At 38.6% G+C, this 121,896-nt stretch overlaps 2 protein-coding genes and 3 long non-coding RNA genes across 12 annotated transcripts in view; 3 read left to right on the top strand and 2 right to left on the bottom strand.

Annotated features, from left to right (window-relative positions):
- Nucleotides 1-2,661: 2,661 nt before the first annotated feature.
- RIF1 (replication timing regulatory factor 1) lies at nt 2,662-52,359 on the bottom strand. 7 transcript variants are annotated; one of them, XM_072789172.1, is made up of 36 exons: nt 52,218-52,359; nt 51,923-52,036; nt 51,419-51,497; nt 47,223-47,319; nt 46,097-46,239; nt 45,912-46,006; nt 44,787-44,976; nt 43,120-43,212; nt 39,864-40,002; nt 37,218-37,369; nt 35,776-35,893; nt 34,546-34,719; nt 34,202-34,312; nt 33,117-33,179; nt 32,590-32,690; nt 30,561-30,647; nt 29,829-29,902; nt 29,421-29,601; nt 27,972-28,079; nt 27,459-27,608; nt 23,525-23,624; nt 20,627-20,891; nt 19,222-19,264; nt 18,497-18,699; nt 17,866-17,965; nt 15,508-15,627; nt 13,966-14,117; nt 13,511-13,588; nt 13,375-13,429; nt 9,751-12,984; nt 7,654-7,800; nt 7,270-7,347; nt 7,067-7,182; nt 6,369-6,522; nt 4,652-4,760; nt 2,662-4,151 (listed from the first exon to the last, which is right to left on the bottom strand). In XM_072789172.1, the coding sequence occupies exons 2-36, from the start codon at nt 52,024-52,026 to the stop codon at nt 3,937-3,939; spliced, it is 7,428 nt and encodes a 2,475-aa protein (XP_072645273.1). In that variant the 5' UTR covers nt 52,027-52,036; nt 52,218-52,359; the 3' UTR covers nt 2,662-3,936. The 7 variants fall into 7 exon arrangements, with proteins under 7 accessions (XP_072645273.1, XP_072645275.1, XP_072645274.1 ...); XM_072789174.1 differs by having other exon boundaries at nt 30,585-30,647; XM_072789173.1 differs by having other exon boundaries at nt 46,097-46,224; nt 52,218-52,358.
- LOC140611994 (uncharacterized) lies at nt 51,692-62,429 on the top strand. Of its 2 annotated transcripts, XR_012013343.1 has the most exons (4): nt 51,695-51,936; nt 52,822-52,934; nt 53,440-53,580; nt 61,923-62,429. It is a non-coding gene; the product is annotated as an uncharacterized lncRNA (long non-coding RNA). The 2 variants fall into 2 exon arrangements; XR_012013342.1 differs by lacking the exon at nt 61,923-62,429 and having other exon boundaries at nt 51,692-51,936; nt 53,440-53,742.
- Nucleotides 62,430-88,452: 26,023 nt separating this feature from the next.
- On the bottom strand, nt 88,453-105,331 carry TNFAIP6 (TNF alpha induced protein 6). Its single transcript, XM_072789180.1, has 6 exons — nt 105,149-105,331; nt 100,981-101,118; nt 99,055-99,216; nt 95,084-95,312; nt 92,996-93,036; nt 88,453-89,597 (listed from the first exon to the last, which is right to left on the bottom strand). The coding sequence occupies exons 1-6, from the start codon at nt 105,240-105,242 to the stop codon at nt 89,428-89,430; spliced, it is 834 nt and encodes a 277-aa protein (XP_072645281.1). The 5' UTR covers nt 105,243-105,331; the 3' UTR covers nt 88,453-89,427.
- On the top strand, nt 98,878-111,734 carry LOC140611995 (uncharacterized). The gene is made up of 4 exons (XR_012013344.1): nt 98,878-99,316; nt 106,511-106,671; nt 109,956-110,086; nt 110,215-111,734. It is a non-coding gene; the product is annotated as an uncharacterized lncRNA (long non-coding RNA).
- Nucleotides 111,735-119,618: 7,884 nt separating this feature from the next.
- Nucleotides 119,619-121,896, top strand: part of LOC140611988 (uncharacterized) — a 21,778-nt gene continuing 19,500 nt past the window's right edge. Inside the window, exon 1 of the long non-coding RNA XR_012013339.1 lies at nt 119,619-120,527. This is a non-coding gene — a long non-coding RNA (uncharacterized lncRNA). The remainder of the gene's footprint in view (nt 120,528-121,896) is intronic.

The raw sequence follows: 121,896 nt of genomic DNA, 5'->3' as shown, positions 1-121,896 counted from the left end.
TTAACTCCGGGCTGTATTAAGTGCTCTGGATGAGTCCAATTCATATGAAGAGTATTTAAGACATAAAGGAAACGGAAGGCTAAGAAAAACTCATTTTTAGAGAACCAAATTATTCAACATCTTTCAGACCCCATTTTAAGATAAAACAGAAATTCTCAACAATTAACAGCAAAGTAACCAGAGATCTTTACTACAATGACAAGTCACATCTGTCAGCTACGACTTTGTTTGTTTGGTATTGCTAACTTCACTGCCAGGAGTAGTCTGTCTACAATGGTTATTAGTAAAATAGTGAAGCTCCTTAACTTAGAAGGCAAGATTTATTTACAGACTAGATATATTTCTAATACCTGAAAATTTAGTTTCATGCTAAAAAAGAGAACATAATCCACACACACTACTGTTGGGAAAAGGTTCACATGGCCTCTTATTTAGTAAGTTTCTTTACAACATGAAATACATAACTGTCTGCCTATTTAAAAATATAAATCTTCCTCCCCAAAGCACAAATTTCCTGTATCTAAAAAAAGCTCCAAATGAAGCAAAATTCTACACTTGACTCCTGAAAAACCTTTGACCTTTACTTTGAAGCCTTCAAGACCAGTCTGCATCCCCGATCATAACCTTGAAAAAGCTATCTAAAAAAATACTAAATTCTATCTTTTGTGGCAACAATTTCTGGGGCTTACACCTGCTTGTGTTATCACCTCATCCGCAGCCCGAAGCCCCACAGGCCTAACTACCACAAATGCAGGCCACAGACATCAGCATTTGCGCGATCATGCGGGAGCTTTTAGAGATGAACCATCAGGACGCATCCCAGACCTGCTGAAATCAGAATCTGCATTTTCATACATACATAGTTTGAGAAGCACCGTGTTAAGAGTCAAAACTTCACTCTAATGCTTGGATACAATCAATGCTGAAGACCTTTCTGATGGCTTAGGGATAAAATGGATTGGGCTAATGAGCAAACCGCTCCCTCCTCTCCAAAATTTCAGCCTAGTATTATCAACTGCTATTTTATGGCCTTCCAGCCTAGCTGCAAGTTATCTCCCCGAAAATCAATAATGAAGAATATGGGATGGAAACCAGGCCCTTCTTACTAGATTATATTATATTCAAGATGGAAAGAATGGCATTAAGGGAAAATGTGAACCCTTTAAACTTTATTTTCTGTTAAATTCCAATAAAGGTTTTCTAAAGAGCAGTTACTTTTAATTACTGTCATTCCTTGATCTTAAAAAAAAAAAAAAAAAAACTCACCTCTTTCATTTTCCCCTAATTTTGTTTCTTGCCCTGCCACTTTTATTTTAGGCAAAATATAATCCAAGTTCCTCGGCATTTTTGTGATTCTTAAATATATTACAGAATCCCTGACTACTTTCAAGCTGTAAAGAATCCATGAGCAATGCCAGGAACTATCATGCTTTTTATGTTCAGATTTAAATCTTATTTTAGACTATATCATCCAATAATATTGTCATGGTATCAGATTCATTCTACACTATATGGAAGTTTGGCAAAAGCTCTATAGCATTCAATAATGGCTTTGAAACTTGTAAAAAAGTTAGCATCTTTGACAATGAGCTCAGTTCAAAACTGAGAATTTAAATCCACTACATGAAGTCCATTTGGAACGAGAAATTATACTGTACTTCTGCAACCAGATTCTTTCTATAAATGCATAAAATAAGAAATCACATTGGAGTGTTATTAATATTTGCCATTTGCTTTATTAACCTTCAGAAAATAGCCAAAAATTGATTTGATTTTAATAGTTAATGTACTGAAATGGATCGAGGAATAATATTTTTTGCTATTCAGAAATCATTCAGGGAAAAATTTGGAGAAAAATGTAAGGCAAGAATATTAAAAATAAGGTGCCTCAAACACACAACTATCTCAAAAATGAAGATTTAGCAAACTGCTGCCTTCAAATAACATTTTTAAACATATCCTTGGTTCAATCACATCGTGTGAAAATTAATGCTTGTGCTTGTATCAAATTCATTGATTTAAGTAAATGCTAATCAATTACTTTAGTCACATTTTCTCCTATATGGTTCACATTCTCAAGAACTTCATCTCACCAGCCAGTTCACACAAACTGTAAGATACAGTCATGAAATAAATGCCAATTTTGACTCTTCAAACAAACATATACATACTCCTTACTCACACCTGTTAATAACTAAAAATTTATGTGCCTCTTTACTATAAAATTTAATTGGGAAATGAGAGACAATATAAACCACAATTACAACTGTTTAAGTTTCTATTTTTGGTTACTTCTTTAAGCTACAATCCTCAGTTTTACGGTTCCAGAATTTCTTTTGAAACCAACGTTGGTATAGGACTATGAAACTTACACTCCCAAAATATTTGTGAGGATGATGGATTTATAATCATGAAAAAGAGATCAACTTTCCTGGCTGGCAGGTGGTCCCCTTCTGAATACAGGAACTAATAACTAAACACAAGAATTAAATTTCCTGTAACTTGCTGAAGAATGTGTGCCTTTTTAAGCTGGTTAGTTCTGAATAAAGTATGAAACTGTAAAGATTACTCACTCATTCTAATCAGAGAACAAATGAAATATTCTCACTGCAAAGAGATGAAACAAATACGGGAATTCAGGGACTAATTAATACTAGTTGGTAAAATTTACAAATGTTTTAATTATATACACCCTATTTCTTTAAAGTAGGCAAAACATACATATTTCAAAAACAGTTTCAAATTTCTTTCAAGTTTGCTTTAGGTATAGGTGGAAAAGAACAGATTAATTCTAGACTTAATAGTTAATAGTTCAATTTGTAACAAAAATAGTCAAACTCTGAAATGTAATGAAGCTTTCCAGTGGCTGATACCCTCCTCCTTCCGAACAACAACAACAAAAAAGTATGGGTATGAATAGTGAAGTTCTCACGTAACACTTTCTCATTTCTATAACTTTAACTCCTGGTTACTTTAGAAAATAAACTCATGTTTTTACTAAGACTACTAAGTACAAAACTATTTCATTTGTAGATACAGAATCCTACAAACATCTGCAGCAAGCCCACAAAGCACTTCTACTGTCCATACTGATATCTCAGTATCTAATATATACAAAATAGGTTTCTATTAAACAAAGGTATTCACACGTAGCCGCAGAAAACTTCATGCCATTAACAAAGGCTGAAATTTATAAATTAAAAACATTATAATCTATACATAATGTACAAATAGTCGTGCATTTTAAAAAGTCGTGCATGTCTCATACGACTAAATTTTCACAAGCAAATGCTGCTGCGCAAATATTTGCTAATGCAAATGAATGGAATAGTATTAAGTTCTGCTTTAATATTTTAACCCCAAAAGTTGCAACTTTTGGTATTTTTCTTCAAAGTTGTCCAAAGTTGACATCTGTGAAAACACATCTCCATTTTTTTGCATCTCACCTGAGGTGTTCTACTGAGAACAAATTTTTTAAGCCTCAGGCACAACAAATATAAATAAAAAAACCAAACAAACAAGTATAAACACCTTCATCAGTTCAGCAAAAACTTCTAATAGAAGTGTTCAACTTTGCTTACTTAAAATAAAGTATTTTTCATTTTTCATGAATGTTTCATCAGAGTACGTATGAGTTTAAAATGTGTGAAATAAAATGCTTTTGTTTCTGGTTTTTGCTTCACTATTTCAGTAGGATATTTAAATTTTTGGAAAAACTGCACATAGTAGCCAAGAAAATGTTGCATGAACAAAAATCTTACATAATGAACTTACAAAATTGAACTTACATAGTAAATCACAGCCCTTCAGGGTTTGAAACGTTACCAACTTTTCAAACATTCAGTCTGAAATTGTGCTATATTTCAGAACTTATTTTACGATCAACAAATCCAGTGATGTGAGGGGGGAAAAAATCTTCAATTTTCTCTTAAAATACTAAATGGAATTTTCATGAGTTGGTGACCTCCAACGTGACTGCAAATTTTTTATTATAGAGTTCGCCATGCTACCAAGTTTCTCATGCATTTCAAACAGCTGGCTTCCTGAATAATTATGGAGATCTTCTGAATCTAGCTGAAGAGCAAGTGCACTAATCTGCGCCAGAAGATTTTTAGGTAATGGAGTTTCTAAAGCAACAGGATCAATTAAATCTAAAAGAAAAAGAAAAAGAAAAAAAAAAAAAAGCACAATGAAGTCTACCAGATAAACTTAGGTTGTATATACCTCCTTTTAAGTTAAAAGCTTAAGTGCCCAGAATTTAGGTTGAGAACTGCAGGCTAAGGTTATCACTGTTCCTCAAGGGAAACAAAACAACAGAAAAATCTACACCATAACTTATTCAGTGCCATTAAAGAAATGGTCAGGCGACTTCATTTTTATTAACAGCATAACTGGAACATTGTTTAGTTTATATCCTTGAGACCTTGATGGAGCAGCAGCTGACAATTAGAGAAAAACAACTAGACATACTTGGAAGTCAAATTAGTTACTTTTTCATGCACTTGGCCACACACACACACACACACACACACACACAAGACCTGTCAAATTAAGAGTATGGTCAAATTAAAACGAGAAGCGCATAACAGAAGTATTTCTTCAAAGTCAGCTGATCCTGTAAATAAAACAATCCTGCTTTGCTAAAACATACCTGAGGCAAGTCTTTCTTCATCAGAAGGGACAGATTTAGTTTGTATTCCATTTACTGTTTTTTCAGTAATATCAAAAACTGGAATCTCCTCTAGTCCACGAGACTTTACCTTGATTATACATAGGCCAGTAAAACAAAAACAAAACCAACAAATTGAAAAGTTGCTTTTAAAAAGACGAACAAAAAAAAACAAAACAAAAAAAATAAATAAATAAATAAATAAAAATAAAAAATAAAAAAACGAACAAAACTAACACTGGAAAAGAATCTAACATACTATGCTTCCTAGTCCAAAACATGACTATTAGCTCAGCTAATCCTGCCAAGAAACTAAGTTCTATTAACGACACACAAAATGGGATTATAAAGCACTTTCCCACCAAAGAGCTGGTTATGACTTTGTAGTATTTTCTAGTGGACTTCTCAAGAAATAGCTATGGTAGTCAACAAAATTACACTGTATTTCCCAAGTTTAGAAGGTAAGAAAATACAAGGCAGAGAGAGTGCCAAGCTTAAAATCATATGGACTTCTTTAAAAAAGAATGCAACTTTGAAAGGTGTTCCCAGGATTACTGATTAGTGATTGAGAAAATTCAGAAAATCAGCTTCAGGTTAGAGTTACCATACTGATGGGTACATCAATTCAACTCCTATGTAGATACTTAGGAGAAAAGAAAAACACGTCTACACAAAAACTTGTATAGGAGTGTACATAAGACCAAAAGTAAAAACAACCCAAATGTTAAGCAACTGTTAAGCAACTACGTGATCCTGGGGACAGAAATCCTTTGGTTGAAGTGGTCATCTATGGATGACCTAGATGTTGTATATTCACACAAGGAATATTATTCAGCCATAAAGAGGAATGAAATACTGATATATGTGACCTTGAAAACATTATGCTCAAAGAAGCCCGTCACAAAGACCAAGCTTATATGATCCCACTTTTATGAAATGTCCACAGCAGGCAGAGGCTACAAACTACTAATGTAGTCTTTGGATTACTTAAAAGAGTTTTAAAGATCACAAATAAATCTTTAAATCAGAGACTTAAAAAAAAAAAAAAAAAAAAAAAAACAGCACAAGTCTTCAGTAGTTAGCAAACTCCACTCTTAGAAATTCTAATATAAACACTGGTTTTCAAGTTTAACGTACTGTTTACACTTATTCATAATTCTGCATAATTTCAATGGACACAAAAAGGGTCTCTGCAAAGGTTTCAGTAGTCTGAATCCTTCTGAAGTGATATAGTTTTGCACATATATTCTTATGAGGAGTTGGGAAGTAGAGAATCTTGAAAAATGTCTATGACCCAAAATATTTAATGTCCAAAAAGTTGTTAAGAACAAGAAAAATTAGAGTTGTGTTGGACATCAAAACTGAAATACTGTTAACTACAAATTTGCAAGATTCTCATTACAATGTTTAGATTTGAACATCCAGGTTTTAGGAATAGTATCCATGGAATCAATCACCAATTTGGTGGAAATGAGTGAGACAAGGAAGTAGGAGGAGAAATTTTGAATAAAGAAATACATTACATAAAACTGTACAAAAATCAAGAAGCCAACTTATCTGTGGAATTATAAAGTGATCTTTTAAAGTTACTCTTGACTGTGGGGGAAGGGAAGAAAAGGTGGCATAAAATGAGTTTTTAAGCAAGACTATCTACTGAGGTATCATTTATTTATATTTGATTTAGAACATCTAAGTTTACCTGCTGCTCGTGATAGACTCTAAGAGCCTTTCTTACATTGGACACTTTTGGAGAACGGATAGGAAGAGTTTTTATTTCAGACGCTGTAAGAGTACTCAAATCACCAATCGTTTTTATGTTCTTAGCTCTAATGAGCTGTCCTAGTCCTCTTGCCCTGAAGAGGTTAAGAGAAAAAGGAAAAACATCATCATATCCTTTTACAATCTGAATTTGATGTGTTTGCCTGGCTTAAGCAATAGCGTTGGAAAGAGACTAAGCCCAGTATGTGTCTCAGACTTCACTTGTATTATGACTTAATGGCTGCATGACACTGCTGGATTAACCTTTCTGAACTTCAACTTGTAAGAGTGGAAAAAATAATCAGACTCCTTATGGGATGAGCACTGGGTGTTATTCTGTACGTTGGCAAATTGAACACCAATAAAAAATAAATTTATTATTAAAAAAAAAAAGGATTAAATAAGAAGAGAACACATGCAAAGAGCTCAGCACAGCACCTGGCAAAAATTAAGCACACAATTATCTTAGCCATTACTGTATTATTATAAGACACTTTTCTTCCCAAATGAATTATTTCTAAAATAAAATGTGTGAAAGTGCATAGGAATCAATTCTAAATCTAAGAAGCCCAATCATTTAAATATTCCTCTTAAACAAGTGGCATCGTTAAGTATAAGCCAGCATAAACAACTACTTACCACATGTTTGATGTAATCTGAGGTAAAATGATATCAACTGGAGCCACGCAGTTCACCAAAGCTGGGTAAACACTTTCTGTTGGACATGGCATAGACTCTTTAACCATTTCTGTAATCTTAGAATAAATTTCAAATCGTTAAATAGAGGTCACCTGACTGAACATGAAAATATAAAGTTGCTTGAAAACTAAATCACTTCTTACTAAACACTTCTTTGAGCTCTTAAATTTAGGGCTACGTGATCCTGGGGACAGAAATCCTTTGGTTGAAGTGGCATTATGCTAGACAGAAGAAAGGAGAGAAAAAAAACTCACTCAGAACCCTAGAAAACTATAATTTTACAAACTTTATTTTCATTACTTAGATTGCACTAATTTCCTACAATTTTGAGAAAATGGAGTCAACTATTAACCTAATCAATTGCTTTTGGGATTATCGCTGCCTTTTCCACCTCTTCATACTTGTTTACCATGTTGCAGACAAAACAATGTATCCACACCAAAGAAGTTTATTAATTTTAAGACAAATTGTACTATGCAATTCTGTACCTGCATACATATACACGTATTTTAAAGCCTGCAGCTTACCTTAAAATGTGCAGTAGGTGAAGTTTTAACACTTTTTACTATGGGAGAACTATTTGAAGAATGGGACCTAACATTACAGCATCGTCTATCAATGTCATCTGCCAATCCTGCTTGGTATATCGGATCCGCAAAGGAGACACGGCGAACCTGAAAACACGGGTCATGTTTTTATTCAACAAATTAAAAAAAAAAATCACATCATAAATTCTCATTATAAGGTCCCCCCAAAATAGCATGTAGGATTAGAAGCCAGTGCACACAGCTGCATTTCCAAATGGCTCTCACAGATACTACTTAATACCACTGGTCATTCCAATTATCCACGTACTAAATGGTCTATACATAAAATACCAACAAAGACAGTGGTAGAAAATGAAACTGCGTATAGCAGTTGAAATCGTTATCATCAAATTCTACTTACCCTGTAGGCTTACTACAGTGACTTAAAAATACAAGGAAAAGAAGTAGAAATAGTACTAACTGGTCTCTGGTGTATCACGCTAGCCTGTATACCCTTTAGAGGGTACCAGAGTCACAGCAATTTTTCATTTTGGCCTCTTCTAAACTCTTATGATCTGTTCATTCATTCAGCTATTTTTGATATAAATATGCAATAAATAATTATGCAATAAGGCATAACCACTAACCACGTATATAAATGTCTCCTGGTCTTGATTCCCAAGAATGGACAGATTTATACTTTCCTCCTATGGAAAACTAAAATGTCTTGCTGTTGCCTAAATAAAAATTAAATATGAGGTACACTATCAAACAAAACATACTGAAGAGGGCACGTCTGAGTGACTCAGTCGGTTAAATGTCTGCTTTCAGCTCGGGTCATGATCTCAGGGTCCTGGGGACAGACTCCCGCATCAGGTTCCTTGCTCAGTGGAGGAGGCCTGCTTCTCCCTCTCCCTCTGTTCTCTCACTCTCTCAAATAAATAAAACCTTAATAAATAAAATATACTGAAGACCTCAACCCCAATACATTCTATCTTCAGGCTTTATAAAAACTTCTATATTAAATACATACATATATATATAAAACCCACACACCAAGAGCCTCAATATAAAAGCAAAGCAAAATAAAGCCAAAAAACTGAGTTCTCAGTGTAAGATTTTTTCATACATCTTGAGGAACTCTTCACAATGGTGCTTGTTAAAGGCAAAAGTCTCTCTTCTATCACGCATGTCTGTATACACAAACACAGGTTCAATTTCAAAGTTAAAGAATGTTCACATCATACCTTTTCAGAACATGTCCTTTACTAAGGAGATGACAAGCTGAGCTCTGTAAGCATATGTAACTGACTTTTTAAATTTATTCATTCAACAAATGATGTGCAAGTTAGAGGGTCAGGAGCTGGAGCTAAAGCAGGTACATAGAGGAAATCCATGTTTACAAGCTAAAGGAGTCAGTTTAGTAAAGATGGGGAAATAAAATTATGAATCAAATCACATCCAGAAACTGATAAAAGCACAGCCTGAGACTTTCCTCATTAGCTAAGGTCTGGAAATAATAGTTTATAGAAACACTTCAAGGTGACAGACTGCGTAATGTCCTAGCACACAGTGAGTGCCAACTAAAGCTTATCAGTTTCTAAATGTTTCCTCATGTTATGAGCAAAAAAAAAAAAAAAAAAAAAATCCTAGGAGAACCTCATTAATGTATGTGGTTAAAGATCTTTAGTGTCCTGAAGTAAAGGACTTCAAGCCCCTTTATCAACCCTTCTTCGTCTGCGTGCTCTCTTCCCTAGTCACTGTGGCTGTTACTCAAAATGAGTGGTCCCATCAGTCTAAAGTCTGTCATTCACCAGGTGTCACTGTACGGCCAAAACACTCAATTAAACATGGGCTAGTGGGATCCCTGGGGGGCGCAGCAGTTTGGCGCCTGCCTTTGGCCCAGGGCACGATCCTGGAGACCCGGGATCAAATCCCACGTCAGGTTCCCGGTGCATGGAGCCTGTTTCTCCCTCTGTGTCTCTGCCTCTCTCTCCCTCTCTCTGTGTGACTATCATAAATTAAAAAATAAATAAATAAATAAATAAATAAATAAATAAACATGGGCTAGTTAATGTGCAGCCTCGATTCTCCTACCTTGTGAACAGGTGACGATATTTCATCTTCCTGAGGTCTTTTTAGTCCTCTCTTTAAAATGCTGGTGGAGGGAGAAGCCAAAGGAGACCAGACACAGCGTGTCTGCATGCCACTAGGACTGCCATTTGCTGATATAAATAAAGGATCAAGTTCCCTTAATTTCTGAGGAGATGCATTATTGTCTTCTGTTACTAGATCAGAGATGGCTGCTTCAGATGTCCGAGACTGGGAGGTTTCCTCCACTTTCTCTGAAGTATGGTGAACTTCCTGTAAAACTTCATCATTTCCCTCAACCATTCGATTGTTCTCTAATATGGTTTCTTCAGACTTACTAAATTCAGTATTTGTTTCAGTTTTGTTAGAGTCAACAACCTTCCCTTCTTCAGTGCTTATCTCCAGTGTGTTGGGAACAAAATTGCTGATTTCGGTAGCTGATGTCTTTGTCTCGGCTTCTACAGGAATAGTAGAGATTTTGGTCGAGTCCCCGTCCTCTGTTTCCCTAACTTGGTCCGTTTCACTGCTCACCTCACCAATCACTGTCTCTTCACAATTTTCGGTTTCAGCATTCACTTCTTCAGATGAGCCTGGACCAGATTCGTCACTTCCTTCATCTAATTCCCCGGCGGCTGTTTGTTTAGGTATCTCCACCTGAGCGTTCACTTCTATAGGTGTGGTATTATCAGAATGACCAATATCAGATTTAAATTCTTCAGCCTCCAGTTCTTCAGCTGTCTCCGCTTCAGATTCATCACTTCTTTCACTCTTTATCTCCATTACCTCTTCTTCAAGAACATCAGTTTCAGTACTCTTTTGTTCAGAAAAGCTAGCTTCAGATTTATCACTTTCGATATCCAATTCAATAGCTTCTGCTTCTTCTGGATCGAATTCTGCTTTAATTTTACATGCATTTGTTTCAGCACTGACAATGTTCTCTAAACTTACTTCCTTTTCCAAGACAGACTCTGGCTTTTCTTCGTTGGTCTCCAAGGCAGAACAATGTTCCAGTGAATTATCTTTGGAATCACTTAAACATGGGCTAGCAGTTTTACATTTCTTATTGGCTGGCTCTTGGCTTTCAAGAGATGTTGCTTCTTCAGAATCCATATCACAGGTTTCTTCAACACTTACAACTTCGGAAGGAAGAGGGTTTTGAGTAGGATTTTCTTTCAACTCCGTTTCAGATATAACTAATGAATCATTAATAGCATCATTCTCCTCCTTGAGATCCAAATGAAAATTCACACTGTGATGTTCATCATCTAAAAGTTTTACCTCAGAGCACAGATTAGAAGTTTCTGATACAGTTACAGGTGTTTGCGTATCTGTCTTTTTGGTTTCACTGACCTTTACATCATAATTTTCTGTACTCTTTAGCCCAATGAATGACTTTTCCTGAGGCTGTGATTTTTCTCCACAGCAATCACAACCTTTAGATCTCCTTACCCTCTTACTTCTCTTATGCTGGCATTCGAGCATTTGTAAAGTTTTTTCAGAAGGCAAAGAAACGTCTGATGTCCCTGTTTTTGAGGATTCTCCCACAGTGTTATTTTCTACAGAATCTCGTTTTTGTAATCTCTTGCTGGCATTTCTAGTCCTTAGATTTGATTCTGGCACAGAAGGGTTTGAAAAGGAATATTCTGCACATTTGTTGGTTTTACTTTTTCCCTCATAAGTATTTGGTACGTCATCAGAAACCTGCGATAAATCTGAAGACGCCGTAGAATCTTCAATAGTTACATTATTTTCCTCTTTCTGTTCACAAATCTGAGATTTTAGGTCTCTCTCTACTTCAGAATTTGCTTTGGGATCAAGTGTCTGGTGTTGGATATTTATACATTCCTGTTTTATCACTTTCTCCTCTGGATCTTCAATGTCAACACTATCGTTGCTTTTGTTTTTCCATTTGCCAGATCTCTTCTTTTTGGGACCTTCTTCTTTTGCCTCAGAACTATCAGATTCTGAGTTCTCAATGCTGGAAAGTAAACCTTGGGATGCTCTTCTGGTTTGATACCGTGTTCGTCCACTTACTGGTTTTTCAGAGGGCTTATCTGCAATGTCCTGGGCACCATCTCCCTCAGATTTAATATTCTCAAGGTCTAGCTTTCTTTTACTTTCATCAATTTCATCAATAGTGCTGGTTTCCCCAAAAGTCTTCTCATGTAAATTATTTCCTTTCTCAATTATATTATCCTGCACACTTTGTTCAAAAATCACTTTTGGCTTAGGTATCACATCATCTTTTACATGCAATGGACTTTTCTGAAGGGTCTTTTCTTCTTCCTTACGTCTTTCTTTTTTTTGAGGATTATTTTCCTTTTCTTGGCTGTCAGTGGTAGGCTCTATTTCTGAACGTCGCCTTGAGGATCGTCTAAGGGTTTTTTGATTTGGAGTGATCTGAACAGGACTATCCTCATCTACGATTTGGTCTGCTGGTATTACAGCTGGGGGTGTATTTTCTTTGGATTCCAAACTGATTCCTGTTTTCTCTTCTACAGTATTGTTTTCTAGTAATACTGCATTTTCTATTGTTGGTTTAAGCATTGTATCCTCATTCTCCACTGCAGATTCAGAAAGGTGAGCCAGATTATCTAACACACATTCTGTTTGATTAAGCAAACCAGGTGGGTTATTTTCTAAGACTACTGTGCCATCAATAGATTCCTGAGTATTTTTCTCCTGATCAGATCTCATTAAGAGCTTAGACCTTTTATTCCCTGTTTGTTCAGCTTTATTCGACCTTCTGCTTGATTTCTTAATCCCATGCACTATTTTTTCAGAATCAGATTTTACAAAAGCCATTTCTCTTTTTTTTGCCTTTGGTGGAATATCTGTTTTATTCATGACTTCCTGGTTATTTTTCACTGTAACAGTTGAGGACATATTACTTAAGGGGGACGGACTAAAAGGTCTATTTTCTGAACCATCAAACTTCTCCAAAGTAATAAAGGTTTGCCTCCGACTTGTAGGCTGTGGGGGAGTTCCAGAAATGACGGCATTAGAAAATGAACTACTGTTGACACCAGAAGTATTTTCTGCACTAGATGCACATTTGGTGGTTTTCTTTGATGAAATTAAAGCTTTCTTTCTGGCATCATTATTACTGCTCAGTATTTTTGGATTTGTGTCATTAGAAACACACTCATTCGAAAGGGAAGCCTTTCCAAGATGTTCATCTGTACCACAGTTTTCTGTGACATCTTGAGGAAAGACAATGTCACTCTCTGTTTGTCCGTCCTGCACAGAAACATACACATGTATATAGATTAATGAAAAACAAGTCTGACTTTCTAGGAGAAATCTTAGTATGAAACCTCATTCGTTCAAAAGGTAATCACTGACTTTCAGTATTTTGCAAATATTCCAAAGTTGGTGATAGATGCCCATTAGTTTCTACTTATGTAATTTAATGTATTTATATTTAATAAATCCTACTATATTTACATACATACAGATACACATCCACATCCTCACACAGACACACATCTACAAACACAATGACTACAATTCAACCAAAGTCTATTAGATAGAGTTGAAGGATTATGCAATGTATTTTCAAATTAATACAAGAGACTTCATAAAAGGATAATGATTCTAAAAACCCAAAATAGGAAATACCAAATATACCTTAAATATCACCTTAGAATCTTCCTTTGATTTTTCAGTTAAAGTAGGAATTTCCCTGAAACAAACATGTATAAATTAAAATACTGTTTATAATTAAAATTAGAAAACCAGTTACTTCAACAACTTCCATACTTACACGGACTCTTCTTGAGTATACTGAGAAAAAGTGTCTTGTGAAACATCCAGATTATTATACATGGCAGGAATATCATACCTGAAAAAGAACTTACGTAAGTAACTTCAAAATGTGGTATTCCTACAATTAGAAATTAAACTTAAAATTGTATATCGAGTTATCTTTTAAGAACAATGTAATATTAAGACTTAGAAGTTTATTTTCCATTAACCATCTTCTCTCTCTCCAACACTACCTCCATTAATGATTCAGCTCTAAATGCGTAAATATTTGGTCCGTTACTAAGTAACAACTGTATACATTATGAAATGCAGCCTGCATGGCATAGTTTTTTGACATTAAAATATACCATTATTATACCGAGTATACTTGGTTCTAAACACAAAGTTGTAGTTAATTGCATGAAATCTAAGTGTGAATATAGAATACCAATTCAATATAAAAGACTACAAAACCTCTTTGTTTTGAGTACTTCTTTCTGATGTTCAGTTAGTATTCTTTCCTTTGATTCTTTTCCTTCTGGCGGTATAAACACAAAGTCAGTAGACTTTTCTTCTTCCAAAGGCATTTCACTCTTTGTTTTTGAAGAAGACGATTCTAATTTCAACTGCAAATTTATAAAAGACAAATGTATATTTGAGTTTCCAAATTATCTTCCAATATTACAAATCAATCTCTATCCTAGGTTATCTTAGTCAAGTAAAGTTCTTCAATAATGACTAGTTAAGTTTAAAGTTCAAACCTACAGGATATCCTAGGTTAATAATTAGTACAGTGTCCCTTGCTTTCATTCTACTTCTAGAAAACATTCAGAAAATAAAAATTATCACTACTCTTCAAAAAGTAGACAACTTACTTATAAACAAAGCACAAATATGCTTTCAGGCCAACATATGGAAATTAAGTAGTTTGGCAAGAAGAGAGAACATCAGCAGCTCTGAAGCTGAAGCACAAATTAAGTTAAATAAAAGTTGCCGGGATCCCTGGGTGGCGCAGCGGTTTGGCGCCTGCCTTTGGCCCAGGGCGCGATCCTGGAGACCCAGGATCGAATCCCACATCGGGCTCCCGGTGCATGGAGCCTGCCTCTCCCTCTGCCTATGTCTCTGCCTCTCTCTCTCTCTATCATAAATAAATAAAAATTTAAAAAAATAAAAAAATAAAAAAAAATAAAAGTTGCCAAAATAATACTTTCCATACAGTAACACTGTGACTGTTATTTTTACAAATTTTCAGTGCACTGGTTTTCATTCTATTTTATAGTTGCTACCAGACTGTGTTGGGAGTCATTCTTTAAAAATAGTATTTTTCCTTTCATTTTGCCAGGACCACAGTTTCAAGATTCTAGAATACCCTTACTGGAAGTCACAGAAGAGAATTATTGTCTGAAATCAGTTAACTGTCAACTAGTAAGATTATGAGTTTTAAATGAGGCCAAAATCGATATCTCACCTAAGCATTCTTTCAATAACGGAAGTTCTACAATGTTCTCTTATATGCTACCTATGCTGTAACTACTCATACCTAGAGTTCATTCCACTTCAAAGGGGCTACTGTACTTAGTGGATGCTACATATTAAGCAGATGTAACTTTAATAAGAATGAATCAGGGATCCCTGGGTGGCGCAGCGGTTTGGTGCCTGCCTTTGGCCCAGGGCACGATCCTGAAGACCTGGGATCGAATCCCTCATCGGGATCCCGGTGCATGGAGCCTGCTTCTCCCTCTGCCTGCCTGTGTCTCTGCCTCTCTCTCTCTCTGTGACTATCATAAATAAATAAATAAACAAACAAACAAACAAATAAAAAGAATGAATCATCTCCCAAAGTTTTTCTAGAGTTCCACATTATCCTAACAATCTTTTTAGTCTAAGCTCTATTATTCCCCTTTAACCCTTTTATTTAGCCTTTAATTGCTTTTTCTTTCAATTAAAAGTTGTTATGTTCTCAAGCTACAATATATCTTAATTTTGTAAGTTCTATTTAAGTTTGGAAAAACATACTTTGACTGGTGGTTTCATGTTTTCTTTTGCATCTTTTGTTTGTGCCAAAAAAGAATCTCTTCTTCCACTTGATTTTCTTTCCATGCCACTTATCTTCATATTTAACTGTGAATATTCTGTCTGTTTTATTAAAAATGAAACAATTTTTAAAGTGCAAATGTTGTATTTCTCCTTTCATGCTTTGAATATTCCAGTATAAATTCTCATTTCAAATATCAAATTCCTTTTATTATTCAAATCTCTTAAAATCATGTCAAAGAAAAGAGCCATTGTCTAATTCATGAACAGCAAACAGGCTTGGGATCTCTAACTTATACAGTAGCTATTTTGCACCATTTTAATAAATTTTTAAGTTCTGAATATTTTGAGAATTTTACAAATTCTAAAAATAAGATACAGCAAATAAATACTAAAAATGAATTAAATTAATGGACTTCAAGGACCCTCTTATTACTAGGAATATATCTAAGAAAAAATCACAGCCATAAAACTTTAAATATCAAACAATGAAATATGCATGATAGAAAATATTAACTGTCATGTCCCTTTCAGGCTTTTTCAAGACAAATTACACCAAACAAGTCTCAAGTCTAATCACCTAACAAAGTTTTAGCCAAAAATGAAAACTAGAGTGCTTAGATAGCTGTTAACTTTTTTCTCTTTTAGGTTCTAAACAAAGAACAGCTAGGCTCCACTTGCTGTTGAATAGGAAAAAGTTGTCTAAGAATGTCCTACCTCATGGATATGCAGTACCCATGCCTTTCCTCCTTGATCCTCAGATAGTAATTAAGTATTATTAGCCAAAGTAACCTTGTTCCAAATGGGTTATATGATAGCAAAGATGTGTTTTTCTGACAGAAGGAATGAGAGATTCGATGGAAAGAACTGAGAAAATGAAGGGTAGCTCTTGCTTAGACACAGACCAGTACCTATTATTCTTGGTTTACCTAAAGCAACACTTAACCAAGTTATTTTAATAATTACATTTGTGAGGGTATACACACGAAATGCCACAGTTCAAAAAAGATTATTAATGAATAAGAATCAGACTATTTACATGAGATTCTATGGTGAAATTTACCCTCCTTAAATCAGAAAATTATTTTTAGTCAAAGGGCAACAAAAACTAAAATAAACAAATGAAATTACATCATGAAATTAAAAACCGCTGCACAGTGAAGGAAATCATAAACAAAATGAAAAAGGAAATCTATTGAATGGGAAAAAAATATTCACAGATCATAAATCTGGATAAGGGGTTAATATCCAAAATATGTAAAGAACTCTCATAACTTAATATTAAAAAAAATGATTAAAAAATGGGTAGAGAACTTGTATAGATGTTTTACCAAAGACATACAAATCTGGCCAACAGGCACATGAGAATATGTTCAACATCACTATCATAATCAAGGAAATGCAAATAATAAGAGTAACAATCATGGAAATGGGAAGAAAAAAAGGAAGTGCCAACAAAGATGTGATGGAAAGGGAACCCTCGTACACTGCTGGTGAAATGTAAATTGGTGTGGCTACTATGAAACACAGTAGGGAGGTACTAAAAAATTCAAAGGAGAACTACAATACAATCCAGCAATTTTATTTCTGGGTATTTGTCCAAAAAAGCCCCAAAACACCAAATTTTTTTCCCCAAAAAACACCAATTTGAAAAGATGTTCACCCTCATGTTCACTGCAGCATTATTTACAATAACCAAGATATGGAATCAACCTAAGTATTTCCTTAAAGATGAATGGCTAAGGAAGATATACCCACACCACCACCATGGATTATCATTCCACCATAAAAAGGAATGAAATCTTGTCATTTGTGACAACATAGATCAACCTAGAGGGTATTAGGTTAAGTGACTGCCAGATGAAGACAAATACTGTACAATTCACGAACACGTAGAATTTAAACTATAACATGAGCAAACAAACAAAACAGAAACAGACTCAAAGACAGGAAAGCAAACTGTTGGTTACCAGAGGGGGGGATTAGATGAGGGCAGATGAATCTGGTGAAGGGGATTAAGAAATACAAACTTCCTGTTATCATGAAGATCATTTCACCGTGTATAAAAATATCAAATCACTAGGATGTATACCTGAAACAGGATTACTGTAGGTCAATTATACTTCAATTAAAAAAAAAAAAAAAAAAAAAAAAGCATTTAAAGCCAGACAGTGGATATTTCATAGGAAAACCCTACATTATGATGCTCTCTTGTGCTCAAGTTTTACTTGTTATCACATCAGTAAAACATTCTAAGTTTTTGTCTTTTAGAAAATTACACTGAAATCCAATAAACAAACTACTCACACATCATTCAAAAGTAAAGAAACCTCAACTTACTGCATCTGAATATGGTCCACTGGATTCCTCCATAATTTCAACATTTTCCAAACCAGGTAAGAGAAGCAGAAATTTCTGTTTGGCTTGTCTTAGTACTGGTCTTTTAAAAAGTACATAAACATATATACCTTGAGTCAAGCAGGACTGGTCAATACTGATGACATGTTAACAAGAACACTTTGATTTTAAAGTGGCAAAATACATCCACCTTAAAGACTGTTTCTCACACTATATACACAAAACTGGGACAAATGTAGAATATTCGGTTATTTGCTAAACAATTCAGTTCCCAAATTTTCTTCTTAAAAAAATTTCCCAATTTTTATCATGCAAAATTTCAAGCAAAAGTAGACTATTATATTAAATTTGCATGTACACATCACCTAATTTCTTACCCTTTATATTTCTTTTTAAGGAAAATTTAACACTGCTCTTTATGTTCCTAAAACCAAGGTTACTCTAAGGACCAAAGTAAAAGGTCAAGTTACGTTTAATTAAATTACCACGTACTCCAAATAACATTTCAACTGAGGAATGCTCTGCAATGATTCCTCATAAGAAAAATTCACGTTAAAACCAAAATCTCGATTTACATGATCATAGTAAGTATATAATTTTGTGGTTAGCATACTTTAACTCTTCAGGATAAGTCAACATCGTCGCTTTAGCAAACGTGGCATTCCAGAACTGAGCACTTTGTTTTCTAATGTGTTTATTCTTGTGCAAAAATATTATGCACAACAATGGAGAAATCTGTTCAAGAAGTTCGCTGTCATAAGTTCCAGTATAGTTGAAGTGTAGACAAGCAATTATCTCTCCTAGTAGCTTTTCTAACTAGGAAAAAGGAAAACTTTATTAGGATAACATACAGAAATGTTCTTTTAAAAGAGGAAAATATAAAAGCACAAAGCATACTAAATTAAATAACTCACAAGTTACGATTTTAATTTTTTAAATTCAAATGTTTTTTTAAAAGCTCCACCAGTCTTCTTAAATATATGATTATAAACTGACAAATTAACAGGTGAACTTAACTGTAATTACTGTTATAAGACCTTGATTTCAAACTTATTTTCAATTAACAGAAAAAATTACATTTTTCTCATGAACAGAGATTAATAGTTGGCGACACAGGTTTTACCTATAAAATATCGGAACTAATTACCCTCCTATATAAAAAGGATCAAGATAGGAGGTGGGGAGTTACTATAAATTTAAAGCAACATTATTCCATTCTTTAAGAACTATGTGCCCAATGTCATGTTACTAAATGTCCATTAAAACTGGATGTATAATGCTTTTAAAAATCAGAACTATTCATCAAAGTATGTTTTATAGACTATTGTCCATTTTTACCTTGTTGCTCATACAACTATACACTTTAGGAACTTCATCAAGCCTGGGAAGAAAAACACAAGAGTACCACTTTTATTTTAGAAAGTCAAACCCAAAAATATGTAATGCAGCCATAAAAATGAGATCTGTGTAGTGATATAAAAAGGTGCCCCAAGACTTAATTTTAAAAATGTCAAATTATCAAACATTGAACATGAAACAAACTTATTTTTAAAAGTGAACCATAAAAAAACATCTAGAATAGACCTCAAAGTACTAATACTAGTTACCTATTTCTGCACCTCTTTTAAAAATGCATAAATTATTTCTGATTAAGCTTAAAAACTAAAAGATGTTAAAAGTTAATATATTTAGGGTTCTACTTTGCACTTTATAAAATTTGTTCCTAAAACTTCCTCCATGAATTTAGTTTATAAAACACAAGACTATTATGTTTGAGCCACATAAGTCTGCTAGAAAAGGCATCCATGAATCCTTTCAAATTGCTCTTTAAAGAATGTTATTTGGGGGGGATCCCTGGGTGGCTCAGTGGTTTAGCGCCTGCCTTCGGCCCAGGGCGTGATCCTGGAGTCCCGGGATCGAGTCCCATATCGGGCTCCCTGCATAGAGCCTGCTTCTCCCTCTGCCTATGTCCTGCCTCCATCTCTCTGTGTCTCTCATGAATAAATAATTTTTTTAAAAAAGAACATAATATTTAATAAAATTTTTTTAAAAGAATGTTATTTGTGATTTTTCAAGGTTTTTTATAAGGCATTGCTTCAATTCAAATTTAAAGAATAATATAAATTAAATTTTTACAGGTAATTCAGAAATTTCAATGTGTATACCTTTTGAAAAAACAATCTGACATCTAGGACCTCTTTCTGCAGTAGTGGCAAATGTGGACATCGATGTGTGTACAAATATGTCCAACTGTAGTGTTGTTAAGTTAGGAGGGAAAAGGCTAGAAAAACATGTCCACTAAAGAAACTTCAGTACAAAGTTTTATGGAACCCTCTGCAGACATCAAAGAGAATGAGATTATTCTTAGATGAATGGTGTAAGATGCATACAATATTTAAAGTGCATACCATATACTTCATTGCAAAGTAGAATATCAGGTAGGCCTCATATATATACATCATCTGTTTAAACAGGTGTGCTCATTTGTATTAACAAATCTAAAAACATATGTACTAAATTGAAAAGGCGGGTTGAACTAGCACACAAAATTTTAAAATTCCCGATTTCTACATTATATTTATGTACGATGTGAACTATCTTTTCAACAAAAGCAGTTCAATATATTATACCCTTTACTATATTGTAATTCATAACAACAAGCTGACAGGAAAATGACAAGTTTGCTACCTAGATCTAAAGACATTTAATTTAAAGCTTTTAAGTAGAAATTCTAAATACTTACTTTAAGTTTTCATAAAATAATGCCAGAGGTCTTGTTAAAGTTGCAAATATTTTTCGGATCATAGAAGGTAAAGAAATACGTCCAAGTACATTAGAAAGAATACTGGTGATTGAGTTGCCAACAGTGAGGAGAGTATCAGAATGTACTTCCTTGAGGCTCAGAGTGTGGAAAGAATAGATCACTCTCACAATAAGTTTAAATAAAGAAGCCAATTTCCCTAGAGGCTCTTTCTTCTTTTTGGACCAATCTGAAGGTCTCTGTGGTGCTAAGATAAAATTGAATTTATTAAAAACTCAAGTACTTTGAAAAGTGTTACTGTACATCTTTACAATTTATCTCATTTAAATGGCATACATCTAAAATATAATGAATGATACATCTAAAATATCTATTTCTGTAAAGAGATACCCACAAATCTTAAAATGATATGCCACTAGTGAATAAATAGATCACAACATTGTCTGTAAAACCAAAGCAGAGACAAAGAAAAACTATTTGGCAGATCTAGAATAATTTCAGAAAAATGAGTATTTCCTCTAAGAAATTATAAAATGCATTTCAAATTTTTATATTCTCTGAATTTCAACAGCTCATCTGAAAAAAGTACTAAATTATAGAAGATCAGCTCCTGGGGTGCCTGGGGGCTCAGTCGCTTAAGTCTCCAACTCTTGGTTTCAGGTCACATTATGATCTCACGGGTCGTGGTGTCAAGCCCCAAGATGTGCTCTGCGATAGGGGAGAACTATGCCTGAAGATTCTCGCCCTCTGCCCCTCTCCCCACTCACATGCATGTTCTCTAAAATAAATAAATCTTTTTTTAAAGACAGGTCCAAGAATTAAATTTTAAAAGTTAATTTTTAAAATAAACAAAATTTCCCTTAGAAATTATTGCTTCCTGGCTCATCTATAATACACTGAACCCTACAAATAACACAAGTCACAGATCCAAATCCTCAGGAAAACAGGAAAAAAGCCTAACTTTGAAGAAAAAGATGTATCTTAAAAGCACTGACTTTCCTGTGTTCTATTCTTAGATCCTGTCTCTCATTCAGATATCTACCTCTAGGGATCCCTGGGTGGCGCAGCGGTTTGGCGCCTGCCTTTGGCCCAGGGCGCGATTCTGGAGACCCGGGATCGAATCCCACATCGGGCTCCCGGTGCATGGAGCCTGCTTCTCCCTCTGCCTGTGTCTCTGCCTCTCTCTCTCTCTCTCTGTGACTATCATAAATAAATAAATAATTAAAAAAAAAATTTAAAAAAAAAAAAAAAAAAAAAAAGGATATCTACCTCTAGAGATAAAGCCCCATCTGTCAAGAATGTCATATATATTCCAAAATTACCTTTCTTTCCCTAAAAGAATCCATTTTCTTAAGGTAAAATATCTCAGACTTAAGAGAAAATTCTAAGTAAGTGCTTGTTAATGAAAAATATGTGGTGAAATGAAAAACAAATGTTACTTACTAACAAAAGAAGTCTATCTTGTTCCCTGGAATCAGTTTCCCAGACACAAATATATATTGTAACGGCCACCCAAAAATTCCAGGTCAGGATGTTAAGGCTGAGAAGACAGCCCATGAGTCAGGTGACACCTATCCCACACCTGTCTATTTAAGAGGATCCAGGAGCAGTAATATCTTAATAATAATGAATAGATCTCATTTCTAAATGCCATCCATCCTCAGCAAAAAGAACCATGTTCCTTGTAAATATGGTTGGTTCCAGGTTGAAAGAGAAGTATAGGATGAGCCTGATTATATTGTACCAAAGGTCTCAAAAAATAATGGAAATAATGAATAATGAATGAATAAATGTCATACAGGCCAACACGAGCATAATAAGTATCAATAACAATTAATTATTAACCACTGAATAACAGCCATAGGGGTATAAATAAAATTGAGGAGGGGCACCTGGGTGGATCAGTTGGTGAAGTGGTAAACTCTGGATTTTGGCTCAGGTCATGATCTCAGGATCTTGAGATTGAACCCCAGTTCGGCTCCCTGCTCAGTGAGGAGTCTGCTTGAGATTCTCTCCGCCTGCCCCTCCCCTAGGGTCATGTTCCACAGCACTCACGTGCTCTCGCACTCTCAAATAAATAAATAAACCTTTGGGGGGGGTGGGAAACAAAGCTACATCTTACATTAAGATGTCATTTGCACCTGGAAATGACTGGTGCCCAGTAGTGCTCAACAACTATAGAATGATTTTTTTTTTTAAGGCCCCAATGTGGGGCCTGAACTCACAACCCTCAGTGTAGAACAATTTACTATGAACATGTAAGTAACAAGGACAGCTTTTAGAATTAATGTAATTAAAGACAGAGGAGATAAGCATCTTGATACATTTTAATATAATCATATGAACAATGTGATTCCAGTAATCATCTTAGTGCTTTAGGCAAGATGTATTGATGGATGATAAATTCATGGGTCAAAGTTTGCTAAGAACCTGCCACAAAACATTAGTTTATTAGTCATAGCTACTAACTTAAAATAGAAAACCTGGCAGATACTGTCTTAACACCAGTAATGGGACAAATAAGAACAGTTTAACAAACATCAAAGTTTCCTCCCCAGATAATCCTTTTCTAAGATGGAATAAGTAAAATCACTGTTAGGCAATCTCTAAACTGGATAATATTGATCTGTTTTATACAAGGAGGAAAGATGTTTTGTGTGTGTGTGGGACGAGAGATCATGAGCATGGTCCAAGAACACATGAGCTTGTAGCATACCAATGTTGTACAATATAGTTGTAGGACAACCACATGTGACATAGTTACATAACATCAAAAGCAGGTAAAATGAGGTCGGAAAAGATACTAGGATTTGTCTCGACCACAGTTGAAGACTGCTGTGTTTATAAAATATTGGGTGAACAAAGTAAAAAAGTACTTACGTTTAATTTTGGGCTGATACTTAATATTGTATGGTGAGAAGTCGATGCAATCAACCATTACAGTAATTATATGAATGATCCTATCCAAGAATAATACATTCTAGGGAAGAATAATGAAGTATCATATTAGAAACTTTCAACTATTGGCATGGTTTCCAAAAATACTAAGGATCAACAAAAAATATAAGACTTTCACTTCCATATGTAACATACAAGGTACATTAATCAAGTACTCAGTTATGAATACTTTCTGGTTAACTGCTGTGTGCCAAGTACCATAATTTTTGTTTCTCAACATTTAGGGAAAATAATTCAGTTTTAAGATGCCCATAAGACTCAGCATATAAACCAATAAAATGAGAATGAAAAGCAAGATTCTTAATTAGATTCCTTATCAGATTCTTCATGAAAATTGTAGGTGTTCATTAAACCCAGTGATTAAAAAAAAAAAAAAGCATTAGAAAATGCATTCCACCTCCCACTATCGACTTTGATCAACAAACATGCACCATCATGAAGGATACCAGTCCCATGAAAAAGGTGTGCTAAATACTAACAGAACTAATCCATGAAGAAAAATCTAGTAACAAACAGAAGAAAACTTCTATGTTCCGGAGGAAATATTGACTTAAAAACACAAATTGTAAAAACAAAACCATTATAAAACATTTTCAGCATTTAAACTGCAGATGAGGGATCCCTGGGTGGCGCAGCGGTTTGGCGCCTGCCTTTGGCCCAGGGAGCGATCCTGGAGACCCTGGATCGAATCCCACGTCGGGCTCCCGGTGCATGGAGCCTGCTTCTCCCTCCCTCTGCCTGTGTCTCTGCCTCTCTCTCTCTCTCTGTGACTATCATAAATAAATAAAAAAATTAAAAAAAAAAAAAAACTGCAGATGAAGTTAGAAATACCAAGCTCCTAGAAAGCAGTACTAAAACAAGTCACAAACAGGTGTAGAGATAAAAAAAAGTAAGGGATACAGAAGATCCCTTACTCGAAAGATCTAAAACCACCTAAAATGGTACTCAAAAACAGAAGGGACAAGAGGCACACAATTAAAGCAAGGCAATTTTCCTGAGAGGAAGGCACAGCTCTTTATACCAAAAGGGTCTATATCAAGGACTGAAAAGAGTAATTTAAAAAGATGCCCCCAGAGACACCCTGGTGAAATGTCTATATTCCAAAGATTAGAAAAAACTTATTTTATAGAAAATGAAAGAAAAAAAATTTCTCTCAAACTATGCATTTGCAAAAAAATGAGCTATAATTAATTATTCAAAACTGTGATATAAATTCTCTGGAATCTAAAATTCCTAACTAATCAATTGATTATGTACTGAACAAGGAGGCATCAGTCATACATGATTGTTGAAAAGTGGCTTTTTTAATTGAAGAACAGAATACACTGAAGCAAAACAAGGGAAAATAATAGGATACAGGAAAATAAGCTGAGCAACAAAATACTCTCAAACTTTGAAAACCTATTTATTTTCCAAGTTTTAGATTTTCAACGAAACCTGAAAGGTGGTAAATTTAAAATTCTTGGGATCTTTGCTTGCTGAAGTAGAATGGATATTAAGTCTTCACATTTGACAGATGAATAGAAAGTTTTAAAAGTAGCATCTGAAAGAAGCTAAGAATTAAAACACTTCTTACTTAATAGATCAAATACGTTTACTAAAGACTCCCATACTTCCTTATATGCTACAAGACACAGAAAAGTTAAAACAGATTGAGAAATATCTACCAAGAAAATCCTGAATCTGTACAATGGAAAAATATATACTAATTACAGTCAATGAACTTAGTGAAATACAACATGGATGAACCTTCCAACTAAAACACTATGCCCAAAAGACACACAGTAGGACTTTAAAATTTAATAAAGAAGAATACTAAACAAATATAAGTGTGGGTGTATAGTAAAAATATTTTAATGAAACAAGTTTTCAAAAACATTAGGACAGTAACCTACTCTTCAGAGAGAGAAGGGCATAGATTCAAAACGGATAGGGGAGCATCTGAGATGCTAACAGTGCTCTAATAACGGACCTTGGTGAGGTCTACAGAAGTATTTGATAATTTGTCAAATTGTACTGTTAAACGCATTTTGCTAAATTTCTCAGGAAGTTTTTTTTTTAAAAAAAGATAAATTCTCAAAAAGGTGTGAGCATATTAATATTAATTAATATCAGGTTGGTAAAATGCAAAAGGCAGTAGAGAATAATTACCATGAAGATATAAAGTTACAAACATTAAGTATGACGGTGTAGCATTAAAACGTAATAAACATTTTCAAATACATCAAATTCACAATCAGGGAGACACTTTATGAAGGCTCTCAGAAACAGCTGGTAGGTGAAGATAGCACACTGGAGGATCCTAAACTCACCTCATCCCGCAAATACACCTAAGATCACACCCACAGCATGTCAACCCAGAAAATGACACAGAAACCGGCAGAACATACTTTCTTGTGGCTCAAGGTAGAGAAGAGGCCACATGGACAAAGTAGGAAGGGTAGAGATGCAGGTGGGAACCAACCGGACTCACCCAACATCCCCAGTAGGGAGGCCATTGCAGACACAGGGAAGGAAGCGGAGCAGACCCCAGCCCAGGCACCACAAAGATAAATCACCCTAACATTCGGCTTTGAAAATCTGAAGGGCTTATTTTGAGAGATTTTTGTTTTCTTTTTAAGATTTTATTTATTCATGAGAGACACAGAGAGAGAGGCAGAGACACAGGCAGAGGGAGAAGCAGGCTCCGTGCAGGGAGCCCGATGTGGGACTCAATCCCAGGACCCTGAGATCACAGCCTGAGCCGAATGCAGCCGCTCCACCGCTGAGCCACCCAGGGGGTCCCTTATTTTGAGAGTTCTTAAAATCAGTGGGGCTCAACACCTAGAACTTTAAAAAAATCAGCTGGCTGGGCTGGGACTGCCAGCAGAAACTGAGTCCCCACACTTAAAGGGACAGCATAACAAACAACATCACTGAGATCTAGCACAGATACAGCAGTTTGAGAAATGCCTCGAGTACAAGGGAAAGATATTTAGAACGAATCTCCAAACAAGTGCTGGAGGGGCCGTGATCTTTAGGAGACTTATCCAAGAGAAAAAGAGCTGGCAGGGGCAATTTCGCCCCCCAACCCCCAGGTTAAATACATGGACCTACTTTTTTTTAAGTCTACAAACTTCCAAAGGATTGCCTTTAAAGATCTAAGAGGTAGGGGATCCCTGGGTGGCTCAGTGATTTGACGCCTGCCTTTGGCCCAGGGCGCGATCCTGGAGACCCAGGATCGAGTCCCGCTTCAGGCTCCCGGTATGGAGCCTGCTTCTCCCTCTGCCTATGTCTCTGCCTTGCTCGCTCGCTCTCTCTCTCTCTCTCTCTGTGTCTATCATGAATAAATAAATAAATCTTAAAAAAAAAAAAAAGATCTAAGAGGCAGCTATGAGAAAGTTGGCTCTAGGATAAGATCCTCATATTGTTTGTTTTTAAGATTTTATTTATTTATTCATGAGAGACAGAGAGAGACAGAGAGAAAGGCAGAGACACAGGCAGAGGGAGAAGTAGGCTCCATGCAGGGAGCCTGACGTGGGACTCGATCCCAGGTCTCCAGGACCAGGCCCTGGGCTGAAGGCAGTGCTAAACCGCTGAGCCACCCGGGTTGCCCAAGATCCTCATATTGTTAATCTAGAATAGCATAGGCACTGAAGGTATGCAACATAGTAGTAAAAATGTACCACCACTGTTAAGGGTCCTGAAACATGGACCTCAGTCATGTAGACCAAAGACACCAAACTGTTTTGTCACACTTGCTTTAGATTAGTCACTTATAAACTAAAAGCATTGTAAATGACAGTTCACAGACATCTCAGTTTATTTGAAAAGTATTCTTTAAAAATAACCAAGGTCAGTACTGGGATAAACTCACTGAAAAGCCTGAATCTTCTAAACTGGACATCATCTTGGAACAAAGTTCCTCACAACACAAATTCTCTTCTGCAGTTGCCACCAAAGCAGCACAGCGGGCAAATGCTCTATATAATTCTGACCAAGTTTTAAGTAAGGTCTTCATGGTGGCCTAAAAGTAACAATATAAAAGAAAATTTAAAACTGTATATCTACATATCAAACACCTAACAGAATGTATACTAAAAAACCACTGGAACATTTAAGGTGTCACAGAAGAGACTAGCATATAGTAAATTTACCTCCCCCACAGAATTCTATTTGAACTGTAATAATGCCACAATACCAGCAATTATCAAAGGTCAAGAGGAATTTCTCTCTTCCTTCAAAATTTTTCTTTACCCTAAACTGATTAAGTCAAAGGAACTCTCATTGCAGGAAAAATTACTGTAGGAATTCATTATAAAGGGTGAAAGAGCATTTTCTAAAAAAAAAAAAGTAAATTCCTTAGGTAAAAAATTTGCTATTGCCTTACCACTGGAAATTTCTGTACTGAAAAAATATGGTGTATTGGTAATGTCAATGCACCATATATGGCACTAAAATTATGTTCTAAGGCATCACCTTGATTCACTTCATTGGTCTGAAACAAGAAAAAAATGAAGTTAGACAAATTACCATCTAATTCTAATCCTATGTAGTATTTATTATTTATAGTGAGATAGAATATGTCCCCCAGTACAGAGATGTTCAAGAGGTGGTAAATTCTTAACTCCTATAATTGTGAATATGACCTTATTTGGAAACAGGGACTTTGCAGACGTAATCAGGTTAAAATAAAGGCATCCTGGATTAGGATGGGCCCTAATCCAATAATTGGTGTTCTTGTAAGAAAAATGGAATTTGGATAGACAAAATAGAGGTAAGAATACCATGGAAGATGGAGGGAGACTGTGTCTATAATCCTAGGAACAATCAAGAATTGCCAGAACAAAAGGAAGGTAAGCAAGAATTCTTGCTTCAAGGTCCACAAGAAACCAGGCCTGCCAATACACAGATTTTAGATTTCTGGGTTCCAAAGATACAAGAAAATAAATCCTTGTTGTTTTAAGCCTCCAGCTTGTGATAACCTGTTATAGCAACCCTGAGAAACAATGCATGGTGTTTAAGTCCTAAAAAAGACTCCTAGAGGGAACTCCAAAATCCTTTACTATACACAGAAGTTAGGATTCAAGCAAGGACTTATAAACCTCTGCTATCCTTCAAACAGTAGGAAAGTAGGATTGTAAACTTTTTTCTTTCAGAAGAATGTCTAAATGATGTAACTGAACTTAGTAGTGAAAATAACTGACTACACTATCATTAATAAACTCTGGAGTATTCGTTTCATTTGAGAATTACAGTGAAGTATTTCCCAGAAAATACTTCCATTTAAAGACTGATAAAGCAGCTGATGAACCATTCATTAATTCTGACAAAAAAAGTTGAGCTCCACACGCTGCCAAAAAATGTCAGTTTATTAAATATTTATACGCAAGGATTAGTCAACTCAACAGATTACAGTTTAGGGACTACCATATGGCTTTGAGGTATTCACCAACTGACTTGCCCATGGAAATCTTAAGAATATACAATCTAGTCAAGATGACCATTATTATTCCTCATAGTAAAATACTGAAAAGAACTCAAAATACAAATATGAGAAGTTAAATGTAACAACATATCTGAGTTCTGGCTTTATAATCACTACTGGAGAAAAGGGAGCTCATGTGTTCCCATTAAGTTATATTTTCTCAAGTAAGGCAGAAATGCAACGAAAAGAAATCAACTAATATAAAGAATAGGAATCCCACAGAAAAAAATACTTCACATTTTTTCTATTCAAATTCAAACTTCTATTTATTGCTCCATGTGCTGTTCCAACAAGAAAAAAAGGAAAATATTTCTTAAGCTTTAACGGAAACATGCAGCACTTACGACATACCTGATTAATCAATTCGATTAATGGAGTAACTATAATACTCCACATTCTCCAGAGATGCTCCTTGTTTTCCAACAGCTTTGCGTTTTGGTTAATAACATTCAAAACAGAGTCACTGAAAGCTAATGGTGAAGTTGGACCAGAAAGGACACAGACTACAAGTGTTTCCAGATTGAGAAAAAACCTGAAGAAAAAATTTCGAGCCATGCATTAACTAGTGCTTTTTGCCAGAATATATGTTACGCTACTACAAAATCCTAAAAACAACTGACAACGAAACAAGAAATGATAAATTCCAAGCCTCACTTTGATTTAATTTAAAAAGATGATATAGCATATAAACTCAAAAAAGAATCTCATTCATCAAATAACGACCTTTCCAAGATAAATAAAAAGACTAGTTTCAATTACCTCTCATCTTCTACACCATATTCCAGCAGATTATTGTTGAAAATTAACCGAATTAAGAACAAAGCAGGAGTTCCCTGAAGAAAGATGGGAGATTACAGTCAATCTTCTTGTTATAAGTATAACCTTGTTATACTTGTTTTCTACAATTATGTAAAGCTAATTTTAATTTTAAGCTAAAGAAACTTAACTTTTAATATTACTTAGGATAGGATACAACAGTAGCAAAAATATTTCTAAACTGCAAACAAAAATCATTATATTGATAGCTGTATATTAATGATGAAAAGCTTTTTATTAACAGCTATTACATCTACATGAAAAATGGAAGAATGGTATATTCCAGATATAAAAAGAACATGAAGTTAAAACTTGTTGTACCAATAAATACCTAACATCCTGTAGATATTAAGTTTATTTCACCATAATTAAAGCCACTATTATTATGCTTCCAAATTTTAAAATAGCAACCACTAATTACTATGTATAAGCAAATAAAAACTTTATTTCTATGACTTTTTGTGTAAATCAGAAAATAGTTCCATTAATAGTGCCATATTTAATTTTTTACATTAATCTATTACTTTATCAGTTTTTCCTCTAACATAATCAGCAAACCCAAACCAAATTCTCTCAAACTTTTAATCTAAGTTTTACAATTTTAAGGAAAAAAAACTATCATGGAATTTAATCTTTTGGCTAATTTAATTGCATCACTGCACTTAAGATACTTGCATTAAGAATATCCATATTAGAAACCTGATATGCTGGTGAACCTAATACTTTCTGGGGCAGTCCTTTAATTGTAATTTCCATGAGGACCTAAGAGAGATAAAAAGTTGTGTTGCAAATTAGCCACATAAATATTTCGCTTAGTAAAAATCCAGTACTGTTAACTATATTTTTCATTTAATAGTTTACTGTTAAGTAATGTTCATTAATATAACAGATTCTCAGTGCAAGAAGTTCGAATACAATGTTTATATATTAATGTATGTATTTACATTAGTTTTAAAAGTTCAAATATAGAAACAAAAAATAAAATGACAAAGTCCTCCTTTATCTCCAGGGAAAATATCAATACTATGAGTTTGTGAAGTTTATTTTTCTAGACTTTCTAAATTTCCATATATTTAAATACACAGTGAAACCAAACTTCCCAGACTATCTCATATATATTCTTTTATACCATTAATAACATACTGTGAGATGCTCTGCAATAAACCTTTATCTGTTAGAATTTTCACATCAATATATATACATAGGCATTCTTGGGACGCCTGGGTGGCTCAGCGGTTAAATGTCTGCCCTCTGCCCAGGGTGTGGTCCTGGACTCCCAGGATCGAGTCCCATATCAGGCTCCTGCATGGAACCTGCTTCCCCCTCTGCCTCTCTCTTTCTGTCTCTCGTGAATAAATAAAATCTTAAAAAAAAAAAAAATATATATATATATATACATATAGGCATTCTTAACTGCTACATGAATGTGCATAGTTTATTCATCAAAACATTTTTCTATTAATAGCCCTTGAGGCCTTTTTTTAATGCCACAAAAAAAGATCTTCTGTAATGAATTATGTATCCACTAGTGCCAGAAGCAAGTATTTCAAGACTATTAACTGGAAGCTGGGTCTGAAGACACATCTCTCAAATATGACAGGGCCTATCAAACTGCCACTCATAATTATTATTATACTGCTATTAATCTGAACTACATAACAAGTGACATAATGACTTCACATAAAGGGTTGTGTTAGTTAAAATGTGCTTTGTTTGACTCTCTCACTTGAATCAGACACTAATGATCATAATACTAAACAGCATTTGTAGACTCATTTATTTTGTTCCTGACCCATCATGTTCTGCATACATTACTTATAAAGCTATTACTGTATTTCCTTCACAAAAGGGAAGAGTAGAAAAACTGAGCAAGATTACTCAGCTAATAAATGGGCAGGGAGAGTCAACCTACACTGCTCCAGAGCCCGTGCTGTTAACCACTATGATCTACTACCTTCTGGAAGACCCAGAAGGAATTTAAGTAGGGTACACTTTACTCCATCTGCGGGTATCTTGGGATGCTATTATAAAAAGTACACCCAGTTTGTTTTTTCCTTCTCTACTATATAGGATAAAAATGGTGTTTAACGTCAAAGACATTACCTCAGTTAAACAGAGGTAACTTAAATTGCCTAAGTTCCCCAAGATTACCAGGTATTTTCTTAAAAGTACAAAGTAACAATTAGTGGAGCTCAGCAATCTTATAAAATTAGTGTTCACCTGAGTTTCCTCAGTTCAAGTTTCATGTCCTTTACCCCGTTTCCTATGTATGGCTCATTCTTATGACACTGGAAGATTTTTGTATCACCAGTATACTCATTTACTTTATTGAGGTTTCCAATGACTGGAGTCAATAGAATAACATTTATTACAGGGCTAAATTACTGATAAATATTGATATAAAATGTCTTTTTAAAACTCGGTCAGGAGACACCTGGGTGGCTCAAATGGTTAAGGATCCAACTCTTGGTATCAACTCAGGTCATAAGCTCAAGACCTTCCTGGGGATTCACACTCAGTGCAGTCTGCTGGAGATTCTTTCCCACTCCTCCCCCTCTCTTATTTCTCTCACTTGTATGCAAAGATTTCTCTAAAAAAATTTTTAATCTTAAGGAAAAAAAAAACCTGGTCTATGTAAGTATCTTCAATAAAAAATTCTATTTCAGAGTATGACTTTTGAGTTCTAGCACATAATTATACTTACCAGTGTTTTTGATACAGGAAATACTTCTGACTTCACTATGCTTTCTAAAGATTTTAATAAGAGGGTCAAAACTTCAGAACCTGGTCTCTCTTTTTTGTTACCTATCAAAAAGCAAAAGGAAGAATGTAGTTCTAAATATGCAAGTATTTTTATGGGAAAAAATATAGTATTTTTGGGAATAATAACATATGCTTAGCTATGAAACATTGATTTTTAAAAAATATATCAAACAGCTTTATTTAAAAGTAAAGTCCGGGGCACATGGGTGGCTCAATCGGTTAACCACCTGCCTTCAGCTCCAGTCATAATCCCACGGTCCTGGAAGTAAGTCTCACATCAGGCTCCCTGATCCCATAGGGATCCTCCTTCCTGTCTCCCTCCCTTCTCTCATGAATAAATAATTCTTTAAAATAAGATGAAAGTCTAGAACCTATACACTTCAAAAATACACTCTAAAAAATAGTATTTACAAAAGCCAAACAAAAATTTAGTGCTATAAAAATCATTTGATCAGTTATAGTAGTTACCTGATTCAATAACTGACTTCATCAAGCTTATCAGCTCCTTCCAAATAGCATTGACAACTACATCTGCCAAACAAAACAAACTTTAGAATACAGTAGATAGGACTATAAAAGCTCACCTTTTTATCCTTACACCAAATAAATAAGTTGAGCAATACTTAGAATATACTTCTTATAATATTCAACCTTATAATCAGTTTATGAAACACTATCACAACAAAGAATTATTTCTGCAAACTCATCAATACTGGGTCATGTAACTTAATTAACAGTGATTATTTTCTCTTTTTTTCTATTATCTGCATTTTCTTTACTGAACACCTTTTGCTTCTGAGACAAGGAAAAAAAAATCGAAATTTCAAAAGAACACCTGAAACATCCTAGAAAGTAATCTCCCAGCCAGTTAAATAGCTAACTATTTCACTTTTGAAATTTCATCTTAATATCTGATAGACCATCAGGACGCCCAGGTGGCTCAGCAGTCAAGTGTCTGCCTTTGGCTTAGAGCCTGATCTCGGGATCGAGTCCCATACCCGGCTCCCTGCATGGAGCCTGCTTCTCTCTATGCCTATGTCTCTGTCTCTCTCATGAATAAAATAAATCTTTAAAAAAAAAAAAAAAAAAAACAAACCTCTGGGGCAGCCCGGGTGGCTCAGCGGTTTAGCGCCGCCTTCAGCCCAGGGCGTGGTCCTGGAGACCCAGGATGGAGTCCCATGTAGGGCTCCCTGCAGGAAGCCTGCTTCTCCCTCTGCCTCTCTATCTCTCTCATGATAAATAAATAAAATCTTAAAAGAAAATCTGATAGACTATCACACACAGGAGGAGTTTAAGTGTAGATACTGGGGCCATAGAGCCCAAGTCTGAATCACAGCTCCACCACTTACCACGTGACGTTATTTACTTCTCTACATAACACAATTTCCTCAGCTGAGAATTGGACTAAAAGAGAAGGTTACTGTGAGGATTTATATGTAAAGTTCTTGGAGCGCAATTTGGCCAAAATATGGCACTATATAAATATTTGTTATTTTACTTTCTTTGTAAGCACAGGATTAAACAAATAAAAAAATCTTCTCTTAAATATTTACCAGAAGCATCTTTTCCAACCGCAACAAAGCTATCATGAACAGCAGTGATAAGTGTATTTGCATGTTTGGAAAAAAAAGAAGAGCTGCTGATTAACGGATGTTCAAGCGGCTCTAAAATATAAAAAAGAGAAAAAAACAATTATGCCAAACCAAAGTTTTATGAAATAAACATCGTAATATAAAATTTTAGGTGGTCTGACATGTGTTTTCTATTAAAAAGATTTAGACTTATTTCATACATGATTACAGAATATTTTGGCTTTGGGGAAAATAAACATCTTCCCGCCTTAAAGAACCATGCTCTGAACGGTTTTAAAAAAATACATACATACATACATAAATACCTAAACTCAGTACGAGTTTGTTTTGCTTAGCAAAACTCAAGACTTCTGGACCCAACAAAAAATGAAGCAGCATTTCAAGTCCCAAAAGTTGAATAGAGGGGATTGTGGCCATTCCACCTAAATTTGAACTTAAATTCATCCGGGGAGTTACAGTAGTTCCAAATGGGGAAGCACCTTAAAAAAAAAAAAAAAAAAAAAAAAAAAAAGTTATAGTTGCTTAAATTACCTACCCAAATGAACATATTGTTGACTTCATTTCAATGAAACGTATCTTTATAAATAAAAAGGTTCTCTCAAATGAAAGTTGAATTTTTGCTTAAAGCCACAACAGAGTTCCTAATTATCTTACTAGGTGAAGAACAAGATTAGTGTTATACATCATTTAAATGCATACAATTATGAAGCATTAATCTATACTTTGAAAATTATGGAGGCATTCCTGCCACTTAAATATAAAAATCTGACTAGAATAGCTAACATAAATAGCAAATCATATTCTTTCAATGAAGAACATGATATACATATATATATGTATATACACGCACACACACTAAGCCACTTTAAAAAAAAAGGTTTTTTTTTTTTTTAATTTGTTTGTTGGGGGCGGGGTACAGGGAGAGAATCTCAAGCAGACATTGTGTGGAGCCCAACTTGGGGCTAAATCGCATGATCCTGAGAACATGACCAGAGCAGAAATCAAGAGTCAACACTTAATCAACTGGGCCATCCAGGCAACCCCTAGGCCAATTTTTTTTTTTTAAACATCTGTTAAAATCTGTTTTTAATATAAGCTGTAAGATTCTGGTTCTGAAACAAATACAAGAGTCACTGTAATACACATCTCCCATGTATAGTGGAAAAACGTTGATCTTTTCCCAATTACAACAATGCAATTACAACAGCAACACGTAAGAAAATAATTAGTACAGAACAAACTTTGTGATTAGGAGTCAAAATTATAAAGTCCTTCATTTTATGTGAATAACTGAGTAAAGGCTTCATTCAAGTCCTTTTTAAAAATAAAAAAGAGGGGCACCTGGATGGCTCAGTAGTTGAGCGTCTGCCTTCGGCTCAGGGCGTGATTCCGGGGTCCTGGGATCAAGTCCCATATCAGGCTCCCCACAGAAGGCTGCTTCTCCCTTTGTCTTTCCCTCTTTGTGTCTCTCATGAATAAATAAAATCTTAAGAAAAAAAAGAAAAGAAAAAACCCCAACTATGTCTACCTCTTACCTTTGTGTATAGGAGTCATAGGACTTAAACCTGGAGAAGCAGCTACACGAGACGAACTGCCTTGAGCTGAAGCATTAGAATCGATGCTTATTGTACTTTGAATCAGAGGCACGCACACCTATTGGGGTTAAAAGCAAAAAAAGGGAAACTATCTCTAAACTACCTAATTGCCATATATTTTTAAAGTCTTGCATGATTACAGTTAAATTTAAGAAGTAATCTGAATTCTTTTGATATGCTGAGTCCTAGCTGTTTGGATGCACTGGCTAAAAACTAAAATTGAAAAAGTAAAAATTTTTATTACAACTTTATTTGCCCAATAAATGGGTACTATCTATAAATTTCAGCTCTAAATTCCAGATGGGAGATCAGATACCTAAATAATGCCTGAGTTTTAATGCTATCGGTACACTCATTTTAAACTTTTAAAAAATGCACCATAAAAAAATTTGAACTGAGACAACTTCAAACTTGTTTCTAATTATTCCAGTACCAATCAAATCTAGCCAATGCATAAATTATACCGATGAATGTGTGGGACAACTGGGTAAGATTAGGCTACTTAGGACTTCATAATGGTAGAACTTGGAATAATTATGTTCCCATTACATATTATCATTAGTGTCCAATTCCAATTAATTCATGCTGTCAAGCTGAAAAGCCTTAACACACTAAATGTAATGATTACAAGTCTAAAAATTTGCCAAAAAACATAATTTTATTATAAACCCAATTTCCAATAACATATTCACTACCATGCAATTACGTATAGACCAGAAGGACTACAGATTTAAAAAGTAAGATACACTTCAAAATCCCAGATAAACAATAAAGAAATGAAGAAGATAAAAGAAGTTATCAGAGCCATCTTTTTTTACTTATTATACAAAAACACAGAAACCAAGGATGGGACTAACTGCAAAACGAGGACAGTATACTTAAGATTAATAAGTCTTATATCTAAATGCCAGCAAGGATATCAAAACCTAAAAAAAATGTGTAAAATCATTTATAATACTAAAAAGCTATGCTGGGATCAAATGATTTGTTACTATTAGGTGGCCTAGAAACAGGAGATACAAAAGATATCCAACTTATCAACCCAGTGTAGAACTTGATTCCTATTTCAGTAATACTGATTTTATTCTCAATTACATTCTAAATCCTTTGAAATTTCTTTTAAAAAATTCTCAAAATGGCTTTAGAATAAGAATAGATATTTGAGTGATTGTTGGTTGAGAAAGCTTTAGAGGCTCCATTTCACACAACTGCAGAGTATTTTCTGAGGAAACTAAACCCAAGTTCTGTGTTAGGAAAAAATGATCTGTTATAGATATAGTGTGGTCTGCTAATACAGCAAACTTAACACTGAAAGATTAGACTGTTAAGAATTTAAGAATGCATTAAGACACACCACACATTTTAGTCAACACTTTTATTACCTGTTCAAAATTGGCAGGAAGATGAGGTCCAAGTCTCATCAGTAGATACCACCAGACTTCTAGTTTTGTTAGTGCTAGAGTTTCTGTTCTCACATGGATGGAACTCAAAGGCTGCATTAACAACTTGAGTCTTTTTGCACTGCATAGTATTTCTTAAAATAAGCACATGGGTTAAAACATGTGAGAGCTAAAGACTAAATTTCAGGAACAAGTCTCCTTTATCATTGCAAGAGAATGAATTAAAAAATTTTATCACCAGCTTGTTAGACCTCAAAATTTCACTTGGACAGAGTCTACTGCAACTAGACTACATACAATTAGGCCAAAGAAATGAGAGGAAAAGAAAAAAAAAAGTAATGTGTATTAGATATTGTGTGTGCCAAGGACGATTTTCCTACCAAGGGACATTTGGCAACGTCTACAGTATCTCTGGTTGTTAGACCCGGAAGGCAGGAGAACGGAAGATGCTGCTGGTCTACTAGGTTACACATCCAAGGATCCTGCTAGATGGACCTTGAACACACAGGGCAGTCCTCCACAACAACTGTCCAGCCCAATGTCCCATGTGAGTTCAACAACTTGGGTACATAAGACAAGACTTCTGTGCTCAAGTAACTTATCAAAAGGACTTAAATAGGATCTTGAAATGTGTCAAGCCACATATCTGATGGGATGGCATTCATGTTTCTGACAGCTATTTGGCCATTTGACTTTCACAATTAATATTTCTATAAAGAAAATAAGGTCAAATCACTATGGGAACAAATTCTCAAATCCTTAACTTGTATTCTACTTATGAGAGGAGCTCCACAATAATATCCCTATAGCAGAAATTGCCAATCGCCATTCATTTTTAGATACAAGACCTGATTCAATCAGAACACCCAATTTTTTATTTCTTTATCTAGTCTCCCATTCAGCCATTCTACCCAATGAGATTTAAGAGCAACTGTATATGGAATCTCTAGAAGGCTCCAGAGATACATGGCTCAGCTGAGAAGTTAATTTTTGCTCTTTTGCCTTCTCCCCTTCCCATAATCTACAACCAAGTAGACTGAAGATGACCGAACAGAAAAGACGGGCATCTGATTCCCTAAGATTTCCTGGATCCGTAATACTAGGGATGGACTCGAGCTCTGGACTTATTTCAAATGAATTAACGTTTTATTTATCTTAAGTCTTCTTATGTCTATTTTATGCTTTAACACTCAACCATACATAATTGCAACAGATTAGCCTAGAACAGTAACTTACATTACCAGTTCATAAAGAACAAAAAGGTAACATTTGCAATTAAAATTTCTGCCTGGCAACATACTTTTACCAATATTTTTAATAAAATTACAGTTAACAAAAATAATCACCTTACAGAAAACAACAAAACGAGGAAGAGAAAGGATTATTAATGGTCTTTGGCAGAGAAAAATATATGATGAAACCAGTATCATTTAGCTGATCTATAAACATACAATATTGATTATATTTAAGATTAACTACCTAGGGATCCCTGGGTGGCGCAGCTGTTTGGCGCCTGCCTTTGGCCCAGGGCGCGATCCTGGAGACCCGGGATCGAATCCCACATCGGGCTCCCAGTGCATGGAGCCTGCTTCTCCCTCTGCCTGTGTCTCTGCCTCTCTCTCTCTCTCTCTCTCTATCATAAATAAATAAAAATTAAAAAAAAAAAATTTAAAAAAAAAATTAAAAAAAAAAGATTAACTACCTGATTAAGTAGGTACTCCTACTGACCTATTCTTGGGCTATATACTCATTCTCATATATATAGGTGACCTCTGAACAAGGGTTTGAATTGCATGGGTCCACTTATACACAGACTTTTTTTTCTTTTTACAGTACAGTACTACAAATGTATTTTCTCTTATGATTTTCTTGTCATTTCTTTGCTCTAGCTTACTTTATTGTAAAGATTAGAGCATGTAATACACATAGCAGACAAGATACGGGTTAATGGACTATTTATGTTATTGGTAAGGCTTCTATAGTCAACAGCAGGCTATTTGCAGTTAAATTTGAGGGAAAGTGAAAAGTTACACGCAGTGGGATGTTGGTATCCCCAACCTTCCCACTGCTCAAAGGTCAACTGTGTATCAAACACCTCCACTAGACAATAGGAGCTAAGGTAAACCAAAAGGAATCACTTGTATATATTAATAACCCACCATTAGGCACGTTTGAAAGGTACTGAAAGAAAAAAGTTTATTGATCATGTTTCACAGCAATCAAAATGGTTTCCTATCATCTATTGGCTTATGTGACCTTTGATAAACTATTTACTCTCTCTAAAAGAGTGATCATCATAATAGACTGGAGATACTAAGTATGATCAAATTAGAGGTACCTGAAGTGCTCAACTAAGTGTTGGAACATACTAAGAAAGTCACAAATGCTATCTGTCACTTTGTTCAGTTTTTGAAATAGCTTAAAACAAATTTTGTATCTGTGATTTTTCAATAATGCCTAAGCTTTTAAATTCTATTTAGCTACAAGCTTATTTTCTTAAAAAAAAAAAAAAAAATTTCAAAAGGTTAAGTTTCAATATAGACTCCAAGAAATCGAAAAGGCCTTGTTCATCTCACTTGAGTAAAATTCATTTAAAAAAAAAAAAGTCAATTTTAAAATATTACTTACCTGGATTCAAAGCAAAATTATCTATTAGACTCTTCCAAGCAATAAAAGCTATTTTTTTAATCATGGGTGCCCCACTACGAAATCCTAGTTCTTCCAGCTGTAACAGAGAATTAATGAAACTCCCACTTCGATGCAAGGTCTAAAAATGAAAAATCATTACAAAGTTATTTATCTACCTAAAACAATATGTAGATATTATTATTATTCATTTATCTAAGTCATTATTAGCTATGTAAAATCTTAAAATTTTAACGTTTAAAATGTCCTGAATCCTATATATGCACATTCAAAACTCAAGATCACAGAATCTAATCCTCCATCAATTAGATAACGGATAAACATTAGAGAAAATTAGGAAGGTAAGAGAAATCCCAAATCTTACCAACATAGTATCAAAAAAATGGTGTCCCTCTGGGGGGGAAAAAAAAAATCAGAGTATTTAAAATTTAAGATAAAATAAGAAATGTTGAACCTTGAAACTAATAAAAATAGCTTTTCCAAATACACTGAAATAAACAGGAAAAAGTTAAAGGAAAAAAGGACAAATGACAAGTAAACAACGCATCACAAAGAAACACATACATTAAAAAAATGAAACAGCAATTGTAGCTATAAATCACATATAAACTGAATAGCACATAAACAAACAGAAAGTAACTTGCTAAGAAAATCAAAGAATTCATAAAAAAGCTACTAAAGCTAGTAAAATAAATTCAGCAGTTACAGAGTATACAAGATCAAGACACAAAAACTAGCTGTGGTTCTACACAACAGCAACAATCTGAAAAGGTAATTAGGTAAGGAATTCCATTTACAATAGCACTGAAAAGAATTAAATACTCAGGAATAAATCAAACCAAAGAAAAGACTTCTACGCTACAAGCTACAAAATATAGCTAGAAAACATTTAAATAGACCTAAATAAATGGAAAGCCATTCCACATTAAAGTACAAAGTTTTAATACCATTAAAATGTTAGTGTTATACAGAGCAATCTACAGATTCAACAAAATCTCTATTACAAGTCCAGCAGCCTTTTTCACAAAAAAGCTCATCTTCAAATTCCTTATGGAATTGCCAAGAGCCCCAAACAGCCAAATCAATTTTGAAAGAATAAATTTAAAAGAACTTACACTTGCCTTCCAAATTTACTTCAAAAGTGAAATAAAATTAAAACATATGGAAATGGCATAAGGGACCCCGGGTCTCAAAAAGTTAAGCACAGTACTACTATATGACCCAGCAATTCCACTCTTTTTTTTTTTTTTTTTTTTTTTTTTTTTTTTAAATTTTTTTTTTAATTTATTTATGATAGTCACAGAGAGAGAGAGAGAGAGGCAGAGACACAGGCAGAGGGAGAAGCAGGCTCCATGCACCGGGAGCCCGACGTGGGATTCGATCCCGGGTCTCCAGGATCGCGCCCTGGGCCAAAGGCAGGCGCCAAACCGCTGCGCCACCCAGGGATCCCTCCACTCTTACACATATATCCAAAAGAATGAAAAGCAGAGAATCCAACATATATTTGTACATCAATGTTTATGGCAGCATTATTCACAGTAGCCAAAATGTAAAAACAAGCCAAGTGTCTGCCAACAAATTATAATAAAATGTAAATAAAATGTAATCTAAATAAAAATGTTATAGAGTAAAATATTATTCAGCCCTAAGAATGAAATTTATTAAATGCCTGCTACTACATGAATAGAACTTGAAAAAATTACATATAGAGACAGCAAATAGAACAGCAGCGACCAGATGTTGGTGGTAGGGCAGTAGAAGGAGTCATCGTTTAACATGTATAAAGTTGGGAGATGATGAAAACGTTCTGGGGGACGCTTGGGTGGCTCAGTGGTTGAGCACCTGCCTTCAGCCCAGGGCGTGATCCTGAAGTCCTGGGATCAAGTCCCATGTCGGGCTCCCTGCCTGGAGCTTGCTTCTCCCTCTGCCTGTGTCTCTGCCTCTTTCTCTGGGTCTCTCATGAATAAATACATAAATAAAAAATCTTTAAAAAAAGAAAATGTTCTGGGTATAGATAGTGATGTTTACACAACTTGTGTATGTGTTCAATGCACTCAACTGTATACGTACGATGGTATGATAAATGTTTATTCGCTACAATAAAAAAAAAAAAAAATCCCTTCCCCTCAAAAGAAACAAACAAACAACCTGGCTTAAAGGCAAAACATATAGTTGATCCTCACTAACCATCAATGTTAAGTTCTGTGAAGCCCACCACAGAACAAGTACTGAGCCACTGCTCCTAGGGAAGATGCAGGTTAGGTTCCTATGAGAACTTTTCTGTCAACCAAATGACCTTAACCTTGTTTCCTATTTATTTCTGTTTAAAGATACCATATGTATTGTTGATTCACTAACACTGAACTCTTAGCCAGTAACACTGTACCTCACGCCTGAAGAGTGTGTACATAATATGTGTAATCTCTCCCAGGGCACATCACAGTCTTCCTGTGCTTAGGAACCATGGACAACACTTTGGCACTAAGCTTGGGGGCCATTTAAAACTAAATTCACCAAGGTAAACCACAAAATGTGGAAAATGTGTCACTAAGATTATGAAAAGGACATGTGGGGTTTTTTTTGTTTTTTTTTTTGTTTTTTTAAGATTTTGAGAGAGCACTCACAAGCAGAGGGAAGGGCAGAGGGAGAAGCAGGCTCTCCACTGAACAGAGGGCCCTATGCGAGGATGGATCCCAGGACCATACACCCTGGGATCAAGAGCGGAGAAGGCAGACGCTTAAACAGAGCCACCCAGGCTCCCCAAAAAGGACATACGTTTAAAAAAAAAAAAAAAAAAGGGATCCCTGGGTGGCACAGCGGTTTGGTGCCTGCCTTTGGCCCAGGGCACGATCCTGGAGACCCAGGATCGAATCCCACGTCGGGCTCCCGGTGCATGGAGCCTGCTTCTCTCTCTGCCTGTGTCTCAGCCTCTCTCCTCTCTCTGTGTGACCATCATAAATAAATAAAAATTATAAAAAAAAAAAAAAAAAAAAAAAGAAAAAAAAAACATTGAGAGTTCAAATAAAAAGGCAGAGTATAACCTTGCTCTACCTCTGCTAGGAACCTGCATGCTGGTGGGACTCAAATTTATGCTACTCTATAGGTTTACAACTGACTGAAAAAGCAGAAGTACTTATTGTGGGTTTGCAAACAAACTTCGGTGAGTAGCTACATCTTCCTATATGGTATTCATGAATAAGAAATGAAAGGGTCTCACAGGTATAAACTGTAGACTTACCTTCCCAAGAAGTTTAACAAACAAAGGCCACAATTTTAACACGTAAGTTTCATTCTTACTCATAAATAGCTTATGGAGTTCTGAAAGTAGTTTCTGCAAACAAAAGCAAAAATATTTACCAAAAACACTCTTGAGAATACACAACATGCGGTTCAAACTGTCTCAGCTGAATTAACTTTTCCCAATGTTTTATTAGAAAAACTTTCATATACATAGTAAAGCTAAAAGCTTTACAGTGTATGTCCAAATATAAATAGCATTACCATCTTACTATGCTTATCACAAATCTGGCCATTATTTCATTCATCAATTCAGCTTAATCGTTTTCTACCAATACCCTTTTCCCTGAAAACTTCAGCATGTGTATCTTTAGAGTTCAAATGATACTGTTTTAACTCTTTACTCTTTAAAATACATTAATAACTTCATGGATAACAGCTGAGAACATTTTCGTTGAAATTTATAAAAAAAATTCTATATACGCTTAGAAAATTAATAAACTTAGCAAAATAAAAAAAAAATTGCAAAGACCCTGGAGCTACTTTATTAGGCTCCAAACATTACCATGAGGCCTCCTAAATTTTAAAAAATAAACAAAACCCCAGGCTTTCAAATATGGAAAGCTCCCTCACTACACCTGGATTACTGAAGGTTACCTCTGAACTAGTTTCCCTTCTACTCAATTCCCGTAGAGTCTATTTTCAACACTGGCACAGTGATCCCTTTAAAGTCCAAGTCAGCACATATAACAATCCTAGACTCAAAATCTTCAAAAATGGTTTTCAACAGAAGCCAGAGTGAAAAACAAATGTCTCACAATACTGCCCAAGGCCCTATGTGATTTGGCCCTGTTTCTCTGACGTCATGTCCTATCCTCCAATCCTCATTCACTCTATCATACTGGCCCCCTTGCCCAGGGTTCACTGAACACCAACACAAAACCATCAGAGCAGGGCCTTTTGCTCTCACACAGTTCCTCCTGCCTGGAATGACCTTACATTCCCTATCATCCAAGTACCTAATTTTTATACACTTTCAAATCACTGTTTAAATACCTATTCTTTTCCTCCCTCTGTCCAAAACACTTCCTCTCCAATGGCACTCTCCATCTAGTCTCTACAGTTCTCCATTACGTTCTTCGCGGATTATACCATATATTCTTTATTGCCTCTCCCACTAGACAGTAAGTGCCAAAAGTTTCTTCTGTTCACTGCTATATTCAGTGTCTAAAACAAAGGCCAGCATATAAGTGCTAATAAATATTTGTTACGAGAACAATGGTAGAATAGCCTAAAAACCTGGGGCAAGTAATAACTTTAGGAAGCTGTACACATTACAGGCACGTATGTGCTTTAAATTTATACCTATTGGATTACGTTAAAGCAACCCAAATAGCACTGAAATCAGTTAACGTTCTCCCTTTTCCAGAAATGCAATCTCTTTCAATCACTATTCACTGGGGATGAAATAAAATGCCTGGATCTTACAAATACCAAATAGACTCCTTAAACTGGGAGTAGTGTACCTATACTAACATAAACAATTACTTATGTTTTATTAAAAGTGGAACTTCCCAGATCATAATGCAATTATACCACTATGAGCCCTAAGTTTGGGCCAGAAACTTACAATGCAGTACTCAAAAAATCCTTATACAAAATACTTACAGTAGTCATAAGCTGCTCTGTGATAGATGCTATTTCTTGTTGCTTCTGAAGCAACAATGGCATTCCCATCTCTAGAGCAGTTGCTCCCCGCAAATGCACCTTTTGGGCTGAATGAACCACTAAAGGTATCACCAGTTTTGCCCACCTAATGGACTCTTCTCCCATTTGAACTGGGGCTTGTTCAATTAGTCTGTAATAGAGAAATCAATAAATAAATTGGCTTGACCTCACCTTTTATGTCCAAACTACTAGGAAAATAAGCAGCACATAGAAATATACCTAGTAGTGTCCATTTGTTTTAGTATACATATATGCATATACACAAATATAATCTTACTTACTAATTTATAGATTTCTGTATTATTTTTTATGAATTTTTTAACATAAAAAAACACACCACCTTTTCTTCAGATTAATATTTAAAATATTAGTTTTTTTATAAAGTAAACTCAACATTCTTTGAGGACAGCCAGAGAATTGTGACATGTTATCATGCAAGACATCAGAACACAAATTAGGTTAAGCAAATAGCTCAATTACGGAAAACTTTGAAAGAATGAAAAACAAGGTAAGATAAAGCACATCAACAAAGTTTGTATGCTGTCAGCATATCCTTTAAAGAGAAGGGATGTATAGGAAGAAGGTAGAGGATTTTGCTGTTTTCCCATCTGCTAATGGCTGTTAATGCCTTCTTATACTCCCTATGGCCTATTTGGGAGCCTATTATTATTTTTTAAACTCTTCCAAGTTTTAATGGAAATAATTCAAAAAATCAGAATCATGTTAGCAGCAGCAATATAATCAAGACTTTATTTTTATGTATGCTCTACAACATGGGGATTGGACTCAATACCCCGAGATCAAGAGTATCATGTTCTACCAAATGAAACAGTCAGGCATCCCAACCAAGACTTCATTTGTAAGACTCAGTAAAAATAAAAACAAGAAAGAAACCTAGTAATATAAACACATCTACTATTTTTTCCTGTTACCTTTATTCCTTGAGACTTTTAGAAGACATTTTGTTCTTTTCATGTCTAATTCATATTCAAGTCCCCAAAGTCCATTTCATGTAGTAAATTCTAAATTTACTGAAACTATTCTTCCAAAACAGCAAATTCATACCTTATGATGACATTTAACGCTTCATAATCAACAACAGCAGAATGCATCTCTCCTCTATTAAATACTATTTCTAAAGAATCAATTATAGTGGATACCTAAAAAACAGAACCAAAGAAATACAAATCAAATAAGCCTGAATTTTTAAAGTGGTATGTGTTGAAAAAACATACAAAAACCATACTCACTACTTTGCCAATGACTTCAGCAGGAAACGTCTGCTTGGATATCACCCAAAGTGCCCTAGTACGTACATTTTTGTCTGGGCTCTTAACACTATCATTCAATTTTAAAAGCAGTTCTTGAATATCTGTCTCTGAAAAACGAGCAGCTTTAATTATGTGAAAGTTTGCATGTTTTAAAATCTCAACTACAGACACGGAAAAACATCATACTCTTCACTGTGAAAAAATTAAATGTATATCCAGAGAGATGGATCAGCGAACCAATGCTAATATCAAACTTCATCCCAAAACACAAAACTTAGGACAGATGGGAAGGGATACTCAGAGAAAATAAGCAACATACTCAATTTTGTGCAACTGAGAATATTTCACTGGTATCGTTATATGTTGATACCATATATATAACAATTATCATTTATTGTTTTATTTAAACATTTAAGACAAAGATGCTATAAATCCTCCACCTTTGCTCTAAAATGGACTTCTATTTTAGACTGGGAACATGTGTACATATAAAAAAGGGCATAAACTTTACCATCACAGAAAAAGATGGTAGTAACTTTCTGGCATTTCCTATTCCCTATCTTGGATTTCCCCCTTTCTAGAGGTCACTTCCTAAGGTTCCCATTAAAATGGCAAACTACAAAGGAATAATTAAGGTCACTTGAAAACTTAGCTACTTTGGGTTCCAAATTATCCTAATACTACTATGTAAAAGAACTTTTTAATTCCAACACATTCATTAGTGCATATGCTTGCTCTATACAATAACCATCTAACTGTCGTTAACTTCCTAAGCAGATATACTTCTTAAAGGAGAAGGTTCATTTTTTGTTACGATCATTTCAAAATAGGTTTATGTTCTCTTTAGAGCAAGCGTTATGTTTATCAAGTTAAAGCTATGTCTAGAAAAAACGAGCTTTTAAAAAACGATAACCCAAAGATTATTTCTTTCTCAAAAGCAAATCCTAAACTACAATTTACAAAAGTAATACAAAAGTAACAGTATTTTTAACTTTATCAAACTAAATTTATAAACTCTAAAAATATTTTTTGTGTCAGTGTCAGACATTTCTCAACCAAGTGCTAAAACATAAACTCTAAAAATATTATGCCATAATAAATTTACCTGATAATCCCACAGTAATTTTGGGATTATATAAACAAAACCCCAAAGCCTGTAGAGCAGCACTACTGAGGTCTGAATTTTGACTGGAAATGTGAATCTACAAAAACAAAAGGTACATTATAAGCAATTATGGTTGTAAATATATTCTCAGGGAACAAAAGTCGCCCAGAAAATAAAATTGTTTTAATCCAATCAACCAACAAATGTTTGAGGAATAAAATCAGGAGGCCATCTATACAACTTGGCAAAGAAAGGAAGAGCACTAGAAAGGGATCACACTAAAAAAGAATGTTTCTCTTAAAAAAAAAACAAAAACAAAACAAAACAGCTCCACACAGCTGAAAGCAATAAAAGAGCCAACAAACGGAAAATGTTAAAGACACCTCCACAAAAGGTAAGCAAGACACTCAAAAACACAATCTAGCATCCTAGCTCTAGAGTAGAGTGACACTTCTAAGACAGAGCGTGTTGGAATGTAACGTTTACGGAAGATCTAAAATGACAGGAGCTTTAAACATTATCTCAATGTTTTAAAAGAAATCCTTATTTTGTAGACTGGAAAATCTGAATGATCAAATGGATTTGAACAAAATCCATAAAATCCCAAACCTGTCAAAGGTATTGTTATATTCCCTAACCCTACATTTCTTTGTAACTTTTTCTTGGTACCATTTCCTATTTCCTATTCCATTTCCTATTCCAAACTGAGTTCTCTTTAAATCCCCTCACTGCTCTGAACCAGGTATCTTTTTTTTTTTTTAAGATTTTTTATTTATGATAGAGAGAGAGAGAAAGAGAGGCAGAGACACAGGCAGAGGGAAAGGGAGAAGCAGGCTCCATGCCAGGAGCCCAACGCGGGACTTGATCCCGGGACTCCAGGATCGTGCCCTGGGCCAAAGGCAGCCGCGAAACCGCTGAGCCACCCAGGGATCCCCCTGAACCAGATATCCAAGGAATACTCAGCTATTTGCTGCTCTCGAGCAGGAAAAATAAGTATATAGACACTTCCCTGAGGTACTCTTTTTATAATTAAATGAAACAATTCAAAAAAACAAGCACTGGAGCATAGGACATTAAAACAACCAGTCCTAGGGGCAGCCTGGGTGGCTCAGCAGTTTAGCACCTTTAGCCCAGGGCCTGATCCTGGAGACCCGGGATCCCAAGTCAGGCTCCCTGCATGGAGCCTGCTTCTCCCTCTACCTGTGTCTCTGCCTCTCCCCGTCCCCCCCCCCACCCCCCCACCCCCCCCCCGGTGTGCCTCATGAATAAGTCCTTAAAAAAAATAAATAAGTAAAACAACCAGTCCAGGGAAACCTTGTTGGGACTCCTCCTACTTCCCTAAGAACTTTTTCTGTAACCTCACTTAATAAAACTCTATGGCGGGCAGCCCCGGTGGCTTAGCGGTTTAGCGCTGCCTTCAGTCCAGATCGCGATCCTGGAGACCCGGGATCGAGTCCCACGTCGGGCTCCCTGCATGGAGCCTGCTTCTCCCTCTGTGTCTCTGCCTCTCTCTCTCTCTCTCATGAATAAATAAAATTTTAAAAAAAGATCTCTATTAAAAAAATAAAAATAAAACTCTATCGCTTATTCACAAAAAATAAATAAAACAATTCAGACAACCACAGAAAGACAGTATTAAACATCTTAGACTGAGGGCTACTACTGTTAGCTCTTGGAAAGTAAGCAGCTGTGATCAACTTTTAAGTATATATACCTTTAACTGTGTTGCCTTCAAGATTGTCGTGGGTGGGATGCCTAGGTGGTTCAGTCCTTTAAGTGACCGACTCTTGCTTTCAGCTCGGGTCATGATCTCAGGGTCCTGGGATTGAGTCCCAGTTCCCTCTTTCCCTCCCCCAAGCTCTTAGGTGCGCTCTCTCTCAAATAAATCTTAAAAAAAAAAAAAAAAAAAAAAAAGTCATGGGTTCCAGAGCACCTGGGTGATTTGGTTGGTTAAGCACCCAACTCTGGATTTTGGCCCAGGTCATGATCTCAGGGTCACGAGACAGAGCCCCATGTCGGGCTCTGTCTGGGTCAGCAGAGTCTGCTTTATATTCTTTTCCTCTGCCCCTCTCCCTCTCTCTAATAATAAATAAAGCTTAAAAAAAATGTTGTGGGTTCCTAGACTCAACACTAATAGAATTCTAAACAATACAGAAACATGCTACAGTTCACCTAACCTGGCTTTTGTTCTAAAGGAATTCAATTATCTTTGCAGTACTTAATAACTCACCTAGAAAGCTCTTGTTGATTGTCAAGTTTCTGTTGACTTTCCTATCTAACCACCCACAGGCTTCCAAATAATTATTCATCAGACATTTAAGTTACAAACTCTATTAATTAACAGTGCAAGCAATAGAGTTCCTGATCCTGCACTTTCTCAAATACCAAATTTATGAAAATGCATGCTTTCATCACATCCAATAAACAACTGGAATGCCGAATATGATAACGAAGAAAAATGGGATATTACAATTAACACTGTGTAATAATATTATTAATAAGTCCCAAAACACTACACAAAAAAGTTCTTGCTTTACACAAACAAAAAGCACTGCTAACTAACAGGAATACTTCTGGGCAGGCAGTACCTTAAATGCCTAACATTTAGCTGGAAATCGTGCTAAAATGTACATTAGATATCATGACAGACACTTCTGTTTAAAAGCAAGAAAGTCATAGAAATAAGAACTCTGTGGAGATGGAATTCATCTTCTTCATTCTAAAAAGAAGGAATGAATTTAGGGATGGGGGGGGTGGGGGCTCAGCGGGTGAGCGTCTGCCTTTGGCCCAGGGCATGATCCTGGCAACCTGGGAATGAGTCCCAGTCAGGCTCCCTACATTGTGTCTCTGCCTCTCTCTCTCTCGCTGTGTATCTCATGACTAAATAAAATATAGATATATCGATAAATGGACACAGAGAAGGAATTTAGAAGTGTTAAGGACCGTCCCAAAGCCACTGTGTACTTGAGGATCAGATGTCCTCAGTCTGATGCTAAACTACAATACCTCCCTGCAAACAAGCAAGATAACCATAATAACGGTTTTTTAACAAGAGTAGCAAAAACTGATGGTGAGTGAAGATTAAAAAAAAAAAAAAAAGTCACCACAAAATTGATCAGACAAAATTAAAGAATCATTTACTTATCAGAAGTACATTCCTACAAAAAAACAAACATGAAATAATCCGATAACTGCTTTTAAAATTTGGAGGAGCCTGGCTTGCTCAGTGGGCAGGAGCGTAGGTCTCTTGATCTCAAGGTGGATTTGGAGCCCCACATTAGATTTAGAGATTACTTAAAAATAAAATCTTTAAAAAAGAAAAAAAAAAGAAAAGCGGGAAGCCTGAAGCCCAGGTGGCTCAGTGGTTTAGCGCCACCTTCCGCCCAGGGCGTGACCCCGCGGTCCCGGGATCGAGTCCCGCCTCCGGCTCCCTGTTTGGAGCCTGCTTCTCCCTCTGCCTGTGTCTCTGCCTCTCTCTCTCTCATAAATAAATAACATTTTTTAAAGTAAGTAAATAAATAAAAATAAAATCAATAAAACAAAAGCATAGATTTTTGTATTCAAGTGGCCTTGGGCAACATAGAGCAGATTAAACCAATTTGTTCTACGCAGTGGGGGTTCAAGAGAACCCTTACAGGGAGGGAGATGGAGGATTAAGGAAGAGAAAACACGCAAGGTGATTAAGAAAGTAATCGGCGGGGGCAGCCCGAGTGGCTCAGCGGTTGAGCGTCTGCCTTCAGCCCAGGGCGTGATCCTGAAGTCCCAAGATCGAGTCCCACATCGTGCTCCCTGCATGGAGCCTGCTTCTCCCTCTGCCTCTCTCTCTTTCTTATGAATAAACAAAATCTTAAGAAAAAAAAAGGAGGGGGGCGGAAATCCCTGGGTGGCGCAGCGGTTTGGCGCCTGCCTTTGGCCCAGGGCGCGATCCTGGAGTCCCGGGATCGAGTCCCACATCAGGCTCCCGGCATGGAGCCCGCTTCTCCCCCGGCCTGTGTCTCTGCCCCCCCACCCCCCGTCATAAATAAATCTTAAAAAAAAAAGGAAGTACTTGGCGCCTAATAAATCCACAAACGGCCCTGTAGGAATCGCACTCTTATACCAAGCCTTTTTTTTTTTGGAGTCAGCTTAGAACTTTCCACCACACACATATAGACCCCCCAAAAAAAAAAAAAACTATTCAGTAAACGGATACATACTTTCAAAACTCTGAGGAGCTGGGGAAGCCTTTTCTCGATTTCCGTAACGACTTCTTTCCCATCTTCTCCAGTCATTCGACTTAAAATCAGAGAGGACACAAGCTCACCCACATGGCGCGCGGAGGGCACGGCGGGGCGCCCCGCACCCAGGCCTAAGGACCCCCCCCCCCGAGGGCAGCGCCACGGGGCACCGCGCGTGACACGAACGCGCAGGAACGGCCGCCGAGGGGGCTTCCGCACGCACGGGGCGGGGGGCGGAGGGGGCCACGCGACGCCACACGCTACAGTGAGCGGCCGTGGTTTTCCAACAGTTGTTACCCGGCGGGCGTCGGCACCTGCAGGGCGCGGAGGCCGGGGTCGTCGGGGCCCAGAGCCGCCCGCCGCCGCGCCCGCCGGACACCGAACTTCCAGCCAACTTCCGCGGCGCGGCTCGGGCGGCGGGGCCCACGTGCGGGCTCCCCGCCCCCCCCCCCCGCGGGGGACCCCCGCCCCCCGCAGCCTCACCTGCTCAGGGCCAGGTAAGCGTCGGCCTGCTCTCCGGGCGCGGCGGACGCGTCGTCGAGCGTCTCCAGCAGCGGCGCCAGGGGGCTCCCGGCCGGGGCCGTCATGTCGGCCGCCCTGCGCACGGACCGGAAGAGGACGCGACCCCTTGACCGCCCGGCCTCCCGCCCCCGCGTCCGGGCCGCTAACCGCCCCCCGCGCCCCCGCCCGGGCCGCCCCGCCGCCGCTCTCCCGGGCAGCTCCCCACGGGGGGGGGCGGGGCGGCGGGCCGAGGTCCGCCCGCGGGCCCGGCGCTTACCCCACGCACGCACAGCAGGGCCGTGTCCTCCCGCGGCGCCCGACCCCGCCGAACGCGACTCCCCGGCGCGGCCTGTTTACTCTCGCGTGCGGCCCGCTCCCGGCGGGACCAAGATGGCGGCGGGGGCGGGCCCGCGGGCGCGCGGGAGTCGGGCAGGCCTGGCCGCGGAGCCCCGAGCGAGTCCAACAGGGCGGCGGCGCGCCGACGTCATCGATGGCCCCGCCCATCGCGGGGCCCCTCCCGGGGGCGGGCTCTGGCTGCGGACTGCGCCTGCGCCTGCGCCTGCGCCTGCGCCTGCGCGGGCGGGGCCTCGGCGCTCGGGCGGGGGCGTGTCCTTTCCTCCACGTCACTTGGCGGGAGGAGGTGGCTGCAGGGGCGTGACCCCGGGTCCCCGATCCTGTCCCCAGCGGGCCCCCCGCAGGGCGCCTGCTGCTCCCCAGGCCTGGGTCTCCGCCCCCCAACTCTGTGTCTCTTCAATGCATAAATAAAATCTTTTAAAAAAAAGACTAGAGTTGCATTTAGATTGCTGTGGATTCCAACCCTGGCTCTGTGTGACTTCAGCAAATTAGCCAACCTTACTTTTTTTTTTTTTTTTTTTTTTAAGGTTTTATTTATGCAGGGAGCCCCCTGCGGGACCCACCGCTGAGCTGCCCAGATGCCCCATGACCAACCTTTCTAGGCCTCCGTTTCCAACTCCGGAAAATAGGGATGGTCAAGGTAACCACGGCAGGTGAAAGTGAAGTGAGAACAGGTAGGAAAGGAGCCCTGGGTGTTAATTGAATTTAAATTAAAAAAAAAAAAAAATTTTTTTTTTTTTAAGAAGCCTTTGGTTTTCACATTTTAAGTGTTCATAACAATGGCCTGGGGATATTTGTGGTTAAACTGCCAGATTTCTGGGCCCCACCCTTAGACCTTGTGATTCCGAGGATTCAGTAGGTAGCTCCCAAAGACCTGCATTCTTTAATGTAGGCCCCAGGTGTTGAAGGGTGGGACTTGGCGGGGACTTCAGGCGCGGAGAAAGGACTGTGTATACTCTTGACTATTAAAGTATCACCCTCCCTTTTCCTAGGCCTCAGACCTGCCCACATCGCGCAGGATAAGACCAACCTCACACTGGGCATCTTATTTTTTGTTGTTGTTGTTTGCTTTACTTTTTTCTTTTTTTCTTTCTGATGCCACTATTATTTTTATTTATTTTTATTTTGTTTTATTTTTATTGCAGTCCAATTTGCCAACATATAGCGTAACACCCGTGGCATCTTAGACTCAGCAGCAAGCGGTTCTTCCACATTGGCCTCACAGGTTTCAGATCCCCCACCTCTCCAGCCTCCACTTACAGACTCTACAACTCTCAGCTGCAGAGGTGGGTGCTGCATTTTGCCCTTCTCCGCCTCTAGCCAGGTGTCTGCCAAACTAAACGCTCAATACAGAACATGTTTCTTAAGAAAAAAAAATGGAGGAAGAGAGGGAAGGAGACACACCGATTTTGTGAGCCAAGCTATGGAAATTAAAGACTTAAAAAACAGTGAAGAGTTGTAAGTCTGGGTAAAATGTAGAGACACTGTAGAAGTAATCATACAGAAAATTTTCAGCACAGCCTGATAATGAGTTCTATAAGCTTCAGAGGGGAAAGGGCTCATTTTGTGGGGTTTGGCAAGACAAGATACTTAAGGTAAAGAAGTTATTACACAATAAATGAAATATGGACAAGTTGGCAACATAAGATTTCAGTAAAGTAGACCTGTTGTAGGTTGTAGACCTGTTACTGAAAGTAAGAGAGTATCTTAAAACCATAATATTAAAAAAAAAACACATAATATTTTTATGGTGGCTATGAGATTACTGAAAACACTGAGCTTGCCTTAAGACAGTACCTCCGCCCAGTCCTTCTGTGCCTTCCTGTGCTTTATTCTTCCAACACTATCACTGATACTGCATTATATACCTAGATTTTATTGTGTCTCTATCCGTGAGAATGGAAATTCCTTGAGTATAGGGACTTTGTTTTATTCATTTTTTTCCCTATTTATATCCCATTTACAAAGAAGAGGTTGGGGTGGTCATGTTGCTTGTACCTCTTTCGAATGCATAGTCCTGTGATCTTCCTAAAATGTTTCATAGTATTATTGTCACTACTGAGACTGAAATCCTTCCCATCAATCATAGAATAAATTTCAAAACTTTTGATGTAACACGTAGGCCTGTGATGATTGGGCCACTGCTAACGTTTCATCTCCACCCTTATCCCCACCTCAGCCAAGTTTTGAACAGTCTACCACGATCTCTAACTCTTCTGTCGTTGAAGATCTGTGGTGTTCCTTGTGTATAGAACATTAACTCCCTTTTTCAAGTGTGATAAATCAGAGTAGATTAAAACCACGCCTTTTTATTAAGTCCTTCCCGTTTATTCTTTCCCCAAGGAAAATTATTTAATTTTTTAAAATATTTATTTATTTATATATTCATGAGAGACAGAGAGGCAGAGATCCAGACTGAGGGAGAAGCAGGCTCCCTATAGGGAGCCCCACCTGGGACTTCATATCAGGACCCCGGGGTCACGCCCCAGCCCGAAGGGAGGCGCTCAACCAGCCACCCAAGTGCCCCTCCCCAAGGAAATTAAATGCTTCTGCCTTCATGCTGACATAGTTCCTTTTTTTTTTTTTTTTTTTTTTGGAAACCTGTTAAATATCTCAGTAATTTATTGTTATTTACTTTTTTTTTTAAAGATTTTAAGTAATCTCTGCACTCAAAAAAAAAAAAAAAAACGTAATCTCTACACCAAATGTATACCTCAAACTCAACAACCCCGAGATCAAGAGTTGCACACTCCACAGACTGAGTCAGCCCCACGTCCTATCATTGTTCAGTTCTGTATGTCTGAGCGGCCAAGTGCAGGGTTGGTCTGAGGAGAATTAGTTGTAGCCTGATATCAATCAGTGCCCCCAATCTTTTTTGGTATTTTCTCATCTAAGGTGCTAAGAGATTACACAGAGTCTAGACAAATCCTCTTCCCCACCCAGACCCTTCTCTCCACACCCTTCCAAAGAGATTGTTATCCCTTTTCTTTTAAAAAAAAAGGATTTTATTTATTCACAAGAGACACACAGAGAGAGGCAGAGACACAGACAGAGGGAGAAGCAAGCTCCCTGCAGGGAGCCCGTGGGACTCCATCCCAGGACCCCAGGGTCACACCCTGAACTAAAAGCAGACGCCCCACCCCTGAGCACCCCCCTTCCCCAGGCATCCCCTTAAGCTTCTCTTTTGTAGAAATTCTGGAACTACTACCATAGATCTTCTCTTACTAGGCAATAAATTCATAGTACCAGGCATTCATTAAGTACATTTTGTTGTTGTTATTTTTCATAATTACATTTTTAAAAAGATTTTATTTATTCATGAGATACACAGAGGGAGAGGCAGAAACACAGGCAGAGGGAGAAGCAGGCTACATGCAGGGAGCCCGATGTGGGGTCATGCCCTGGGCTGAAGGCAGACGCTCAACCCCTGAGCCCCCAAGCGTACCATATAATTACATTTTTAATTAAATTTTTTATGTATTAATTCATCTGTCCTTTCATCTAATTATCCAACCAATATACAATTCCTGTCTCTCTGCCTCTTCAAACCGTAAATCTCTTTTTCTCCTCAGAACGTCATAAAAAGCCTTGCACCTTCAATCCAGTGTCACTTCTAACTTGCACATTTCTGTCTCTAACCACCGCATTATTCAGCAAATATCAAGCCTATAATCTTAGGTCTCTCAATGACAACTTTCTCCTACTTGCCCCCAGTAGTCCTAATGATATTTTCTATCTAATAGGTGTTAGACCTGTCCACCTAATATCTACCTGGGATCCCAATCTGTGGCCTGAACATAATCATTTCAAGATTATAAAATTGCTTTTTTAACTGCTTTTCATTGAGTGCTAGATGTTGTGTGTACATTATCTCATTTACTCCTCACAGTGGTTCTAAAACAGTGAAGTACTCTTCCTGGATTTACAAATAAGCTAAAAGAGTTAAATAGAGAACTTTAATGTTTTCATACAGAACTCCAAAGCTAACTTATTTAAGTGACATTCATTCATCAGCATTTAACGAGCTCTACCCTGCATAAAGCACCGTGGTGGTATGGTTTCATAATAGATGTATTCTTGAACATGGTTTAGAAGAATTCAGTATAAAGAGTCCTATGGAAGCTCACTGTTTACAGGACTCCTGTAGTTATTCCTTTAGTAAAGTATCTATCTGTGATCCAAATTACTGGAGTTAATGTAATAGCCCAGCTTTGGAACCAAATAGATGAGGATTCAAATAGTGGCTCTGCCACTGTGTGACTTAAGATCTTCAAGTAAAATACTTAACTTCACCATGTCTTCAGCAAATAAATGGAAAGAGGGGCACCTGGGTGGCTCAGTTGGTTAAGCATCCAAGCATCCAACTCTTGGTTTCCACTCAGGTCTTGATCTCAGGGTCGTGAGATCAAGAACCCTGAATAGAGCCCGGCATCAGTCTCCTAGCTGAGCATGGAGTCCACTTGGGATTCGCTCTCCTTCTCCCTTCAGGCTTGTGCATTCAGGCTTGTGCATTCTCTCTCTCTCTCTCTCTCTCTCTCTCTCTCTCTTAAATAAATAAATACATCTTTTTTAACAAACAGAAAAACACCAACATCAAAGTTCAGTAAACAGTAACTATTATTGCCCATTGTCTAGCACAAATCCTAGCACATGGTATTTAACAAGTGCTTATTATAGGATTATGTAAGTAAAGTATATTAATTGAAAAGTTTATAAATTTTTGCTGAAATGTATTAATTAAATTTTCATCATTTAAAAGTTGTGGAGAATAAGGGTTCTCAGAGACATCTGCAACATTACCCAACATGGTAACTATTTTACTGGATTTATTTAAACAAAGATCCAGGGCAGCCCAGGTGGCTCAGTGGTTTAGCGCCGCCTTCAGCCCAGGGCCAGAACCTGGAGACCCGGGATCAAGTCCCACATCGGGCTCCCTGCATGGAGCCTGCTTCTCCCTCTGCCTGCGTCTCTGCCTCTCTCTCTCCCTCTCTGTGTGTCTGTCATGAATAAATAAATAAAATCTTAAAAAAAATAAAATAAAGATCCACTTTGAGGATGGGGGGGTGCTTTTTAATTCTGTGTTGCTGATTTTTCAACAAGTAATATGTGAAAAAAAAGCTTTATAAAGATTATTTTATCTTAACATTAGTTTATATACAGTGAGTATACACAGCTAATAACACACTCTGACTAGCTACCCTTACATACTCCACAATGTCATCAAATTGTAATAACAAGAAGTGCTTCGTTTTCATCTTTCCACTGGGCTGGACAAAGAGTTCCTATTATTTATGAACAAAGCAACTCTTTTTTAGATGGGAAAATTTAGCCCTTTTGAGTTGAAATGAAGAGAGGCGACAAACTGAATGTAAGGGCTAAACCTGGAGTCCTACTGATACGGTTTGAATCCTTCTTAGCTGTATGACTTTGGCAAGTTACTCTCTTGTGCCTCAATTTCTTTATCTGTAAAACGAGAGTAATTACCTTTACGTCGTAGGTGTCTGAAGTATGTGTAAGTTCATATGCAGAAATTGCTTAAACAGTGACATGTTATAAATATTCAGAAGATGTTAGCCAGAGAGACTGGTTTCTCAGGTTCAAGTAAGCCAACATTTATAAAACCACAAATGCTTCCCTCCAAAAAAACCCAAGCCCTATTTTCATTTAAATTGGTTTTCTAGTCCACATTAAAATATGAGACTACAGCCATCAACAATAATTTATTGTTCTATATCTTAAAGTGTGATTCCAGAATCATTGCATCAGAATCACAGGGGAACTTCCTTATAAAGCAAGTATCTGGTCCAGACCTGGCAGGCCTACTGAACCAGGAGTTCCAAGACAGCCCTGTAATCTGCATTTTATTTTTTTAAAAGATTTTATTTATTAGAGAGAGAGAGAGAGAGAGCATGAGTGCAAGCAAACGTGAGCAGGGGGGAGGGGCAGAGGGAGAAGCAAACTTCCTGCTGATTAGGGAGCCCCACCCACACTGGATGTGGGCGGAAGCCAGCCAGGAACTTACTGAGCCAACCAGGCACCCTCCATAATCTGCATTTTAATATGCACACTAAATGATTCTTTTTAACACAAAATTGAGATTCCTACTGTGTACAAGTTATAAATGTTCTTTAACTCTTATGGGAGAGCTCTTAACTATTAATTTTATTTGTAATTGGAAAAATAAAACTATTTTTAAAAGAACCAACTTAATGTACAGCAGAAACCCTTTGCCTATATCTCAAAACATTCGTGGAGAGGACACAAAAGTCTTTTATGAGCTCAAAAACTACAAAAATAATTGATACTGACACAAGCCTTGAGGAACCAAAAGGGAAAGTGACTCACTGTCATGCTTCAGGCCTTTCTAGAGAAAGAACATAATCACAAATTTAGAAATTTAATGTAATTTGAATTCATCACAAAGGGTATTCAAGGCAGGATTAAACCTATTTTTCTTGATCACTGAGTTAAGTTAATTTTTCTTAGACTATCCTATTAACATAACTGAAAATTTTTAAGCCCCCAAGTATAGTATGGATAAAACAGAATTTTGAAATAAATTTGTAAACTTGGTTGTCTGCTCTCATATGATACTTGTAGAAATACAAATTGGTACAATCTCTACGAAGGACAATGTGCAATATTTTTCAAAATTTCAAAATCCCTAAGTTTTTGATGTTGAAATTCTACTTGTAGATGATTATCCTACAAATGTACTCATTCATGTGCAAAATGAAGTATGAAGACTTTTGTCAGTTGCAGAGTTGTTTGTAAAAAAAGAAAGAAAGAAAGAAAAAAAATTAAAAACAACCAAAGAGGACATGGTAAATAGATTATGGTACATCCAGACTGTAAAATACTATGCAGCTCTCTATGTACTAATTAATATATAGTGATATCCAAAGTATGTTTAATAGGAAAAAAGTTCCATTGAAAAGAACCAATGTTAAAGGAATAACACATTCTAGAGCTGAGGCTGAAAAAAATATAAAAGCCTGCAACATTTTTTGGTGTCAGAAAGTAAACAAACTGCTTAGGGGCACCTGAGTGGCTCAGTTGGTTAAGCGTTTGCCTTGGGCTCAGGTCATGATCCCAGGGTCTTGGGATTGAGTCCCCCATGGAGCTCCTTGCTCAGTGGGGAGTTTGCTTCTCCCTCTACCCCTCCTCTCTCCTCTTGCGCACTCACTCTCTCCTTCTCTCAAATAAATAGACCAACTCTTAAAAAAAGAAACAAATGCTTTAAAAAATATGGGAACATGTTAAAAGGACTCAGGAGACAGCTTGAAGGGGTTCTCTTGGCTGAATCTGGAACAATGGATCATAAACCATCAAATAAGAAAAGAATCCATGAGCCCTTAATGATGCTAAAAATATAAGTAAATAAAGGTAAGGGAGGGAATGACAAGAGTTAGGAAATCACCATTTTGCAACCGCGGTAGTGATAAATGATTCAGGCAATAATCATCAGTAGGTTCTAAAACCACCGAGCAAAAATCTGAGGGCGAACAGAGTCTTGAAATATCTAAGATAGTCACCAACGAGGGGCGCCTGGGTGGCCGAGTCAGGTAAGCATCCCGCCCTTGGTTTCGGCTCAGGTCCTGATCTCATGGGCTCTGCCTTAGGATGAGCTGAGCCTGGAGCTTGCTTGGGATTTTCTCTCTCCTCACCCTCCGTCCCCCCCTCTCCCCGCCTCACACATGCGGTCTCTCTCCCAATGAACAAACAAAATTTTTACAAAAAGATACCTACCAAGTAAGAAGAGACAAATGGTAACTTTACAGCAGAGACACCCAGGAAAAGCATCGAAACCGGTGCCAACTGACACGGTATTGCGCCTGCCAAAAATCTATAACCTGAATCTATCCACGAGGGAAGAATCAGAAAAACCATAATGAGGGATATTCTTTTTTTTTTTTTTTTTTTTTTTTTAAAATTTTTATTTATTTATGATAGTCACAGAGAGAGAGGGGCACAGAGACATAGGCAGAGGGAGAAGCAGGCTCCATGCACCGGGAGCCTGATGTGGGATTCGATCCCGGGTCTCCAGGATCGCGCCCTGGGCCAAAGGCAGGCGCCAAACCGCTGCGCCACCCAGGGATCCCGAGGGATATTCTTTAAAAACAAAACAAAACAAAAAAGCAAAAGCCAAACAAGAAACTACCCTGTGCTCTTCAAATGACAGTGTCAGGAGAAACAAAGGAAAGCGGAGGGACTGTTTCAGAATTAAGAGGATTCAAGAAACATGACCATCGCAGTGCAATCCCCAGGGGTGTTAGTTAAGCAGCGGCTCCCGATTTCTGCTCAGGTGATGACCTGGGGTCTGGGACTGAGCCCCCGCCGGGCTGTGCCGAGCCTGGAGTCAGCTCGAGGATTCTCTCCCTCTGCCCTTCCCCCTACTCACACACTTTCTCTGTCTCAAATACATTAAAAAAATAATAATAATAAAATGCAATATGTAATCCTGGACCAATGCATTGTGGAAACAATACATTTTGCTTCGAAAGGGTAGTGAAATTTGAAGAAAGATTGTAAATTTTCTATACTTGACAATTATGCTACGGTTATGTAAGAAAATCAGAATAAGAAATTCCAACAAGTTTAGGAAAAGATTGATAGTTCTGTAGCCATAGGAGCAGAACGAGTTTTAAACACATCCAGTGGATACACACAAATCATCTCGGTGAACGGGCTTCCGCAAGCCAAGCAGTCATCATCGCTTCGGAAAGTCGGTGGAGCCGGGCTGCTGAACTCACTCCCAAAAAGAAGCCGCAGAGCACCCAGCAATCCACACGGCCACGGAGTAACCGAGCTGCTAGGGATAGTGCCAAGCTGCATGTGCCTCTGCAGCCCGCCCACCTTGGCCTCCACGTTTCCCAGAGACCCAGCAGTTTGCTTTGCTCAATTTTGCCTGACCAGTATTCATCTTTTTATTTTAAAAATTGAGTGGTAGGGACGGCTGGGTGGCTCAGTGGTTGAGCATCTGCCTTCGGCCCAGGGTGTGATCCTGGGGACCCGGGATCGAGTTCCCACGTCGGACTCCCTGCATGGAGCCTGCTTCTCCCTCTGCCTGTGCCTCTTCGTCTCTCTCTCTCGGTGTCTCTCATGAATGAATAAATAAAATCTTAAAAAAAAAATAAAAATTGAGTGGTAGTTTCATTATCTTGTAATTCTTGAAGTTCCCCCCAGGTCATTTTGAAAATTCTTTGTTGGCAGAATTCCAGGTAATTTTTGGGCCAACAGTTGTGCTTGACTGGGCCCCTTGTGTCCAAGCTTTGTCAGTCAAGGTCAGCTGCTAAATGAATCAGTTTCAATAACCATTTGATCTCTTTTTTCACTGAATTTTTGTTAGTGTATTTGTAACCAAGTAGGTCTTTACATAAGATCATGAGGCTTAGGTTTTTGTTCTAAGTAATCAGACCTTTGGGTTTAGAATAACACCACTTGGTAATTACACCAAAGTGTGTAATGAGGTTATTAGACCTTTTGCTTTCAAATTCTACCATTTGAAAATGTTTGCCATCAACCTGCTTATTCTCCTGCTGCATGCTTTGGTTTTGGGGATGTGTTGTTGTTGTTGTTGTTTTTCTTTTTTTTTTTTTTTTTAAGATTTTACTTCTTTATTTGACAGAGAGAGAACCAGACATGGAGCTCAACCCCAGGCCCCTGGCACCATGACCTGAGCAGAAGGCAGACACAACTAACTGACCAATCCAGCCAGGTGCCCCATCTTTCATTTTGATTCAGTCTTTTGCTCATGCATGATTTTGTATTCGTATGCACTGGCCATTTGAAAAATATTAAGTCATTGAGTTTTATGGATCTTCCAAATGTTGACAATTTGATTATATGTTACCAAATATCACATTTGTTTAATACCACTGTCAGCATCAGAAAGGTCTTTCTATTGGTATATACTTAGCAGTTGAATTTCTGGGTCATAGGATATGAGAACATTCAATTTTATAAGGCTATGACAAATTATTTTCTAAAGTGGTGTTCCCAATTTATAATCGCACAAGCAATTTTATAAAAGATCTCATTGGGCAGCCCGGGTGGCTCAGCGGTTTAGTGCAGCCTTCAGCTCAGAGCATGATCCTGGAGTCCCACGTCGGGCTCCCTGCATGGGGCCTGCTTCTCCCTCTGCCTGTGTCTCTGCCTCTCTCTCTCTCTCTCTCTCTCATGAATAAATAAATAAAATCTTTAAAAAAAAAAATCTCATTGATCCACATTTTTTTCTGATACTTGATAGTTTTAATTTGTACCAGTCACACTGTGTAAAAAAGTATCTCACCGTGGTCTTGAGCTGCATTTTCCTGATAATGAATTTGAGCAACACTTTATATTATTCTCTTATGTGAGATAGATGACATACCTTTTATTCTTCTCTTTTTTCCTGTTTTATTGAGATAATTCCCATTCTGTACAATTTACCCTTTTAAAGTGTACGGTTGAGGGACTTTTGATATAGTCACAGGAGTTGTACAGCCATCATTGAAATCCAGTTTAGAACATTTTTATCACCTCAAAAAAAAAATCTTGGGGCGCCCGAATGTCTCAATCAGTTGGGCATCTGTCTTCAGCTCAGGTCCTGGGATTGAGCCCCACATTGGGTTCCCTGCCCTCTCCCTATGCCCCTCTCCTCCACTCATTCTGTCTTTCTGAAATGAATAGATAAAATCTTTAAAAAAAAAAATCTTTGTGCTTTCTAACTATCACCTCCTTTGCCACCTAAAACCAGCAACCCCATCCCCACACAACCACTAATCTACTTTCTGTCTCTATAGATTTGCCTGGACATTTTATATAGAATCACATAATATATGACCTCCTGTGACCAGCTTCTTGCACTTAGTATTTTGTTTTCTAGGTTTATCCATGTTGTATCATCCTTTTTAATGCTAAATATCCCATTTGAATGGATATACCACATTTTGTTATCCATTTACAAATTCATGCACATTCAGAGTTAAATTAAAATCCTGGTCTAGCCTGGGTGGCTCAGTGGTTGAGTATCTGCCTTTGGCTCAGGGCATGATCCCAGGGTCCTGGGATCAAGTCCCATATCGGGCTCCTTGTGGGGAGCCTGCTTCTCCCTCTGCCTCTGCCTCTCTCTCTCTCTCTCTCTCTCTCTCTCTCTCTCTCGTCTCTCATGAGCAAATAAATAAAATCTTCAAAAAAACAAAACAAAAAAAATCCTTGTCTAGAGTAAAGTTAAGGGCTATAATTAAAGCACCTCCTAATCTTCAGAATGGCACAAATTTTACTACAGAATCCGAGACTCTAAAGATCTTTATTATTCTGGACTATAGATCCATCCCAACTAATTTAAAGGGAAAAATGTTTGAAATCAGCAAGACACGAAAGAAGAGATTTTAAAAATATAGCGGTGAAAAACTTCTAAATACAAGGGAAAAAATATACTACATAAAGCAATTATAAAAGCCTTTTTTTTTTAAACATTTATTTATTTATTTATGATAGACATAGAGAGAGAGAGAGAAAGAGAGAGGCAGAGACACAGGAGGAGGGAGAAGCAGGCTCCATGCCGGGAGCCCGATGCGGGACTCGATCCCGGGACTCCAGGATTGCGCCCTGGGCCAAAGGCAGGCGCCAAACCGCTGAGCCACCCAGGGATCCCCTAAAAGCCTTTCTTTTAAGGGTAGACTATAGACAAAGATTCAAAACTGTAACATAAGTAAAAATACAAGACAGACTTTAGGAAACTTTCAAACGGTCCTCTTGATTAGATAGAGTACCTGAAGTGAAAGGAGCCTTGCCTTCTGTTTTTATAAATGGTTCACACCTAAATTAGGCAATTTAATTAAAAAATTAATTAAAAATGTGAGATTGCCAATTTAGAGGATATCTAATATGTTGCTCAACATTTCCAGATAGCTTTAAAAAGTAACAAGCTAGAAACCAATACATCTTGTGGCTCTCTTGGTGAAATAACCCAAAATGTCTCTTCTCTAAGATATGGGAGCCTGTAGATAAGGATATTTATAAATATAGTGAGCAGAAGGGCCGTTAAACAAACTGTGTACCACACGGCAACTATCCATCCATAAATCTACCCAGTGATGCAGCTCCAAGGTAGAAGAGGGCACCTAATAATCCCCAGTCCTTGTTCTAATTCCCTAGAGGAACAAAATTCCTGTGTATCAGTCTATCTAACATTAGCTTCACCTCTATCACAGAGCAAAAATTTTAAGTTGTCTAAAAGGAAGAAAAAAGACAAATTGACTTTTTATGAGAAAAGAAGAAGTTTTTTATTAATGTAAAAATGACGGAATCAGAACTGTTTTAGAAAAAAAAATGAACAAGATAAATTTGAGTATATAGAGTAAATTCTGAAAGGCTCAAAGAAAAATAAACTTCATTTTCTTTGGTTTAATAGAACCATGCAAGTCAAAACCTTTAACAATTCAATGTCTTGGCTATAATTGATATTTTGAGAGGATTGTCAGAAAAATATTCTTGCGGCACCCCCGTGGTGCAGTTGGTTAAGCATCCAAGTCTTGGTTTTGGCCCAGATCATGATCTCAGGGTTATGAGATTGAGCCCCACTTCGGGGAGCCTGCTCGGGATTCTCTCTCTTTTCCTTTCCTTCTCCCTCTGCCCCTCCCCACCCCCGCACTCTCTCTCTTTCTCTCTCTCAAATAAATAAATAATTCTTAAAAAATAAAAGACGAGAAATATTCTTACTCTCTGTGATATAGTATTGTGCAGAAAACAGTCAAAATAGCGGAAACAGAGTGCTATCCTTGAAAAGGCCCATTTTCGAGGTCGGCTCTTGGCTGGCATCTGGGAACTTAGGTTTCAGGAGGGTTCCAACATCAAATGATGAGAATGACTCACTGAACTTTTTGTACAAACGATATGTTTTTTGCTAAATACTTGCTTTTCCTTTTGAGAGCCTGGAATTTGGGTACGTGCCAGGCAGGGGCTCCCTACACAATTAGCTCCTACTGGAAGCCCAGGCACTGAATCTTTTTTTTTTTTTTTTAAGATTTTATTTATTTATTCATGAGAGATACATAGAGAGAGAGAGAGGCAGAGACGACACAGGCAGAGGGAGAAGCAGGCTCCATGCCGGGAGCCCGACGTGGGCCTCAGGACTTGATCCGGGGACCCCAGGATCACTCCCTGGGCGGAAGGCACTAAACTGCTGAGCCACCCGAGGAGCCCCCAGCACTGAATCTTTGATGAGTTTCCAGGTTTGGCACCATTGCATACACGTTGCCACAACTCGTTGCTAGGAGAATTAAGCACGTCCTGTGTGACTTCCCTGGGCGAGGACCCCTGGAAGCCTGCCTAGTTTCTCCCAGACTGTGTTCAAGTGCTTTTTCCCCTCGTTGATTTTGCTCGGTATTATCTACACTCTTTAGCTATGAGGACTGCTGTATGCTGAGTCCTGTGAGCCTTCCTAGTGAATCACTGTCACCTGGGGGTGGTCTTGGGGGTCTCTGATCCTACAAATGTAGTAAGTGAGATCTAGTTTTAGAGAAGAATATACTGCAGCTCTTATACCTGGTCAGATTATAGTGCACCTTGATGTGAGAACTCATATACTATATATGATTTGGGCAACTACCCTCCCCAAATAGTTTCGGTTCCAGAATTCCTAGGGATGAAAGACAAGACCCCACAGACTGGAAATTTTAACTTGGAGCAGAGCCCATAAGCTTACAGTTTGATTTTTTTCCCCTTAATTACTTAAATCTTTATTTTTGTACAAACATGAACATGTTAGGCCATGCTCTAGAGATATTAACTCATTAAAAAAACATTGCCTATCAAGCCTATCCCTTAAAGAAGCAGCAAAATAGAGGGTGGATGGGTGGGGGGGAAAAAAGAAAAATAAACTTCCTTGCCTCAAGAGCAATTACAGGCATCAACACATAAGTCAAAATAGCCTCAGATCTCATACTAGCTGTCAAGTCTATGTTGCTACACATGATAAATCACTGTGACTAGCAGACTCCACTCAATATTTTTTACTTATTAAGTAATTATGAATTATCATTATTTTCTCCTTATATAACCAAATACTGCTGTAGCAACTCCATAACCTTACCCTGTGAAGGAGAGTCCCATACATGTATAATCCAAGAAAATTTCCATGATCAGAACACAACTTGTTGTTGTTTGCTTTTTTGTTGTTTTTAACAACAAACTTACCACTTTTTTAAAATGAGAGATTTTTCCCCAAACTGAAGAATAAGAAACCAATCCAGTGTCCGTGCACTCCCAACTGCAGTCTTGATTTTGGGATACCTACTTCACCCTCAGACCAAGTTGGCTCCCTAGGAATCCAGTGGTGGTCTGTCAGTTAAGGCTTCCTCCCTGCTGGGTTTTCACTGCACCTCCTCCGAGTTTTAGGGATGGATTCTGCTGGCTTTTTCATCGTGGACATGGTCCTCTTCCCCTTCTTCCATTGCCATGGAAACATGGAAAAAGTGATTTAAGAAGGAGGTTGAGAATTATATTAAAAGTATGAAAAGGGGCACCTGGGTGGCTTAGTCAGTTGAGCAACAGACTCTTGGTTTCGGCTGAGATGATGATCTCTGAGTAGGAAGAGTGAGCCCATGTTGGGCTCTGAAATCAGTGAGGAGTCTGCCTCTCCTCTCCCTTTGCCCCTCCTCCAATCACGCACCCTCTTTGAAATAAATCTTTAAAAAAATGGGGCACCTGGGTGACTCAGTGGTTGAGTGTCTGCCTTTGGTTCAGAGCGTGACCCCCCCAAGGTCCTGGGATCGAGTCCCACGTCGGGCTTCCTGCATGGAACCTGCTTCTCCCTCTGCCTATGTCTCTGCTTCTCTATGTGTCTCTCGTGAATAAATAAAATCTTTAAAGAGAAAGAAATAAAAATAAAAACTTACTATGAAGCTACTGTAATCAAGAGAACGTGTTATGGGTGAAAGATAGAGCTGTAGATCAAAGGTGCAAAATCACAGTCCTGAAAGAGACCCACACACGCATGGCCCACTGACCCTCCATAAAGACACCTCCACGTGAGATGACCTCCTATGCTCACCTGAACCTCCAAAAAGATGCAATTCAGTGGAGAAAGGATGGCTTTCATTTTCTTTTGTACTTTTAAGAATTTATTTTTATTGAAATATAGTTGATACCCAATATTGCATTAGTTTCGGGTGTACAGCATAGTGATTCCACAAGACCACACGTTACTCTATGCTCACTACATGTGTAGCTACCATCTGTCACCATCTGACTCTACTATAACACCACTACCCTGTTGCTCATGCTGTATCTTTTATCCCCCTTACTGATTCATCCCATAACTGCAAGGCTGTGTTTCCCACTCCCCTTCATGCATTTTGCCTATTTCCCCACCCCCCTTCCCTCTGGCAACCAATGATTTAATTTATAGGTCTGATATATTTTTTAAAGATTTTATTTATTTATTCATGAGAGACACAGAGAGGGAGAAAGGGAGAGGCAGAGACACAGGCAGAGGGAGAAGCAGGCTCCTTGCAGGGAGCCCGACGTGGGACTCGATCCCGGGTCTCCAGGATCAGGCCCTGGGCTGAAGGTGGGGTAACCCGCTGAGCCACCTGGGCTGCCCCTATACGTCTGATATTATGACAACTTTTTAAGAATTTTTATTCCAGTGTGGTTAACATAGAGTGTTATATCAGTTACAGGTGTACAGTGTAGTGGTTCAATAATTCTACACCTTACTCAGTGTTCATTGTGATAAGTGTACTCTTAATCCTCTTCTTCTAGTTCACCCATCCCTGCCCCACCCCCATAACCATTAGTTTGTTCTCTGTGGTTCAGAGTCTGTTTTGTTTCTCTATTTTTTTTTTTTTGCTTTGTTTGTTTTGTTTCTTAAATTTCACATATGAGTGAAATCATATGGTATTTGTCTTTCTCTGACTGACGTCACTAAGCATTACACTCTACATCCATGTTGTCGCAGATGGCAAGATTTCATTCTTTTTTATAGCTGCTGAGTAATATTCATGTACATCTATGATATAGATATTGATAAAGATATTGATATGGATATATACCACTTCTTCTTTATCCATTCATCTATGGATGGGCACTTGGGCTGCTTCCATAGCTTGATTACTATAAATAATGCTGCAGTAAACATAGGGGTGCATATATCTTTTTGAATTAGTGTTTTTGTATTCTTTGGGTAAATACCCAGTAGTGGAATTATTGGATCATATGGGAATTCTATTTTTAATTTTTTGAGGAATCTTCACACTCTTTTCCACAGTGGCTGCATGAGTGCACGTTCCTACCAACAGTACACGTGGGTTCCTTTTTCTCTACATCGTTGCCAAGACTTGTTTCTCATGTTTTTGACTTCAGCCATTCTGACAAACGTGAGGCGATCTCTCATTGTGCTATTGATTTGCATTTCCCTTATGACTAGTGATGTAGAGCATAAATTCATGTGTCTGTTGGCCATCTGTATGTCTTCTTTGGAGAATGCTCATGTCTTCTGCCAATTTTTAAATTAGATTCTTTTTTTTTGGTGTTGAGTTTAAAAGCTCTTTATGGGCAGCCCGGGTGGCTCAGCGGTTGAGTGACTGCCTTTGACCCAGGGCCTGATCCTGGAGACCCGGGATCGAGTCCCATGTCGGGCTCTCTGCATGGAGCCTGTTTCTCCCTCTGCCTGTGTCTCTGCCTCTCTCTGTCTCTCTGTGTCTCTCATGAATAAATAAATAGAATCTTTAAAAAAAATAAAAATAAAAGCTCTTTATATATTTTGTATACTGACCCTTTATCAGATATGTCACTTGCAAGTATCTTCTCCCATTCAGTAGGTTGTCTCTTAGTTTTGTTGATTGTTCCTTTGCTGTGCAGAAGCTTCTTATTTTGAAGTAGTCTTGGTCATTTATTTTGATTTTGTTTTCCTTACCTCAGGAGACATATCTAGAAGAATGTTGCTATTGCCAATGTCAGAGAAATTACTGCCCGTGCTGTCTTCTAGGATGTTTATGGTTTCAGGTCTCACATTTGGGTCCTTAATCCCTTTTGAATATATATTTGATATGGTGTAAGAAAGTGGCACAGTAAACAAACAAAAAATAAACAACAACAAAAAAGAAAGTGGCACAGTTTCATGCCTCTGCAAGTAGCTGTTCAGTTTTCCCAACACCATTTGTTGAAGACACCAGCTTTTCCCTATTGCATATTCTTTCCTCCTTTGTTGAAGATCAATTGACCATATAATGATGGGTTTATTTCTGGGCTCTCTATTCTGTTCTGTTGATTTTATATGTCTGTTTTTGTTCTGGTACCATACCATTTGATTACTACAGCTTTGTAGTCTTAAAATCTGGAATTTGTGATACCACCAGTTTTTCTTCTTCTTTTTCAAGATTTGGCTATTCAGGGTTTTTTTGTGATTCCATACAAATTTTAGGATTATTTGTTCCTAAATAATTGGTATTTTGATAAGCATTGGATGAAATGTGTAGATTGCTTTAGGTCATATGGACATTTTAACGGTATTTGTTCTTCCAATCCATGTGCATGGAATATCTTTCCACTTGTTTGTATCATCTTCAATTTCTTTCAACAATATTTTACAGTTTTTAGAGTACAGATCTTTGACCTCCTTGGGGAAATTTATTCCTAGGCATTTCATTACTTTTGGTGCAATTGTACATGGATTGTTTCCTTAATTTAGCTTTCTACTACTCCATTATTAGTGTATGGAAATGTGACAGATTTCTTTTTTTTAAGATTTTATTTATTTATTTGAGAGACAGAGAGCAAGCAAGCACATGGATGGAGGAGGGACAGAGGGAGAAGCAAACTGCCTGTGAGGCAGGGAACCAGATGTGGGACTCAATCCCAGGACTCTGGGATCATGACCTGAGCTGAGGGCAAATGCTTAACTGACTGAGCCACCCAGGTGCCCTACAATGGATTTCCTAATATTGATTTTGTATCCTGCGACCTTACTGAATTTATTTATCAATTCTAGTAGTTTTTTGGCGGAGTCTTCAGGGTTTTTAATAGGTAGTATGTTATTAGCAAATAGTGAAAGTTTTACTACTTCCTTATCAATTTAGATGCCTTTTAGTTCTTTTTCTTCTGATTGCTGTGGCTCAGACTTCCAATACTATGTTGAGTAAAAGTGATGAGAATGGACATCCTTGTCATATTCCTGAAATTGAAGGAAAAGTTCTCAGTTTTTCCCCAATGAGTATGATGTACACTATGAGTTTTTTAGATATGGTCTGTATTATGTTGAGATATGTTTCCTCTAAACCTAATTTGTTAAGGATTTTTTTTCCCCAAGATTTATTTATTTATTTGAAGAAAGAGAGAGCAAGCATTGTGGGGTGAGGGGCGGAAGGCAGAAGGAGAAGGAAAGAGAGAATCCTGAAGTAGACATTCCACTGAGCAAGGAGTCTGATGCGGGGCTTGATCCCAGGATCTGAGATCATGACCTGAGGTGAAATCAAGGGTCAGATGCTTAACCGACTGAACCACCAGGTGCCCCTACAGTCTTTGTTTTAAAGTCTACTTTGCATAACATAAATATTGCTACCCCAGCATTGTTTTCACTGCCATTCACATGATAAATGGTATTCCAGCCTTTCACTTTTAATCTACATTTGTCTTCAGGTCCGAAATGAGTCTCTTGTAGTCAGCACACAGATGGGTCTTGCTTTTTAAATCTGTTCTGTCACCCTGTGTCTTTTCATTGGAGCTTTTAGTCCATTTAATGTTCAAAGTATTTATTGATAGGTATGTACGTATATCATTTTGTTATTTGTTTTGTGGTTGTTTTTGTAGTTCTCTGATTTTTTTCTTCTCTTGCTTTCTCATAGTTTTCTGGCTTTCTTCAGTCATATACTTGGATTCCTTTCTCTTTACATTTTTGTGTATCTTTTACTGGTTTTTAGTGTTTGGTTGCCATTAGGTTTATGTATGCCATCTTATGCATATAGCAGATAGCAACTTAATCTACATTAAGGTGATGGTTGCTCTAGCCCAACCATCTTTTTACTCCTCTCCTTGCCACGTTTTAGGTATACGGTGTCATACTTTACATCCTTTTGTGAATCCTTTAATTCATTTTTATAGATCTCTTTAATTGAACTGTTTTCGTGCTTCCCACTTTTCTCACTCCTACTTTTGGTCTTTCCTTTGCACTGAGAGTCCCCATTAACATTTCTTGTAGGACTGGTTTATTGGTGATGAATTCCTTTAACTTTTATTTATCTGGGGAATTCTTTATCTCTCCTTCTGTCCTGAATGGTAGCCTTGCTGGATAGAGTATTCTTGGCTGCAGATGTTTTTCTTCCAGAACTTGGAATGTGTACTGCCACTCACTTCTGGCCTGCAAATTTTCTGCTGAAAAATCAGTTGGTAGCCTTATGCACTTTCTCTCCTATGTAACTCTTTTCTTTTGCTGCTGTTAATATCCTCTATTCCGACTTTTTGCCATTTTAATTACTACTGTGTGTCTTGTTGTGGACCTCCTTAGGTGGATTTTGTTGGGGGATCTTTATGCCTTCTGTATCTGGACTTCATTCCTCCCACCCCCCCAGATTTGGGAAGTTTTCAGCTATTAATTCTTCAAATACATTTTCTGTACCCTCTTCTCTCTTTTCCCCTAATGGGATCCCTATAATGTGAATGTTATTATGCTTGATGGTCACTGAGTTTCCTTAGTCTATTTTCATTTATTTTTATTGGTTTTCTCTTCTTTTCAGCTTGAGTGCTTTCTGTTACTCTGTCCTCCAGAGTAAAACTGATCTGTTTCTCTGCTTCATCTAATCTATTATTTATTCACTCTAGTATATTTTTTATTTCACTTATTGAATTCTTCATCTCTGATTGGTTTATGTTTTCTATCTATTTGTTCAGGGTCTCACTGTGATCCTCCAGTCTTTTCTCAAGTCCAGCGAGTATCTTTATGACCATTACTTTAAATTTTCTATCAGGCATATTATTTATCTCTATGTCATTTACCTCTCTTGCTGTGGTTTTTCTGTTCTTTCATTTAAGACATATTCTTCTGTCACCTCATTTTGTCTAACTTTCTATGTCTGTTTCTTTGTGTTAGGAAAGTCAGCTACAACTTCTGCTCTTGAAAATACTGGACCTATGAAGAAGTCCTATGGTGCCCTGCAATGCAGTGTCCCCTCTTCCCTGAAGGCTCCAGGGGTGTCTCCTATGTGTATTGTGTGGGCCCTGCTAATGTAATTGGGTCTAGTCATCTGCAGTGTCTCTCTTTCCCTGTTGTGGGCAGAGTTTGGTCCCTGTATTAGTGGGTTAGTCTGGGGCTGTCTTGGGCTTAATTTGAGTCACACAAGGCATTTTCCAGAGATGTGGTAGCACTGAATTGCAGGTGAACATGAGCATGGGGTGTGCAGTGTTACCACCATAGGAGAACATGGAGAGTGGGGCTTACTGTTAGCAAGTTAGGTAGGAGTGTTGGTGCCAGGATAGTTCCTGCAGGTGCCCATGTGTTTATGGGGGAATGAAGGAGGCAAGGGAGGTAAATCCCAGCTCTTTTATCTCTAGAGAAGTCTCCCAATAATCCCTTCCCATCCAGCACAGGTTCTGAGATTAGAAAATACATCTCCTTCCTACATAACCCTAAAGGTTTTCAAAGTGCTACTTCTCTGTATCCCTCTGCAGGCTCTTCATTGTGTTCTCTCCTTAAGGGCAAGGACTCAGCTTCCTCTCTCCCTCCTGGCTCTCCCATGACCCCAGTGATTTTCCAAGTTCCAGGTTTTAAGCCCTGCTGATTGCAGGGCTGAAATTCAGCCCTTCTGACTTTCAAATCCAAATGCTATGGAGATTCATGTTCCCCATGTGGGCTTCCTGGTGTTAAGAGTCTGTTTCCCTCCCTCTCTGTGCCCATGGCTCCCTTTCTTGCACAGACAGTCCTACAGATTCATGTAGCTCCCACCCTCCAATCTCTCCCCTTGCCACCTTTTTTGATGTGGCTTCTCTACATTTAGATGTGGAGAGTGTATTCTACTAGTCTTTGGGCTATTTCCTGGGTTATTTACACTGATGTGTTATCTAGTTCTATCAAAGGAATGAGGTGAACTTAGGGTCCTCTACTCTGCCATCTTCCTAGGAAGTCTTCATGGTAACACTTGAAGATAGAAAATGTGCCAGTGTTCAGTTTATTGCTTCTCAGCTCCAAATGCTGCCTTTATTGTGTCTGAAAATTGAGATGAGCCCTTTAAAATGTATCCCTTATAGATCTTGGAAACTAGCCCTTTATCTGATACGTCTTTTGCAAATATCTTCTCCCATTCTGCAGGTTGTCTTTGAGTTTTGTTGACTGTATCCTTTGCTGTGCAAAAGCTTCTTATCTTGATGAAGTCCCAATAGTTCATTTTTGCTTTTGTTTCTTTTGCCTTCGTGGATGTATCTTGCAAGAAGTTACTGTGGCCAAGTTCAAAAAGGGTGTTGCCTGTGTTCTCCTCTAGGATTTTGATGGACTCTTGTCTCACATTTAGATCTTTCATCCATTTTGAGTTTCTCTTTGTGTCTGGTGCAAGAGAGTGGTCTAGTTTCATTCTTCTGCATGTGGATGTCCAATTTTCCCAGCACCATTTATTGAAGAGACTGTCTTTCTTCCAGTGGATAGTCTTTCCTCCTTTATCGAATATTAGTTGACCATAAAGTTCAGGGTCCACTCCTGGGTTCTCTATTCTGTTCCATTGATCTATGTGTCAGTTTTTGTGCCAGTACCACACTGTCTTGATGACCACAGCTTTGTAGTACAACCTGAAATCTGGCATTGTGATGCCCCCAGATATGGTTTTCTTTTTTAAAATTCCCCTGGCTGTTCGGGGTCTTTTCTGATTCCACACAAATCTTAAAATAATTTGTTCTAACTCTCTGAAGAAAGTCCATGGTATTTTGATAAGGATTGCATTAAACGTGTAAATTGCCCCGATGTTTCTACCAGCAACATCCACAATAGCCAAACTGTGGAAGGAGCCTCGGTGTCCATCGAAAGATGAATGGATAAAGAAGATGTGGTTTATGTATACAATGGAATATTACTCAGTCATTAGAAATGACAAATACCCACCATTTGCTTCAACGTGGATGGAACTGGAGGGTATTATGCTGAGTGAAGTAAGTCAGTAGGAGAAGGACAAACATTATATGTTCTCATTCATTTGGGGAATATAAATAATAGTGAAAGGGAATAGAAGGGAAGGGAGAAGAAATGGGTAGGAAATATCAGAAAGGGAGACAGAACATGAAGACTCCTAACTCTGGGAAACGAACTAGGGGTGGTGGAAGGGGAGGAGGGCAGGGGGTGGGGGTGAATGGGTGACGGGCACTGAGGGGGGCACTTGGGATGAGCACTGGGTATTATTCTGTATGTTGGCAAATTGAACACCAATAAAAAATAAATTTATTATTAAAAAAATAAAAATAAAAAAAATGTATCCCTTATGCAGAGTTGCAGATTGTTAAGCTGTGTCAGTAGAGGGTACTGAAGATAGGAGAGGAAGGAGCTTCCGTCTGATTGCAGTGAGCTTATTCAGCAAGTTCCTGCATTGTGCAAGGCTTTTTTAGCATCCGGTTTCTACAGTGCCACTAAATCAGTACCAGCTTTTCCTGGCAACCACCTCAGATGATTTTACAGTGGGAGGTCTTCCTTGAGACACATCTTTATGAACAGGCTTCCTGGGCAGGATGCTTTCTAGAAAGTTCCACCAGCTCGGTACCAGAGTGACTTATTTTACAGTCAGGGACCATTGGAGTCATTCTCTCCAGCAAGGTCTGGTTATCGTGGGGGGGCGGGGGGGGGCGCGACTCTTCCTCAGGTTCTCTGTGTCAGCCATAGGGATTGTGGTAGCTCCATTCATCTGCTTCTATCTTCTTGTATATTTACTTTCCACTACCCAATCCCTGTTGCTGCAGTCCCCTGTAGTAGTTAATAATTTTTTATATTACAGGTATCTCATTGAAATTTCTTTATAGTTTCTGTCTCCTGATTGGGCCCTAACTGATACAAATATAAAACATACATTCTCTATCACTTAACTCTTGACATATAGTAAGAATATATATGATAGCCACCATCTTAAAATTCTCCGCTTGATTTTATTATTTTTTAGCTAATTATATTTCATATATCATATTTCATTCTAAATAAAAGGTGAATAGTAGTTCATTCCTTCATTTAATTAGGGATCTTCTATGTGTCAGTCTGCATTGAAAGGGCCTATAGATACAATAGGAGAAAAAAATCCAGCAAAAATCACTATTCTCATAGAGCTCACATTCTACTGGGGTACCAAATCCAGGTAAGCAATTAAAATATGTAGTGTGCTAAATAGTGATAAGTTCTAAGAATAAAAATAAAGTAAGAAAGGGATATGAAATTTTAGGGACGAGTTAGCTGAAATGAAAGGCCCAGGAAGACTTTACTGAAATTGTGACTTTTGAATGAAGATTTGCAGGCATGATTGAGTGGGCCCTGTGGCTTTCTGGAAAGAATACTCGAGGTAGAGGGAACAGCATGGATAAAGGCCCACATTAGTACGCTAATATGTCAAGGTATAATAAGGACACCAGCGTGGCTGGGGCACAGATAATGGTGTTGGACGGAGTAAGGGAAGAAATAGGAGATGAGCTGACAGAAGTTGCAAAAGAGGGCCAGATGACGATGGGACGATTGACTTGAGCTTTTCTTCTGAGACAGGAGGCTACCAACATTATCAACAATATAATGTTATTGTAAGAGTTCTTGTTTCTGCTTACAAAATATTGATTACAAAAATATTTGGTATTTTATAATAGAAAAACAAAAAGAACCCTGTAAGATTGTTTTGTAAGTGATACCCCATTTGCAGCAACAGGGATAGAATTTCAGAAAACAATGTGAAAAGTACTTTTATACTATGTTTTACATGTAATTTTAATTTAAATGAACATCTCGATTCAATGAAATCTAATACTGTGTAAGATTCCTTGGCATCTTGAGAATCACTGTGAGGTTACTGAGCCTTAGGCAGTAATAGTCCTATTTACAATTGTTTGGCAGTCAAATAAATGCTCAAAACTTTTTTTTTTTTTTTTTTTTGTATTTTATAAATACTATTAAGAATGTGATTCTTCCAGTGGTGGCCCAAGAGCCAGGGAGTTTACTTTTATACAATTTAGGCTTTGTGGTATGTGATGTCTTCTGGGGGTTTTCTTTGTTGGACATTTGATCAGAAGGAAATTAAATATCTCTGAATGTATGTTTTAGAAATTTTGAAAGCAACATAAAATGTGAAGACAACTTGCCTGCATACTAAGAGCCTAGGAAAAATTTTTTGAGGAAGACTAGTTGTAAAGTATACTCCCAAAAAAATTCCTTGTCAAAAAATTATCTTTCCAAAAATATGAATTTGAATATCATATTAAATAAAATACTGAATACATACATATATGAATATCAGTATATTTGTTTTATTCTCAGAGAATGACATTAATATAAAGATCACATTAAATTGAGAGTAAGCATTACTTAAAAAAGGAACCTCTCAAATCTAGACATAAACATCACAAAGAAAAAGACAGAAATATTAATTTTTTAATATTAATAATTATATTGAGCATGTATTAAATGGAAAACATTCAAATAAAGTAGAATTTTGTCTTTTTTTTAATTTAAATTCAATTAGCCAACCTATAGTACATACTCAAGTTTCTGATGTAGTGTCCAATAATTCATCAGTTGCATATAACACCCGGTTCTCATCACATCACATGCCCCTTAATGCTCATCACCCAGGTACCCCATCTCCCACCTACCTCCCCTCCAGCACCTCTCATTTTGTTTCCTATAGTTAAGAATCTCTCATGGTTTTTCTCCCTTTCTGATGACTTCCCATTTAGTTTTTCCTCCCTTACTATAGGATCCTCTGTGCTGTTTCTTATATTCCACATATGATTGAAATCATATGGTAAGTGTCTTTCTCCAATTGGCTTATTTCATTCAGCATAAAGCCCTCCAGTTCCATCCACATCGATGTAAGTGGTAATTATCCTTTCTAATCATTAATATATATATATATATCTTCTTTGTTCATCTGTTGATGAACATCTCAGCTCTTTTCACAGTTTGGCTACTGTAGACATTGCTGCTATGAACATTGGGGTGCAGGTGCCCTTTTGGATCACTATTTTTGTATCTTTGAGGTAAATACCTGGTAGTGCAATTCCTGGGTTGTAGGGTAGCTCTATTTTTGACTTCTTGAGGAAACTGCATACCATTTTCCAAAGTGGCTATACCAGCCTGCATTCCCAGAAACAGTGTACGAAGGGTCCCTTTTCTCCACATCCTCTCCAACATTTGTTGTTTCCTGTCTTGTTAATTATCACCCTTCTCACTGGTGTGAGGTGGGATCTCACTGTGGTTTTGATTTGTGTTTCCTGATGGCAAGTGATGCGGAGCATTTTCTCATGTGCTTGTTGGCCACGTGTAGGTCTTCTTTGGAGAAATGTCTGTTCACATCTTCTGCCCATTTCTTGACTGGATTGTTTTTTGGGTTTTGGATTTGCTAAGTTCTTTATAGATCTTGGACACTAGTCCTTTATCTGATGTGTCATTTTCAAACATCTCTCATTCTGTAGGTTGTCTTTTAGTTTGGTTCACTCTTTCCTTTGGTGTGCAGAAGCTTTTTATCTTGATGAAGTCCCAGTAGTTCATTTATGCTTTTGTTTCCATTGCCTTTGGAGACGTGTCTATCAAGAAGTTCCTGCCGCTGAGGTCTAAGAGGTTGCTGCCTATGTTCTCATCTAGGATTTTGATGGATTCCTTTCTCATACTTAGATCTTTCATCGATTTTAAGTGTATTGTGAATGGTGCAAGCAAATGGTCCACTTTCATTTTTCTACAGATAGCTGTATAATTTTCCTAACACTATTTATTGAAGAAACTGTCCTTTTTCCATGGATATTCATTTGTGTTTTGCCAAAGATTAGTTGACTATAGAGTTGAGGGTCCATTTCTGGGATCTCTATTCTGTTCCATTGATCTATGAGCCTTTATTTGTGCCAGTACCATACTGTCTTGATGATTATAGTTTTGTAATAGAGCTTGAAGTTTGGCTTTGTGATGCCACCAGCTTTGGTTTTCTTTTCTCTCTTTCTTTCTTTCTTTCTTTCTTTCTTTCTTTCTTTCTTTTTTTGTTTTTTAAGATTTTATTTATTCATTCATGAGCCAAACAGAGAAAAAGAGAGGCAGACACACAGGCAGAGGGAGAAGCAGGCTCCATGCAAGGAGCCTGATGTGGGACTCGATCCAGGATCTGGGGATCATGCCCCCAGCCAAAGGCAGACGCTCAACCAGTGAGCCACCCAGGCATCCCAATAATTATTCTTCTAATGCATGAGCATGGAATGGTTTTCCATTTCTTTGTGCCTTCCTCAATTTCTTTCATAACTGTTCTATAGTTATTAGAATATAGATCCTCTACTACTTTAGTTCGGTGTAGTCCTAGGTATCTTATAGTTTTTGATGCAATTGTAAATGGAATCAATTCCTTAATTTCTCTTTCTTCAGTCTCATTGTTAGTGTATAGAAATGCAATTGATGGGCAGCCTGGGTGGCTCAGTGGTTTAGCACCGCCTTAGGCCCAGGGCATGATCCTGGAGACCCGGGATTGAGTCCCATGTCGGGCTCCCTGCATGGAGCCTGCTTCTCCCTCTGCCTGTGTCTCTGCCTTTCTCGCTCTCTGTGTCTCTCATGAATAAATAAATAAAATCTTAAAAAAAGAAAAAAAGAAATGCAACTGATTTCTGTGCATTTTTTAAAGACTTTATTTATTTATGAGAGACACACAGACAGAGGCAGAGACACAGGCAGAGGGAGAAGAAGCAGGCTCCATGCAAGAAGCCCGATGCGGGACTCGATCCCAGGACTCCAGGATCAGGCCCTGAGCGAAAGGCAGACGCTCAACCGCTGAGCCACCCAGACATCCCTCTGTGCATTAATTTTGTTGCTGAATTGCTGTCTGAGTTCCAGCAGTTTTGGGGCGGAGTCTTTTGAGTTCTCCACATAAAGTATCATGTTTTCTGCAAAGAGTGAGAGTCTTCTTCTTTGCCAATTAGAATGCTTTTATTTCTTTTGTTGTCTGAGCCTAGGACCTCTAGTACTATGTTGAACAACAGCGGTAAGAGTGGGCATCCCTGTCATGTTCCTGACCTCAGGGGAACATCTCTCAGTTTTTCCCCCACTGAGAATGATATTCATTATGGGCTTTTCATAGATGACTTTTATGATATTAAGTTATGTTCTCTCTATCCCTATGCTGTGGAGAATTTTAATCAAGAAAGGATGTTGTATTTTGTCAAATGCATCAAATGAGAGGGTCATATGATTCTTAGCTTTTATTAATGTGATGTATCACGCTGATTGATTTGTGAATGTTGAATTCAGGAATGTTTATTCCTTGCAGCCCAGGAATAAATCCCACTTGGTTGTAGTGAATAATCCTTTTTTTAAAAAATAATCCTTTTAATGTACTGTTGGATCCTATTGCCTGGTATCTTGGTGAGAATTTTGGCATCCATGTTCATCAGGGATATTGATCTGTAATTCTTTTTGATGAGATCTTCATCTGCTTTTGGGATCAAGGTAATGCTGGCCTCATAGAATGGATTTGGAAGTTTTCCTTTCATTTCTATGTTTTGAAACATTCAGAAGAATGACTATTCCCCTGGGAAGCCATCTGGCCCTGGACTCCTGTTTTTCTGGAGGTTTTTGATGACTGCTTCAATTTCCTTGCTGGTTTTGGGTCTGTTCAGGTTTCCTCTTTCTTCTTGTTTCAGTTTTGGTAGTTTGTAAATTTCGAGGATTGGATCTATTTCTTCCACATTGCCTAATTTGTTGGCATATAGTTGCTCATAATATGTTCTCAAAATTTAATTTCCTTGGTGTTAGTTGTGATCTCTCTTCTTTCATTCATACTTTTTAAAAATTTTTTATTTATTTATGATAGTCACAGAGAGAGAAAGAGAGAGAGAGAGGCAGAGACACAGGCAGAGGGAGAAGCAGGCTCCATGCACAGGGAGCCCGACATGGGATTCGATCCCGGGTCTCCAGGATCGCGCCCTGGGCCAAAGGCAGGCGCCAAACCGCTGCGCCACCTAGGGATCCCTCTTTCATTCATACTTTTGTTAATTTGGGTCCTTCCTCTTTTCTTTTTAATAACTCTGGCTAGGGGTTTACCCATCTTATTAATTCTTTCAAAGAGCCAGCTTCTAGTGTCATTGATCTATTCTACTGTTCTAGTTTCCATTTCATTGAGTTCTGCTCTAATCTTTATTATTTCTCTTCTCCTTCTTGGTTAGGCTTTATTTGCTGTTCTATCTCCAGTTCCTTTAGGTATAAGGTTAGCTTGTGTATTTGAGATTTTTCTAATTTTTTGAGAGAGGCTTGTATTGAAATATACTTCCATCTTAGGGCTGCCTTTGCTGCATCCCAAAGCTTTTGAACAGTTATGTTTTCATTTTCTGTAGTTTCCCCTCTATTTTTTTAAAGACTTCTTAAATTTCCTGGTTGACCAATTCATTCTTTAGTAGGACCTCCATGTGTTTTAATTCTTTCCAAATTTCCTCTTGTGATTGAGTTCAAGTTTCAAAGCACTGTGGTCTGAAAATATGCAGAGAATAATCCTAATCTTTTGATATCAGCTGAGACCTGATTTGTGACCCAGTATGTGATCTATTCCGTGTGCACTTAGGAATGTGTATTCTGTTGTTTAGGATGTAATGCTCTGTACATATCTGTGAAGCTCATCTAGTCCAGTATGTCCTTCTAAGCCCTTGTTTCCTAATTGATCTTCTGCTTAGATGATCTGTCCATTGCCGTGAGTGGGGTTTTGAAGTGTCCTACTATTATCGTATTATTTTCAATGTGTTTCCTTAATTTAGTTATTAATTGGTTGATATAATTGGCTGCTCCCAAGTTAAGAGCATAAATACTTATGACTGTTAGATCTTCTTGTTGGCTAGACCCTTTAAGTATGATATAGTGTCCCTCTTCATCTCCTACTGTAGCCTTTGGTTTAAATTCTAATTTGTCTGATATGAGGATTGCTACCTCAGCTTTCTTTTAATGTCCATTAGCGTGATTAATGGTTCTCAACCCCCTTACTTTCCGCCTGGAAGTGTCTGTAGGTCTAAAATGAGTTTCTTGCATACAGCATATAGATAGGTCTTACTTTTTTATACAATCTGATACCCTATGTCTTTTGATTGTAGCATTTAGCCCATTTACATTCAGAGTGACTACTGAAATACATGAATTTAGTGCCATTTTATTACCTGTAAAGTCCCTGTTTCTGTAGATTGTGTCTGTTTCTTTCTGGCTTATGTTACTCTTTGGCTCTCTCTTCTTTTACAGGATTTCCTCTTAATAGTTCCTGCAAAGCTGGCTTGGCTCAGTTTCCGTCTGTCCTGGAAGCTCTTTATCTCTCCTTCTGTTCTAAATGACAGCCTTGCTGGATAAAGCATTCTTGGCTGCATGTTTTTCTCATTTAGTACCCTGAATACATCATGCCAGCCCTTTCTGGCCTGCTAGGTCTCTGGTGCCAGTCTAATGTCCTACCCTTGTAAGTTGGGAACCTCCTGTCTCAAGTTGCTTTCAGGATTTTCTTTTTATCTCTGAAATTTGCAAGCTTCACTATTGTATGTCATGGTGTTGATTCATTTTAACTGATTTTGGGAGGAGTCTTCTGTACCTCTTGGATGTGAATGCCTGTTTCCTTCCCCAGGTTAGAGAAGTTCTCAGCTATGATTTTCTCAAATATACCTCCTGATCCTCTCTTTCTTCTCCCTTGGGCACTTCAATAATTCTGACTTTGTTTCATTTTATGGCATCACTAATTTTTTGAAGCCTCCCCTCCTGGTCCATCAATCATTTTTCTCTTCCTCGGCTTCTGTCCTTTCCATCAACTTGTCTTCTATGTCACTTACCTCTCTTCTGCCTCATTTATCCTAGCTATTAGAGCATCCAATTCAGACTCCATCTCAGAGCACTTTTTATTTCAGCCTGATTAGATCTCATTTTAGCACTAAGAGATTCTCCAGTGTCTTATGCTTTTTTCAAGCCCAGCTAATAACTTTTAATTGTTATCCTGAATTCCATCTCCAACATTTTACTTATATCCATATCAATTAGATCTGTAGCAAAGAGTATCACCTCTGGTAGTTTCTTTTGTTGTGAATTCCTCTTTGCAGTCTTTTGCCTAGAGAAGAATGGATGAACAAGAGAGTACTATCAAAAATATCAAACATGACCCAAGTGAAATGCACACTAGCCAAATCTGAAGAGGTCAGAAACCAGAAAAGAAAAGGAAAAAAAAAAATAAGGAAAGGAAAAGGAGAGGGAGAGAACATAATCTCACAGGGTGGACAAAGCAGGGTGACCCACTTGGTCCTGAGTGTATTTTGGTCTGTGTGTTAAAAGACACTAAATCCCAAAATTGTAAAGAAAACAAAATTTATATATATACAAAAATGAAATTGAATAGAGTGAGAAGAAGCCAAAAATGAAGAATATATCTATAAAATGTAAATGCAAAAAAATGGAAGTTAAAAGAAATCTTAAATCAAGAGTTGATACATCAATAAACTAGTTGAAAAGGGAAAAAAAGAAATGGAAAATTTTAAACTGAAAGGTAAATGAATCACATGAAAAAAACTCATGTACTATTTTCCCCTAGCGTTGGAGTTTTGCAGTCCTGTGAGGTGTATAAACTTGCTATCCCCCTGTCCTCCCAGCTGACCTTCTGGGGGAGGAGCCTGCTGCACTGATGCTCAGGTGTTTGCCGGGGCAGAGTGGCACCGCCCCTTGCCAGGGGACTGGGCTCAGTGTCAGCTCTTTCTGGTTGCTCTGTGTATGTTTTGTTCTCTGAAGGCTTTCTGCACCTCCTTAGGGGGTCAAAATGAAAATGGCTGGGCCCGAATCTCCAGCCCCCAAAACAAAAGATCACTGTCCCCTCTCTTCTGTAAACCCTCAGGGATAAGCAGTCTTCACCTGTGTGTGTCAGGGTGTCACACCGATCCTGCTGGGGGAAGGCTGAGGGTCATCCCGTTACTGTCCTTTGCAGGCTCCCTTCCCTGAGAGCGTCACCCAATCAGGCTGTGGCTCTCAGTTATGGGGAACTGAGCTGAGAGCCCCCGTCCTGAGCTTGCTGACCATAACCAGTTTCTCCTCTCCAGGGCTTGGGAATTCTCCTGCCTCCAAGGATCCTGAGACCACACTGTCCCAACTAGGATTCTGCTCCCATTCACCACCTGCGCACATTTCAGGCAGGGATGTCACTCCTGGAGCAGATTTCCAGGTGTTCTGATTTTGTGCCTGGGGCTATACCAGCCTCCCATTTTGGATTCACTTCTCTGCATCTATTACCTTGCAGAAAGTGGTCACTTTTCTATGTGTAGAGTTCTAGCAATTCTTTTCTTACATTTCAGGTTGAATTCATGGGTATTCAGAATGATTTGCCAGTTATCTAGCTAAATTCAAGGGACCAGATGAGACAAGGTCAACTACCCTTTGCCATCTTGCTCCTTCCCCCCTCAAATAAAGTAGAATTACTAAAACATAAAGAATACTAAATTAGACATGCAAAAGGATGCTAACTTGAGAAAATTAAGTTTAGAAATTTTTTTTTACAAAATCACTTAGCGATTTACTCAAGAAAAATCATCTATACATAGTATAACTCTTCCTGTCCAATTATTTTTGTAGATCTCAGAATATAACCATAATGTATCTTAAGCCTCGGTAGGAAGGTTTATAAATGATTTGGCCAAAATTCCAGAAGTCGTTATAACCTCTCTCTGACCCTGTGTATCCTCCTTTCACTATATTATTGAGGTACAGAACAGAACAATCTAGGTCAGTAGTAATAGATGGCATTTAATATTGTTCTAAATATTTCACACATCTGAGTATTATTTTCAGGAAAATCTTAAGAGAATTCATGTTAATCATCATCATCATCATCAATAATAATACCTTATATGCTGGAATACACATGCTTTTCAAATTTACTCACCGTCTTCAATTTCCTTTAAAAAAAAAGATTTTATTTATTTATTCATGAGTAACACAGAGACAGGCAGAAGGAGATAAGCAGGCTCCATGGAGGGAACCTGATGTGGGACTCGATCCCAGGACCCCGGGGTCATACCCTGGGCCAAAGGCAGACGCTCAAATGCTGAGCCACCCAGGTGTCCCTAGTCTTCAATTTCCTATTTAAATTCATTCATTGAGACTTCCAAAGGAAACAAACAAACAAACAGAAAAAAATGGGGATTCTGAAAAAAGACCAATAAAGCCTATGGAAGTGAGGAAAAGAGAGAAAAAGAAAGAAAAGAAAAGAAAACAAAAGATAAGAAAAGAAAGGAAAAGAAAAGAAAATAAAAGAAAAGAAAAAAAGGAAAGAAAAAAAGAAGAAAGAAAGAAAGAAAGAAAGAAAGAAAGAAAGAAAGAAAGAAAGAAAGATTGATTTCACGAGCAAGGAAGTAAAAAGGTATTAGGTATAGGTAGGAAAACATAAGCATAAGTGTTATGCTAGCCTTAAATAGTATTCAGGGATCCCTGGGTGGCACAGCGGTTTAGCGCCTGCCTTTGGCCCAGGGCGCAATCCTGGAGACCCGGGATGGAATCCCACATCGGGCTCCCGGTGCATGGAGCCTGCTTCTCCCTCTGCCTATGTCTCTGCCTCTCTCTCTCTCTCTCTGTATGGCTATCATAAATAAATAAAAATTAAAAAAAAAATCGGGATCCCTGGGTGGCGCAGCGGTTTGGCGCCTGCCTTTGGCCCAGGGCCTGATCCTGGAGACCCGGGATCGAATCCCACATCGGGCTCCCTGCATGGAGCCTGCTTTTCCCTCTGCCTGTGTCTCTGCCTCTCTCTCTCTCTCTCCTCTCTCTCTGTGACTATCATAAATAAATTTAAAAAAAAAATTAAAAAAAATCTATTAAATAGTATTCAACTAAGTTAATTTTTCTAGAAAAATGGTTGTCTTCTACTTACTGCTTCTTGTTTATGCTTTGTCACTTCGAATTATACTTTAATCTCTCAAAGTATAAGCTTGCATGAAACTGATTAAGAGGTATATTAGCTTTCAAACACAGCCATAAAAAAAGTATAACACCCTTCGCGGCTCAAAACAACACAAGTTACTATATTATGACTTTGTAGTTCAGAAGTCCAACATGGGTCTTTTTGGGCCAAAATCAAGGTGTCAGCAGGAATGCATTCATTCTGGAAGTTCTAGGGAAGAATCTCTTTACTTGGCTTTTCCAGCTTCTAGAATCCACTCACACTCCTTGGCTCACGGCTCCTTTCTTCCATCTTTAAAGCCAGCGACATTGCATCTCTCTGACCCTACTTCTTTTGCGACATCTCTTTCTCTGATTCTCCTTTTCTCATGCCTCCCTCATCCACTTTTAAGAGTTCTTGTGATTACATTGGCTAACCTGGATAATCTGGGATAATCCCCCACTTTAAGGCCATTAATTTAATCCTAAGGGCAAAATCCTTTTTGCCACCTAAGGTGACATATTCATTGGTTCTGGAGATTAGGATATAGCATCTTGGGAAGGGAGCACTACTCTGCCTACAACAAAAGCTTATATTTAAAATCCCATTCTCTGACCACTACCTCCTGTCTCTCTGCTGCATCCCCTCTCATCCTGTGACTCTACAACCTCTGAGCCTACCACTCCTTCACTGTCTCTCGTTTTCTCAAAGTCCTCTCTTCCCTCCTTATTAAACTAAATTCCATGGGTTATCATCACTGTCCCTCCTTTAGGCACATCCCCTACTCCCTTGCCCATCTCTTGTCCCACTCACTCGGTGAAAACCCAACCCTGATGACTCCAGCTCTCCCCTAGTCTGTCGTTCTCTTTGTGTAGCTGAACATGACTGAAGGAAAACAGCCTTGCTGACCGGTGTCCTATTCAAATCCATGCCACAAACTTGACGTGGGCTCTTGATTCTATCTGGTATTCACATGTGATTTCCCTGGTCCATTCTCCTTCCCACTTTCCTAAGGGCCCTGGCATGCCTTCTCCTGTCTTCTCAGACCTCATACATTTATTTCTCCATCCTCGTTCTTGGCGTATGACTTGACTCTTTCTTTACTGCAAAATGCAAAACAAGCAGAAGAAAGCCCTGCACATTCCCACATATCTCTATACAGGTCAGCTTCTGTCCTCACATCCTACTTCCTCCTAATGGAACTTGAACTTAATGCCATCGTGATCTTGCATGTGGAAATGCATCTTTATTTCTAATAACTGTTGAATCGAGTCATTTTCTTTAATGGGTGTAGTTAGTAAACCACAGTAGCAACACCTGTGCTTTTATCATGAGTAAACATCTTAAGGATTTTATACCATGAAACAGTTTTTGCATCTACATCAGAATATTATAACACAAACATATCGCTACTTTAAAATTATGGTAGTTATTAAGTGTACTACTAGATATTATTTATGGCATTAGTATAGAAACACATGCACTAAAGTATCACAGATTTGATTTTTAAAATGATTTCATAACTGTGTTCCAAAATAATTGGTTTTCTTTATGCTCCTATGTATTTTATGCATTTGAAAACATAACAATGAGGGGGATGCCTGTCTGGCTTATTTTGTAGAGTATGCAAATCTTGATCTCAGGGTTGTGTGTTCAAGCCTCATGTTGGGAGTGGACCACATGTAAAATAAAAATAATTTAATTTAATTTAATTTAATTTAAAAATAAATAAAAACATAACACTGATAAGTGTGAATAGGTTTCAACTGTTAAAGGATTCATGGCATAAAAGAGAGACCATAGAGGGACTGTCCTTGCTGTTATCTAAAGCCAGTCCCTCCATTTGTGCACTGGAACTAGGCTCCTCCCACCCATGAGGACAGATGTCCTCTTTCAGGCCTCCAGATCTATGCTCTGACTTCCTGATTTGGACCTGGAGCAGATCTCTGTGGACAGCACCGACCAGGTTTCCTTGTATCCTGATTTCTGCTTGAGTTTGGACAGTAAAGCACCAGCAGGACATCAAAGTATGGGAGGAGGGAGAAATTGGGATTCAGCTTTGGTTGCGCACCTCTTTCCTCTCAAGGAAGCTGGCTCTCTGGATTCATACATAACTGCCCCTGATTTTTCTCCTCCAGGGAGTTCTCCTTCTGTGGTGAGCATCTAGTGATTTACCTACCATCCTTTGAGAGCCTCTATAAGTCAGTCCTCACCTCTGTGATAATCTCTTCAGTTTCCCTCTTTTGAGTGTGTCATTTGCTTCCTGCCAGGACCCTAACTACTGCCCAGACTCAGAAAAATGGCCCCAGCATCTCTCCTTTCTCCATCTCTCCTACGTTCATTCCCATCAAGAGAGCCTTCTTTCAACCCAGTTTTCCTGACAGCTGCATTTCCATGATAGCCAGACTTAGGGTCTCCAGTGGTCTCCTCTACTTCACTCTATAGGACACTCCGGGGGGCCTTTGCCTCCACCCCCAAGACTGTTCCTCAAGGTCACGAACAATCTTCATGTTGATAAACCCCATGGTTATGCTTAGCGCTCATCTTGGTAGATCTACTGGCAGCATTCAACACAGTCAGATGCTCCTCCTTGATATGTTTTCCACTAAGTGTCTAGAACCCCAGAGGATACTCGGATACTCCTTCTAATTCATCCTTGACTTCTGCTAAGTCTTCTCTGCCGATCTTGCTCTTCCACAGTTCTCAGCCTTTTTTTTTTTTTTTTTTTTAATCTATACTCATTCCATTAGTAATTTAGTTAGGAACTCCCTCTAACCTATTTCTAATATGTAGTTTACTAATTTATCATGTTTGATTATTGTCTCTCTCCTCCCACCAGAATATAAGCTCCCCAAGCCTGGGGATTTTTGTTCACTTGGTTCTTGAGTGTTTCCTAAGTGTCCAGAACAGTGCCAGGCACATACATTTTTGTTGAATTTAATTGGATAGTAACCATTACCCCCTCATATAAAGGGTAACAATTATGACTTTTAACTTCTATGAAAGCAAAGCCGTAAAACAACAAGAATAAAATATTAATGAATGACTATATCAACCCGTAATGAGAATATTCACTCTAAACAAAAAGACAAGAGACCCCAGCAAGATCAGTAAGTGTGACAGTAAATAAAATTAACCTTTAATAAAAATTGTAAGAATCAAACTTCACATAAAATGAAATTGCAACATATATGACAGACATGAAATTATATATCTGATATATACTGATTTCTTTTAAATTAATAAAAGATTGTATAAGTAAAAAGGTGAAAGACATGAAAAAATAATTCACAAAAGAAATAAAAATAAATAAACCAACCATCAATCTCACTGTAAATTCAAACCATAATGATAAGTCACTTTTGCCCGTAAAAAAAGGAAATTGTATTTTTTTTTTAAAGCTGTACATTTATTACTTTTTAAAAGTAAACTCCACCCCTCAATGTGGGGCTCAAACTCATGACTCTAAGATCAAAAATTGCATGCTCTACTGATTGAGCCAGCCAGAGACCCTAAGAAAATTCTATTTTAACTAATATCTAAGCCAATAATTCTACTTCAAGGACCCTATCCCAAATAATTAGAGAGCTGTACAAATACATATGTTCAAGGATATTTATTGCAGCAATATTTATGAAAGCAACATAAAATTCCTACAATAAAGTATGGAGCAATCATACCATGGAATATTTTACAGCTGTTCAAACTGTTTTGCAGAATACTCAATGATATGGGAAAATCCTCAAACCATAAAGTTCAAGGTTAAAAATACTAAGATATTAAACTGTTCATGGACCAGGATCCCCAAATTTCAAATACAAATACGTATAGATACATATACCACAAATTAAAAAATAACTAAAAGAAACAGATATATAAATGTTAATGCTTGTTATTTTTATGCAGTAGGATTATGAGAGATTTTGTTTTCTCATTTAAAGCTTTCTGTATTTTCCAATTTCCCCCAAAGTATCAGATATTGCCTTTCACATTTAGAAAAATAATAAATAAATGTTATTAATAATAATATAAAAGTGAGATCAAAGGGCTTCCAAAAGATGCAAACATAAACACTGAGTGTCCTTTTTTGTTTTATAAATGGCTAAATCTTCCAGCTAAAAAGTTCTTATTTCCAGTAGAAGTAGTGCTTGTGTTTTTTCCTTGACTGGATTTGGATAGAGGATCCACTGCAATGTACTTGATTTGGAAACCTCCCGCTGTCACTGAAGCGTCACTTAGAAACTTCAAGGTCATGACATTTCCTGGGGAGGAGAATGCAAAAAAACAAAGATGTTACTCTGCTTTCATTTAGCTGGCAGTTCAAAGACTCCTCATTCTTACAGGAGAATATAAAAATTCGTGAACCAGACTCCCGGAATTGAGAGCTGGATTCTCAAGCTGTAGAGTCCGTGCTTCCTCTGCCGCGTGTAGCAGGGGGAGAGACTGTCCTATTCTCTCCCCTGGCCCTTCAATCTGTCCTTCAGGAAATTTTGTCTATTCTGTTTTAAAAGATATTCTTTTAAAAAATGAAAAAAAAAAAAGGTATTCTTTAGGGACACCTGGGTGGCTCAGCAGGTGAGCATCTGCCTTCAGCTCAGGGCATGACCCCGGGGTCCTGGGATTGAGTCCCGTGTAGGGCTCCCTGCATGGAGCCTGCTTCTCCCTCTGCCTGTGTCTCTGCCTCTCTCTCTGGGTCTCTGATGAATAAATAAATAAAATCTTAAAAAAAAAAAAAAAGCTATTCCCTTATAGAAGGAATGGCCACTGAACTACAGGAGAATGTCAGGCAGTTTAAGCCAATGAGATATGGGTGGATTATTTATAAATGATGTTAGGGCAACAAGCTTTATGTTGCAAGAAACAAAGCCACAACCCTAAATCCCTACTTTACACAGAGTGCTTAAATGCATTTAACCTGTGTTAAAGACCAAGCTGTGCTTAAAAATAAAAAGGAAAATGTTATTATATAAAATAAAATATGAGAATATTTTTTGTTTTTCACCAGGGAAAGGTCTTCTTAATCCACATCACAGATCCAGAATTCATTACAAAAAACCCCCAAATAACCCAAAAAACCCCACCTACATTGAATGCTCATTTTTGCCAAGCACAGCTTTAAGTGCCTTTCATCTATTAAGTCATTTATTCCCCACAACACTATGAGGTGGATATTATTAAAATATTTATTTTATAGGTGAAATTGAGGCATAGAGAGCCCGGTTTGAGTAGCTAGCCCAAGGGTGCAAAGCTAACATGGTGGAACCAGATTTGAGCCTGGTGCAGTCCACTACTTGCTCTTATCCACTACACTTTCCTCAGACTTGGAAGAGTTGCCTAAATTAAAAACAAACAAAAAATAACATTTCATAGGTTACTCGATATATACAAAGTGGCACTGTAGGGCCAGTGCCAATTTGGCAGCATCTACTGACACTTAAAATGAAATCACTTGTGCTTTCAGAATTTCACTTCTAGGAATCTACTCTTAAAAAAAAAAAAAAAAAAGGAGCACTGCAAAGTCGAGGTTTAAAAATATCTGGTGAAATGGCCCAAAAAAGGGAAATCAGAAAAACCATCTTTAGGACTTTAAATATTGGTACATCCATACGGCAACCTGTAGGCAATCATTAAAATGAATTTGGTGATCTACATCCTGTATGCTGACTTGGAAATATGTCCATGATATCTGTGTAAATACTGTTTATATAGGAAAACACCTGGCAATGGCCACTCTGCAGTCACTCACTGCCTTTCTTGGGTGCAGAGAGATGAGAGTGGGCATATTCTTATTTTATATACCTTTTATTAAAGTGGTGTAGTTTATGGGTAGTTTTTAGTTCATTCATTTTCTGATTTTGTTTTTTAATATAAATCTCCTCGCGTGAATAAGCACATATTTAAAAAGAAAACTAGATCAAAATGTTAACAGTATATCCTTGACTGGATTATGCTTCAAATATATTTTAAAACTTTTTCTATTACTTGGTATCAATTCCCTCCTCTTGCTGTTTTGCTGAATCTTTGGCTATTTTAACTGTGTCCTGTTCTGTGTGTTGGTTTATCTCTCTGAATAATAAATTGTGTGGGTTTTTTTTTTTTTCAATTCCTTGCAGTTGTGTTAGAAAAACACTGATTTGATTACGCTTGCAGTAAGTTTTTTCTATTTTAGACAAAACAAGAAAAATGTCAAGTTTCAGGCTTTGATTCTCCCTGTTTCTTTCTTTTTTTTTAAATAGAATTCTCACCCCCTGAACTACCTCCTACAGCTCCTATCTTCCTGTAACTTTCTGTTAACGTAAAATATGCTCTCAAGAAAAGAATGAGATAAACAATTTAATAGGCTGTCCTCACTAGGAAGATGCTAACACAGAATGAATAGCTTTTTTAGCATTAATCATTCAAGGACTGAATAGGAAGTTCCATCTCTTGTAATAATGACGCATAAATGAGAATTTCATGAGAACTCCGTGCACCTCAGGGCTAGGGTGTGGGAGTAATTCAGCTAGTGGTATTTGAGCTTAAGGACTACTTAGAAATTGCAATGCAGTGTATTTTGTTGTTTTTAGTTGCAAAAACATTATGATCATTTTTTTTTTGACTTGGAGGAAAAAGAGCAAGTAAGAATGCCAACTACTAGTGCTGGGGGTGGAAATAAAAAGAAAAAAAAAAAAAAACAAGAACACCCAAGAAAGTGAAGATTCTTAGCTAGAAAATATCCGTATAGGCCAATGGCAGTAGTATTGCTTATTGAAGTAAATATATTTGACTACCAGCTCATTGCTCCAGGCACATTGTATAGAACCAAGTCACAATGGGTCCCCTGGGGAGCTCAGTGGGTGGGCCTCTGCCTTTGGCTCAGGGCGTGACCCCGGGGTCCCTGGATCGAGTCCCACATCGGGCTCCCTGCAGGGAGCCTGCTTCTCCCTCTGCCTGGGTCTCTGCCTCTCTCCGTGTCTCTCATGAATAAATAAATAATATCTTTAAAAAAAAAAAAAAAGACCAAATCACAAAATTCACAGGAGTTAAAAAGTTCTGGAGCTCATTACCAACCATAACTGGCCTTTTGAGGTTTACTATGCATAATTAGCATATTAAAAGCTCCCTGACATCTTCCAATAAAGAGACCAGTTTATCATTGTTCAAACTCAGGTTTCCCAAATTCGCTTGACCTTAGAGTTCTTTTCTCATGCAACACCTATTCAAAATGTGTCCTGCAGCTGTGTTCTTCACAGCCTCTGGGGCGTGCTGTACTAAGATACAAATGCACTAAGTGTGATGTAAAATTTTTTCAGTGACAGAAGGTATTTTTTAAACTTTTGATACTTTTGAAAATACTTTTCAAGCCTTTACTGATGAAACATTTGGTCTTTTATAACCACGTGTTACGGACGTCATAACCGACAGCAGTGTTCGGGGGTTTGCAGATTCCAGACCATCTCAGACTGTGTTCCTGCACCTGATGAGTTTACACATTTTTAGTGTAAGGAGTTGACATTAGTCTTTAAGTGGAAACACTGCATTTTACAAGCTGGTGAGCTACCTCTGTCCCAATGGTTCTCTCAACTTTAATAAAGGAAATAGTAATAACTACTGGGTTCTTCACTTTCAGTGACACTGGGAAAACAAATCCCAGTCCTACACCTCAATTTAGAGCCATTACCTGTACTAATGATGTCTTCTGGAAGCTCATCTCCACAGTACCTGAAAGGAAATTTTTTAAAAAGAGAAGTCACACAAAAGAATATTACACAGCTACTGGACATGGCTCTGACCTGTATTTAAAGTGCTTTATTTTCCTAAGCAATGGCTCCTTTTTCTATTGTTTGGGTTTTTTTTTTTTAAAACTTGAATTTGTAAGGGGAAAAGAGGGATTAAAACAAAGTTGGTTGTTTGAAATGACCTCAGTATAAATGAGATTCTTTTTTTTTTTTTTTTTATAAATGAGATTCTTAAAAAAGAATATGTGGCATTTCTACCTTGTGTACTTGCAAAACTATTTGTGTAGTAGACAATTTTAATCTGTTTGGAAAAATTTTAAATTTGATTCTGATTAATCCCATAAGTTTTCTTCATGGTTAAAGAGGACTAGGTGGATGGCTGATGGTATTAATAATCTGAATTCTAGAGTAGACTGATCTAAATGTGGAAAATTTTATTGGACTTCACAAGAGGGATTGATTTTTATCTGAATCATGACTTGAAAGGAACTCCCTTGTACATTACATAAAAGGGACGAATTTATCACATAATATAAATCCAATAAATAACAAATCAGTCTATTGAAAACCTTTAAAAAAACAGTATATGATTTTATCTAGGGCTATAACTGATTTCTGAAACTAGGTTTAGAATGAAAATGTCACCTTGATTCTCAAGGTAGGATGTCCATTCTTTCAATAAATACTTTGCTCTTAATTTCTCCAACCCTGTTTCATCTCTTCTTCAAACTATGTTTTAAAACTATTTGTACTTTTTCCCATAGCAGCAAGATAAAACAAAACAAAGAATTTCCCTCCAAAAATCATTGTTTATTTATGCAAGAAGTGCCTTTGTTTCTCTTTGTAGTTAAGTTACACATTTCTTTTTTTTTTAAGTTATACGTTTCAAAGTCACAGCAAACTACTGAGTGTATCATTTTTAAGTGTCCTCACTACTATTTTCTTTCATTTAATTATTGTTATGGATAATAGAAAATTGATAACTGATAGTCTATTAATAATGGATAGTCTCAGATATGCGTTATTTGGTAGGGGGCTAAATAAATAAAATACATAATTATATGCTCTGATTTGTAATATTTTGTGAGATAAAGTTTAAACTACACTGAAGATCTGGGATGGCAACACAGAACTGTATCCCAGCGTGTTGAAAAACCAAGGTAGAAATATTGAGGAAAGGAGCACTTGTTTTTGTGGCAAAGAAAGCTATTTTAGGGGTGTCTGGGTGGCTCAGTCAGTTAAGCATCTGCCTTGGGCTCAGGTCATGATCTCAGGTCCTGGGATCGAGCCCCACATTGGGCTTGCTGCTCAGTGGGGAGCCTGTCTCTCCCTCCTGCTCTCCCTCACCATCTCTTGCTCGCTCTCTCCCTTTCAAACAAATAAACAAAATCTTAAAAAAAAAAAAAAAAGAAAGTATTTTAAAGACAATGTCCATTGTACAGGTTTAGGTAAATTTTGTGAGAAGGGGCTATACTTTGCTTAATTCTTACATTTATAATGCTTTAACACAATGCTTTGTACATAGAAGAAAGGCAATCGTTACTGAATTTATAATTAATTTTAGGAGGTTGATAGTAATTACAATACTTAAAAACCCCAACAAACTTCTCAATTCACATGTCTTCGTCCTCCTTTTGTTAGTTGAATTCTGAGGTCTTTTAATTTTTTAAATTTTTTTTTGAAAGTTTTGTTTAAGTAATCTCTAGACCCCACATGGGGCTTGAACTCAAGACCCTGAGATGAAGAGTTGCACGCTTTTCTGACTGAGACGCCCTGAGGTCCTTCTAAATAGACTATTTGATTCTTACAACTTAACAGTAATCAAAAGTCAGCTGTCACTGTTTTAGTTATAAGAACATGCAGCAGCTGACTGGCATCACCTATGAAGAAAAATCTTTGCTAAAAGGGATATGGTGTTGCAGGGAAGTAGAAATACTAGATAATCAATAACTGTGGGGACCTTAAAGAAAATTAAATATCAAACAAAACGTTGGAGGTATTTTTAACTCCTTAATATGGGAAACACATACCTTCCCACAAAACCATGGACGTCATCGTAACTGTCATATATTTCAACATAGTCAGCCAAGCAGGCTGGGTCATCCTCAAGGTCAAAGTCCAGAAAGCTCAGGTGAACACGCTGACCATACTTGACTCTAATGTGCCAGTAGCAGATCTGGTTATCATCATACTCATTTGGGAAGCCTGGAGATTTAAAAATTCGCTTTGGATCTGTAAAGACTCCACCACACTCCTTTGCTGAAATGGATACAATGAAAAAAAAAAAAAAAGAAAAGAAAAGAAAGAAAGCATTAGAAGAAATATAACCTCTGTTTTAAGCTGATATGCACTTCTTAGCTCCTATTTATTACTTTTAATGATATATTAAATATGTATTCTTACAGCTAAAGAATGAATGTTTTCATTATTCATCACTAAATTCTTTCAAATGAATATAGACTGAATTAAAAGATAAAATAGCAAGAAAAAATAGCAATTTAACTAATTGGGCTCCTATTTACTTTTTTTGCTTTTTATCTTCTTAGCTTAGAATGCACAAATCTCAGGGCTCAGTGATCTCAGGGTTGTGGGGTCAAGCCCCACACTGGGTGTAGAGATTACTTAAAAATAAAAAACTTTTTAAAAGAATGCGTGTCTCATGTGTACATGCTCATGTATTTTGATGACTGTGTATACCCACGTTACCAACAGCCCAATCAAGACGGCTGGGATTTTGTCCTTTGTGTTGTTTTGTCAACACTGTATCTTCAGAGACTTGGGCACGTAGGATAATGAGTCAGAAAAATTCTGTTTGGAAAATCATGATAGAATTTCAGGATCACAAGGGACCTTGAAGGTCATTCTAATCCAGTTAAAAGGAATAATTTATGACCATTCTATATGCCTTTCACTGGTTTTAAATTATCGCCTTAATCCTAATATTTGAGGATTTGATGGAGATATTCATCTTTGGTTTTTTATTTTTTCTTTTTTTCTTTTTCATGTTTGGTTTTTTAAAGTCATTTATCATTTTATAGATTTCTGTCCTGCCTTCTAACTTGGTATGAGAACAAACAATCAACCTCTGCCAGAACCTGTGATTATATAGTGTGACCTGGTGGGAAATGTATGGAGAAGCCCTGGTTAATTTCAATTTCAGATCAAGTAAGTGTCTAATGTCTTGAAAAAAAGATCAATCTGGAAACTCAAAAATAATGTGAATGTTGGTGGTGATGGGGACTGTGGTAGCATTTGAAGACATTTTTCATTATATCAGAGGCTTTTTCCAAGAGTCTTATCCTTTCAAATAGCTATTAAAAAAATTGTGTTAGAATTCTTTTTTTTTTTTTTTTTAAAGATTTTATTTATTTATTCATGATAGTCACAGAGAGAGAGAGAGAGAGGCAGAGACACAGGCAGAGGGAGAAGCGGGCTCCATGCAGGGAGCCCGATGTGGGATTCGATCCCGAGTCCCCAGGATCGCGCCCTGGGCCAAAGGCAGGCGCCAAACCGCTGCGCCACCCAGGGATCCCTGTGTTAGAATTCTTAATGCCATAGAAGTTAAGGAAGCTTATCTCCCCAAGGGCCGAACAGGATCTTAGAAAGATAGAGGACTGACTAAGGAAGGTCAGGGATCTAGTCTGAGCTCTGTGACTATTCTATACTTCAAGTTTTTCATTGGTAAAGTAAATATGATCATGCCTCTCCTATAACCTACCTCACAGGGCTATTAAAGGATAGCAACATCAAAGATAACTTAAGGGTGTTAGGTAAAACGTAAGCTGTTCTTATTGTATTCTTGAATATTATATAATACTTAGATTATATGTGTACATAAGCATGTACAGTGCCAGCTTTTGCAGTGATTTGCTCTGTCCCATACCATCCTATCTCCGCTGTCTATCCCATAAGATAAGGAAACAATTCAAATATTGAGCTATTTGGTTGTCTATTTAGCTATCCAGCTCTGTGTTTTATTGGTTAATTATAATCATTGGTTTCTTTTTATGATATCATTATGATTTTTTTCATTCCAATTATTTTTCGTTGAACTGTTTCTCTCCCAGGGCTAGCTCAGGCTCACCACATCCTAAAAAATCAGCATGTCACTGAATCCAAAAGTAAGCTGAGAGTTGAGTAAGAACAAGTCTCCCAGGATTCGGTACAAATATTCCCAGAGTAAAAAAGGATTCAGCTTGTCTGAGAAGCAAAAGCAATTTATAAAAATGTGTCAGTTAAGGTGGCGCTCTTATAAAAGGGCAAGGAAATACTGTAAGGAACTTTCCACTAGCACTTCTTCATCTCCCCTAGATCTTGACCTGTGGAAATGACTGAATAGATGCTCAGGGATCCTAAAGTCTATCAAGCAAAGGAAGAATCAGAGAATATACTTGGAAATAAAAGTGACTCTTGAGAGTAAAAAGAAGCCTGCTTGTATAAATATACTGAAGAAAAAGGAAGAGGGAGGACGAGAAGATATGGGAACTATTAACAATAAATAGAGAACTAAATATAACAGGTTTAACGTATGTCAAGGTGATTTGAAAATTATAGTCCTGCATAAATGCACTATACATATTTATTCATATTTTGTCTTAAGTGGGCATAGATGATGGCTCTAGGTTAAATTCTTTTCTACTTAGAATACAGATTAATTTGAGATAAAGATTAGTTACAAGCGTGAGAAATGGCTCTCCAATGGTTAATATCATTAAATAATAAATTCTATAGTAATATGCTAGACCTTCACTATAACTCGCTGTAACTTCACTATAGCGACTTTCTTATAAGGTAGATTGACACAGGACAACACCTGAGGATGCTTGGGATCATAAATGTGAGGAAGACTTGGTAACATATTGTAATTCTTTGTAGTATCCTCCTGGGGGAAATGTACCAAAAAAGAACAATCTATTTTTTCTCCAAGAACATGAACAAAGAATAGCTCTTTATGGTAATTATGTTGAATCAATTTTCTTTTTTTTTTTTTTTTTAAGATTTTATTTATTTATTTATTCATGAGAGATACAGGCAGAGGGAGAAGCAGGCTCCCTGCAGGGAGCCCGATGTGGGACTCGATCCCAGATCCCGGGGTCACGCCTTGGGCTGGGCAGACACTCAACCCTTGAGCCACCCAGGCGTCCCTAATTTTCTTTTAAAAATTTTCCTAGCTACAATCAACCATGGGAAAATATAAATAAAAATATACTATATAATAAAACTAGTATATCCAGTATATCATTGTGAAAACAAACCACAGAGTGAGGGTTGCTTAGTTTGGAAGTTAAAGAATTTATACACAAAAAGAAATTAGGGGAAAAGTTTACTTGGTCTCTTTTTTTCCTCCATTCTATCAAAGGGGTAATTTTGAACAGTTAACATTTGGTAGTATCACTTTGTTGTTTGGGCTAATTAACCATGACAAGTTTATAAGCTGCTTTTTTTTTTTCCTTTGTGGTTAGGAATAGAAAAAAGACCTGAATCTGGGATCCTGCCCTGCCTGCTAATTATTGGATATCTGATTTGGGGTAAGTTATTTAATTATCCAATTTCCTGATTTCTAAAATGGGTATAACAGGGACACCTGGGTGGCTCATCAGCTAAGCATCTACCTTCTGCCCAGGATGTGATCCTGGAGTCCTGGCTCCAGTCCCACATCGAGTCCTGCATCTTGGGAGAAGGGAGCCTGCTTCTCCCCCTGCCTGTGTCTCTGCCTCTCTCTCTGTGTCTCTCATGAATAAATAAATAAAATCTTTAAAAAATAAAATAAAATTGGTAGAACGATAGCTCCTTGCAGAGTCATCACGAACGCTGACGGTGTAGATGAGGAGCATGAGGCAGTGTCTGGCCCAGCATAATCACTCTGTAAATGGTTGTTGTTATTAATAGTCATCATCACCAAGTTGATTTATCTCTGGGAGAAGGAGCCATTTGTTTTTAATAACCTCTTAGTAACATGTAACGGTTTTAGCAAAGTATAAAATTATAATTTTTAACAAACCATGTGGGTTGTAGCAATAGGCATCCCATCTTTCACTCCTATTAAGACGGACTCCATAATCAATAATACCAGTTTTTCCAAATCCACAGTTGGGCCCCGGTTTCACAATGGGGTATCCAACTCTGCCCTTGGCCATCCACCCAGCAGCGCAGACGTGAAATCCTGCAAGAGAAGGAAAGGATTATGGACTAACCAGTAAACCCCTCAGCTGAGTGAAGGTCATCTTAACAAAAGTGGCCCCTTCTCAACTGCCCAAAGCCAGGTAGGTAAAAGGAGAAAAATGGTTTTCTTTCTTTAATTTTTATTATTTTGAAAAACGGTTCTTAAAAAAAAAAATAAAATAAAATTTGAATACATATAAAATATAACATCTGACTTTTACTAGAAAATGATGTCTTACTTGAAAAAAAAAAAAAGAGGCAGATGGACTGGAAATCATAATCCCATGGATGTGAAAACAATCCAAGTTCAGAGCTGGCTCCGTTTCCTAAATGACCTATCTAGTGCCATGAAATAATTTTTGAAATTACCATCAGTCCTGGAAAATAATTTTTTTTCAAATGATAATTTAATTAATTTCTATTCCAGGACCAATTAAGATTTGCTAATATGTCTAAAAATTTGAATAGGGATAAACGTGCTCATTAATTCTGAACAAAGCGTCAGCCCTGTTTTCCCTGCCCAGCTTCAGAGGCTGTTTCAATGTTGGCCGCTGCCACCCAGGAGCGGTTCTACTACAGGTCCGGGAAGCCAGCAATGGCTCGGCCTTTGTGTCTGTCGTGCCAGGTACCGCACCCCGACCGCTCTGTGGGTCTAGACTGAGCAAGGTGCTGGCCGGACTTTGCAGATTTTTAGAGAACAGTTTTATTTTTGTCCTGAGAAATACGTATAATAGCAGCATAAGCTTTGCCAGGTGTTTTTTTGTTTTTGTTTTTTATCAGCAAAGGGGTTTCTTCAGTGGAGAAGAGAGTTCCGAATGGGGGTGGCCTTTTGGATTCTCTTGTAAATCCACGTAAAACCACCAGGAGAGATGATCATGGTGCATTTTTTTTTCCCCTAAAAAGAAGGAACTAGCACTAGTTAATCACTGCCTTTGCACCAGGTCTCTGGTCATCATCGTCTCAGTTTCTTTTTCCTGCCGTCTTACAACCTGCTTATCTTTCTTTTGATCCTCAAGTACAACTGCATTCTCCCACTTACCCTACAGAAATCGGGGAAAAGGGGTACCCGGGGAGCACAGTCGGTTAAGCATCTGACTTTTGGTGTCAGCTGGGGTCGTGATCTCAGAGCAGTGATTTCAGCGTTGGGAGATGGAGGCCGGCCTGGGGCTCCTCGCTCAGTGCAGTCTGCTTGCGACTCTCCCTCTCCCACTGCCCCTCCAACTCCCTGTACCCCCCACCCAACATGGGCGCGCTCTCTCTCTCTCTCTCTCCTCTCTCTCTCTCTCTCTCTCTCAAAATACATAAATCTTAAAAAAAATTTTTTTTGAAAAAAAAAAAGTCACCAAATTCAGTATTTCTTCTACCAAGCATCAGTAGAAATTTCTTTGAAAAACTCATCACGGTATAACATTTCACATCGAAGGAAACCCAGGCGGGTGTTAAGATAGAGCAGTGGTACAAATGAGTAGAAGTATTAAATCAGGAAGGAATTGGAGTGATGTTGGGATAATGAGCCTTTGTTCTCCTCTGACTTCTAATTCTATTAGGTCACAATGTTTTGTGACCCTGGGTAAGTGGTGAGCACTAAGAACTCCCCCTGGTTCTGGGCAGAGCAGGTGGGCCGAGCCAGAGAGCAGAGAGGTCACGGGGCTTCGAGAACTTCTGGAAGCCCCGGAGAGAGACCCTGTGAAGGGGCCACAGGAAGGTGGGATCCCACCCTCCCCGGGGGTGAAAAAGGAGAAAATCCGTAGGTCACACGCGTTACCGATTTTGCGGGCCGCCTCCAGCTGCTTGTAGGTGGCGAGCCGGCCGCCCTCGAACTCGCACACGGCCTTGGCCTCGGCGTACGTGAGCCTGTAGCGGCCCGAGCGAGCTTCCCGGTGGTACACGCCAGCTGCCTGTTCTGCGAATTCACAAAAGGCCGTGAACACACTAGGTAGGATCCATCCTGGCAGAGCATCCATCCATCCTGGTGGCCTCCCCAGGGGCCTGCGCAGCCCTGCTTCCTGCCAAGGAGTTTCCTGGGCCAGTGGCCTCGGGTGGGTACGTTTCATGGTTAGAAAGCTTTTTCGGGGAAAATATGAATGAGGGGAATTTTAGAGAAATTTGAGGACATGGAGGAAACTGGAGGCTAACTTATGTTTCTGAACTGATGCCCTGAAAGAAAGCTGCAAACCAACACTGGGTTTCTGCACTATTGAAAGGTGACAAAGTTTTGACTTTTTTGGCTTTCTTTTTGGTCAGTTGAGAACTTGGAAGGGTAAACGGGGGGGGGGGGGGGGGGGGAGGGAGGGCAAGAGAAACCAATGGAAATTGATCCGCTCTGTAGGCTCACAAAGGTGGAAGAAAATAACCCAAAATATCCGTTTGAGGGAAGTGACTAATGCGACATAACTGAGAATTTAGTAAACAAATCAAAAACTACGGGAAGGTGTAAAGGAATCCCAAGCAAATAAGGACAGCGTTAAGGAAAAAAAATATAGATTCAAACACAGCAAAGAAAAAGTTGGGCACGGCGAACTACCAGTTGCCAAATTCTTTATCTGGTTTGTCTTTTTTTTAGTTTACGTGCTGTTCCCAACATATTTTAGGGTGTAAGTCAGAATGGATTGTCTTCCAGGACATCACTGTTTAAATTGTTTTGAGTTTGGAGTGCACTTTGCCATAGAAACAACGTGAGACGTTTTCCAGGACAATAATCATAACACCAGCTCTAATGGTTCCGTGTAGACGACCAGATTGTGATGAAATCTTGGTGCTGTGACCCTTGGTTCCGTGTAGATGACCAGATTGTGATGAAATCTTGGTGCTGTGACCCGGACAGCCCACCACCCATAAGGTGACTCCTGAGGAAGACACAGGTCCCTGGGCCCGCAGCAAGACACGGGCCCCCAGGCTGAGGCCGACACCCGGCCGTTCACGGAGGTGCTGCTGCCCCCTTGTCCTGCCCCTGCGGCCTGCGAGGTGTCCCCACATTTCACAGTAAAGTCCCGACACTTATGCACCGAAGACCACGGTCAATCGGAAGCTCAAGGCCAGGGGACGCGAGGAACATCAAAGCTCCCCCCGTCCTCCGAAGGTCGCCTCCTGCCCTAGAGCCCCTCGTGTGGTGAAGCCTCCTTCACCGAACTGTGGCTGGTTTCCAATCTGGTTATTTTGAAAATATGCCATGTGGTTTGCCAAGTGCTGAGGATCGAGTCCTGGTCTCAGGCGACCCGGACACGAGTGGGCAGGCCATGGAAGCGCCTTTATTTTGAAGTAAGAGTACCAAGAGTTTTGGTAGAAAAAGGGGATGTGTTGAGCTTTCTCCTGTATCATATCAGAGATGATCAAAAATGTTAAAATTGTGTATGTTCCCTGAGAATATAGGCTATCCGGTCTTTACCAGTAGGAATTAATTTAACGTCTACACATGTTTCTCAAACTAAGATTTCCTTGTGTTTTACTCCCTAATCAAAATGTGACGTTCATAGGGAGAAATTAATTAACAGAGAGGTTTTTGAAAAACAATTTTAAGCTTTCGTCCAGGTGATTTTTCTTAAATTTCGAGTCCTAGAACTCATCTAGTAGTAAGATAGTAATTTAAATGGTGGAAATGTAGCCTTTTAGCATGTTATTTATTTATTTATTCATTCATTCATTTTAGCATTTTATGATAGCGTTTTAAATTCATTAAATCGTATTCTATATTTTTCCTGAAAGAGCAACAAACTTCCTATTATTTTGCCTTTGAACAGTTGAAATCTCGTATGTGTTTGACAATTTTAAGTACACATTTATTTGAAAGTATTCCTCAATTCAGAATTTTAAACTACTAAGCTGGTCCTTTGTCCAATGAGTCATAATTTTAAAAGTTTTACCTTTCAGAAGGAATAATTTATTCATTTTTATAGCCCACAGTCATTCATTCAAACTGAGTCTTTAACCAACCCTTGTTCTCCTGTTAGCATGGGACGACAGGGGCACGTTGGCTCTAGTTTCTCCTCCTGGTTCTGTGACCTTGTACAAACGACTGCCTACACCTCGGTGTCCTCATCTATCAAATGGGAATAATGATAGCTTTGGAATATGTAAATCATTAAAACCTACGAGCATGACTTCTGGATCCTAGTAGGAGCTCAAGATAATGTTACTTGTTCTTCTTTTTTAAGATTCAATACAATGGCTGAAAAGAAGTGCTTACCTGGGCAATTTTTATTTTCATAATCTATGTAAATTAGTTGAAGTGTCTTGTCCTTATCATTAAAACATTTACTATTTAAGGAATCATAATTGCCATTTAAGGAACTGGAAGATGCCACAGTTAAAAATGAACCTTAGCGGTCCCCTGCTTTGACTTTCTCATTTTACTAGTATAGAACTGAGGCCAAAAGCTTAAAGTGCTTTGTTTTGTGATAGTTACTAGCAGATTCCTACCTTCCTACCCAACTCTCTTCCTTCTCTAAATAGTTCTTAATACCATATTGACCTAACCAACTGTAAACAATTTGTGTTAGCCTGACTGGTCAATAATTTGTCCCAGATTGAAGCAATTTGCAATTACCCTGAGCCTCAGATTTGCAGCATACACTATTAACATTTGGGTGCGCTCCCCTCTACCTCTAGGACAGAACTTCTATTGTCCATGTTCACATTTTTGTAATATACAGCATCACTTAAAAAAATACAACAGCTCCAAATTGCTTGATCATTAGAGATTTTGACAGCGTTTCAAGGTTTGTGCATGTGGATTTACATCTTACCAGCTTTACGGCAGTTTTTTCCACTTGTAACAAATGTGTATATTTCTTAGGTTTGGGGATGTGCAAGGAAATAAACAAAGAGACTTGTTCACTCCTCGAGAAAGTCCCAGACCCCATCTTGGCCAAACGGATCGCACTGTTCAGCATGAAACTAGTTCACAGGCTCAAGCTGAAGGGGGCAAGGCTGTGCATTGCAAATCGAGCTTTTTAATGAAATCCGCATGGCTGCAGTTATTTCCAGAGAGACACATGCTGAAAGGGAAAATATTCCACAGCCATGTGCCTCCTGGCAAGCATAAAACCAAGATCTAGGTTAATTTTGGTTTCTCTGTATTTCTTTACTTTATACAAGAATTTGTCGATTTTCTTCTTGAGCGATTAAAATTTTTTTCACAATCACACACAGTGATGAACATAAAGCAATGTTAATTTGTGGCCTGAGAAAGCATAGTTTAGAGTGCCATACAGGGTATTTTGAGTTTTCCCTATTTAGCCTTTTTTGGTCTATTGTTTATATTCACAGGCGCTTGTCATTCCTTACATTTAACAAAACAAAACAACACAAGAAACTTTCCTTGTCTAACAAAAGGGGTAGAAAAGTATTTATATGGATAGCTCAAGCAAGAGGAATCAAAGTGGTGAGACTCCATTCAGAAATACAAGCTTTTCTTCATTTGTTCTGCATTACAAGGTGGCTTTGCATCAAACTAGTCCAAAGATGTTTGGAAAAAGCAAGATATCCATTACAGGTCAGAGAACACAGGCACATGATTATAAAATCATTGTATATCCCAATTTACCTGTGATGTTTCTGTTGTGGTTACCTGCTATGAAAGCTGAATGCAAATGCATTGAAGTAAATACAAAATACGGTGTTAATATTTTGCTCAACTTCCCATACTCTATACCATCACATCTGCTTTGAAAACTATTTTTTTCATATGGAATATAAATATTAACTTCTACTGAAGAGTTCACTTTATAAAAAACTATTTTTTAACTTTAGAAAGCAAGAACAGTCATTTTTTTTAAGGCACGTGCATTCCAATAGCTGTTTTTCCTCAGCATTTTGTTTTAAAACAGCAGCCTTGAACAGAACAGAAAACTTTACTTTTCTCCTTCGACTCACTTCTCCACTAATTCAAAGAAGTAACGCCCCCAATAAGAAAGCTCATGAGTGAAGTTTCTTACCAAGCCATATAGAGTTATGAAAAATCCCATTGTTGAATCCCCATCCGTGCGCCTCTTCCCACAGCAAGACAAATAAGGAAATAAAGATGATCATATCTTAGTTGTAGAGAAGCAATAGCCTGTTAGAGGCTGCTCAGGATAAGCTCTCCAAGCAGAGGCTGAAATGTGACTGAAACATCTGGTTTCCACATCTTTTAAATGGTTTTTTTCAACTGTGAGGTCAGCAAGTACTCTCCAATGGGGTTTTTCACTGTAGCGTTACACAATTAACTCAGTGTCTGAAGCAAATCCTCTGACTCATTTGCATTGGCAACCAAAATTAAGGATATAGCATGATCATCTACACTTTAAAATTCATGTACTTGGAAAGTGGTTCGTTCAGTCTGTCTGTCACACACATTTTTCAATTAGGAAGTTTGTGTAACTCGCTGAATCTACAATTCAACAGTGATTAAAACAAAAACAGAAAACTTTGGTAGGAATTTTAAGAGAAAACCCTGAATGTCTTATTTGCAGTAAGTCCATTATAGAGCGTGGGGTCTAGGGTCAAGCACTCATCTTGAACTTGACACTGGTAATGTTACTGTAATTTTCATTAAATATTGCCAAGCTTGTAGAGGAAATTTAAAACAAAGGTGTACATAGTTTGGTAAATCCTAAGCTGTCTCCAGTGATGTCTTTACCCTCTGTCTGTGTGTGTCCTGGCGTGGATCTCTTGCAGACCTTGGTTTATTGTGGTCAGCAGGTCAACACATCAACTTCCAGAAAAGTAGCTCCATCTCAGAGCTTGAGGACACATCCCAGCAGCTCTGGGGTACCTTATTATATATTTTTTTAATTTTTTTATTTATTTATGATAGTCACAGAGAGAGAGAGAGAGAGGCAGAGACATAGGCAGAGGGAGAAGCAGGCTCCATGCACCGGGAGCCCGACGTGGGATTCGATCCCGGGTCTCCAGGATCGCGCCCTGGGCCAAAGGCAGGCGCCAAACCGCTGCGCCACCCAGGGATCCCGGTACCTTATTATATAACACAAATTTCTTGAAGATCGGGGGAAAGGGATTGAGGGGGGTAGATAGAGTTAATAAAGACATGACCCTAGCTTCCCCCCACTCTAACTTTGAAGGTGATCAAAATAAAAGGTGGTAATTAATAGTAGTAAAGTCAGCATACCTTAAAATAGCTCAAGCTTTCCACTCCTTTTGTGGAGGGTCCGTGGATCTAGCGATAGGCCCATTGCTCTGATGCTAGTGCCATTTCCCGTTGACTGACAGCCATCTGGGGGCAACGTTTTAGTTTTTCTACTCTTACTGCCAAATTGCTTTCCATATTCATTTCTCTCGTGCTGTCTTCGTCCCTCCAGTGACTTGGAATCCTTTGAAAATGCCAACTTTCTGGACTTGCCTGGTCTGAAGTTAGCCTGGAATCCCCTAGGTGTCTTTGCACTGAACATTGAAGGCTTGCTCTCATCTCTCCTGGAAAGAGCAGTTGTGAGGACGCAAAATTCACTGGATGCTCGCTGAGGTATGCATAAAATTATTAGGGTTCAAAATCTCTATTTTGGCCCCACAACAAATGAGAAATGAGGAATTGTATCCCAGCTCACTGAGAGGGTTAGAGAGTTTCAGTTTGGTACAAAAAAGGATATAGTCTAGACCACGTGGGTGTGACTGTGAGGAACACAGCCGTGGTCAGAGAGAACAGGATGAATGGATAGTTGGAAGGAACAAACCATGACATTTTTCTGGAAAGTAGAATTATATGAGTATTTTAAGTTTGCGGTTTAGGAAGTAAATATAACACAAGGAAGGCTGCAGCACAACCATCACAGCTTCCTCTTCTTTGCCTGGTCACATATTTCCGGCTGTGCCCTTTCCACATTTCTTTGAAATACCCAATTTCCCCTGGCTCTCATTTATCAAAAGTCACTCTCAGGAAGGGGTTGGAAATTAATCTTTACTTAGGTCAAATAATTAACAACAACATCTTTGTTTATTTGCATTTTAATGAAGCCCCAAGTATAGGAAGGTATGAGCGGTGTTTTAACATGAAAATTTAATGATTGCTTTGATGGATTAACCCAATCCAGGTAGAGGACTTCATTTCCTCTCCCCCAACTCCCCAAAATACAAATATTTCCCCTTACCTCCATACAATGTTTGGAAACCCTACCCTCCCTTTCATCAAGCAAATTGAAAACCATGCCTAATAGATGTGGTCTCTGGTTTTGAGAGAGTGTTCATTTCTATTGTCAGACTGTTCTTTTGTTCTATTTCTATTGTGGAAGAAAAGAAGTGGATGAGGATTTTCTTTCTTTTTTTTTTAATAATAAATTTATTTTTTATTGGTGTTCAATTTGCCAACATACAGAATAACACCCAGTGCTCGGATGAGGATTTTCTATGGAAAACATGCAGTGGGGGATCGCCTGGGTGGCTCAGCGGTTGAGCATCTGCCTTTGAGCCTGGGGTGTGATCCTGGAGATCCCGGATCGAGTCCCACATCGGGCTCCCTGCATGGAGCCTGCTTCTCCCTCTGCCTGTGTCTTTGCCTCTCTCTCTGTGTCTCTCATGAATAAATAAATAAAATCTTTAAAAAAAGAAAAGAAAAGAAAAGATGCAGTGGGTATGAGTGGGAACTAAGGGGAGGACAAGTGGGGGAAGAAGAGTAGCAAAGGGAGTGTGGCTTATGAACTTCCCTTGGAAGTTGCCTAAGATAAGTAGGTATTCTTTCCAACTCTTAGCACTACCCAGGACGTGTATGGGGAGCGGAGAGAAGACACACTTTTCTCTTAAAAAAGTTCCTTTCAGGGGCTCAACAGATTACCAGTCAAATGCTCTACCTTTGTAGACCAATGCTGTGCCACACCTGCCTGCCCCAATCTCTTGATTGGCCCGTCCCAAGGTGTGCAGTGTCTCCTCTTGCTCCTGTCAGTTACTGACAGCACAGCAACACTTTTTCTTTTTTCTTTTTCCTCTTCTTTCCTTCTTTCTTTCTTTCTTTTTTCTTTTTTTTCTTTTCTTTTTTTTTTTTTGCAGAGGCAGCTCCCCTTTTGGTAGCTTTTCCACAATGTTCCAATACCCATATATCAAAGCAGCTACCAGATACCTAAAAACAGGATGGAGAGACCTCCACATCTGATTTGGTCTAAGCCTGCACTGAACAAGCTTGAGATCTCCTAAGCCAGCACAGTGGTTTAGTGATGTCACTGTTACACAAACTTAAAAAAAAAAGACTCTAAAATAGAATTTTAGATATCTGTCAGAAGATAAGAGGAGGCATATTAAGATTTTATTTTTATAAGCTCAGTCTCAGCTGGTAGGAAAAGATAGGAAGAAATGTCAGGTGGATGTGGACGGAGGAAGACAAGGAAAAGAGGGAAGAGAAACAAATTCCAAGAGATCTCATACATATCTGATGATATACTTTTAAAAAGACTGGATTTGAATAGCAAAATGTTGTAGGAAAATGCAATTCTTTGGCCATAGTATGAAAGCTAAAACACAAATTATATCATTTATTGATTATATTTTGTAATCTTGGAAAGAAAAAGGAAAAACAAGAGGAAAAGGAAAGGGTGGAGCTCAGTGAATTACAAAATATGTTAGCGAAAGACATCTTTAAGAACATTTCCAGTAAAGCTGTGAAATTATGCTACAGGAATGCCTCACCCATCCTAAAATCTTCATATGGACTAGTGCGGGAATAAGGACAATAATGGAAATTAAGATCATTCTAATTTAAAACAACTGGAGAGAATTTTTTTTTTTTGAGAGAGAGAGAAATTCTGATGCATGACGTAGAACAAGGTTAAATAAATAAAATATGGGGGTTCCTGATGGCTCAGTCGGTTAAGCCTCTGACTCTTGATTTTGGCTCAGGTCATGATTTCAGGGTTATCAGATCAAGCCCTGTGTTGGGCTCTGCGCTGAGGATGGAGTCTGCTTAAGAGTCTCTCTTTCCCTCTCCCGTGGCCTCCTCTTTCCCCCCAGCTTGCATATGTGCTCTCTCTTCTCTTAAAAAAAAAATAGGGATGCCTGGGTGGCTCAGCAGTTGACCTGCCTTCGGTGCAGGTCATGATCCCGGGGATCTAGGATCGAGTCCCCCATCGGGGTCCCTGCGAGGAGCCTGCTTCTCCCTCTGCCTGTGTCTCTGCCTCTCTCTATCAGTCTGCGTCTCTCATGAATAAATAAATAAATCTTTAAAAATAAATAAAAATAAAATAAAATAATATATGTGGCATTCCACTCATTAATTCAATAAATACTTAAGAATCTTCAAGTGGAAGGCTGCCAACTTTTACAGGGCCAGTGAGCAGGATAGGGCCTCCATTGAACAATGGCAAATATATGGAAAAGTGAAAGATTTAATTATTTTATATCAAAAAGCTTTTAGAAAGTGAATATGACACTGAAAGAGACCTGACGTTGGATTTCCCATAGAGGTGTGATAGTCAGTAGTAATGCCCACTGAGTGTTTCTGGTTCTCCATCTTCTGGAGGCACGTACGTACTCTATGGCTTTCCAGGGTTTGGTGGGATCATGCAATTGTTCCTGGGCCAATAAAATATGATCAGAAATGATATATGTTATCTCAGAGCCAAACACTTGATTGCCGATGCTCCAGAACCCTTTCCCTTGGCCCACGTGGAAGAAAACATTTGGGATGGTGGCTATTCCATCACTTGGATCCCTGATTAACTCCTGATGTTATGTTATATAGCATGAATGAAATATGAACCTTTATTGTTTTTTTTTGGGGGGGGTTGTTCCTACTGTTAGCATGACTTGATCTTTCCTGATTTATAGGAAGAAGTGAGCTTATATGGGTACTAAAGCAAAGGATAATTTCGGAAGACTGGGGGTCTATGGACGTTCAGATGCAAATATTAAGACAAGGACAAAGAAGAAGAGGAGGAGAGAAGAACAAGGAGGTGGAGGTAAAATTTTATTTACTTAACATCCTTCTCCTCATCCTACCTCCTTACAAAACGCAGTTCCCCAAATCTGCCTATGATCTGCCTTCCAAGGTTATTTACAGGTGTTCCCCTATATGCATTTATTCCAGTCAAACTGCTCCCTATGCCTGATAAGACCTGGAAACTCTACCTCCTTCTCCCCATCCCGTTGTCTCCCCTGACTCAGTGAGACGACCACAGAACTCATTGTTGGAAACTCAGAGACCACCTGGTTGGCATTTTACCAGTGTTGTGAATCCTTGCTATGCTGTCCCCCTTGTGTTGACCTGAAATCTTTCAGGTAAGTGAAAGATTCACTGCACTTAGGTGAGTGCAGCCTTCTTCAAAGAGAAGGATCTGTATCATCAGGGACAGCTTCACTTTTGAAGGAGGAATCATTTCCTCCTCCTCTGCCTTTATGTTCTGTTCCGTTGCTATGGGCAAGATCTTTGTGTCTCCTTCCACTCATCATCCCTTCTTTTAGTACAACAGGTGGGGCTAAAGGAAGGAGAGGAATCCAGCATGTCTCCCAGATGTCCTTTCACCACAGTTACCAAGCATCACTAGTGAGAGAAGTCCAAGACTTCCTCCTTGATTCCTCTCTTGCTCCACTTCCATGTGGCAGAGATTGTTAGATGATAACCACACCAGGTTCCCTTTCTATCTGGGCACAGTCATAGGCTACATTTCTCTGCCCCCCTCGGCAGGTAAGGTGCATGGAGTAGATGGCTAAGTTCTACTTAACAGAGTGTGGGTTAATTTGATGTATACTAGTTTCAGACCAGACCCGTAGGAATTTCCAGCAAGTAGTCACTCATTTGCATCTGATGACTAAATGAGGACTTCCATGGCCCTACCTGAAAGTATAGTTGGAAGGTAGAAGAGCCCAATGCTCTGTGTGACCAGATAGAGAGAAGTGCTCCAGTCAGGAGTATCAAGCACAAGTTTACTGTGTCAAGCTATAGAGATTGGGATGTACTTGTTATCTTAATCAATATAATACCATCATATTGTATTAGACCTTATTCTATCTGTATCCACCCTAGTCCATGATCTCATAGTCTCTTGTGTGGACTGTTATAAAAAAAAAATCTTATTTCTCTTCTTCCACTCTTGTTCCCTTATAAGTCATCCTCTGCATAGCAGCTTGAGTGGTCTTTTAAGAGCATAAATCAGGACTTGTAATTCCCCTGCTTACAAACCTATTTCCTGTGGCACTGAAAATAACATCGGTCTCCTGATGTTGGTTTCTAACCCCACCCTGCTCTGGTTCTCATCCACATCTGCAGCCTCCCCCACCCAGCTGTAACTTGAACGTGCCAAGCTCATTCTCACCAAAGGGATTTTGCAGTTACTGTTTTCTTTCTCTGGAGTGACCTCTCCATCTCTCTTGTGCTCAAATCTCATATTAATTACTACCCTCTTAGGGAGGCCTTTGTTGCTCAATCTAAAGTAGCCTCCTGTCACTTTTTGGGGAGGATCCTATTTTTTAAAGGTCAAGTTTATTGAGATATAATTTACATATGGCCAGTCACCCTTTATAAGGTATACCATTCTATGAATTTTGACAAATGCGTGCAATTCTGTAACTACCACAATCAAGATATAGAGAATTTTGGTCACCTGAAAAATTTCCCTCCATACTATCCTATTTTAAGTCTCTTCATTAAATTTGTTGCAATCCGATATTCCTTCTTATTTATGTATTAATTTATAATTTCATTCATTTGTTTTGTTATTTGTCATGTTCTACTAGAATATAGGCTCACAAAAGCAGGGACCTTACCTCCATATCCACAGTGCCAGGAATAGTACCTGGTATGTCATACTGTGAACAAATATTTGTGGAAGGAAAAAAGAAAGGAAAGACCTCTTTGAGTCATTGTATTTTCATATGTCCAATGAGATATGGTAATACCACCCCCTTAAGTGTACTTGTGAGGACCACAGGAGGTATGGACTCTAGAATCCTCTAGCATCACTACATAGATTTCCTGTTGCATTTGAAGGCAGTCTTTCTTGGCCTATTTGACATTTTCAATAGGATTGGTCTTTTCATTTTTCCTTTTGCTATTTTCTTCTGTGGTGCCATCTTCCACTGGTCCAAGGCTTCTCTCTCACTAGTGTTGACTATTCAGGTCAATGATCTCCCTCAGCAGCTTCCGTACTAGCAGGAAAGAGAAGCTTCTAGGTTTCCTTTTGTTCTGGCCAGCGATTACTTGTGTTTCTTTCATAGACCCATACTATATACAGAGGAAAATAAGGGATTGTCTCTCATTTCCTGTCTTTATGGCTCCAGTGACTCAAGAAACCAAGTGGTCCCCCTTGCTATGAGGTCCTGGGGTTCTTAAAAGGATTCACTCCCCCTCTCTAAGCCCCATTCAGTGCTTTGCCTTGGCCCAAACCTCAAGAGGGTCAGCCCCCTACATGTCCTGACATCCTTCTCTGAGGGACCACTACTGTAATTATGTCCATTTAGCTTTAGGTTGCAGTTGTCAGGTTTCTTATGATGTTCAAATGAAAACACGTTGTCACTATTCTCTAGGTCACTTCTAAGGGGACCTTTATCTACATACACAGGAGACCTTTGTTTTAGCCAATTTATGTTGAGGACAAAGTACAGAGTACAGACTTTTTGCTGTAAGCAAAGCAAAGATAACCTTAAAAAATATACACCATCTAACCAAGATGCTCACTCTAGCACTGTGTGTAAGAAGACAAATTAGAAGCAAACATGATGTCCATAGACACAGGAATGATTAAATAACTAGTGGTTCAGTCATATCATGGAACACTGGGAAACAGTGGAAAGGATGAGAAGGAATAATTCCAAGATTCATGAGGGACATTGTTTTAAATCAGAATTTTTTGAGTATTTTTGTGACAGTGTCATTGAGTAATTAAAATTAAATTAACCTAGAATTTTTTTAACAAGCCAAATTTACTGGCTCTGTTATCTAATTTGAAACCTGGCAGAGAGCTTAGGGAGCCTCTTTCTAGCACCTTCATGTAGAGGACACATTCCCAATGTAGAAACATAGGCCCAGGGACTTTAACTGTCTTGACTGTTCTATTTATCGGAATCTGGACTAAGATCTGAGTCTGTGGATTCTTGCTCACACATCATTAATAAAGTCAATAGTACTATCTTCTGGCGAGGGGAAAGGCCTTCTTTTTTTCTGGAGCCTTTATACCTATCTAATACCCTGTCACTGCCCGGCCAACACTCCGAGATATTGATGGCCTAGGACCAAGAGGAGGCTGGCACATATATCATGCTTGGAAAGGATGATAGTATTGCTTAGAATAGGATGAAACATGGTAGCTAATCACAATAAATGCACTACCAGTCCGATTCTTTAGACAAAGAATTAACTTTAAATAGCATTTGGATGAGAGAATGTTGCGAGGGCCAACGTGTTCCAAGCAAAGAGAAGCCTACATGTGGAAGCTCAGAAACTAAAACCGCGGACTCCTGTGGAGAGCAGCAAGTTCTTTAGTATAGTTGGGGAAGGGAGCATGATAGGATGGGGAAGTGGTCAAGAAGAGATTCTGAATGTTATTCTGGAAGCTAGAGGACAATTCTTAAGGGCCAAGAAACTGTCTACAATGTTTCTTAATTGCCTCAAAGTCCAAGACACTCGGAGAGTCCCTTTGTTTGTAGACTTTTATGACTCCTTAGACCAATTAAGTGCGTTTACCTGAGTGATTTAAGAACTACAATCTGTTTGAAAGGAAGAGACTTTTTAATTCAATGGCAAAGTGTGTGTGTGTGTGTGTGTGTGTATTACCATATAAGGTATATCTTGCTATCAGGTGTTATTAGGAGAATAAACATTTTAAAATAAATACACATAAGGGATGCCTGGTGGTTGAACGTCTGCCTTTGGCTCAGGGCAGGATCCGAGGTCCTGGGATCAAGTCCTGCATCAGGCTCCCTGCATGGAGCCTGCCTCTCCCTCTGCCTGTGTCTCTGCCTCTCTCTCTGTGTCTCTCATGAATAAATAAATAAAATCTTTTTAAAAAATACACACAAGCACTCAAACATATACATATTTTTATTTTTTTTTGATATTTCTTTTTTAAATTATTTATTTATTTATTATAGTCACACAGAGAGAGAGAGAGAGAGAGGCAGAGACACAGGCAGAGGGAGAAGCAGGCTCCATGCAGGGAGCCCGACGTGGGATTCGGTCCCGGGTCTCCAGGATCGTGCCCTGGGCCAAAGGCAGGCGCTAAACCGCTGCGCCACCCAGGGATCCCCCATATTTTTAAAATGATTTTTTACCCATGTTTCAACCGTTCAATCCAATGCACACCATTAGATTTAAAAGTCTCCCCTATAGGGATGCCTGGGTGGCTCAGCAGTTGAGCCTCTGCCTTCGGCTCAGGGCGTGACCCCGGGGTCCTGGGATCGAGTCCCACATCAGGCTCCCCACACGGAGCCTGCTTCTCCCTCTGCCTGTGTCTCTGCCTCTTTCTCTCTCTCTGTGTCTCTCTCTCTTTAAAAAAAATTTTTAAAAAGAAATAAAAGTCTCCCCTGTAGAAACAGATTATAGCCCTTACATTTCCTCTTTCTAGAAATTCTGCAGCTGCAACACAAGGAAAAATTCAGAAAAAATATATTTATAGATGGCCTAAAACCAGGAAAAAAATGCCATCATTAATCAGAAATTTCGAAAAACTCCAAAGAGAAACAGATGTGGTTAGCTGAGTAGAGAAAAATGCATTAGCAGGAAAGTATTTCTATTAAAAGTGGGATTAGTTCCAGTATTGCTCGGAATGCATAGCAATGGCTGTAACAAATAGAGAGGATCCCTGCAGCAACCATTAGTGTGATTGGGGAAGCATCCAGAATTCCCAACCAAGTCAGCCCTATTCTGGCAAGAGGAAGACAGCAGAACTGTTCCCACCTACCTGGAGCAGTGAGGGTGGACACTTGGCCAGAGGAAGGGCAGTCCTCTGGGTGATTTTTTTACCCCAGGAAGGGAGGGGAACCGGTACTTACAGAAGATAAACTACTGTCATTTTTCAATATGCATCAGATTTTACCTCTTCCCAGCAATAACTGGTGCAGACTTGTTGAACAGAAGCAGAGTTCTCAGACTGGCAAACACGGGATCTCGGAGACACAGAATGAGCCGAAAACCAACGATCACCAACCATAGAGGCAAAAACCGCAACCATAAAATAGAAGCACTGAACTCAACTAACAAAACTAACATCTGAGAAAACCCAATTTATAGAGATAAGAGTGGATTATAATCATCAAACAAGAGCAGAATATTAGACAAGAGAACAGTGGAGGATGATGGTAATGATAAAGGTGATCATTAAAATAAAAACTCAGTAGGTGAGCTGAATAGCAGAATGGAAATGGACACAAGTGAAAACTGAAAAAGGGCCGGAGGGTTGAAAAGAGAAATTATCTCAGAGCCCAATGCAAAAGGACAGAAATATGAAAAGTGCGAGAAATGTCAAGGTACGATCTTTAGCTCTACAGTTTTCACACTCCGTCAGATAGATCCCAAAACAATGAGGTTGAATATATTCTCGTGTGTTTATTAATCCACATGTATTTCTAGTTCTGGAGCTTCTTTGTTTATGCTAGGCTGAACCACCAAGGCTGATCTAGTTTTTTTTTTTTTTAAGATTTTATTTATTTATTCATGAGAGACACAGAGAGAGAGAGAGGCAGAGACACAGGCAGAGGGAGAAGCAGGCCCCACGCAGGGAGCCTGATGCGGGACTCGATCCCGGGTCTCCAGGATCACAACCCGGGCTGACGGCGGCGCTAAACCTCTGGGCCGTTAAATCAAGTTTTAACGATTGGATTGATAAGAACGTGACTGAGACTTGGCTGAGGTTGCCTTTGCACAAGGTCAAGGACACGACGTCGCAGGCGCAGGCACAGGCACGCGTCCTCCAGGGCTCCTCACAGTTGCAGGAGCAGGCCCAGGGCTAACTGATCGGGGCTACCTGTGAGGATGTGGCATTCCTCAGATCAGGATATCCTAGTTTTGCCTTTTATCCCCGTTTTTGCTTTGGGGGGGGAGGAAATAAGGATCAGAAATGTCGGCACTCCTGAATTCACGTTATGATCATAAAAGGGATTTCAAGTAGGACAATGATGCATGTTTCATTCTTGCCATGCTCTGGGCCCACTCACAGTTTCAGTGCTGGAGACCTGCCCATTGCTCGTCACACGACCTTTGCTGTTTTTCGTTCGGTGTTGATATTGGCCATTTGTAAACATGCCACATCTGTCTATGTCTCCCTTCCCCCCACTAGAAAAAAACCCTATTATTCAAATTTTGCTCCCTCTCTCATCAAGAAACTTCCCTTTATCCTGTGTGAGTTAATTCTCAGACTTTGCTTTTTTTTTTTTTCTTAAGTTCTTTTATTTTTTAAGTACTCCTTACACCTGACATGGGGCTCAAACTCATCCCCGAGACCAAGAGTCGCATGCATGCTCTTCTGACCAAGCCAGCCAGGTGCCCGTCTCGGGCTTTCTTTACAAGAGTTCCTTCTTATGTTAACAACATTTTTTTTATAATAAATTTATTTTTTATTGGTGTTCAATTTACCAACATACAGAATAACACCCAGTGCTCATCCCGTCAGGTGCCCCCCTCAGTGCCCGTCACCCAGTCACCCCCACCCCCTGCCCTCCTCCCCTCCCACCACCCCTAGTTCGTTTCCCAGAGTCAGGAGTCTTCATGTTCTGTCTCCCTTTCTGATATTTCCTACCCATTTCTTCTCCCTTCCCCTCTATTCCCTTTCACTATTATTTATATTCCCCAAATGAATGAGAACATACAATAACAACATTTTCTGAATCAAAAATAAATTATGGGGCATGTCATTGACACATTAATGTTTGATGAGTAAATGAACCCACATACTCTTTGGAAACAACCCTGTTCTGGAAACATTCCACCACAAACATAACAGTTAATTCCACTGAATTCATAGGCGTGGCTTGGGAAGCTTACCAATCTACCAATCATCATAATAACGATCATTTGCAAGAGGGAGATAGTATGGCGTGGGACGAAAATAAATCTGAAGTCAGTTCTGTTAGCTCTGTGACTGAGCTCATTGCTTCATCTCACTGACCTTCAGTTTCCTTGTCCGTAAAGTGCGGGTAGATATGCCCTGTGCGGGACTCTGGTGGCACATACGGGGATGGCTTCCGGGACCAGGCGCGCAACCCATACCCGGTGCTCATTGCCTTGGTGCTCACGGCACATCTTCCTGCGGGGTTGTCGTCAGGGGTCACACTGGCGTATCAGGATCCAGGTAGCATTCTTAATTTGGAAAATTAGTTCCGGTCCACCACAACCAGTCCCTGGATATTTTGTTTACAAAGCAGAATAAAGTGTGAATCCATATTTTATTTTATTACTCTTTTTTTTTTTTTATAAATTATTTTGATTTTTTAGTTTTTTTTTTTTTAAGTTTTTTTTTTTTTTTTATATTCATGATAGTCACACATAGAGATCGAGAGAGAGAGGCAGAGACACAGGCGGAGGGAGAAGCAGGCTCCATGCACCGGGAGCCCGACGTGGGATTCGATCCCGGGTCTCCAGGATCGCGCCCTGGGCCAGAGGCAGGCGCCAAACTGCTGCGCCACCCAGGGATCCCTATTTTATTACTTAAAAAAAAAGATTTTATGTATTTATTTGAGAGAGAGAGCGCGAGCCCACCAGCAAGGGGGGTGGACCTAGGGAGAGGAAGAGCACCACTGGCCTGGATCTTACAGCCCCAGAGACCATGACCTCAGCTCTCAACAAGAGTCAGATGCCCCACGGACTGAGTCACCCAGGTGCCCCTGAATCCTTATTTTAAAAGGTCTTCTGTTTAAGTTGTCGTTATCCTTACATGTCCCCCCCCCCCCCCGCCCCCAGAGAGCAGGTGGGGATGGCAGCAGGATTGCAAACCAGTTGGCAACTGAATGACTTCAAATTCTTTCTCCTTCCCTCTCTCTGTGGTGCCCTCCCTCGCTTCCCTCCTCTTCTTCTTCCTCAGCCTCCCCTTCTTTTTTTTTTTTTTCCAGGTACTAGAATTAGGATTTTTTTTTAAATTTTTATTTATTTATGATAGGCACAGAGAGAGAGAGAGGCAGAGACATAGGCAGAGGGAGAAGCAGGCTCCATGCACCGGGAGCCCAACATGGGTTTCGATCCCAGGTCTCCAGGATCACGCCCTGGGCCAAAGGCAGGCGCCAAACCGCTGCGCCACCCAGGGATCCCTAGAATTAGGATATTTTATTCTTTTCTTTTTATGCTTGTGTAGTTTTGAGTTCATCTACAATGAATACTTATTATATTCTTGATGATGAATAAATTATAAATATTTTCAAGGTAAATACAAATCAATGTTTTGATATTCAGGAATTTGAAGAAGTGGTTTTCATTGTTCTTTTCTCAAAACCATAAAACTTTATTCACTCTGTTTTGTCTATTAATTCACGTAAGTTACTTTTTACATTAATCTTTTGTTTTTATAAATTAATTTTTTATTGGTGTTCAATTTGCCAACATACAGAATAACACCCAGTGCTCATCCCGTTAAGTGCCCCCCTCAGTGCCCGCCACCCAGTCACCCCCACCCCCCGCCCTCCTCCCCTTCCACCACCCCTAGTTTGTTTCCCAGAGTTAGGAGTCTTTATGTTGTCTCCCTTTCTGATATTTCCCACACATTTCTTCTCCCTTCCCTTCTATTCCCCTTCTTAGTAGTGCATCGGGGACTCTGCAGGTGGACTCTCGTTATCGCCCTTCTGAGCTCCGCCGAGATGGGGGTGGGGGTGGGGGTGGGGGGGGTGGGTGGATGGGGGGGTAGGGTGGGGGGTGCCTTGTCTGTAGGGGCCTCCCGCTGCTGGCCAGCTGGTGCCCTTCTCTGTCAGAGCTTCCCCAGGCGAGAGAGGACATGGGTGATGGAGGAAGAGGCCTTGGAAGGGGCAGAGAGAGGGTCACAGGACCGGGGGTGGGGGGGGGAGGTCCAGGGAGCCAGCACACACCTGCTCTTCCCTTTCTTGGTTAACACCACCTGCTGCCAGTGCTCCCGGCCGCATTCGCATCTTGCTGTTTTGGGTTTGTTTGTTTTTTAACCCCCAATTCTCATTTCTGTCACTCTCCTGATGTGCTTATGGATGACTCGTTCTATAAGTTCATTTGTAAAAGTGGCAAACATACATTACTCCTTTATTAGAATAGAATTTTTCTCAAAATAGTCCATATAAGTATAAGAGAAATAGAATTATTTCATTCTTCAATACTTATTACAAGTGGTGGTATGACATCCTAGGCTGCTTGCCGCTGACCACCTCGTACCCATTTGCCCACTCTTTGCTAACTTGGCTGTCCTTATGCGTGGAATGAACTCCACTTTATTTTCCTAAATACTCTCTATGCCAGCCTTGTTTTTTCTTCTTTTCCTCCTCCTTCTTCCTTTTTTTTTTTTTTTTTTTTCCAGACTGGGGTTTTTCGGTGGCTGTGGGGTGGGAGTGCTATGGGTGGGCAATTGCTCAACTTCTCTCTACACTATGGTTTTAAAAGCCATATTCATGACCTCACCAAAAAGCAGATGATTTTCTCTTCTCGTCGTCCATTGGTTCTCAAATGATGAGGCCTTGTTTTCCAGGCACTATTTTCCACCCCTCCAGCTACATCAGAAGTTTCACAATTAATGAAAATACTTTGCCTTAACATGTCTCTGTTTTTGTGTAGTGATTCAGAAGAAGTGTGACTCTTACTGGAACTGTTGACTGTGCCCTGTGAAGCTTGATCACTTCAAAATCTTATCCAAGTGCCATCTCTTTTGTGAAGTGACATTTGCTTCCCGTGAACAATTAATCATTTGAACCATTTCTACCTTTGTGTTGCACACAAAGGGCGCGTCTCTACCATACGCGGTGTGACGTGACGTCCTTATCTGTGTCTTCCACGGAGACTGTGATAGGTGTGAATGTTTTAAGCGCTTTTACTGCATACCGCCAGCTTGTCCTTTGAAAAGGTTTGTGCTAATGCACTCACCATCCTCAGTATGAGTTCCATTTTTCCTCTATTCCAACAAATCCTGGATAGCATGATTTTTAAGATCTTTGCTAATTGAGTAGGTCAAAATTGGCATCTCATTATTATTTAAATTCATATCACATTGATTACTTTTGAGATGAAACATTGAACAATCTATTTTGTATAGTAGTGGTTATTTGCATTGTGAACTAAATTACATTTTAGTGATTTTTTAAAAAGATTTTATTTATTCATTCATGAGAGAGACAGAGAGAGAGGCAGAGACACTGGCCGAGGGAGAAGCAGGCTCCATGCGGGGAGCCCGACGTGGGACTCCATCCCGGGACCCGGGGGTCACGCCCTGAGCCGAAGGCAGACGCTCAACGGCTGAGCCACCGACCCAGGTGCCCCTAAATTATATTTTAAGGTCGATGTAATTCTCTTATTTTATTATGGTGTGCCCCACCCACCCCAATCTCTTACCCCATCCTATTCAGCACTTCCGGGGATTATGGTGCTTACTTTGCAAAATACTGAGCTAATGGTAATCTGATTAAATTACCGCATGGGAAGAAACTATCAGTGCTACATTTATTTTCCTGGGAGATTGTAGCACTGAATCGGTACTTCGTAATTATTTCTACCCAATCACACTACTTCTGAATTACACATCGCTACAAGTAAGTCCAATACAAATTTATTCCAGATGACTTGTCACTAATAAATCTGGAGAAAATTTGAAAAGTCCCTGGGAGTCAGTGGAAAATTACTTTTTATGGTAGTAAAATTTTACAATACGCTTTGCATATTTGTGTCAAAGAGTCTTATCAGGGAAGGAGGAAGGGGATCCAGAAAATGGTTAAGCTGATTGTCAACGTTGGATTTCACGTGAATTTTAATAGTTCCGTCTTAATGACAACGACGATGATGAGGCTAGCAACAATACAGCTAAGGCGCATTGAGTGTTTAAAAGGTGATGGGCATTACTCTGGAGGCTTTCCACATTTTAACCGATTTAGTCTTTATTACTCACTCCACCCTCCCCACCCTGCTCGGTTTCCTAGGAAGCTGAGGTCTGTAGACGGGCTTGCAGTGGCTGGCCATCTGGCCTTCAGCTGTCTGGGCGGTGAAGCATGAGCAGGAGACGGGGAGGCTGCAAACGAGAGGCTGGAGGATGTTTCTTGGCCTCTCTCCTGCCAGGTTGAGGCCCTTGTGTGCACCCTCTACTAGAAGGTTCCCCTTTCCCCTGGCCTTCTGCGTGCAGCTACTCTCCAGGTGCTGGGAACTCGTCCTCTCTGGCCCCGTGATGATGGTGTTCTCCCCACCTACAGCCAGTCCCCTCTTTAAACGTCCACCGTTATCCTCCTGGGGTTCACCGTCTCCTTCCTGCCAGGATCCTGATTGATATACTTGATTGATAATTTATAAAACTCTCAGAAATAATCCTCCTCAGAATTTTGATGGCATCTCTTCTTTGTGTGTGTGTTTTTTTTTTTTAATTTTTATTTATTTATGATAGTCACACAGAGAGAGAGAGGGAGGGAGGCAGAGACAGAGGCAGAGGGAGAAGCAGGCTCCATGCACCGGGAGCCCAATGTGGGATTCAATCCCGGGTCTCCAGGATCGCGCCCTGGGCCAAAGGCAGGCGCCAAACCGCTGCGCCACCCAGGGATCCCTCTTCTTTGCTTCAAGCTTCCAGTGTTGCTGTTGAGAAGTCTGACAATATTTTGATTCCCGAATTTCTATCTTCCCATTCCCAGATACTTGTTAAAT

Source organism: Canis lupus, chromosome 20 (genome assembly GCF_048164855.1).
Source record: "Canis lupus baileyi chromosome 20, mCanLup2.hap1, whole genome shotgun sequence".
Classification (NCBI taxonomy): domain Eukaryota; kingdom Metazoa; phylum Chordata; class Mammalia; order Carnivora; family Canidae; genus Canis; species Canis lupus.
This window is presented reverse-complemented; position numbering and strand designations above follow the sequence as displayed.

What these genes read in the sequence shown, in the direction of transcription:
- RIF1 (XM_072789172.1), bottom strand. Translation starts at nt 52,026, where the DNA reads ATGACGGCCCCGGCCGGGAGCCCCCTGGCGCCGCTGCTGGAGACGCTC. An exon ending in TATGGTGTAGAAGATGAGAG is followed by an intron (nt 29,602 to 29,828) that starts GTAATTGAAACT and finishes TTTTTTCTTCAG; the next exon opens with GTTTTTTCTCAATCTGGAAA. An exon ending in ACTTATCCTGAAGAGTTAAA is followed by an intron (nt 17,966 to 18,496) that starts GTATGCTAACCA and finishes ACTTTTTAAAAG; the next exon opens with ACCAGTACTAAGACAAGCCA.
- TNFAIP6 (XM_072789180.1), bottom strand. Translation starts at nt 105,242, where the DNA reads ATGATCATCTTTATTTCCTTATTTGTCTTGCTGTGGGAAGAGGCGCAC. An exon ending in GGAGGCGGCCCGCAAAATCG is followed by an intron (nt 99,217 to 100,980) that starts GTAACGCGTGTG and finishes CTTCTCTTGCAG; the next exon opens with GATTTCACGTCTGCGCTGCT. An exon ending in AGAAGACATCATTAGTACAG is followed by an intron (nt 89,598 to 92,995) that starts GTAATGGCTCTA and finishes TCTCCTCCCCAG; the next exon opens with GAAATGTCATGACCTTGAAG.